General features: G+C 38.0%; 5 protein-coding genes across 7 annotated transcripts; 2 read left to right on the top strand and 3 right to left on the bottom strand.

Moving 5' to 3' along the window:
* Nucleotides 1-43,941: 43,941 nt before the first annotated feature.
* LOC100892943 (protein SERAC1) lies at nt 43,942-61,886 on the bottom strand. The gene is made up of 12 exons (XM_030985892.1): nt 61,712-61,886; nt 60,787-60,914; nt 57,737-57,862; nt 57,161-57,274; nt 56,404-56,566; nt 56,010-56,160; nt 52,161-52,347; nt 51,054-51,154; nt 48,824-48,921; nt 47,906-48,088; nt 47,105-47,248; nt 43,942-45,991 (listed from the first exon to the last, which is right to left on the bottom strand). Exons 1-12 carry the CDS (start codon nt 61,824-61,826, stop codon nt 45,771-45,773), a joined length of 1,731 nt encoding a protein of 576 aa, XP_030841752.1. The 5' UTR covers nt 61,827-61,886; the 3' UTR covers nt 43,942-45,770.
* A 571-nt stretch (nt 61,887-62,457) lies between these two features.
* Nucleotides 62,458-68,956, bottom strand: LOC584913. The gene is made up of 5 exons (XM_030986003.1): nt 68,833-68,956; nt 68,065-68,161; nt 63,737-63,770; nt 63,300-63,418; nt 62,458-62,573 (listed from the first exon to the last, which is right to left on the bottom strand). Exons 1-5 carry the CDS (start codon nt 68,845-68,847, stop codon nt 62,458-62,460), a joined length of 381 nt encoding a protein of 126 aa, XP_030841863.1. The 5' UTR covers nt 68,848-68,956.
* A 1,313-nt stretch (nt 68,957-70,269) lies between these two features.
* LOC100894109 lies at nt 70,270-83,939 on the bottom strand. The gene is made up of 4 exons (XM_003727146.3): nt 83,812-83,939; nt 82,914-83,270; nt 73,519-73,595; nt 70,270-72,970 (listed from the first exon to the last, which is right to left on the bottom strand). Exons 3-4 carry the CDS (start codon nt 73,555-73,557, stop codon nt 71,474-71,476), a joined length of 1,536 nt encoding a protein of 511 aa, XP_003727194.2. The 5' UTR covers nt 73,558-73,595; nt 82,914-83,270; nt 83,812-83,939; the 3' UTR covers nt 70,270-71,473.
* A 5,823-nt stretch (nt 83,940-89,762) lies between these two features.
* Nucleotides 89,763-122,895, top strand: LOC100887863 (tudor domain-containing protein 1). 3 transcript variants are annotated; one of them, XM_030985891.1, is made up of 20 exons: nt 89,763-89,871; nt 101,588-101,692; nt 102,478-102,547; nt 103,812-103,894; nt 105,392-105,505; nt 106,403-107,196; nt 107,797-107,926; nt 108,437-108,521; nt 109,123-109,260; nt 110,311-110,490; nt 110,899-111,076; nt 112,472-112,555; nt 113,132-113,251; nt 114,562-114,675; nt 117,332-117,502; nt 117,841-118,152; nt 118,880-118,990; nt 119,576-119,746; nt 120,971-121,134; nt 122,198-122,895. In XM_030985891.1, the coding sequence occupies exons 2-20, from the start codon at nt 101,601-101,603 to the stop codon at nt 122,450-122,452; spliced, it is 3,366 nt and encodes a 1,121-aa protein (XP_030841751.1). In that variant the 5' UTR covers nt 89,763-89,871; nt 101,588-101,600; the 3' UTR covers nt 122,453-122,895. The 3 variants fall into 3 exon arrangements, with proteins under 3 accessions (XP_030841751.1, XP_030841750.1, XP_003727196.2); XM_030985890.1 differs by lacking the exon at nt 89,763-89,871 and adding an exon at nt 99,196-99,457; XM_003727148.3 differs by lacking the exon at nt 89,763-89,871 and adding an exon at nt 99,201-99,457 and having other exon boundaries at nt 107,824-107,926.
* Nucleotides 122,896-138,605: 15,710 nt separating this feature from the next.
* On the top strand, nt 138,606-143,094 carry LOC576278 (tyramine receptor 1-like). Its single transcript, XM_030986002.1, has 3 exons — nt 138,606-139,669; nt 140,160-140,170; nt 140,545-143,094. Exons 1-3 carry the CDS (start codon nt 138,864-138,866, stop codon nt 140,793-140,795), a joined length of 1,068 nt encoding a protein of 355 aa, XP_030841862.1. The 5' UTR covers nt 138,606-138,863; the 3' UTR covers nt 140,796-143,094.
* The last annotated feature ends 1,085 nt before the right edge of the window (nt 143,095-144,179 follow it).

Raw genomic sequence — 144,179 nt, 5'->3', positions numbered from 1 at the left:
TGTATCATCGGTGACTTGAGTAAATTGCCCATGCTATGATGTATAAACATGTACATCTCTTCTTATCAAGTAAAAACATTGGAATGCTACCAAAGAGCTTGAGTAGCATCAATTTTCTGATTCTCGGAAAAATTAAACGTAAGAAACAAATCAATTCAAGGTAAATTTCAAAGCCCAGGTGTATGTTCCGTTGAAAAAATGTTCGAATCACGTAATATATCATCAAAACGTTCTCACATTTCAGAAGGTCGCGCACAATGCTAGTGAAAGGGCCTTAGGTTGATTTTTCTAAAGTAGTTGCGATCTCAATAAGATGTAAATCCTTCCTCATCTTCCGTAACATGTTCCTAGTCAAATAGATACTACACTATCTGTGGTAAAGCGGTTCCAACGCGTAAACCCCAAAAGCCAATTCATGCATTTTACAAGTCTAATGATGTCATTATTTTGGTCATCCCAGTTTAGTGTTTGGGTATTGTAAGCAGCTCTTGTAAGTGTACAAATGACACCCACAGTACTGTTTATATTTTCTCACTTCTAAGGCGTTTGGTTAAATACCTTATGTCGATATAATGGTCAATATTCGTCTTATCAGACCAAAAGGTTAAAGGTCGCAAGTCCATGCTAATTAGCCTCACGTTTTACAGACAACGTCTAGGATTTTAATCATTGTATTTAGTATTTCACTAAGTATGAAGTATGAGGTGTGCTACCCAACATTGACAGACATTGGTAAAGACCCATTGACTGAAATTGAGTTTAGATCGGACCAAGTGTGATGTAAAATGATGCATATATGGCACTTAATGTCCAGAGCTCTACAATACGTGGTGTCATATGGAAAAGAACATAAGGGACTTTTAGATTTGCACGTCGACATAGTGGACTGCTACGTGTGACACCCTTTTGTAGCAATGTGACGTCCTTTTAAGGCACTGCCGCTGCCTTAAAAGGACGTCACACGTAGCAGTCCACTATGTTAACGTGGAAATATAACAGTCCCTATTGGCATATAGCATTATACCTCTTTTCACTTCGGTATTTTTTCTTGCTTTTTCTTTCTGTGTTTTTTCTTTCTTTTTGGGGTAATAATAACTTAACTGAATATACTTCAACAGTATAAGTCTTTCGAAACGTCTTTTTGGAATTCAATTTTGTAACCCTAAAATGCATGACAATGATTCCCTGTAACACGATTGTGAAAATCTCAAGTAATAAACCTATGGTATTTTCTATAGTCTTTTGTACATGTATCTCCAACTAAAATGTACAAACATTATGCAAATATCGAAAATAATATCGCTAGTGACATTTGTGTGTCTCGCGGCAATGTATGGTCAACAAGGGATCTAAAAGATCACGACGTTTCGTGTGCCGCTGCAACACTTCGTCAGGTGATAAAATATATTGTAAGCAAGCGTGCTTTATACTGATCTACGGTTGGACCGGTGGTCAAATAATTCGATCAATAATTAGAACAATAACGGACAAGGCCTATTGGCCGAAGCACACGGATGCACACGGGTGCTATATCCGAAATGAGTAATATATTTAGCATTATGAAAATACATTGAACAATCATAACTTGATTTTTAAACAGGTGATACCTGTATAATAAAAGATAAGCCTATTTTAATAACCTTTGGGTTGATATTTTTGCACAAGACTTTGTGACCATGTTATTATGGATGTTCGGAGGTAGACGTATGTACATGATGTAGTCACGTAGTAACCTCCTTATTGAGTGATATATCATACTCATAACTTTATTAACCTAGATTGTGTCCTCCGACTTTAATCTACAGGCAATATCAGGGCCTTGGATTTCGACATGTACGCCTATGCCTTAAGGATAAAGTTGAGTTCTGGTCAAACGATATAAAGAGTAACTCTCCTTCTCACTGTGAGACCTGCTTTACCCTGTTTGCGGCGTTTAACCACACTATGAACATGGCGGACAAAGAAAGAGGACAAAATATACAGTTCCTCAACTATTGCTGTGGTAGACAAAGGAACTTCCCTTCACCGCTATTATGTAAACAAAAAAAGTAGAACAGGTGAATATGCATGTGACACCTGTTCAACATTTTTACATAAAAGCAGTGAAGGGATGTTCATTTCTCTACCACGGCAATTGTTGAGGGTAGGATGAGGAACTGTATATTTTGTCCTCTTTCTTTGTCCGTCATATTCATAGTGCCAGTAGATCACACAATAAGTCTTATATTGAATTTATTTCAAACAAAGATTTCTTCAACGTTCTATCCTTCTAAAATCACTTACAGACTGGAACTCTTTTCCACCAACCATCGTTAACATTCAAAATCCTGACGTATTCAAGGTTCACGTGCAATGGTATTTCCAATAGCATTGTTTTGTTATTCCGTGTGCACAACCAGTCCGACTTGTTTTTACTCTGCCAGGAGTTTTGAGCCTTTACGAAGCATTATGAAGGAATTGTGTGGAAGTGATTAGAAAAGGTTGATCATGTAGGAGATAAGTATTGGTGTAAACTGCGAGGTTTTAGAAACCTCAATAAGATAAGAGATTTTCCCTGTCTCCCATCCACTGCACACAGCATATGGGACTACACAAACGTGTGGCATGATAGTGCGGTCCGCAACATTTAACTGATACTTGTCATTTTATATATAGGGCATTTGAAGAACATTCCTTTACAGAGGACACTTACTCTCATACAGAGAAGAAAAAAAGCTCACAATTTATTTGTTCACCTTTCCCAGAACTCAACCATCTCTTTAAGTTTTACCATTGATCTGCCGTTTTAATCAGTATTATTGGGTCCTACTCGGTATGTATGAGAGTATGAGAGAGAGGGAAAGTGGACCAATCCTCCCTGAAGGGGTATGATCTTCAAACAGCACCCTCATTATCAGCTGGTCATACCGGGTTTCCCGCCTAAAACAATCCCAACTGATGTGTCTCAGTTGTAGGCAAGACACGTCGGACCATCGAGAAAGTCGAGAGCACTTCGGCATCTTTGAGATGTTTTTTTTAAGCATTCTGCCCGACGCGATAGTTGGCTCCTCTTTATAGGCCAGCAAGGGAAAGGTTACATTTTTGCGAATTGCAGTCCTAAGAAAAAAAGATAGGCGCACTAAACAGGAACAGAAAGATTGCGCCTTTCTCCATATTTTTAGCTTGTTTTTCTTTCTTTTTTCTGTTTCATTAAAAAACTGTTGACTTTATCCATTACACAAATTTAGAAATAAAAATAACCTCCATGTCTCCGACTTGGCAGATGATTGATAAACATTGAGGAAAAAACATTTTCCGTCTTGACAAAAAGAAAATCGCATGTTGCTACTTCCTCCGTAAGCTTACGATTTTCATGATGTTTCAATTCAGAATATGGCTTACTGTTGTGATAGTGTACTAGCAACGGAAACCATATATACATGTTGCCCGTCTAGACGAAGTAACGATCAATAAAATCATTTTAAAAATAATTACTGACTATCCATGTCCTTGGTGAGTCATGAAACGCTGGACATTTCTTAAATATTGTATGAAATTCTGGAATACTCGTAACAGTCTTTTTACTGCTAAACAAAAATCGTTTTTCGTATGTGACGTTATCTGTAGGCAGGGCGTACGTATTTTTTCGAGGGGGGGGGGGGTTAGTTTGAAGATCGCGCCGAAAATTTCGCAAGGACTCAGCCAGCCTCTGAATAAGTTGGGGTGGGGGGGAGGGAGGGGGACGTAAGAGTCATTTTTTTTGTCCCAAAATTTGGTCGTGCGATATTTCGTTAAGTTGGGGGGGGGGGGGTAAGGTCACCTTTTTTTTGGTCACCCTTTAGCACACACATACATTTTTTTTATTTTTTTATTTTTTATTAACAAAAAGAGGGGGTTCCTCCAAAACACACCCAAAAAAAGATTGAGGGGGTTTCGATCCCTAACCCCCCCCCCCCCCCCCCCCCCTCCTGCGTACGCACCTGTCTGTAGGTTAAACAAATGTTAGCTAAAGTGCAATTCAGATTTCGTTACTATTGTCTGGGGAGTACAGTTCACAAGTTCCCGAATTAATATTAAAAATTGACATCACGCAACGATACCTCTTCCAACAGAACTGTTTTTTCCTTGGAACTGAAATCCCATGCGCATGAGATGAATGGCACATTTAATACTTCCAGTGCATCGGGCTATCATATTTCCAAAGTGTCATTAATTTCCAATTAATTCAATTTGCAGGTAATGATGCAGAAAAATCAGAAAGGCAAAGAAAATGTGTGTTTGCCTAACGAGGTCGCGAGACGTGCAAGGTAGGAGGGAGGTTTATGTTAAACTTTGTTTAACCTTTAAACATGTTTATGAAAGTACTTTCATTTCTTTCTTTTTTTACAATGTATGAGTAAATGCATCTGAAAGGTTTAGAAATAACCTTTTGTATTAGGGGAAAAAGGGAATATACATATATTCTTTTTTAATTAATAAGAACTTCATTTTATTTAGTACATTCTAATAATTAATACAAAAATCAGAGTTTTTCATCAGAACTATGGGGGTTATTTCATTAAAAAAATTCCTTCAGACTATCGTCACCAATATATTAATTCTTCTTTATAAAATGCAATCATGATAATAGGAGAATACCTTTAGTTACTTTTGAAGTGACTTTTCCATAATTTCAAATGGCCGGGACGTTGATTTATATGTTATGAAATCATAATGTTAAACCTCTAAAACCTAGATCGCAGTGTTAAACTCACTCCACGTCGACTCCAAAGCGACCGATTCTTATCCAAAATGTAACTTTTTTTCTGCTATTTTTTTAAAGTCTACTGTCGGTCTGGGCCTCGTAACACAGAACTTAGCAATTTATCGGTCGATTGATATTTACTGAATATAAAAAGAACATAAAAATAATAACATAACATGATGATATGGCAACATATTTTTAGAAGGAACACCATGCTCAGCTGTTTCATTAAAAGACAGCTGTTCCACGGAGGGACCCTACAAATAAAACGATCAAACGAGAGAGAAGAACACATTGCATAATAAATTATTAACATATAGCTAAAAACAAACCAAAATATAGGTCACTCTAACAAACTCCCTCACTCTAATAACGCACCCAAAAGTAGACCCAACACTCCACCCACCCTATCAGTCATAGTTCAATTGCTAAGCCTTGTTTTACGGGGCCCAGGTGTCAAGTTTGTCATGTTGCTAGGGTATTAGACTATGTCTATCTTTGAAAACTTCCCATCTTCCACTACTACCACGTTTCGCACTTCCTACCGTACTAAATAACTATCGCTCCATTGATTATTGGCGCCCCGTGTCGGAAGGCCAGACTTGAACAAATAAAGATAAAAATAAACAACCCCTAAAAAACATGAATGAGACGAGGATTAAAGACGATGATTACAGAGTGTGTGAATTACAGCACCAAGAGGATTTTGCCTGGAAGAAAATAGACACCCTTTCATGAATGTCTGAAGTCTTTAGTCTGGAGTGCAGTCGAGTGAAACACATTAAAGAACTTACACCACCTGAGATCGGGATCGACGGGATCACATTTTCACAGCGGCAAAATGCAACTTAATCAGCATGTCTTCAACTTCTTTCAGCTTTCTAACAAAAGACAACATTACACAGTTAAAAGGCATTGTTTAACTACGTTAGATCTGAGATGCACGGCCCTGCGTGTTATCATTGTCTGTGATATGGTGATATATTGAAGCCCTAAAAAACATTGCGCTTCAAAATGACTGAGAAGTGCCTCAAAAAAGTAAAAAAATCTTTGAGTGACCGGTTTTACCATACTCGGTTTTCCCAATACACTGTAATGTTATGAAAACCGTTAGGAAACTGCAAAATTTACCGATTACCGATCATAAATATCTTGATAATCAGACAGGTGATCGGCTTGTAAAAGTCACGGGGTTCCTGACTGACCTAAAGGTTTATAATTATCATTGCAGCATGAGCTAAATCCAGGATTTTGTTTCAGAATCTGAGACAAAGTTACCGGATCCCTTCAAGCACTGACAATTCCATACGAAGGAAGGTTCTTGGCTCTCGTATTAGTGGTTCCGGGTACGATTCTTGATCGGTGCTCACATCCCCAGATCAGACGTTTTGTCCTACACCTTAATTTTTCCATTTTGACCCAGGTCTATGAAACGGGTTCGAAAATGAAATAATGATAGACCTAATAATAATATAAAAATTATTTTCATATTTACGAACCTTCAGAATAATTGGTCCCATTTCATTAACAGACTGTTGTAAAAAAGTATTTGCCTTAGCAATAATGAACACTCAGAGGAATTATAAACCTTTGGAAAAACAAACACTCCGGATAAACGATTCACCCCCCCCCCCCCTCCCCCTCCTTCCACCCTCTTTAGTACACTACACGATTAACATTCTGCTCGAGGCATACCAACATGGACCCTTTTTTCCCACATTATGGAATAGATTTATGCGTAATTCAGCCAGAGAAGAAGCTTTCTTAAATGTCAAGTACAGCTTTCAAAGAGATTATGCAGGAGAGAACAGAAGGATGATTAAAAGAATTATCGACCCAGTAGAAATAGAATACATTGCCCCTTGTAAGAACTGTGGGTCAATGTCGATCTGAATGCTAATTTCACCTAAAGAATACTTTCCCCATATAATGAGATAGGAAAAACATGCCAACAATTTCATTATGATTCATCCACGTACCTAATCACTTTAAAAAGGTTCGATGAATTTTAATAAATGTCATTTTAAATGGCCCAATAATATGCGGGTAAACTTTACCCCACAGAAGAATACTTTCTTGACTAATATAACAATTGGGCACATAATCATTTAAGATTTCGACTATTAAACACAAATTAAACAATTCATTTTTAGTCCATGTTCTTTGATAGAGAAATTTGTTTCTTCAAACGCCTTTTCTTGGCCTTTTAAAATGAACTTTCGATATTTTTGAGAAAAATATACTATTCTAAATAACGTTTTGAAAATATAATTGTTTTGTATTTGGCATTCGCCCAGCCCTGACATCCATCGATCTTGTTTGTCGTTTTCTTATAAAAGTCCGTTCTGTCTGCCTATTTGTTACTAACATTCTTTTACTTGCTTCTCCGTCTGGGACATTCAAATGTATAAATCGAATTGATCTTTAAATGTCAGAGCGAGGGTTCTAATGTGTATATACCCCCAGCGTTCAGCTCGGCTTGATCTCCAGAATTCAACTCGCCAAATCATCCCGAGGGATGGAGAGAAAAAAAACTGGAATATGGAGAGCTTAAATTACGAAAAGAGTATCTTGAAAATGTTATGGCGTTACGATAAAACGCTTTCATAATCCGAATGGGAAGGGAATTTTTATTGACTTGGCCGGGCACGCTAACAATCTTTTGATTTATTCCTCTTTTTCTTGAATGTCATTCGAATCCTACTCGGAGGATAATGAAAATAGTCGCGTGTTAGTGGCCATGACTCCGCGACTTCTTCATATTAAATCTCAGGTCTTTATTCTACATTTTATAAAATGAAAGAGCAAACAACCCCATGTCCTTCGACGATGAAATATTTCTTTAACTTTATTATTTGTCCGTAGGTTGGAGCATGATAATAACATTTTCACAAAATGATCTTGAATTTGTTTTGACTATGCAGTGATATGTTATAGATAGCCGGCAAGTGGCAGGTTTCTAATTCGCCAAAAAAAAATTTTTTATCTAAATATTATAATTAGATATTTGGGTATTTTTGTAATCAAAAGTACTTGATAAACTACATGTATGAATATTCTTGCTACTTATTTCTTTATTAATTCATCATTAATTAGTCTTTATTTACTATTTCTATTATATCAACTGTTTCTATTATAATTGGTGTACATATGCGTACACTGACATGGAAATTAATAAATAAAACAAATAAAAGTTGTTACAGATTTTATGTCTCACATCAATTTTATGAACTCAGTCTCACCACGCTGCTAAAAAACAATTAATTATTTTCGGAAAAGAATCTCTGCACAACTACAACATTTCTGCCGCCATGGACACTTTTTTACAAGATGAAAATTCACCAATAAAGAGGATTAATTTGTATCAATGCCATGTTCCTCCTTGACTGTTATTAATCAAATCATGTCGTCTGGCGCCTTTTCGGTGAAATTCAAAGCGATTTGACTATTATCCCCTGGGCCAGGGATCGGCTAAAAGAGTTACTCGACTCATACTTCAGTCACACCGCCAAACCGACCTCAAACTCGTGGAAGAGGGATGGGGGTGGCTCGGTGGTAGAGCAGGGTCTCGAAATGGGGAGGTCCCGGATTCGACACCAAGTCGACGCGCCAGTGCCTTTGGTGAGGCAGTTATCCTCATTACCAAGCCTCTCGGAGAGCACTTTAAGCCATCGGTCCCCTGGATGCTTACCTACAAGCATACACATGTTTTGTTAGAAGACAGGTGAATTAAGCAAACCCTCTTAACCAACCAACATAACCAACCAACCCATATTTGGGGTAATGCAATTTTTTGATCGGTCTACTCTCGGTTTTGTGTCCTTCCTGTAGAAGTGACCGATAACAACAAAATAATCACTATCGCCTAACTGTTAACAAATTGGTTTAGGTAGAAAAGGATTTGGATCCGATTAAATTGATGCTGAAGGCTCTGTAAAAGAATCGGTGAGAAATACTGAAATCCAATACCATTTGAAACAGAACCTAAGTACCGGTAAATCGTTTTTTTCGTCATCATATCAAAAGAAGTGCAAACTATTCTTGTTCTAAATGTTTCTCCTGTATTAAAGATGATCTGACAAAATAATAAAGAGTCAATGAATACTGCAAGGTGTACTTTCACTTCCATAGGTTTTAAGTCGTGTTTACCAGATAGGACTTACATTTAACATCACATCCGAGGGGCAGATTGTAACCCGCTAACAATCGCTATTCACCATTACATGAGAAGGGCTCGAACCTGTACCCTTCCGACCTAGACTCCTTGCATACTTCATCGTGAAACCCTTAAAACTTGTAAGTGGGTGGGGGGTCCTTTACAACAGCTCACTATTCTTATCATGATTTTGGTTTCCCCTTCTTTCTTTTTTCATTACCGCGTTTGCTCTTTTATTTGTACGTATGCAGTTTATTATTTTGTAATGTCTTTCTTAATTGTCTTCATATAGTGGCCCTAACCAAGCCTCTCGCCTTGGGGGCACGTCGCCTCCTTCCTTTTTTATATTTGACTGAAAGCAATGATTCTATTTCCAGAAGAAAATAAATGTGTTTGAATATGAATTTGAAAAAATATCTAAATCTGCATTCTTTGAAGGTAATATTTCTGGTCACGCATAATAGATCCTCAGTTCCTAACGATCGTTTATTTTTAGCTGACTTCTGAATTCTCTCATAGTTTAAAGAGAAGATTGAGTTCTGGCAAAGATACAAAAATAATTTGTGAACTTTCTCATTTGTTGGTTCTTTGTAAGTCAGTGTTGGAAGAATATATAGTAGAAATTAATTCGTAATATGACCCCCAAAACGGAAGTATTTGGACCACTGTGTCATGACATATAATGAAGTCGAATATATTTATGTCCACGTGCAGTGCATGTGATTTTTAGCGCGAGTGAGTCAAGTTCCTTTCATGTTGCTCATTCCAAAACCTCACAGTAAATTTTGCACAGCAGACATCAAGACTATATATAACATGTTCTCCAAAATCAACCTTTCTCAGCCGCTTCCAGACAATTTCTTTCAAGGTGTCAATGCAAGAACAAAACTCAAATTTGACTGAGCAATAACTTCCGATCCATAAAATAGTTCGCACAGGTCACTCAGAGAATTCTCGTTGGAATAAGAAAGTACTGCGCTGGAAACGAGAGTTTTAAAAAACATTTTAACCCAAACTAGAAGAGAAAGAAGGGGGACAGACAGGAGTGACTGAGAAGAAGAAGAAGAAGAAGAAGAAGAAGAAGAAGAAGAAGAAGAAGAAAGAAGAAGAAGAAGAAGAAGAAGAAGAAGAAGAAGAAGAAATAGAAGAAGAAGGAGAAGAAGAAGAAGAAGAAGAAAAGAAGGATAATGAGACGGTGATAAAGAGGAGGAGAATGTAACAAAAGGCACAATAACTTAACAAGGGTAAAAGGGGAGGAAGAAGAAGAAGAAGAAGAAGAAGAAGAAGAAGAAGAAGAAGAAAAGAAGGATAATGAGACGGTGATAAAGAGGAGGAGAATGTAACAAAAGGCACAAGAACTTAACAAGAGTAAAAGGGGAGGGAGAAAAAAGAAAGAAAAAAAGAAGAAGAAGAAGTAAAGGCAGAAGGAAAAAGAAGAAGAAGAAGTAAAGGTAGAAGGAAAAAGAATCAAAGAGAGATACGTAGAAATAGCAAAAGAGAGGTAAAGAGGGAAAAAGGAGATAAAGAGGATTCATAGTTCCCATTGCAAATTACAATCCATATTTATCAAGATAAAGATAAAGCTGACGACAGAAAGAAAGCATCGGTACGTTTTCCCCAAAAAACATCTTATAGTAAACATCTGAAATAAGCAAAGAAGACATGTCCTATCATTGTATCCCATTTCTCAAAAAGGTCGTTTTTCTTCCAACAGCATCCTCAGTTGTCGTCACATGGGCAAGAATTCTGAAAACGCTCAATCAGTGTAATGGCTAGCAGAATACTCTCGATGGAATTCAGCAAAGAATTGCCGATTCGGAAAAGAGATGGTTGGAGTAAAGAGGTAAAAGTGCCGTTATAAATTGCCGGCCGCAATTTGAAATGAATGTGGTACTTTAGCTGAATACTTGACCAGCAGATACATGTCAAATATGATATAGTGGAAGGTTCTTTGGCAGTTTGGCACTTCTTTTGAATCTCTCAATTTTTTCATCTTTCTTATTCTTTCTATTTTCGCCCACACTAGTTGCTAAACGGAAATGGGACATGTATGAACCGTTGTGCTATAAAGATTTAAAATGCGAGAGGTGATAAATTTGTAGAAGCACCTAAAGACATTTCAAAGAACTGACAGGTTCGCATTTATAATAGACTGCTAACTTCAATCCATTTGTAAACCCATGACTGCGTACTGATCCATAGAGCGCCGTGTGTCAACATTTTCATTTTGTCATTTTTATCACATTTATGTCCGTTTGCAGCTAAATGCAAATTTCGTCTTGGTGATATATTATTAGTGCTGTTGTTGCTGTTGACGTTGTTGTTGTAGTATTGTTATTGTTGTTGTTTGTGTTGTTGTTGTTGGAGTATTATTGTTGTTGTTGCTTGTTTTTAACTTTTTATCCCAAAACCTAGTAAGGAATTCTGGTTATATTTACGAAAAAAAGAGGTAGACCTTTAACCCCCCTCCGCCCACCTCACATTAGTTGGAAAATTGGTATGAATATTGGTCGTAAAAGACTATAGCTATTCATTAGAAACCGACCGCATTCTAATTCTTATTCTTCGTGTAGGTTATTAACTTTAGACCTCCACACAAAATTATTTCTTCATTAGAGCACGACGCACATTTCCTTGAAATGTACTCCAATGACAAGACTATTGTTACTTTCTGAGGCGGTGCCACAGTGTAATGTGTTCAGGGAACACAAATTAATGTGACGGTGCAATTAGATTTTCTACCCTGCTCTGAAACAAGTTACCGAGCGTCTAGACCCACCCAGTTTCGTTGTCGTTATAATTCCCGTCACGAAGAAAATATATCCAAAATACATTCTTACTTTTCAATAATGATGCCCTTTCATTAATCATAATATAACATCATAGATCTTAAATGATACGTGTAACATAATAGCCGCGGTAATTAACCAAGAGACCCACCCCACCCCCTTCCCAAAATAAGACGTAGGAATGAAGTCTTTTTTTTACAAAGTAGCCTTTGAAAAAAGCCTATGCTATCTTGGTAAGATATGATATGAGCGCCTTTGAGCTCACAAATAAATTTAATTCTACTTTTTCTTATTAATATAATGGGTCAGAGAGCAACAACAACAAAAAAATAAAAATACAATACTGAAGCAAGGCTCACCGGTCCCCTTCCCCCTTCCTGAAAGAAGAAAAAAGATGGGTGTGTAGCCTTTAATAATGTAGCCTTTCAAAAGGCGAAGCATTCTTGGTAAGATATGAAATGAGCATTTCCAACTTCACTAATGAATTCAATTCGACTTTATTTCATTGCATTGCTATTACTAGACTGCTGTTTAAATACTTAGCCTCTAAGATAATAAAATGCAGGGGCGCAATAATGTATTGATTATGGAAAGGTGAACTCCTGAACGTTGTCTGGCTTCATATTCAACTCTAATTACAGTGTCAGCATCTGTGAACTTAATCAAAACATAATAAGCTTTGGAAAAGCATTATTGAAAAAACGTCGTCATGATATCGCAGAGTCAATGTGCGTCTTCCCAAGCTAACAACATACTGTAAGGACAAAAATTGGAAGAATTGCGCAACATGAGAGCAATTCTGTGTCCGACCAACTTTTGAGCAAAAGTGCAAAAGTAGACCCACTTTGGATGATTTTCTTGATTTTTTTTTCAATTGAATTGAATTAAATTTAACTTAATCAAGGTTTATTAAAGCTGTAACCCTCCTATTTCATGTTTATTTCATTCATATTGATTATGAATTAAGTGTGTAACTTAATTTCTTCTTCGTTACATGTCTGTAAGACGTCATGTACTGTGTTGGAAAAGTGTATCAAATTTAAATGAATCAACATGTAAATGTCACATTAATGAACATTATTATCAAAGTTAGAAACATAAACGATATAGAAATCAATTAAAACAAAATCAATAGAATCTCATTACTGACAGTCACAGATTAAATTCTACATTTCTTTACAGTGCAAGTAAAATAAAATATATGTACATTTTTTTAACAATGAGAAAACATGTAAAATTGAAAGTAAATTTGTTTAAATAAATATATTACACAAATAAAACAATATTTTTTAAAGGCATATAAAAACTGTTGTTAAAAGCGTTGTCAATGCATACAATTACCTTAATGTTCTCAATGAAAAAGTTTTATTATTTTATTTTTATTTTTTTAAGTAGACGGTGCCTGTGAATGGGCAAAACGTTATCAAAAATGGGTGTGGGATTTCTCCACACTTGGTAGGAGATGTTATTGCCTTATCATATCTAATATTTGGCGCTTTTGTTCGGTGACACGACATTTGCTCCTGCGACAATTGCTCCGGGCTTTATTTCGTCTAAGATGTAGGGTTAGGGTTAGGGTTTCAATAGGGTTTTATGTTAGGTTTAGGGTTAGGTTTAGGGTAGGGTATAGTGTTGAATCCAGGGTTGAAGTTAGCCATTCGATTAGTGTATGAAATTTACAGCGGAGTAATTGTCGCCGGAGCAAATGTCATGGAATCCTTTTGTTCTCCAACCTTTTTTGCAATGTTAACAGCCACGAGAAATGATCATGCGTTAGGATTGGTGAGTCTATTTTCTCAATTTTAGAGGTGTACACGTATTCCCTTTGAGACAATGTTAGAGTGCCTTTTTTTCGCAAGAATAACAACTTTGTGTTTTTACTCAAAACCGCAATTAATGTTGTTTCAGCAAACGTGGAGAACAAAAAGGGGTAATATCAAAACCAAACGTACATAACGTACGACGCACAAGACTTTGAAACATATACACATTTTATGACGTCATAGAGCAATGTGATTAAATTGGATGAGAGGTATCCAATCAAATATCAAATACGGCAACGATGTTCCTATTAAGGCAAGACAAAAAGTTACTCCATTTTCGAGATTGAGATATTAGATATACACACTGAATGTTAGGCAAAGAGCATTTTTACACGACCTGTGTCCCCTGTATTTTTAAACCATTCAATTTATAACGTCCCCCCCCCCCCCTCCCCCAACTAAAAGATGTTCAAACTTTAAAACGGGTTAACGTGGACATTAGTTGATATCAATGGATTGTCTTTGAATTTCTTAACTATTCCCATGCTTGACTCTCGAATGTTAGGACATGGGAAGAAAAGAAACCGTAGCAATTGATCCTCTGAAACAGGACGCAACCCCACTCGCCTGATGACCACTCCCCCCCCCCCCCCCCCCCTCGGTTGCGTGACAAAGAGAATGTTGTTCCTTATCGGTCAGAACATGTAGAATGTTCTTTACTATCTGTATGATAGATTTGGCAATCAGTTTAATAAAAAATTCTGATCAGTTATCAGGTTTATCATGGTTATGGATACATGCTTTGAAGGAGAGGGGTTCGATAAGCTTAAGTGGTTTTGTTTTCTCACCCATGGAGATGTCGAATCTCTCTCTCTCTCTTCCTCCCTCTCTTTCCTCCCTCCATCTCTTTCTCCCTTCCCCTCTTTCCCCTCTCCACCTCTCTCTCTCTCTCTCTCTCTCTCTCTCTCCCTCCATCCATCTATATATCCCTCCCTCTCTCTCTCTCTTCCTCAATCCATCTCTATCTCCCTCCTTCCCTCTTTCTCTCCCTCTCTCTCTCTCTCTCTCTGTCTTATTCCATCTGTTTCTCTTTCTCTCCTTCTGGCTTTCTTATTATATGTATCTCTACCTATCTATCTCTACCTACCTATCTCTACCTATCTATCTCTACCTCTCTCTCTCTCTCTCTCTCTATCTCTCTTTCCTTCTATCTCTTTTGAGTCATTCAGGAGTTGATTGGATTTCCTTACCGAATGGAAATCAAATACTGAAGCAGAAAAATATTTCAAATTGCCATTTGCACTGGAACTTTTTTCATCTCTGCCATATGATTTATTTAGACGTTGCCTCGGTGAATTCGAAATGAAGTTTATACAAGCCCGAAATATGCACCATAGATTTATCGACGAATCACACATATACATGCCAATTGAAGTAAATGTTCGGTTTCCTGGCAGGAACTTCGCCCTAAAAGGAAAAACCTTTCACTTCCTATTGTGTATATTAGATTTCATCGATGCATTTCTAGAAACTGGCCGGCCCATTCGAAGTTCCTAAAACATGTACTACAGAGGTTTGACCGAATACCGTATACGCCGGCAATCCAAAGGTAATGCAGTTGTTATTTCTAGTCGTTTACTAATACTTTAAGTAATTCAATGGGTACACGTGTTTGCCTTCCAGTGTAAAAACATTCACACATTAGTGGTCAACACAGATATATTGGTATTGTTATGTAAATAAAGACCCTTTTAATTTCCTTCCTTAGCTTTTTGAACGGAAGTGAGGCGTTTGAGTATGCCAATGTAACGAGTATATTTGATTCTCTTCTCACAATCTGTCAGCATTTTTTTTTGTGATACCTTCTGTTAACACTTTATTGCCGCTCGCAAATAGGAAAATATGCCCCCCCCAACTCCCCCCCCCCCTCCCCCCCCCCCTACAAAAGAAAGTACAATATCACGTTAGTAGTTGTCAATTTTTCTGTATCTAAGAAAGAAAGAAAGAAAGAAGTTCACGTAGTAACAAGAAAAATAGGCAGTTCAAGAAATGAATATAAAACTATATCAGAAAAGAAGGAATGAAAAGCATCAGAATGTTTTGGATCGCCCAAAGCGATGGGTTTTTTCTTCTCCCAATTGTAAGATCGTGTTGAATCCACTTCAATGTCTGCTGCAAATTAAAATACAGATTCGATAGAAGGAAAAAAAAACTGGGTTGTTGTGGTAATAATAATAATAATATTGTGGTCCACTAAAGAAATGTCACAAGCCCCAAAAATGAATGAGCTTAATTGAAACTACACGAAATGTACGCATAAGCGCAGAAGACAGGAAATGCAGGTAACACCCCCCCCCCCCCCCTACCCCCTCCATTAAACAAATTCAATATTCAGGAAATAGTCATCTTATATTCAGGCATCAAGGGGGTCCATTTGACATCTTTATTTCGTTTATTTAGAAAAAATTAAAGTACATCTTCACAATAATGAGGTGTGAAAATATCTGTTCCCTCGCTCCGCCCGCTCGCAAAAGCTAGAAGCCGGAAAGTTGCCTGTCGTGCAAGAGATATGAGCCGCTTTAGTGATGTGTACCCGTATGATGGTGGGAATTTTCAATCGTTATGTACTGGTATGCACTTTCTTGGCAGTAGCGCAGTTATTGATCTCAAGATTCCAATTTTCATGCAAGTCATGTGTGTGGTATAGGACATTCCATATTTCTTTAAGAAACCGTAGAAGCCCGAAGCAATACGTCACGTGTGATATGATACCGTCCTGTCAGCTCCCTACTGTTTTTCTTTATTTTCGCGTGTTGCTTTTGATGGAATGCAACCCCTGTTTTGGCGTCTCGAATCCAACGTACGATATCATAGATTCGCGGAGAATTTATCTCTCCATTTCCTGCACCCATCTATTTTTTTTTTTGGTTCTTTTAACTATTGTTTTTCCTAGGAACCCCTCATTTGATTTTAAAGATATTTGAAACATCCGTTTCTTCTCATCAGTCCAACTTTCACATTTGAAATGAGTTCGAATCACTTTTTGCGGTAACCATATGAATTACAATCATTAAAGTTGCTTTCAAAAAAGGGGAATGGTTTGAAAGCGGCAGTGTATTTTGAAATGTGTGGCGTATTTATCAGAGTTCCTTGGCAAATGTGATAAGCCTATGCGTGACCACAGGGCTTAACCCGGTGCTAACCCTTATGCTAATATCAACCTACACCAAACCCTAAATCTAAACTTAATTCTAAACCTAACGCTAGGTTTAACCCTGACCATATAACCGTAGACCAGTTATCCTCGCGCTAACCTTAATAAACCTGAATATTACCATTGCTCTGGTGCGTTGTGAATTATTTTGCAAGTTCGGTCCTGCTTCCAAAATTCGGCGGATTAAAATGCCTCTGGTTTCACACAGGAACTATAACAGGAACGGTCTTAAGGTGAAATCACCGCTCGGGTATGGGTCCCAAATTCTTTACAACTTCATCAAGTCTATTAAAATATTCAAGCCGAGGGAGGAAAACGTGATTATCCTCATTTTCCACTCTCTCAACTTTTCAGCTACTTAATGATTGATGTACAAATGTGAAACAAGATGTTCCTCAGCTGATCGTGTTCAAACTCGCGCTCCATAGAAGTCGTATTTCACACTGAAGGCAATCTCGTCCATGAAAGCTATCGGCCGAGTCACTCCTCGATTCACACGGGCATGAAGACACGTATCGAATGACGGAGTTTCCCAGGTTCGAATTTCTTTACAAACAGATTTCATGTCAATATCTCAAATTAGACCCCAAAATATAAAGAGATTTTGTACGAAAATGGTGGAATGAACTTCGGCGATGGATTTATTTTTATGATTATCATTGTTGATTCCTATTTTCTCTCTCTCTCTCTCTCTCTCTCTGCAGTGCATGTTTTTGTCGAAGATGCAGAACAGCTTTCTAAAATGGCAAACAAAAATTATCTGCGAAGATATGATATCCTTATTCGAACAATTACAGGCAACCAAAAATTTACAGGTAGTCTTCTAATGAAGCGGTAGACATGGATGAAAGGGAAAGAGAAGAGAAAATCTGCAATGTCGGCAGTCTTCGGGTCGGCAGGGGTTTTGTATCGCACTTAAAAGTAACTGGCGTTAATGATTACAAAAGTTTGGTTTTTTTAAACAGCAAACCATTTTTCAGAAAAATCACATTTATTTTTTAATTTGGTAAACGCGTCTAATGAATTATTGTTTGGCGAAACGTTACACATCGAAGGTGCAACTTATATATCTTAACAGTCAAGTTTGGTCGTGATAGTTGGTAGCTCTGTAATATATAGACCTAGTTGATAAAACTACAGAACGGAAAATCTCTTTGTTTTTTCAGCTTTTCTCATAGTCCAGAGTAATCAAGCCTAGATTTGATTTAAATTTATATGATACACTGACGATGTCTGGATGAAGTTTTAAAGGTATTATTCAACTTTCTATGGACTATGACACAACAATCAATGCTGCTAGAAAATCTACATTAACGTGTAATAGTATTTTAATAAATAATGAATTTTAAGATGAATGTGTCATTTTATCATCATGAAATAGTCGGGGGGATCCGAAGTTAAAGACTAGAAAAGGGTAATTTTATAACATACTAAATGATTCCACTTTTATTTCACTTTACTTTACTTCCAAAATATCTTTTCCTAGCATGTTGTTATGAATCCCCGTTCCATGAAACCCCGTTCACGTGAACTCAGAAATATTGAATGACTTAATGCTGTTAAGATGTTCATGAGCCGAGCTTTACAGACTGGCTCGAAATCAGATAGATTAGAGTCATGAATATGATTCGAGATTCTGGGCCTTGGGCTCACTCGTAACGTCAACGCTTGTTTGTATTGTATTATTGCACGTATGCGAGAAGGTAGGGAAAGGGAAAGAAAACATAATCCAGTTGCACTTTCGCAGTTTGCTTACATTATAACCCCTCCGCCGTCTCTGATGAGGAGTTAATCATATCAGGACGATAAATTGAGAATTATGGAGGCTTGATGAAAGTGACAGTGAGTCTTATTCGGCGATCCGATAGAGCTCTGCGATTCGAAGATAATATGATTTATCAAGTCCGGGGAAAGCCTATGATGGCGCAACGACTGCATTATCCCCCCAGCTGGCATATTGGTACATTGCGCTATTAAAACCCACTCGCTTCTCCTGAATGATTAAAAACCACAGATATATTGATATAGTGGCGTGCGTGTGCGTGTATATGCTGCGTGTGTGAGAGAGAGAGGGAGGGTGACGAAAAACGTGGGACAGCAATACACTCACTCCATACATCAATCAACCATACATGTCTTAATGATTATTTTCCCAACCTTCATCGAGCAAATAATATGTGATTTGTACAATCGACTTACAGAAGCGCAAACAAACAAATCAAGTGTTACAAGAATCCAAATATCTGACATCTAGATTTCCTGCGGATAAAACTATATACACTTATTGAAAAAGGGGTTTTCAGAAAATCTGTATTATCGGAAATGTTGTGATTTTGTAAAAAGATATTTTTTTCGCATGTACTTTTGATCATGAGATTTGTTTTAACTCCTTCAGTTTCAGGAAACATTTTTTATTTATTGTGGTATAAAAAACATTGTACATGGCAGACTTTCGGCTGAATTGAGTGCAATTTACATAAGTATTAACACAAGGATATTACACAAAATACAATAATATTACAAAGTCAATAAAAATAGTACATTCATAACAAACAATTGTAGGTACACCTTAGATTAAATAATATTGATGGTGGGATAACAGACAAGGGTAATAGATGTGGAAAATTAAGTGTTTTATGATATGATTATAAATTATGATCAGTGCTAAGAAAAATTATCTGTTTTGCATGCTTCAAAGTAGGCCTATTGTCATGTGGGTGCAAGGTACATGTATATGGAGAACAAAATGGACGTATAATTCACCTAAGACGAATGAAGAGTGAAGTTTCACTTCCTATTATTGGCTAATAGACAATATGGTTGGTAATGCAATATTGAAATTAATATAATCCGTATAAACAAAACAGTAAACCTTTAAACAATATAATTTTTCATTCAAGCACATCTATAAGATAACAATTTGATTTACGCATATGCTCAGCATTTATGAACAAGAGATCTATCTTTACATTATTCCAGTTTTGAATTGAGTAACCTCACAATGAAGGGGAGTGCGCTCTTTCTGTAGCGCTCATCTTAGCTATTGGGCTGACTCCTCCCCCCCCCCCTCAAAAATAATATGGCTACGCCTCTCTAATCCTTGCACTTTAAAAATGATATGATCTTCATTGGGAATGAAAACGTTTCAATAAACCTGTTGAAAGAAGACCTATGATGAGATTATTATACAGATGACTTAAACCCAGGACTTTCTACGGGGCATAGTTCTCGTTACGCATAGACGTAAATGTATGTTAAGTTGTCATATATTAGTGAGAATCATCACCACCCATTCTTTTGTTAATGCCTTTAACGATAATCATTAAATAATAAACAAGGTAAACAAAATTGAGATCGTGATGTTCCATACTTTAAAAACCTTCTCTAATCACGAACGCATTTTATTTTGGTCCGAGCTCTTTTATTTTCTCATTTCCTCCTAACTTAATAGAGACCCTCCCTATCTGCATGCACTGTGAATTCACTATTATGCATTGAAGTATGTTAAGTCCCTCTTGCATACGTGTACTCATGGAAACTGAAACTGTCAAATTGACTGATAGGCATTCGGGCAAATTGCAGAACATTCACTTTCCACTTAGTTTAAATACCCAGTAGGCAGAGTCATTTAAACCTGACCGAACATTTCCACTTACTATCAACACACTAATTCACTAACGGCCAGTTACAATATAAGGTCAATTTGATTTCTTGGCACTCTTTTAAGTGGCACAGTTCTAGTATTTTGATAAAGAGTGACGCCAGAATTATGCCTACGTCAGTAATTTTGTCCCATGTTAAATCACTGCCCGTTTTGATACACTTCCATGAATGCAATATGCATAACTCTGGGGTGCTATTTCGTGATAGAAAAGTTTGTTCAACATGAAAATAAAGTGTCTTGCTTTGCGCAACCTGATTACGACTATATGCGTCTAATAAACAATGAAATGTCCGCCTGTAGGCAAATACACTTACTAAAACTAGGGAAATCCCTATCAAAACTATATTGTCTAGGTTTTTGGATGTACTGTAGATGAGATTAAGATATATTAGGAGGCGCGATAGCTCAGTCGGTAGAGCAGTGGTCTCGTAATCCGGTGACCCGGGTTCGAAACCAAGGCGATGCGCTAATGCCCTTTGGTAAGGCATTAATTCTCATCACCAGGTCCCTCGGAGAGGACCTAAAGCCGTCGGCCGTCTGGTTGCTTACTTACAAGCATTAATGCTTTCTTAGCAGTCAGGTAAAATAACCACCACCATTCCATTCCATTCCATATTATTACATGGTTGGTCAGCTAAATTTCGAATTACCTAAGTTGAAAATATGCTATATAAAAGCATAGCGTGTCCGGAGGAACTATAATGTTTACAAACTCGGCAGTACTTTAAACACAATTCGTGGAATCTTAAAAACACAGTAAGCAATGTGCCGTCAAACAGTTTGACCCTACATCATGACCTGGATTTTATATCGAATGATGAATTAGAATCCTGTATTAGATGGAATTTTCCCCTTTATTATCCATACCTCGGTGAATGTTCACTGTGTCTTTCCGGCGAATCATGTCGCCATGTCGACTTTCAGAATGGATCTTGTAATAGTTATCACCGGGTAGAGGGGATGTTAATTAAAGTGCACAACAGGAGGTCTTTCTCGCCCCCATCTGCCCCGGTAAAAGAACTTCTTTACAGACTCTCCAACCCAGTCTGCTGAATAGAAGATGGGTACTTTGTATGCAAAACCGGTAATTGGCTCGACCCGGGGTATTCTGACACGGTCATTCACTGCATGTACTCCTTCTGCCAGTGCCTTGTCAATGTTGGAATGTCCTTCAACCCCTCCCCCCCCCCTCCCCCCCCCCCCCTCCCCCTCCACCACCAACCCACCATCTCTCTCTCTCTCTCTCTCTCTCTCTCTCTCTCTCTCTTTCCTTCTTTGCCTCTATCTTTCAATCTATTCTCTTTATATTTGTCTTCCAACACACATTCAACAAAACGCTCTCTCACACACACGCACACGCGCGCGAAGTCTTCGTGTACGCCCATGCGTTGTATCCCACACCCACCCACCTATCTCTATATATCTCTATCTCTCTCTCTCTCTCTCTCTCTCTCTTTCTCTTTTTCCTTTTTTCCCTCTCTATTTCAATCTCCCATCTTACTCTCTTTACATTTCTATTTCTCTCCCAACACACATTCAACGGAACGCTCTCACACACACGCACACGCGCGCAAAGTCTCCGCGTACACACATGCTAATCCCACACCTACCCACCCACCTATAATTACCCCCCCCCCCCTCTCTCTCTCTCTCTCTCTGAGAGCCGTACAAAGGGCCAAGCTTTGAATTGGGTAAATGATGTGGGGGGTCGGGCTCTTTTCTTTTCTTTTTTTTCTTCATCTTATCATCTTACCATTATTATTTTTTTCTTCTTTTTTTATTATTATTATTATTATTCACTTAATATGATCGCAAAGACTTTCGTCAAATTTTCATAGGCCTATTTAAATATGTCCAATAGAAATCATGTTCCGATTACGCAATATGTTATTGTAATGTTCATACATTTCAATAGGTGAGGTAAAAGGCCACTGACATTGATTTATTTTTATCTTTCGAAAGTATTTGCAATCATGTCATTTTTTTACGCAGCGTCTTGCTATTAGGAAACCACACTGTGATCAACCACGCGTATGTCATTTTATATCAAGATTGACAGATAATGTCCTAAAATAGACATTGAAGTCTATCTTTAATTTGAGCTATTTAATTGCATTGTGCAACGTTGTCTAAATATTGAATCGTTTTTTGATAACGAAGTTAAATTTAGTAATTCCGTGCCAAGTGATTTCATTTTACTTCATTACAAATTGGTGAGATTCAATCAAGTGAACCCCAATGCCCCCAATACATTCTCTTTTCCTCTCTCACTATACCTTAGCGCGTTTTGTGTAAACCACTTAATCAAGTTTAAGCCACTTAGTATAGTCCTGCATTTCTCAAAATTCTGTTGATATGTTATAATATTTCAAATGGTCTAATTTCAACAAGACGCGGAATGAATATTCATGCCAGGGATCCCTTGGAATGGGAATGTCGAAGGAGTGTGTTTGGATTATTTTGTTGAGCCAGCCAACGGCCCTGTCACTTGCTGCAAGACTTGAATTAAACTCGAGAGGACGTAGAATTGTGCTGGAATCTGAGAAGAAAGCGGCAACAATAAGAATGGCTCTCTGAAGGAATGAAATGTAATTGCTTTGTTAAGGTTAGATCGAATTAGATCGTTCAACTTTAATTTGCCTTCGTCTCCCGTTTCGCAAATGTATCGTTCGCTCAAAAATGGCTTCAAACCAAATGCTATGCTTTCCTCTCTCTCTCTCTCTCTCTCTCTCTCTCTCTTATTTTCTATCTTGTGGTAAGTCTTTTTTTTTCTTCACCTGAGCCAAACTTTTCCTTTCATTTTAGAGTATCAGCTATGAATGGGGATAGCTCATGGTAAAGTTTTGCACCTTGCTTCATAATAATGATTTCAAAGACGCTGTATATGCTGTTTGATGATAATCATCACAATTCTAAAGTTTTCCTGCTTTTACGATATATATAAATGATGCCTTTGAGGTGTTTGTGCACTGAATATAAAGTTCATAACTTTTTTTGAGAGTCAGAAGTAATTACTTCACCTCTGGAAAGAAAAGGACGTTCAATGTTAATGTATATGTTTTATTTCGATTTTCGTTAATTAGTCATTATTTTACTACGCATTTTCTTTGATTTATAAAGAAGAATTCCTTCTCTTGCTAATAACTTTCTAATTCTTAGACTAGTCGGGATGTCTTTAAGGCTTTCTGTACACTGAATCCGTCCCATTTCTACGGGCAAGGCAATTCTGTTGATTACCTGCCTGGTGTGTCTTTACATTGTGGGATTAGAATCAGAAAGATGCTGTTCAGGGACTACTCTTTCTGTTTCTTACTTGTTAGACGTAAATGCTAGCACCCAACACACTAAGAAATAAAGGAACAATAATATTCTGCTTCAATAGCAGCACCCTCTGCCAAATACGCGTAGGTGGATGCAAATCTGCACCCCAATTGCATCCTTATCTCTTTCGTGTTAACGTTGGCTAAAATATAGAGCCACATGATAGCAATAACGGAGACAACGCAATAACGCATCTAATACGCACAAGAGTCAAGAGGCGTTATTTCGTTTGCGTTATTAACTGCGCTGATTGAGTCTTTAGCGTGTATTAGCATAATTCATGGTAATGTTTGCGCTGTTCGTTTTGGAGTCAGTTTCTGTGTGATGTCACTCTTACATGGTGCGTCAAAGACCGCGCATTCACTGACGCAATCCTGCGTCAAACAAATGACGCATGTGTGCGTTAGGCTTTACCATGTTCACATGTTTCTAATGTGGCCATGCCTTGAACTATAATGCATGGCCTTACAGAGGAATTTGTTGTTGTTGGGGACCAGGGGAAAATGTAATGAATAATTGATAACTTATTGTATTTTCTTTGGGTTTTTTTAATTTGTGGGGGCTGCCCCCTTCTCTAGCACCCCCACCCCCCCCCCCCCCACATCCCCCCACCCCCGCTGCGTACAGTCATGATTCAGTGGCAAAGCAATGGCCTCGTGACTGTGAGGCCCCATGATCAAAACCGTGTCGATGTGCCATTTTAGTGCCCTTTTGAGGGGCATTATTCCTTTTTTCTGTCAGTTATGATTTAAGGACGTACATGTAGGGCCCCTAGTTGATAAGCATTAGAACACACACACACATGCTTTAGCAGTCATGCAAAACAAACACTCACTAATTATTATTAAATAAAATCTGAGAATGTGTACTATTATCTAGATCTATGAGGAATAAATCATTGTCAAAATCATTCCATCAGTTGGGGTAAAAATATAATATTCCACCTTTATGACCAACAGTGTACAATTGCCAGAACGCAAATTGCATGAATAAGTTGGTGCTCTTCTTGGGTCAAGGTTTCTGATATTAAATGAAATAGATTTGTCAACTGCTATATTTTAAATGAATTAGTTACAGTTGACCCCCCGTTATATATTTTTTACCAAATATATATTTTTTCAGCTATGATTTTTCCTCATTGAAAAGTAAAATTTTTGCTATTAATTAATAAAGTCTTTTCAACTTAAGCTTGGTGCATGATACATGTACAAATTCAACTGGTACGTCATAATGTAAGAAAATAGCCGCGCCCATGTCTCATCATGCCAAGAATATATATCTCTTGTACATTTTCGTAAGAAGTGTTGTGCATCAAAGGGCAGAAATACATCTCATTTTTCAGAATACCTACACTCATTCTTTTGGGTTAGGTTTCCTTTAAGGATAACTGTGAACACGAATATTCGATTCAATTCAGTCTAATGTAATGGAGGAATCCTGAATAAACAACAAAACAGTTAAGGATTTGAACGCAAAGGCAAATACGACGGAGAATGGAATACATATATATATTATATATATATTATATATTTATTCATAATCCATGTAGTTTATTTATCTAAATATGTTCAAGAGTATGTTAAAATCGCAGCCCACTTAAAGTGGAAAATTCTAATATTAATTCAAATGAACTGATAAAACAAGAGAATGCTTTTTTCTTTCTATAGATAACACATTTTGTAACAATTTCCTTAAACTGTCAGGAAATTCCAACGGAAAGTTGAATTAAATGACCCTATACATTATTCAACAATGTAAAAGGTTACATTTCGTTTTGAAAGAAAGTTTGATAATAAAACAAAATAATTCCTGTACAGCCTAAGAAGCTGTCACTGATGTCACAGGTGGAGCGCCATCACTCGAAATTGTTTCTATGGTGTAACTTAAGAATGATATCAATGATCAATGTCGGATCACATGCTAATGATATTTTCGCTAACGTATATCGTCTTTTCCGTGATCTCTCCTCTGGGGGAGGGGGCACTTTCTAAATTCTGCTTTCATACGACACTTTCTGCATAATCACTCTCCTAAAACACCTTAAGGGCATTTCTCATATTTTCCTTTGCTTGCCGTTTTTCTGTCACTTTCCTTGATTTGTTTTCACCTATTCTTTCTTTCAAACTGTGTTTGTTTCTCTCTTTCTCTCTCTCTCTCTCTCTCTCTCTCTCTCTCTCTCTCTCTCTCTCTCTCTCACTCTCTCTCTCTCTCTCTCTCTTTCTTTCTCCCTCTCTCTCTCTCTCGCTCTCTGCCTGCAAAGTGCCTCGGATGATGCAAGGGACAATCCACTATCCAAACGTACTTAGTATCTCTCGAACCGTGATGGCTCTGACAAGTTCAACGACACATGCAACGGTCACGATGGTGGCATTTTCCCTGAGGTTTTCCCTGAGATTTCGGTGGCCACAGTATCCAGGGGATTCCTTCTTATACAGGTACACATTTAACACCTTGATAGTGAGTGGAAAATGTAGATTAATGTCTTGCCAGAGCAGCCAGAGGACGTTACACCTCATTCACAATTATACGATGCCATCGCCGATAACTGACAGACCAGAATCTCACTTTCCCTTGATTATGGTCAAGATTTGTCGATTATTATTTGTCGGTTTGTATGTCACTTTGGCGGCGGGGTTGAGGTAAAAATTATTATACATGACTGAATTTTGGTACTCGGCGCGTGCTTTAAAGTCACATAATCATATCTAAAACCTAAACGTGTTACCTTACTAAAAACATCATTCCAGCCCAATCCCAGCTGTTTCTTGATGAAATTAAGCTCAGCGCAAATGTCATCAGAGCATTGTCGGAGCACTTTCCAACCACAAGGAGAGAGATAACCAAACTCGTATGGACAGTAATCGTCTCATATGCATGGCTAGAAAGACCAGTACTGTAGAAAACAAATATGAGGAATATCCTGTCAAAACAAACTGAAAGAAAATCTTGGATTTAGCTCGTGCTGCAATGATAGTTATAATCCGTTAGGTCAGTCAGGAACCCAATGATTTTTACATGCCGATCGCCTGTCAGATTATCAAGATATTTATGATTGGAAATCGAAACCACATTTTGCGTTTTTCTAACTGTTTTCATAACAGTCTATTGGGGAAAACACCGGTCACTCAAAGATTTTTTTTACTTTTTTGAGGCACTTTTTGATCATTTTGAAGCGCGATTCTTTTAGGGCTTCGATATTAGACCATATCAGAGACGCTGATGACATATAGGGCCTTGCATCTCAGATTTAACATTGTTAAACGATGCCTTTAAACCAACGTATATATACTTGGAATAAAAAAAGTCCTGTAAAATCCAAGCCTCGTTGGACATGGAGAGACAGAGTACGTGCAACTATGGACACGGCCCCAGATAGTTTACTGAGGTGTTCTTAATCTTTAAAACGTTTTTCAGTTATACCGATGTTTGTACCCTTGCAACCGATATATTATCAAGGTGTGTACCTCCTTTGTTATTTATACAGGTAGAATAAAAAGGCATGCATCTTTTATTACGTGATATAAAGAGGGGGAAAGAAAGCAAGAGAAAACTACTGCACAGCGACTTGAAGACGAAAGACGGTGAAATGTATGTGTCCTGATAGTAGTGGCAATAGAAATTGAAATGTGGCTGACAATGACGATGATCAGATATGATGATTATGATGACGATGATAATGATGATAATAATGTTGTTGCATGATATTTACGGTAACTAAATAGTCAATAATAATGATGATGATGATGATGGTGGTGATGAACACGATTGTGATCATGATATTCAAGTTGATGAAAATGGTGATGGTGATGATAATGAAGTTATACAAGCGTGCCACTGCTTTTCGATCAGAAATATGATGAAGTTGGAAGGCCATAAATCAAAACAAAGTGAGACGTCCATGTCAGATAAAAAGTACAATCCGTACTTCAACACTCCGCCTGGCGCCGTTAATAGATGATGATAGTTGACTTGTTAACACGCAAGTACTATTTGAAGAGGCAAAGCCGACGAGTCAACCAGACGTATGTACTTCAAAAACAGAGCCCATGTTATTTGAATCACCAGGTCCCTGACGTCATTGGATCAGTGATGCTTGACGTATGATAGAGCATCCCAACAAACTTACAACTAAAAAATTATTTCACGGCAGAAATCTGTCCGCCATATCCTCTTCCAGAGTTCCTTCGATCTAGTCTGCCTGCACAGACTTTATGTTTGATATTTAACAAAAAACGACTCCGCAAAGCTTTGAACCGAGCCTAACTTTGCTAGTCGCTAGCTGTGTTAGATGAGGTGCCAGTAAAGTACGGGGTCTATACAAGTGCAGTATCCATAGCCTTGTCGTTCAGACCCTCCATTTCGCATTACGACTGAAAAGGGTTTGTGCCGTCAAACTAGCCGATTAATGGAGGAACGAATGTATAAAAACTTAGAACGTTTCTACAAAAAAGGGGAACGCTTCTATCAATCAATCTGTCATTCTCTGAAACTCGGTCCACAAAAAAGTCCGCAACGATGAGGAAATTCATCCGTCACTCCGTAACACACACCGCTTGCTTTTTGGTCCAATTTCCTTCTGGAAGAAAAGCGATGGACTGCGCCTATTTTAGGGAAGTACATGTAGCTTTTGAACAACGTTCTCCTCCGATCTAATCAGAATCGATTGAAGCTATTTCTGAGATCTTCAGAAAGTGTACGGAAATGGACAAGAACCATTACAGCGACAATAAAACTCTACATCCATACATATCGAGGGTAACTTCAATGCGTTGTTTAAAGCCGCATAGTTAGTCAGTGTCAGTGTTTATTGCATCATAATTCGCTGACACCAGATTCGGTTGAATTACCAATTAATGTGTGCATATGTCTCTCATGCAGCGAAATCGTTGTCCCACCTATTATGCTCCAGCTGGCCTTCATTCGATTTCAATTCAAGACTTTATTGCACACTCAGCTGCAAGTCAGAGCAGAGGTCCATATTATTTACACGTAGATATATAAAAATGAACAAGAATAAGAGAGGGACATATTATTAAAAACCGACATAATTGTACGTCTATAAACAATGAACAAGACTTTTATCTAGAGGGTGAGGGAAGTTTTAATATGAAGAGAATTCCGTATGGCAGTATATTCAGGGCACAGTGCATTACACAAGACCTGTCAGTCGTAAAAGTGAAGTCCACTCTTGGTAAATGACAACGTAACACCTATTTTTGGGTGAACCCCCGAATGATGTCAAATTCCCAATGATAACTCACTTCTATGTGCCTTTAATGTTAGCCTATCATTATTACCCCTGGTCATTGGATTTCAAGCCCACACAGAAATGTGCACCATCTCCACTCTTTTGAAAATATTTCTACCACTATTCTTACTTTTAATATTTCTACCATTTTACACCGGAATGTAAGAATCGCAAGAGCAGAGGCATTGGATTGTGGGAATACTCACTGATATTCATTGTCTCCCGGATGGAGAGTGGCAAATGTAGATTGATGTTTCGCCACATGACATTAGTGCCGCGATGTGACTCGAACCGCGAACCGTGTGATCCACTGTCCGTATCCGCTAGACCACTACACCTCAACAACGTGCTTTTTCTTACAAACTTTAAGCTGTGCTCTGGACAATTCGGACAGCGAACTTCTTTTAAAAGCAGATATAAGTACAATTTTACGAAGGTCCTTGGCACTGCAATTGAAATCAATATTTGTTCTGGTCATTTCACGCTCTTATAATGTTGATTGGATGCGATCGCCGCAAGCCCAAGCCTTGGTTGGTGATATGGCCATGAATTGGTGGAAATTTTATCTTTGTTTTTGCGCCTACTCTCCTTTACGGTTTTACGATAATATATCCTATACATTTTCTAAATTAGATTTCGTCTTTATTTCTCTCTTCCTCTCTGTCTATTTAACTCTTGGCCTGTTCCCGTGCCTATGCTTATATTTATACTTATCATTTCTTTTCTTTTCACTCTCCTTCTTCTTTCTCATCTCTCTCTCTCTCTCACTCTCTCTCTCTCTCTCTCTCTCTATTAACTATATATCTACCTATCTATATCTCCCTATATATATATATCCTATACATCTCTCGCTCTCTCTCTCTTTTTAGCGTAGTCCATGAGCAAGTTTTTCCAAAAATTGAAGAGGAATAGTGTGATGCAAGGGGCACATTTATTGAGGCACTCACATATTTTCACCTAGAGGAGCTGTCGTCTCCGGCATGCCCAGGCAGATACCAACCTTCCAGTTTCTCAATATTGACGGGCGAGCGAAAGCTTTGGCAACTCTATTTCATTTCGTATGGCAATTTTGTCATCAAAATACAATGAATAAGACATAAAATCTCAAATGGACTACTTCGCCGTCCAAATGTGAGATAACAGCTTTGCGAATATGAGGTGGCGATTGCCCGAATATTTGTTAAGTTTAAAATCCTCCGAGGGGATGGGCTTATACGGTGCCCCAACCTCGTAGGCCTATGCCTGTTGGCACATATGCCAACAGAATATTAAATATAATTATGCAGACAACTCCACATATCCATCAATAAAAGTAAACCTCTAACCCACCCCCCCCCCCCTTCCCCTTGTCCTGTCCCATATACTGTTAGGCTATACTTACAAGTTTTCTAAACTGATGATTATCTGCTTCTCCACTGATCATTAATAAAACTTTGGCCCGTATTCTAGTAATTCAGTTAGACCCGACATATCGGCCTAAGTCATATTTATATGAGGGAAAACTATTAAGACTACATAGATGAAGTTTAATTTCCTTTTTAAAACTCCACCTTAGACGGGGCTAACAGACAGTTTCATCCTCTTCTGCTTTTGCGATGACATTGAGATAAGCCGAATTGACGTCACAAAACCAACATGACTTTACACTTCGTTACTTCCCTACGTTTGAAAGCCATCGTTCATATTTCAAGGTACTTTCTTGCCAATACATCATCCCCGCTGTATCTCGTATATTTCAAAAGACCGGATTCGTTTTGGTGTTTGCCAGAACCAATTTCATCTTGGGATTTTAGATATATAGCAGAATATGATATAAGATTCCCATAACATCATAATTGCAGAAGCGAAACACCTGCGAAAGTGCTCTGAAAATAAGGCTGTGGTCAGTTAATCACCATCTGATATGACAGCGGTTTAAAAATAACGTCCATTATTGCGAGGTTAGTGACATCAATTTCCATCGGGGCGTGTCCCCGTGATGAAACGGTTATCATTGCGGTCACCATAAAGAACGATAGAAGGTTGACTTCGTATCTTTGGAGAAAAAAAACTAAGGTCTAAATTTAAGGACCGCTTATTAACTACGTCCGTTCATATCCAGAAGGGCGTTAACTGTGAGTTGATATACATAAGTTCCTCTCTTCTATCTCTAAAAGAAGCGACTGTAAAATGTTGATTTTTGTTTTGTTTAGTTCTTAAAGAAACTAGGTATCTGTTCATAAGGACCACTCAAAACATATTTGTTCACAGTCAAAAGGGCGTTACCTCTGAGTTAACAGTTTAACGCTCTTCTGGCTGTAAAGAGCAAAGAAGGTGGACTTTTTGTATTTCAAAGCAAATGGGGTATGGGGTACACGGCACTATCGTCCTTTGGCAAATATTAATTTACAGTTGCCACTCTCCACCCAACTAATAAAAGAATAGTAGTAGAAGTAGTAGTTGTAGTAGTAGTACACTGTTGGTCATTAAGGTGGAATAATTGTTGTTACCCCTAATTTGCGAGTATTTGTTTTGCGTGACTGCTAAAGCATGTGTGTGCTACTACGCTTATACACAAGGGGACCTACGTCCTTAAGTCATAGCTGACAGTAATGAGGATTAATGCCTCACAAAAGGGCACTAAAAAGGTACATCGCACGGTTTTTGATCCTGGGGGCCTCACGGTTACGAGGCCATTGCTTTGCCACTGAATCATGACTGTACGCAGCGGGGGCTAGGGTAGGGGGCAGCCCCGCAAATAAAAAAAAAAGAAAAGAAATTGCAATAAATTATCAATAACTCATTGCATTTTCCCCCGGTCCCCAACTGGAAAAATTCCTCTGTACGGCCATGCATTATAGTTTAAGGCATGGCCACACAGAAGATTTTTTTTATGTGGATAAAACATCTTGACCAAAAATGTATAAGCATTTTAGTCGTTTCATATCTAGAGTAGATAAACATGTTTTACAATATAAAAATAGCCTACGAAGTGAATGAATGCCTATAAACAGGTACAATCCGTTTAATGATTTTAAAATATATTTGTTGTAGTACAGTGAAACCTGTCTATAGCGACCGCCAAAGGGAAAAACAAAAAGTGGTCTTTGTTTACAGATGGTCTTTGTGGACAGGTTCCTTAAGTACATGTTTCAATGAGAAACCATTTTCAAGGGAAACAACAAATGTGGTTTTTATAGACATGTGGTCTTTGTAAACAGGTGGTCACTGAAGCAGGTTTGACTGTATATTACTCAAGCATTGCCAGATAAGTCGAGGGTTATTTGTCGAGAGGGACATATTTTAGACATTTCATATCTATAGTAGATAAACATGTTTTTTCAATATAAAGAAAAGTCTACGAAGTGAATGAAGGCATAAAAACAGGTAAAATCAATTTAATTTTATTAAAATATATTTTCGCAAATTAAGCTGCAGCCCCTTTGGAAACAACAGGCTTGTAGTTTACTCACTGCCAAGATCCACCGCATATACCTCGGGGCAGATGTACAAATAAAGAGGTCAAGAAGTTAACGTTTGGAGAAAAACATTGGTTGCGATTCGTGACTAGAATACGTTCCCCGTGTACGGCAAAAAGTAATTCATTCCAAATAACAAACAACTGGCTTAAGACTGTCAAAAAAGAACAATCTGAATGCGGCGAAGATGGCAAGATATGGAAAAACATTTCACTCTGAGAGTTCAATGATATCCAGGACAGCTTTGAGGCTGCTTATTAAATATACTGGCAATTTTGGAACAGTGGGCAAAATACAATTTAAAAGAGGTAGAAAGAAGAGGAGAAGAAAAAGAAGAAGGAGAAGGAGGGGAGAAGAAGAAGGAGCGGAGGAGAAGCAGAAGGAGAAGAAGAAGAACAAGAAAAAGAACAAGAGGAAAAAGCAGAAGAAGAAAAAGAAGCAGAAAAAAAGAACATGAACAAGAAGAACAAGAGGAAGAAGAAAAAATTAACAACAACAACAACTACAAGAAGAAGAAGAACAGGAAGAAAAAGAACAATTGGAAAAAGAAGAAGAAGAAAAAAGGTAGAAGAGGTAGTAGCAGAAGTATAGTAGGAGTGGTATTAGTGGTAGTAGTAGAAGTAGAGGTAGTAGTGGAAATAGTGGCCCAACCACTGATAAAAGAAATTAACCAAGTCCATCGATACCGTTTCTCAATCATTAAGAAAAAATAAAAATTTGAGATATCAAGTTAAGGAAACAGAAAGTTTTTAAAATCAGGAGATCTTTATTACATGAAGAAAAAAAATATTTGGTACATAAAGATAAAAACATTCTGTCGCTGAAACCCAATATCATTTTTTTCATTAAGAACTATAAATCTGCTTTGATTGCGTAAGGCCCACTTAAAACTGAAAAATACCAATATAATAGACCCTAATACTCTTACAGCTCTGCTTTTATAAAACTTACATCAGAAATAATTTTTGAAATTCATAGTATATGGCGGCATACTTGATCTGAAATGGTTATTAAGAATAGCCTCAAGGAGTCATTAGAATTGCCGCGACTTGGACAAATTGACAATAAATTTGGTTTCATCATTCTATACACATACGTACTGTCGTGTAAATTTGTATTGACAGCTATTGACCTTAGCAACATGACACTGCTGCAAATGGTTGCTGTCCACGTTGACGATACTGCTGGGACGAATTATATACCTAGGCAAATCCTAGCAATTGCTTTTGCCAGTGTCGTAACGTGGGCACAGCATTTGAGGGGGAGCCGATTTAAACTGGTATCATAGGGAAGAGGTAGAAAACAGTCTTTTCTTTGTTTTTACGGGTATTTCATTAGTAAGGCTCCCTGTGTCGTCCCCGATTACACTCTAAAATTAAAAATTAAAAAAATGCTAAAAAGATACAAGCTGCGCAACGAGTTTCCACTTGCCGTGCTAAATTCAGCACCCAAAGTGTCATTTCTGGTAGAAGTTTTGTGTGCGTGAAGTGCAGAAGAAATAGGTGCTAAAATCAAGTGCTGAGCTAAGAAAATCAATGACGCCCATGAATTAGCACTTGAAAAGCTATGACAATTTTTCCATATCATTTGCGTATTGTACAAAATACACACTTTTTAGGTTTCTGTCTAATTCAAATTAATGTATGATCTAACGATCTTTTAAATGAAAAGAAGCAGATTTAGTTTATGATAATAAAACAAGCAAAAATACATTAGGATGACAACTAGGATAGTGATTTTATGCGTAAATCCCGTCTTAGAAAGAAAAAACAACAGATACATAATTTTGAAGCGCCTACAAAAAAAAAATTTAAAGGAGAAAATACTCAAGTTTTTATGTATTTGCTTTGATTCTAATTGAAACAAAAACTGTACAGAAGAGAAATTATCTAAAGCGCGAAGGGCCATAAATATTAACTGATGTTGAACGTACACTTTCGGCTACATAGATAATGTTTATTTAGAACAAAAATTAAATAATCGAGCATAAATAAGAATTTTATGATTCTCTCCAGATGTAATTTCATTATTTAGAAACATTTAAAAATGTGAAATAACCCATTAAAAGGGCTAAAAGTGGTAGTGTTTGGGAGTTTTTTTAATTGTAGTTTGAAGATTTTTTACGTACTGGACACAGTCTTAACACTGTTAAGTTAGTATGAAGAGTGCGATAAAACAGTCTGGAAACGTTGTCACTCTCGGCGCTTTTAAAATGTGAATTTACTAAATTTACACTACAGAGTGATGAGCAAATTTGAAAGAAAGGTATTAAATTTGATTTCTTAAGAATTACCAAAATGTATTAATTGAGAAATAGGTAATGATGTGATGGAGTATTCCACACATAATTCATATATATATTGAACATATTCAAAAAAGTATTATGATGTTGAACGAGGTTTTTTTCTTACAATAAAAATGAAAAGTCGATATATATTACCAGCATGGGCGAACGAGGGCTATGGGTTGAAGTCCCTCCCCCGCCCCCCTTTTCCCTCCATCCCTCGACTAAAATGTCTAAAATCGAAAAATACCAATATTTGGGCAGTCGTCATCTCATATTTGGGCAGACAGGTCTTTTTGAATTTCTTACAGCTATTTTACTATTTATGTTACTATTAATGTTTTACAATAAAATACCCCCTTTTTCCTCGATCGCTTTACTTGCTTGTTTAAGAACTTGAATGACATGTCACCCCCCCCCCCTTCCCTCTCCCGGCGAAATCATTCTCGTACACCGTTGATGATTAGAATGCTCGAACACATGTGTCAATAAATTGCAGATTAAGATGACAAATATCCATGGAATTCAATACAGTATTTCAGAGAACAAATCTGTTCTAGCATATTTACATTTATAGTGACTACAACATCGAGTTACCAGTCACGCAAATAAAATAATTCATCATAGAGGACGAAAACAAGCGGGAAAACGGAATGGTCGATTTTTTTAAACATCACTCATAAATAATAAAACAGTAATTCAAGACAAATTAAGACACAAGAACACGTTAACAAAGATTGTTCTCAATAAATATGATGGTTTTTAAGTTTGTACTTACCACCTATGACACACACCGTGAGAAGCAAAAGAACGATGCAGTTGCGTAAAGCCATTTTAACGACTCTCCTTGAATCAAGAACTTGACGAAAATGTCTAGAAACTGGAAATATAATATATGCAAGGCTTGTCGCGTTGATTAGTCTTTAGTCCGAATTGGAGTAATCTTGTTCAGATACAGTCGTCGATGTAACAAATCGCATGTTTAACAACCGTCCATTCCTGTCAAGACCTGAGGAAAGGTTGGGGTTGATCTTGTTAGCTGGTAGACGTTCACCAATAGATCACTTTAATCGAATTAGCGATTCGTGGTGGCTATCTCTACTTGCGTTATACTACAGAGCAAGACGCTGATATGTAAAATGTATCGTCTTTAGCCATACATCACTGAACATGCATGCAAAGCGAATAAATATTATTGTCATTAAACGGAGTGTTTGTTGATATTTTGAGAAGAATTTGATGGGTTGGTATGCGCTGGTAGAGGAAAGTTTTGTTAATTTACGAAGATGCGATCAGAAGTCGAAATCGTCCCATTGTCCGATGATAGATTCCAGTTTGAACGTTGGTCTCGCAAACGGCGACCCTTCTCCGTTGCCTTGCCCGTCAGCGTGGATTATTCTAGCCTGGGGCAGTTTGATGCTAAAATATCGATTTTGATGTGATATCAAGCGATGAGTGCGTTGTTATGAGAGGCGGGTCTGATGTTCTCATATATGGCTCCCGAGCATCAAACAGACATGTGTAGCAAGCTCTCTCATCATCGTCTGACAAAATATCGATGTGCTTGCCGCCCTGCTCTGGCTGGTCGTGTGCGTGAAGTGCGCGTGCGCAGAGAGAAGGAGAGCATGTGACCAGAGGAGAATAGGACGGCGAAGATATGATACTGTGACGGTTAATTGATTGGGAGTCTACGGGCTAAGATTGCATGCTGAAATTGGAGTTCGGAGCTTTTTTCTCTCTTCCTTCGAGCGCTACCTTGGGTGCATCTAATCCGACGACCCTGGTGGATGTTAAGTGCTGTAGAACCTACCCCCCCCCCTCTCCCCTTCCCCCTTTTCCCCCGTGGTCGACATGGGATAATGATAGGTGGTCGGGTGAGAAGACATAGTACCAGAATATAAAATATAAGACTGAATTATTAAGAGAGTCATGACAATTTTGAGAGTGTGACAAAGTGATTTGACTTCGGGGGGGGGGGGGCTGATTAAAGGAGGGTGAATGAATGAAGGGCAATGGGTCTGTGTTGAATTAAAGAGTTAACGCCCTTCAGGCTCTCAACACACGAATTATTCCTTCTTACGATCGGTAAAATACAGTTGAATTATCAATAAGTACAATCATTCTTTTTCTTCAAAAATAAGATTTAAAAATTCGGAGAGCAAAACTTGTGTTGTGAACACCATGAAATCACCAGTTTTCTCTCTGTCGAAATTATACTTTTTACCTTATTTTCGATATGTCTGATAAACACTCATTCCTCTCTATCTCTCGCTTTGTCTCTCTTTCTCTCTCCCTCTCTCCCTTTCTCTCCCGCTGTCTTTCTCTATCTCACACTTTTCCTGTGCTGTCTGTACTATTATCCTCTCTACCTCTCTTCTATATTTCCCTCTAGCTCTATGATGATTGTGGAATAGAATTAAACAGCTGTTAGCTGTTAAGCGAATTTCATGAATTTTATTAATTTGTATATTATGTGTACACTCATTTATTTAGAAAATTCATTCACTGCGTGATATGTCTAATACGTTTTATGTTTGTATGAATATTTATGTTTTTACAATGTACAAGGTTCTGCAATTCAACCATCTGGCTGCAAATGATTTTTTAATATTTGATTTTTTTTAATAAAATCATTACCATTACCATTACCATACGGTTCTTAGCATAACTAATGAAACGGAGGGTACAGAGAAACAACATGAAGGCCAAAAAACAGTCTGGGAAACGTAATAGGTGATTGTATTCCATTTAAGTGTCACTTGCAATATGTAGCAGGGAATGTGTCATTAAATAAAAGTAAGTGTGAAGGGCAGACTGGTGGGCTACGGTTTTTTACAAGGTGCGGAAGGGGGCAAAATTCTGAAAACTTAAACGATTACCGGTAAGGGGGATTTTGTTGGTGGTGATTGTGGTGATGGTGAAGATAGTGGTAGTGGTGCTGCTATCTATTCATGTTGTTGTGGGTGTTGTGGTGGTGGCGTTGTACTTGGTATGGGGTTTCAAGAGGGGCGCTAGCCGATTGTGACCCCCCCCCCCCCCTCCTCCTCCACCATCCCGAAATCTGGGGGAGATGGGTAGGTGAAAGGCGAGCATTATAATTTGTATAAGCATACGGATGGGTATATAGAGAAGTCAGATGGACAAGTGGTGGGAGGGGACGAAAGATGGAGATGGAGAGAGATGAGCATTTTAATCGATATTGTATAGGCATACGGATATGCTTACACGGAGGGAGGGTTGAAGAGAATGGGGGAAGGGGAGAGACAGGTGGAAAGGAGAGAGAGGCAAACATTATCAATTGAATAGGTACATGGATAGACATTATGGAGCAGGTAAGTGGAAAAGAGAGGGGAGGGGACGGAAGGGGGGTTGAGAGATTGAGCCGGAAGAAAAGATGAGCATTATAATTTGTATCGGGAAGGAAGGTGGAAGAGAGAGGGAGAGGAAGGGATGGAGAGGGAGCGAAAAGACGAGCATTATAAATGTATAGACACTATATAAGCATACGTGGAGAGAAGTGGGAAGGGGGGGGGGGAGAGAAAGGGAGGGAAAGAGAGAGAGGAGGAAAGGGATTTTTTTTATAATTTGTTTAGGGATACGAAGCAGATGGTTACGGACTAAAGATGAGGGAGGAAGAGGTGAAATGGGGAGAGAGAGCTGGAGAGCTCTGGATAAATTAAAAAATGAACATCATAGTTTGTATAGGCTTACGAATATACATGTACACAAAACACCAGGTGGCCATAATTATCTGCAATACTCGAGCGCGAATCATGAACGTAATAGGCCTTCCTGATCAAGGAGTGGGCGAACATGGAAAAGTAATTGAATGTGACTGGAGAGAGAGAAGGAGAGGGGGAAGGAATAGCGAGATAATGGAAAAGAGAGAGAAAGAGGAAGGGTTTGTTATCGAGGATTGGGAGAGACAGAAAGCGAGAAGGGAGAGAGGGAAGGGTGATAGAGAGAGAGAGAGAGATAAAGACATACAGACAGACAGACAGACAGAGACAAAGAGATAGAGAGAGAGACAGGCAGAAAAAGAGAGAGAGAGAGAGAGAGACTCTTACAAAAAAGAGAGGGGAAGAGCATTATAATATAATAACCCAACGATTACCCATCAAAACGTCATGTATCTTCACAAATTAACCGAATCGTGAGATAGACATATCTTTAGGAGAACAACATAAATGAAAGTGACAGGAGAAAGAGGAGGAGAGGGGGCAGAGAAAGATGATCACTCTAATTTGTAGAAGCAAATGGTCACCTACTTAACAAAACGCCATGAAGCCGTAGCTTTATCATCAAATATGTAAATACTCACAACCCAGACATAACAAACATTCAATATTATGAGCCAACGACCTCAGCTGTTTTCTAATTGCCCGATGTCACTTTGGTGACTGGATTTCCACCATGCTATACGGTGATTATAAATAAGAACTAACGAGTTTCTATTGCGCACATATCCGTCTGCTCGAGGCGCCTACACAGTACACACTTCTATTATCACTCTGAATTTAGCCCAGTTTTACTAAGGCGCCGATACTCGATAGCCACATCCGAGAAATATAAACTTAATACCAGTTATCAGAGATTATGAATTTCAAAAAGCGAAATGGTACTAATAATTATAACAATTATCATAATATTGATCAGGGGCGGCGATCCCGGGGGACGGGGATGGGGGGACACGTCCCACCTCAATTTGTTTAGGGGGATCGAACCCCGCCCCCCTGGAATATTAGAAAAAGTGAAAAAATATATGTATAGCAAATACTGACTAAAGACTGCAACACACATTTAAGCTCTGCCAAGAGCAAGTGCAGCGTTTAGACTAATACAAATGCAAGAGTCTTCTCGCTCGGTCGCTACGTCCCTCGCATAATGTCCTTCAAAATGTACAAGCAAATATTGTAGAAAATCTTTATTCCGTTGGTATCACGTAAGCACAGTTTACACTGTATGTTTACAAAACTAAGAGTTATAGAAATAGATCAGTGCTACAAAAAGTGCCATTTTGCATAATTATTACAGGTATTCCGTAATATTGGTTGGTTTTAATATAGTTCATAACCACATATTCTATATATTTCCAATGTCAACTCCCATAGCAATATCAATGTACATGTACATAGCAGAGGTCTAGAGTGTAAAATATAAATCCATTCCATGCCCAAGCACCCTACTTACTAAAATCTACCTTCTAAATATGTACAACCCTTCGGACTGCATACGAATTACCGGCAAAGTAAAAATGAAGTGTCAAAAGAGTATATTACTTCTTTGTATACTATAGTTTTGCTAAGGAATGTAATTTTGTAATACAACAAAAGTTCAAAAACCTGTGCCAGGACCCAGGGGGAAGTAATTTCCATCACCTTCGCGACTCTCGTTCGCTATGCCCCCTCGTCCCTCGCAATTCTCCCCCCCCCCCCCTCCCCCGGTCATGAAAAGAAATCGCCGCCCCTGATGTAAAGTAACAACTAAAAACATATCAGGATCTCATAATTCGCGACATAAACGTTTTTGCATACTGTTCGTTTAATACATCATTGCTTAAGTCATGATCAGATACATTTTCATGTCATCGTAATTTATCATCCAATGTTTTTCAAGCAAGGAAGATTAACGTCCGGTTTGAACCAAATGTAAAATTTGACGTAAAGATCTGTTGAAAAACGATCACAAACACTTATTAAAATGGCCAGTGATCCGTCATTTCTCCGGGCTTTATTTCTTCAAAGGTATTAGTTTGATACGTATATGTTCAGGGTTAGGTTATATCATGGACCAAATATAGTTATATTAAGTGGAGGATTTTTTTTCGAGGGTATGTACCTCCTGACCACCCCCCCCCCCCCCCCCCCCTCCCCCAATCCCGTCAAACGATGTCTTAATTTCTTCTTCTTTTCCTTCATCTTCATCTCTTCCTTCTCCACCTCTTTTTCTCATTCTAAACCTAGTGCTCTCTCTCTCTCTCTCTCTCTCTCTCTCTCTCTCTCCCTCTCTCTCTCTCTCTCTCTCTCTCCCTCCCTCCCTCTTACACACATACTCTTTCTCTCCCTCTCTCTTTCTCTCTAGTAGATGCAACTATTTGATCAGTAGCACATGCATCTGACTGTGAATAATAAAGTAATATAATTGTGCACAAAGATCAGTTTTGCTATTTTTTCTATTTGCCGTAAGATCTTTTTCCTTTTATGTTGCTAATTTGAAATCAACTACAATGTAAGACAAAAACAAGTCTAAATTTTAGCATGAACTTTCCTCAATATTTTAATACTTTATAACTTTCTCTTTTTTTTTCAATTTTCTTTTGCATGAATCACTCCATCAAATGAAGTTAATGAATACATGACAGTTTCACTGATGTATTGTTTATGTTCTGGATGAGACATCGACGATAGTTGATAAAAAGCAGCTATCATCTGTTGAATGCCAGAAAGACGTTAACGCATACAATCCAACACAGACCTAGTGCGCTTCTGGCTCTTCACAGAGGATACTCTATAGGCGGTGTCAGACAGAGGCCAATTATCTAGATAATAGTTATCTAGATAATTCGTAGCCTGTCTGTCCCCTGTCTGCCACCTACGTAAGTGAATTGTCTAGATAACTATTATCTAGATAATTCAAGTTGGATTCGGAAAATTGTGTCCGACACCGCCTTTAATGTAAACTACCACTTAACATGGGCACATACATGACACACTTTTGGTTGGTTTGTTGGCTTTACCCGACTGCTAGGAAAGCACGGGTATGCTAGTAAGAAAGCAACCAGGGGACCGACGCCTTTAAGTCCTTTCCGAGGGACTTGGTAATGAGGATTAATGCTTTACCAAAGGGTACTAGCGCACCGAATCGGCATCGGACCTGGGACCTATGGATTACGAGACCACTGCTCTACCACTGAGCCATCGCGCCTCACCCTTTTATACACCATGTGAAAATAAGACATGTATGTATCAGTGAGGCGAGAGGGCCATTTATGTCCAATATAATTTTGTTCACATCATATTCATCTTAAATATACAATTATGCAACACATTTAAACCAAGATAAAAACTGAGATGATAAACAATGCTTTCTTAAAACAGGTAACTATACATGGATATAAATTCTGAGTAAAAAATCTCTTTCACACACCATATTCATAACATTCAATCATTTTCATGAAATCAAAGTACTGCATTGCTTTTGATGTACCCTTGTCTATGACTTACACTTTTATACAGATGCAACATTTAAAATGTTGATCATACGTCACATATTATTTGTGAATTAATATTTTTGTCTCCTTACAAATACAGTAACTGTAACAACGCAAGAAATGCAAGGCAAAATCAAAAATAATTTGAAAGAAAATCTGGGAACGTTCGAGGGTGGGGGGGGGGGGGGGGGGGGCTTGCACTGATTTTGCCTCTTCTTATATCCATCACTGTCTTTTAGTGCAAAACGGTTCATTTAGGAACAGGTACTCCCATTTACGAGAGTAACAACTGTAGAAGTAACAGCATTTCTGAAAACATAACATTAGACTGGATTCAAAGTCAAGGAGAAAACCATGTACCGGTATCCATTACATGAATAAATGTTGATAGTAATTATCAGTCCTAATAATGATAATGAAAAATGGCAACAACTGTCCTTGTAACATGTTTATCCAATTAATATGGACCGAAGAGCTGAGCAGTTTATCACCAGTGGAAATTAGATTGAAGTGAAGAGCTGAACTCACAGTGTATGCATTCTCCGATCGTCAGGGAACATGCCAGCCCGTTGCCATTTTACAGTTGCCCACTTGCTAATTTAATAGCGCCCCCACACTTGTGGTTATGAGGTAATAGTCACATTCCATGAAATTCTATCGCCAAGTGCAAGAAAAAGATGATGATGATTATGGTGTGGGCACGTGTACATGTGAAAAGTTCTCTTGCACATGTGTGTACATCTACCAGATCTAATAATCTGGGGGCTGACCTTAAAGATAAAGTTGAGTTCTGGTCATGTGATTGCATTGTGAAAAAACGATGTGGAATCGATCAGAGAAAGTTGATCATGTAGCATCTAAGTATTGGTGCATACTGAAAGTGCAAATGATAAGAAATTGGCCTAGTCTTGGTAAAAGTAACAAGCACTGTACATAGAAAGATGAATTTTGGACTACACAAACATGTGGCATAAAAATGAGGCCCATATTTTTAAGCTGTTACATGTCATATTTAGAATATGAAGGCATTTGAAGAGCCATGCTTTTCAGGGAACATTTTTTCTCTGATGTTCTTCCACACTTGCATAATAACAATGAAAACGCTCATAAATTATTTGTCACTTTTTCCCAGAACTCAACCTTCTCTTTAAGTATCACTGTCCAAAGTAATGATAATATTGCAACTGTCTGGATTTAAGTAGCGCTTAATAACTTAAAGATATCTTTAAGCACTTCACAGATACATCGTAACCGTGGTCATCACATTCAGGCTTGCTTAAACACAATGTATGCCTATTCTCATGTGTTCCCAGACAAGCCATGCTACAAACTAAAAACAAAACATGAATCAATTCTATTGAGCACCACTTAAGACAGAGACATTATATTATTTATGGCTAAATTTGGGCACATTTGGTGATGATGCAAAACTTTAGGCAATTTTGTAGAATCAAAACTTAAGATTGGAGAAAAAAAAAAAAGTCTTCTCTTATTGTTAATTAAGACCATCTTCATTAATGATACTGGTGTGGTTAGTAACAAATAGATACAGTAACAAAGAGGTAAAGTGAAAAATAGATACGGTAACAAATAGGTAAAGTGACAAATAGATACGGTAACTAAGAGGTAAAGTGACAAATAGATACAGTAACAAAGAGGTAAAGTGACAAATAGATACAGTAACTAAGAGGTAAAGTGACAAATAGATTCGGTAACAAAGAGGTAAAGTGACAAATAGATACAGTAACTAAGAGGTAAAGTGACAAATAGATACGGTAACTAAGAGGTAAAGTGACAAATAGATACAGTAACAAAGAGGTAAAGTGAAAAATAGATACGGTAACAAATAGGTAAAGTGACAAATAGATACGGTAACTAAGAGGTAAAGTGACAAATAGATACAGTAACAAAGAGGTAAAGTGACAAATAGATACAGTAACTAAGAGGTAAAGTGACAAATAGATTCGGTAACAAAGAGGTAAAGTGACAAATAGATACAGTAACTAAGAGGTAAAGTGACAAATAGATACGGTAACTAAGAGATAAAGTGACGAATATATACGGTAACTAAGTGGTAAAGCGACAAATAGATACGGTAACAAATAGGTAAAAATACAAATAGATACAGTAACAAAGAGGTAAAGTGACAAATAGATACAGTAACTAAGAGGTAAAGTGACAAATAGATATAGTAACAAAGAGATAAAGTGACAAATAGATACTGTAAATAAGAGGTTAAGTGACAAATTGATATGGTAACTAAGAGGTAAAGTGACAAATAGATACAGTAACTAAGAGGTAAAGTGACAAATAGATATAGTAACAAAGAGATAAAGTGACAAATAGATACAGTAAATAAGAGGTAAAGTGACAAATTGATACGGTAACTAAGAGGTAAAGTGACAAATAGATACGGTAACTAAGAGGTAAAGTGACAAATAGATACGGTAACAAAGAGGGAAAGTGACAATTAAATACGCTAAGAGATAAAGTAACGAATAGATACTGTAACAAAGAGGTAAAGTAATAAATAGATATCAACAAAACAATACAAATCATTTGTGCATTGACATTGTGTACAAATAGACAGATTCATATGTAGGAATGGTATACATAATATGAGCTCTTTTTTATCATATAGAAAAAGCAATCGGCTGAATACATGCATAAAACGTAGCACAGACATAAATCAAAGCAGCATAAACAAAATGAAAAACTGAAAGTAACAAAATGATCACATCCTTCATCTGTGTTCTTCATTCAACTGAGATATACTATATTCACTTAAAATCAATTTTCCTGACTGCAGCTTCTATGGTACTTTTGGTAAATACATGTATATGTGCTCTCTTATCACTAAGTACTTGAGTAATACATGTCTGTAAATATAATGCCACAAGTACCATGTATGGAGTAGGTTTTCAATAATATTTGTGTCATCTTGATCTAAACACTACTCATAAAAGCATGAACAAAGAATACAAAATTGAAACCAGGTTCATAATACAGTGTAATATTTGAACAAAAAAAGCTGCTCTACGGTAAACATGAAAGTTTTTGCTCTCCTTATAGTTAACAAGGTTTTCTCACCGAAACAACAAAGTCAATTTGAATACCCGTCTAATGAAAATGTGATTGCACATACAATAATATTGTAAAATATTGTTCAATGACAATCCAAGGTTCTGTCTGTACATGTAGTTGTGTTTTATTCAAAAAAAAATTATTTGAAGCACATGTTGTTTACTTTACCGCTGAAGATAAACCAGTCCTAATATGAACACAGGCTCAATATCTCTATTTTGCATTCCCTTAAGAGCAGCACAAAAATCAAGAAGCTTTTTAAAATATACTATTTAAATAACATTTAACAAAAAGATAAATATAACATATGATCAATCTGTATGGGGCATATACCTATACAATGTTTTACATCAAGGAAGACTATTCCACAAATTATATTCATAAGCAGTTTCAAATCTTGATTAATACATGCATCTACTGGAATTTACACTTTAATATTATGGCATTGAACAGGTTAACAACATGGCTTAGCTGTGGGAGCGGACCACAGAATTCCTCTCGTCTGTTTGTCTACTCTCTGAACGACATCCCGAGAGGAGACAAGACCTTCTCTTCCTCCCATTCCTGAAGGGGTTCCTCCAGTTTCTCAGAGAGGGCGAAAGACAGGGCTTCTCATTTGTTTGTTAGTCTATTCTCTGAACGACATCCCCAGAGGATAGAAGACCTCCTCTTCCTCTGGGTCCTGAAGAAGTTCCTCCAGTGTCTCAGAGAGTGCGACAGACAGGGCCTCTGATCTGTTTGTCTACTCTCCGAACGACATCCCGAGAGGATAGAAGATCTCCTCTTCTTCCGGGTCCTGAAGGAGTTCCTCCAGTTTCTCAGAGAGGGGGACAGACGGGACCTCTCATCTGTTTATCTACTCTCCGAACGACATCCCAAGAGGATAGAAGATCTCCTCTTCCTCCGGGTCCTGTAGGAGTTCTTCCAGTTTCTCAGAGAGGGCAACAGACAGCGGCATGGAGATGTTTTGTTGGACAAACCGCAAGGTGAGCTGGTAGAGGAGGGAGTTGTGGCTGTGAGGCTTACAGATGTTCTGATGGTCCATGGGCATCTCATGGAACTCTCCGCATCCAGGATCTGCAATGGATAGCAAAACAAAATGGCGGCACTAAACCGTTTAGCTCTGAAAAGCTTCATAAGGGCTCTGGTTAACTGAGAAAGAGCTAGGTTTTTTTTTTAAATACACAAAAAACTATAAAATACATAAAATTGTTGCGAAAATCAAACTTTTACAACATAAAATCCAAAAAGAGCTCCCATGAACTATTTTAGAAAAGTTCTACTCTGCCACAGAGTTTTATGAAATATGGATATGGGATATCCAATCAGTGTTTCATAAATGTTTACATAGTACTGAATGGCATCTAGAAGGGTTTAATCACAAGAGCTAATGAGCATCTTAGTTGACACGATGAGTAGAATATTTTAAAAACCAGTGTGATATACCCTCGTGCCCTATGAAGAACCTACAAAATTTTCTCAATTTTAATCTTGATACCTTAATGTTTTTGTATCAATTTGCATAATGTAAAATTATTTTGTCCAAACCCAAGAATTTTGCAAGGCTAACATCCACTGACGAGGCTCAAAAGAAGGGAACTCCATTTTAAAACATTCTACACAGGGGGGGAAATAACACTTTGGATGCTAATCTTAGTTTATTGTTTATTACTCACTGTAATGTATGGGACAGCATATGATCAAATACCTAGGACTAGCCTAAATATACAGTTAACAAGTAAATTATTCACACCACTTGTAAATTTGATGCTTTTTGTGTATTTGGTAACTCGAGAATGAAAGGTTGACTGGTTGATTCAGGGCCTTTTTTTAATTCTTTCATGTGTAAGCTTTAAAGCCTTTCTGCACTAGTTTGGCCAGGAGGGATTAGACCTCTCTGCATGGTCACTGACAGGTGGTTATCTCATCAAATCAGCTCTCACTTAACATTTTTTTAATGGGATCATGGGAGACCAACGCGTAACGCTAAGGCATTGTTTGCTATATAGAGGGCGCAAGTAGCTACATGTAGTGCAATCCCGCTTTAATATGTTACATTCTGAAGAAACATCAATCTGGAGGAATCAATTTTCCACATACTTAAACAATTACGCAACTTGGTAGGGGTATGAATAATTTAGTTGTTATCTGATGATAAAGAAGGATATGTGTGAATTTAGTAGAACTCACTGGCTGAGAGAGGAGGAACCACTAAAGTCTTGACAGACAGTCCAATATTTGTAGGAATAGATTCACCGAACGTCAGCACTGGAAGCTGATGTGTCTGGACCAAGGCACGGAAACGACCATGAAGATTCCTCAAAACTGGTGAGTCTGCAAGGGAAGAGAATAGGAATTATACTTCTATCTGATCAAGGTGTTGAAACAAATTTGACCTTACCATTTATAAACAAAAAATTAAAACTTTCTAGAGTCACAATTGAAATTTCCTTTTTAATCGTTGGCTTGCGCATAGTCTAAGATGATTCATCCCAAACAGCCCTCCCCACATCCCATGTACTGTTTTATTTTGCAGTATAACAAATACTTAACATTCCAGTAATGCTCTCGGTAAATTACCTTTTGTGAGATTGTGCAACAACCGAATAGGAAAAAGTCACATTACATAAGTGGTTACCTATAAAAAAATTATTCCTTTCATTTTTTTGAGGAGGCGCGATAGCTCAGTCGGTAGTGTGGTGGTCTCGTAATTCGGTGACCCGGGTTCGAAACCAAGGACTGCGCTAGTCCCCTTTAGTAAGGCATTAATCCTCATTACCAGGACTTTTGGAGAGGACCTAAAGCCGTTAGTTCTCTGGTTGCTTACTAACAAGCATTTATGCTTTCTAAGCAGTCAGGTAACATTATCACCACTACTACTATATATTTATTTATTTTTGCTTTTTTAGGAACCTTTTTGAACTATGGCCACACCCCCCCCCCCCAGCCCCAATTCCCTCTAAAAAATCCTGTATCCACCCCTACTCTTACCGAGTGATAGTTCCTTGACCTCTGTAGAAGGGTACAGAAGGTACTTGGCTTGCTGCGAGTATGCAGCCAGGGAGGAGCCATGATGAGGGGTACTGTAGAAGACCACACCCTTCGTCTCGCCCATCACTGTCGCCATGGTTTCACTCTGGCTCGCATCAATCAACATCTGTTTCACCAGAAGACCTTGAGCAATAAAAGAAGGGGGAAAATTCATCATTTATCCCAATTTTCTTGTTCCCTTTGTTTTAACAACATCAAAGTAATGGCCAGCACTTTGCTATGGGTAGGTAAGAACAAGAACTTAACATTGAAGATAGAAGTGCAAAGCTAGCAACCCTGGAATCGATATGGTACCTGATGAATGACTGAACTAAAATTTATGGAATGCTACATAATATGTCAAATAATGCTACGGTACTTCAGTCGAATATGTAACAACGTGCAAACCATATCAAGATCTCCTAGTGTGGAACTATATTTTGTGGTTATTACACTTCAAAGAATTTCAAAATATTGTGGCTGTAAGGATTCGTGTAAAAAAGGGAAAAAAAGGACATCCTGTCACACAGTAAAACAAATTAAGAGGTTAATATTAAAGGAGAACAAATAGTGTTTTCACATTCCATGCGAAGATAAGATAAGATAAGGAGGAGAAGAGAGAGAAGAAGAGGAGGAAGAGAAGAAAGAGAAGAAGAAGATGAGGAAAAAGAATAAGGAAGAAGAAGAAGAAGAAGAAGGAGGAGGAGGAGAAGGAGAAGGAGGAGGAGGAGGAGAAGGAGAAGGAGGAGGAGGAGGAGGAGGAGGAGGAGTAGAAAGAGGAGAAGAAGAAGAACAAGAAGAACAAGAAGAACAAGAACAAGAACAAGAACAAGAAGGACAAGAAGAAGGAGGAGAAGGAGTAGATGATAAGATACTAACCTCCCATAGAGTGGGTCACCCAAATGATAGGTCTCTGTCCCACACCAGCATCATGTAGCTTCCTAAGCATCTCACCACTACGCTGTGCTAACGAGTGCCTAAGAAGATGAAAAGTAGTGATATGTAAGAGAAAGCAACAACACCTGCAGGTTTTGTAAGGTTGAGTGTTTTTATCATTTTGAGAAAAATGAAAAAATATGAGTTGCAACCAAACATGATCGTACATACTAATATACCTATGCCAAACTGATTGATGTCGATTTCTATTTTTATTAGGTGGTCTGTTATCAACAGACCACCTATTGATTTCGTCAGAATTTTCTTTCTTCTTTATTATTATTATTTCTTTATTTGTATTTATTTCTTCACTTTTTTGTGTGTCGGATAACATAAGATTGGTTATGTCAATTTGATTCAATGTTGGCACAGTCATAGGTCATTATCATGAGACGTGACAGGAACATTTTTAAGGTCATTAGGTTATCGTGACGTCATCCAGGCGCCATTTTGTGAAATCACGTTATCCATCATATCTTCATGATGCATCAGCAAAGGTTATTCATATTCATATCACATATACTTTAGGTCAAGGGTCAACAGGTCATGTCATCAAAGGTCACATAAAGGTCATGACGCGCGCGTATGTGCGCGTCAAAATTTAAAATTGCTCAAAATCACTAAACTATTAAACGAGAGTACGAATCAGGTCATTTGAAGCATTTCAAAATTTTCCGTCCGTAAGTGTCCCCGCGCGCGGTGTGCGCGCTCACATCGCGCGGAAAAAGTCAAATTCAAAATGTTTACATGATTTTGATTCCTCTTACCGTAAATGACAATTTACCTTAATTTCAGTCACCCTTTACCTTTCATAAGGCCGTGAGCGTGCGTCAAAGTTCAAAATCCGCGCGTACTGCTATGGGCAATATAGTGCAAATTTGATCAAAAACATGCCATTTTAAAAATCGAAATAGCTCTTCAGATAGTCCATTGACCCCCAATTTTTATATCATGGTTGGAGAAAGCATGAGTTGGAGATATGATTTCATACCACCCTGACTCGTACAAAGTGAAATAAAGTCATCATATTGGCATCTAAACTCAAACAAATGTATTTTGTTGATGACGTCATTTTTGTCTTTGTTTATTTGAGATTATCTCACTTATCGGTGATCGATTTTCTCCCAGATTTTGATATGTTGTAGCTGAGATAATTCTCTATCAGAAATATGTCATTTATTTTTCATTTGGATGACGTCATCATAGTAAAATATTCGATTAAAGGCGACAATGCATAATTTGTCATATTTGCGTGTTATGTCTATGGGAGGTCACTTTTTTCAAAACATGCATCTGCATGACAATGTGTTTTGACCAGTATCTCGGTTATTATTCAACAGTTTTCTCCCAAATTTTAGTATGTTGTAGCTTAGACTATTTGCTATCTAAATATTTCCTCATTTTTTCAATCAGATGTCAGGATCATGTTCATACTCATCATCGTCATCATCATCATCAATATCATCATTATCATCATCATCATCAATGTCACCATCATCATCATCATCATGGTCTAAGATGATGATCATCAACATCACCATGAGCATGATCATTATCATCATCATCATCATCATCATGGTCTGAAGATGATGATCATCAACATCACCATGATCATGATCATTATCATCATCATCATTAACATTATCGTTTTTATCATCATATAACATTTTCATTATCATGATCATCATCACCTTTACTATCATGATCATCATCATGTTCATCATGATCATCATTGTTTACATGTCTATATAACTTCTCCCATTCTCAAATCTATCATAAGACTTAGACAGACCACCTTATTCGTCTTTGTGACGAATTAAATTTCTAGTTTCTTCCTACTTTTTTTTTTCTGTTGGATGTATCAAGAAAAATTAGAACATAGGATCACTTTAATGATTCCATAAGTTCAGCCTAATCCTGATTCATTTTTAATAATGTGGGTAATCATAAAAAACAAGGGTGGACATGTAGATCAAAATTCTGCTTACTTCTCTCCATAATTTTAATCTTGGTATCATATGCACAGCGGTATTAAGACATTGAGTGAGAAACAACAAGATCAAACTTTGCTGCTTGTTACTCCTCTTTAACAGGGCATTTAAAAGCCCAATCAGTTATCTGTGTAACAAAAAAAACAGTGGACAAGAAGTTAAAAGGCTAAAGGGTGGCTTACTTTTCTCCTTCATATGGACATTTAGAAGCCCAATCTGTGATCTGGGTATCATACGAGACAGTGACGATTCTCATGTGAGGGCAGTCCCTTGCAAGCCAACTCTATGAAATAAATGAGTACATGAATACAGTAAAAGCCATAATCTTTTGCAACAAACTTCCATGAATTGTTCATGCTGGTCAATTTCGATGCAAGAAATTTAGACAAATCATGAACATTTCATGGTGTCAATCAATCTAATTTTAATGTCAATCTTAAAAGTATTTAATTACTTAATTGCTTGAAATTATCACGAATCCTGACCGTTCACAAAATCTATTAAAGACCCATGAGAGCAAAAGTTTCTGGATTTTACAGGATAAGCACACACGTGGATCCATTCATAGATTAACAATTTATAATTCATTACCGACTTTCTTTTTTCTTCTACAAAGATAACACATGTAAAATCTTCTAAGGCATTAAGAAGAGTGCGCACATATGTGAGTAGCTTTTGCATTGTTTTAAAGCACATTCATTACCCAGATTCGTTCCCTGCAGCCGAGATCATAAAAAGATGAATAAACACAATTCGTTTTAATCACCAAGGCATTCTATATTAATAATTCAAACCAAATTCTCTATTTAAAGATTAAAGTTGAGTTCTGGTCATGCGATTGCATTGTGAAAGAAAAGGTGTGGAATGGATTAGAAAAAGTTGATCATGTAGCATGTAAGTATTGGTGTGTAAGAACTGCAAGGTTCTGGAGTCATCAAAAGCATAACATATTTGGCCCAGTCTTGGTACAGTAACAAGCACTGTACAGAGAAAGATGCATATGGGACTACACAAATGGAGTCGGGGCTAGTACTAACCTTGATATCCTTATCTTTCTATGCTCATTACTCAGCCAGTATACATTTTCTACGAAAATTGTTTGGCAAATGACATTTATTTGTAATTTTGAACATTCAGTGTAAGTTTCATTTGATTCTGTGAGAATTCATTTTTTTTTTTTACCGAAACTCAAGTTTATCTTTAAGTTGTCTGTAAAAATTGACAACCTGACTATAAAGACCACTCTTCGAGCCTCCCGTAAGTGGTCTGTCTAAACAAGTTTCACTAACCTTTGGCCAACACCACACAAACTTCTCCTTTTTCTTATTCTCATTGTTCTTCTGTTCATCAGCATCCTCTGTAGGTGCAGCTGGTTCTGGTGATGCATCCTCTTCAGTGGGCTTCCCCTGTCTCCAAGTGTAGAAGGCTCCACCGCTCAACCCATGAACAAACACGATATCCGCTAAGACAGGCTCACTATTCGGGGAATCACAGTTAAGATGTAACATTAATTGAAAAAGAAAAAAAAACAAGAGGAAGATATATAGATAGATAGATTCTTTTATTGATCCATATTTATATTCAAAACATAGGAAATAGGCCTCCACTGGCAGCACATAAACAGAATACAATATAGTTACAAGATAATTGATAAACACTTAGGTATATACGTCACATAAATGTACATAAAATCACATGAGAATCATGACATTAAAACTAGATGGAATTCGACTGCGCGCAGTCGAAAATGATGCCTCCGTTATAGAGCAATTTTACAAACCAAAACAGAAAAAAAAAATTGAATTCACGTTCAATGGTAATCCATTGACAGGTTCTCAGAATATTGTGATTACAAGCAATTTCTCATATACATATATGACCCTTTGATCTTTGACCTCATGACCATAAAATCTACTCAGTTCATTGGCTCTGCAAGATGTTCTGAGTTAAATAGTAATCCATCTGTCAGTTCTAATGAGAATGCGTTCACAAGCTATTTTTGCATACATAATGGGCCCATGACCTTCGACCTTATGAACCAAGAATCTACTCAGTTCATTGGCTCTGCAAGTAACAAACATGACCTAATTTTGGCATGAATCCATCAATCGGTTCTTGAGATAACGCGATCACAAGCTGTTTTTGCATTCATAATGTGCGCTGTGGCCTTTGACCTTTGACCTACGTGCTCCAAAATCTAATCAGATTGTCTTCCTATGGTGATACACACTATCATTAAGTTTGAAGTTTAAATCTCTAGTGGTTCTTGAGATATTATGATAACAATCTCAATGTATGGAATTTCATAAGTTGACCTCTGTGACCCTTGACCTTTGACCTACGTGCTCCAAAATCTAATCAGATTGTTTTCCTATAGTGATACACACTATCACTAAGTTTGAAGTTTAAATCTCCAGTGGTTCTTGAGATATCATGATAACAATCTCAATGTATGGAATTTCATAAGTTGACCTCTGTGACCCTTGACCTTTGACATACGTGCTCCAAAATCTAATCAGATTGTTTTCCTATAGTGATACACACTATCACTAAGTTTGAAGTTTAAATCTCCAGTGGTTCTTGAGATATCATGATAACAATCTCAATGTATGGAATTTCATAAGTTGACCTCTGTGACCCTTGACCTTTGACATACGTGCTCCAAAATCTAATCAGATCGTCTTCCTATGGTGATACATACTATCCTTAAGTTTGAAGTTTAAATCTCAAATGGTTCTTGAGATATCGCGCTAACAAACTCAATACAAGGAATTTCATAAGTTGACCTCTGTGACCTGTGACCTTTGACCTACGTACTCCAAAATCTAATCAGATCGTCTTCCTATGGTGATAAATACTATTCCCGAGTCTTAAGTTTAAATCTTAAATGGTTCTTGAGATATTGTGATAACGGTCAAACGGGACGGACGGACGGACGTACGGACGGACAACCCGAAAACATGATGCCTCCGGCACCACCTTCGGTGGCGGAGGCATAATAAAGCATACATATTCATGTATTACGTAATAATAGGGAAAACCTAAGGAGTCAACATTTAAAAATAGAGAAGAGAGAAGGAGTTCAAACGGAGACTAGATTGAAGAGCGAAATAGTAAGGAGAGAGGGAGAGAGAGGGAGAGAGAGAGGGGGAGAGATAGGAAAGAGAGGTGGACACAGTGGAGGAGGGAAAGGAGAGGAGAAGAAAGGATAGAAATAGAGGTGGAGAAATAGATGGAAAAGGAGAAGGAGAAAGAGAAAAAACACCGGCACTGAGCGAGAAATCATTCGGTGTTCTCCATGAGATCCCTGTAATCATATTATTATTCAGGCTTTATCACAGAACATCTTCATCTTCAGTTTGCAAAACAATATTAGTGCTGTGGCAGGGAATTGAACCCTGTACCTGTAATCATATGATTACTCCAGCTTAAATACCAAACATCTACAGTAGGACTGAGCCTTACAAGGACAATTTTTCATTTTATACAAAACAGCAATGTCCATCACTGGGCTGAAAGAGGTACATGTTAGGTGTATGTGTAGGATGTGGACCCCATTACCAAACTTATCTGAAGGGTTGTACAAAACATACACCTGGAACAACTGCTCCCCTTCAGTTGTAGCAGGAGCCTGGACCCAACTCGATACCTAAACCTAACCCTAAAACCAAAATGAAAACCTAAGTGAAAACCTAACCCTAACCTTACACCTTTGACAAAAACAAGCCCTATTAATTGTTGCAGGGGTATTTGTCAGGTCATCTTATGAAGACCAGTCGTTGTCCAAGTTTACCAATGCTCTGCTGGCCTTAGCTGAAAGAGATAGGTGTTTAGCCTGAATTCGTTTGTAGAGGTGTCGTGGTCGAGTGGATATGTCAGCGAACTGTGGATCACAAGGTCCGCGGTTCAAGTCCCACTGGGGCATTAATGTCCCTTGACATTGATCAACATTTGCCACTCTCCATCCAGGTGTTTTATGGGTACCCGGTAGGATGCGAAAGCTAATGTGGTTTGATTAGCAATGGCGCTTGTAAAATGGCGACTGGCTGGAATGCTCCCCAGGGAGTGGAGAATGTGCATACCTTGCGTGCAGGTAAGCATGAATTCGATGACCGGGGTAATAATAGATATCTGTAAAGCGCATTGAGAGGTCTTGCGGTCCTAAAATGCGCTTTTCAGTGCGTCCCAGAAAAAACGAAACCGAGAAGTATCGATGTTCTATCATAACTTAATCACAACTATAATTAATGACTGATACATATTTAGAAAGCTTAGAGTCTCCTCTTTCATGTGATGCTACTCAGACAATGCATATTTCACGCATGAGTGATTAAAAGCAATTTGAAGGAAGGCAACCAAAAAGACATTTGGCGGGCGGTATCTGAATTTCGAAGAAAAATTAATATTTCTAGAAAGTTGAGTTTCTGCCCTTTCATATGACACCTCAATCAGGAAAAATGAGCGAGGAATGACAATGTTCTGTTTGTTTAAAGTAGTGCTTGCATTTCCATAATTTTATTAAACGAATTCGTTTTCACTGGCTGCCTGCCGTATCAATAAACAAAATTAACAAAAGACTTAACTCCGTTTCGTTGACAATCAGCCGTAGACGAGAGTCTACATGCATGGCTGATTGTCAACGAAACGGAGTTAAGTCTTTTATCAAATCTGCTTTTTGCTACGGCAGGCACCCAGTGAAAACGAATTCGTTTGTTAAAATTATGAAAATGTAAGGGCTACTTTAAACAAACAGAACTTTGTTATTCCTGGCTCATTTTTCTTGATTGAGGTATCATATGAAAGAGCAGAAAATGAACTTTCTAGAAATATGAATTTATCTTTGAAATTCAGATACCGCCCGCCAAATTACTTTTTGGTTTCCTTCCTTCAAATTGCTTTTAATCACTCATGCGTGAAATATGCATCACATGAGTAGCATCAACTAAAAGAGGAGACTCTTAGCTTTCCAAATATGTATCATTCATTAATTATGGTTGTGATGAAGTTATGATAAAACATCGATACTTCTCGGTTTCGTTTTTTCTGGGACGCACTGTATAAGGACGAACTATTATTATTATTATTAATCCTAACCCAGCATTTAATCCAACCTTTAATATAATCCACCTTCATCTCACCTAGATCTGCCATTCGGGTGTAGGACGTAGACGCCGTTGCCGAATGTCTCTGAGGACCAGTCTCTGTCTAAGTTAGCCAGTGCTCTGCTGGCCTGGGCTGAGAGAGGGAGATGTTTAGACTTCATCCACTTGGCTAGGACAGAAATCCACCCTGAGAGGGAGACAGATACAGAGACAGAGAGAGACAGACAGAGAGTTACTGGAACGCAATTTAAAACACTTTGTTTTAATCTAATCTGTTTTTAGTCTGTTATTAACTTAGTACAAATTCACTTAAGATTAGAATCCTTCTCCATGTACATTAAATCAAAATGACAGCAAACAACTTCGATGGTTGGAAGGAAAAATAATAATTCTTGAGATGTAAGTTCTATAGTTCTATAATTTTTCTGACCTGCTTGAATGATTTTGTCGTGCAGAGATGGATGGGCGGCAAGATTGGCGATAATTTGTGCCACGTGTGAGAGGATCTTTGGACTGTTCTCCCTCGCTTGATAGACCCTCATCAGGAGTTGGAGACCTGCTAGCTTTACAATCTCCTCACAATGGCTGCTCACCTGTACAATACAATGATAAATTACTGTTTACAAAAAGAACATTTTATAAGAATATTGTGTAGATGAAATATTCTGTTAAAGGAAATACATTTCTAGATGTAAAGAGTACATGCTGCAGAAGACATAATAAAACCTTACAAAACAGTAATCAATTGATGTGTTTTTTCACTGTCTTTAATGTTGTATGTCAGTGATCAGTAGGGTAACAACTATCACATTGTTTGAATAGAATTACCTCTAAGAGACTGGTAATGGCTAAAAAAAATACATCTTGTGTAGGGCTAAATCAGGACTAGGTCTATCCTTTTTTTCAGTGCCTACTTCTGAGTGACTGATGAGAGCTTAGGAGATAGACTTGGTCCAGGGCTAACTTAGGGGTAGGGTTTATGACAATTCCATTTTCATGCATTGGACTTACTTCAGAGTGGCTGATGATAGGGCTAAGACATAGGCATTGTCCAGAATTACTTAGGGTCAGGACTAGCATATTAAGTGCATTGGACTTACCTCTAAGTGACTGATGAGGGCTAAGACATAGGCCTGGACCAGAGTTACATAGGGTCAGGACTAGCACATTAAATGTATTGGACTTACCTCTGAGTGACTGATAAGGGCTAAGAGATAGACCTGGTCTAGGGCTTCCTCTGGAATCTTACTCAAGGTGGCAACAAAGGAAAGTGCATTGCCTCCAAATACAATCCACCCAGTCTGTGACGAAATGAAGTGTCAAAGGTTATAATGATAACAATGTTGGATATTTCTCTAACACACATATCTACCATGTAAGGTGCTAAAGGAGCTCCACCATTACCCCATCTCTGCTAAGCAACCAACTGCTGTGCTCACAGCATTCAAGGAATTCCTTTCTATCAAAGGAAATCACAAAACGGGAGTGTATTACTTGTGCATAATTGTCAAACCTTAAATTTAATCAATCCTGCAGTCAGAGGTTCTATTTTCTAAATAAAAATGGAAAATAGTTGATGCTCATTATGTGGCAATATGAGGCTCTTTTATATCAGAATTGTTTTTTTTGTGATACCACATTAATATTCAAACTAGACCAATTTCTGAAATCAAGCACATCGCTCAATGCTCACATTCTTTGGTAGTATTTGCTGCCTGTGGCAAAGAATTGGTTTAGTTTGCACACAATTGAAATTAACTGACCTGGTCTTCTGCCATGGCTTTTTTACTTTGCTGCATAGCAGCCAAAGTGAAGTACTGAGTGCATCTATCAACATTACTCCTGGGGAGAGAGGCTAACAGCTTCATAAAAGCTGCCTCTATCGAAACCTGAAAGAAAGAAAAAATGATGAAAGGATTGAAATGAAGCTGAATGTGCGTGTCTTTACAGAAAATTATCAACAACTGCACATTAAATTGTAATTTGTCTTGAAATTATTTTCTTTTGGATGAAAGTGGTAAGAAATATTATCAACATCTGAAAATGGAAATTGAAATTGGCATAATATATGTAAAAAGTACAAATATCACCCTATCTTCAGGAGTATTTTTTAAATAATTCCATAACATTGTTACGAACTAATATGATATTGCTTCCCACATGCTATCAAATTGATTTTTCAACAAGTTACATCAAAATTTAAATATTCTATATAAGTAATACGCTAAGGCTCCGCGGGGGGCGCGAAGTCTCGGCGAGCCTTTGTATTCTATTGTTTTTTAATGAGATCGCCGACCCAAGTTGGTGCGGCTATCTCCTCCTGAACCCTCCCCTCGGGGTACCCGTGCCCGGTGCCATCGTCCGCGGGAGAGTCTACTCTGTGGAATTGGCTATACTCCGCCCGAGGTCCTCCTCCGTGTCGACGTCCAGGGCGAAAACAGACGCGACATGCATAATGCAGGATATGCGTGACGACAGAGATACCTCATGGATATTCAACATTACATCCGTAGACACACGACCGATGACCATCCACTCACATTAAGTTGCGTATTAAATGCACGATATACAGGGTCGGGATTACCCGAGTAAAGCATCTTTATATAGGATATCCTTTGTAGTAGCTGCACAAGCAACAGAGATACACACGAAGCTTCCCGTCCACGTCCAAACTTAGAGACCTATTTCCATCATTTCATGCCGCGATTTTTATATAGTTTTCGTGAATGGAGGTATGAAATCAAAGCTTATTTTGTGATTATGACGGTTAATGTATACTACATTTTGATTATCATTTTCTAAAGGAAAGTTTTCACAAGAAAACCATTGGACTGACAGTTCTGTCGCAAGCTGCCTTCAGTCCTCACACATACAGAACACACAGTGCAGTGTAACACCGGCACCACGCACCGCAGGCGTCCGAGGCCTGCGGCGTCGGTGTTCGAGCTGTCTGGAGTTACGCTGGAGTGTGTGTGTGTGAGTTCAGCTGAGCTGAGCTCGAGTCGAAGAGATTTGACACTTTGAAATTGTTATCTGTTGGTTTGCATGATTATTGCCGCGATTTCAATATAGTTTCGTGAATAGATTTACGAAACCTTCGCTTAGAATTAGTAAAAGTATAAATGTCTACGTTTTTAAAAGACTGTCTGATTTTCCTGTGAAAATTTTACTTTGAAAAATGATTATCGAAATTCATGGTCAGAAATAATCACAATCTAGGGTCTATAATGTTACAGTTCTTGCATCAAATCAATGCATGAAAACTTAGTTATTGAACTAGATTTTTTTTTTTTTTTTTAAATAGGCAATTATGAAGTAGGAAGCCTGAAACCTTAGCCTACTAAACAAATCTCAACAAAGTGTAGGCCTATCCATCTATGAATTAATGAAAAAGTAGCCCAGAAAAAAGAGCCCCCGAAAATTTCCCTAAAATTTGAAATGGAGCCCCCGAAATGAAAAACTTAATTTTTTGCCTGCGCACCCCCTCTAGAATCCCGCGGATTTCCGCGGGTCCTGAGTTGAGAATATAGGCGTGGGGTCCACGGGTTTCAAGGGGCCATAAACCCCCAAAAGCTCGGGGGTTACGTTCTTCAAAGTTGGGGGGGGGGGTGGAGAGATCAGATCGCAGCGAGTTGAGTGTATATATAATACAGGCGTGGGGTCCACGGGTTTCAAGGGGCCATAAACCCCCGAAAGCTCGGGGGTTTTAGGCGTATAGGGTCAGATGAGCATATTTTTAATACTTTATTTGTGACACTTGCGGGTCACTAATTGGCGTGGGGTCAATACGTAGAGTTGCGTAGTGTTGCGTAACAACTACGCTGGCCTACGTTACTATATGCTGAGGGACGGAAAGGGGTACGCAAGATGAACGAAAACAATTCAACCTGTTTAATTTTTTTCGCCAGCCTACGCATAACCTACGCAGGGACTATTTTCCCATTAATACGCAGCCTAATTTCTGCGTAGTCGGTACGCCACACTACGGAACTCTACGCAGTTCCAGTGGCTTAAAGAATAACTACCGGTACAGTTGGATTGTTTTTTTAATTTTTATATAAGGCCAAATTTAAAAAAAACATGTTTAGCTTCCTGTTTTTTTCGAAAAATGGGAAGGAGGAGGCCCTTTTTTTAAATTTTATTTTCTTTCAAAATGGCCGCTCCTTACATTTTTCCTGACATTCGGGCTATTTTTCAAGATGGCGGCCGACAATTTTTTTTTTTTTCTTTTTTAAAATCAGAAATACATTTTAGCAGTGCTTTTCATGTTTTTTTTCTTTCAAAAAAAATAAATAAAAAAATTCCAAAAAAAAAAAAAAAAAAAAAAATAGGAGGCGGCCCCCAAAAAGGAAGCAGGCGGGGACGCTGTTTTTTTTTCTTTCAAAAAAAAAAAAAAAAAAAAAAAACTTTTCAAAAAAAAAAAAAAAAAAAAAATAGGAGGCAGCCCCCAAAAAGGAAGCGGGCGGGGACGCTTAAAATGTATATTTCTTAATGGCCTGAATGGCGAATAAAGTTCTTGGGGGTTTTAATTTAGACAGTCTCTATATATCTATTTACACCCCCCGCCCCCCTCTAGGATCCCGCGGATTTCCGCGGGTCCTGCTAGTACTCATATAATGCAGGTGTAAGATATTGTTCTCATATAAAATCAAAGAAATTAGAACACGAACTATTTATGAATCACACGTTGCTGGGAAAAATACAGCTCTTTAACAACAGCACATACATCATAGCAGTAATTATAAAAATGTATTAACGGTACATAAACTGATCCTTTTTTTTCACAATTTACGCTTGGATGTGTCCATATTACCTTCTGATCTTGCTCCTGGCATAAAATGGGAGGAGACAAGAAGAATCTCAGGTCACAGTCAGGCGACCTGGCTAATCCAATCAGAGTCCTCGAATCACATGCTTGAGCAATAGCTCGGTAGTCGGAATCTGTACGATCAAAAGGAGTTATGTCAAAAGGAAAATCGCTAAAAGATATTCTGCTCTGTATTTTGTTGCTTCCACACTATGTTCAAGTATCAGCATCAAACATCACTTCTGTGATTAGGAATGGCAAGTTTATCATTATGTACTTTATAAATGAAAGTAAAAAGAGACCTAAGAATAGACTATTTGACTTACTTGCACACACACACACACACACACACAAACATGTGTACACTTAAAACTGACATCTAATTTTGAATCTGGTATCTTCCGCTAGTTTTTCTCAATACTCCTAAACCATCCATCCATTGAAGGTTGGCTAGGTTTTTTTAATTTTTTAATTTCTGTCAAAAAACATTACGTTTGGGGTGATTGTTCTGTTTCAACTAAATTACTGCTCTAACTGGATTGAAAGCTGGAGTTAAATTAGTGTTGAAGATTAGGGCTATATCAGGACAGAGACAATGAATGAAATTCCAGTCAAATTGAGATCCATGATTCTTTGGAGTTGGCACTGGTGCGTAGAAGGGCACATGAACTTTGACCCAGAGAAATAAGACAAATGAGAGATTGCTTTCAACTTCCAAAAGTACCCAGTCCTATGTGTTTGACCCATGAAAATTCACATACCTTTTCTGACAAGTGCTTATCTCATCAAATCAGCTCTCAATTAACATTAAAAAAGGAGACCACGGGGTACCAATGGTCACCGATTAGGCATTGTTTGCTATATAGAGGGTGCAAGTAGCTATTAGTAGTGCGGTGGGGCTTTAAAGGTTAAGTAAAAGTTATCAGCTTACCATGCCACGATGTGTGCTTCTTTGACAGGGCAGCCACACCTAGCAACCTCACCTCTCTGTTAGCTGACTGAGCTTTCTTCAACAGCGACTTGGGGTCCTTCCACACGTGGCTCATCTCTCCTGAGAAAACCTTAGGCACCCGAAAAGGCCATACTGTCCAAGAATTCAAGTAAAAATTGGAGATTGAATGAACACAATATATAAGGTGAATTACCATCAGATATGATGTGGCAAAACCATGGCAGTTTGTTATGATAACGTGAAGTGTTTACGCTTCACGTTTCTGTATCTTATTACACAGAGCTCTCTGAATACATGCAGGACCTATGTTAGGTGCAGTTGCCTTTCATTTACACGTTTAAAAAAACTGCTTTGGCTTTCTATTCAGTGGTTTACGGCATCATATCTGAACTAGCCTTTAAGGATATCCAAAGAACTTATTTCATTCATATTTATCCAAATTTAACCTACGGCCCAAGGGAACCTGAAGATCCTGTAGTAAGTGTAAGGGACAAGAGAATTCAGTTCCGGTAGTCAACAGGTCAAGTATGGCACCTAAACTTTACCTATTATTAGTCTTCACAAATTAATTCATTCTTAAAAGGCATATAATAAAGTTATTCTTTCATTTGCAATTAGTTAATGATATGTAACAGCAGGAAATTTTGAAAGACTTAAAAATTAAATAAAAAATAGAGGAGTGAGTCAACTGATAATGTGACTTTGTCTCCAAATAGCTCATTATTTTACAGGTGCATGACATGAACATACTCACCGCTCTCTGAATCTTTGTCTTTTAGAATATATTCCAAAGCCTTGATTCTCCAGTGCACTTTACTCTTGACTTGTGTGACAAGGTCATCTAAAAAAATAATAGTTAAAAATATTGGATTTTTTTTAACGCTCATATCCACCATGCAAGGTGCTCACAAAACTCCAGTAATACCCTGGCTATTGCTGGACCACTAGCGATAGCTCAGTTGGTAGAGCAGTGGTCTCGTAATTCGGTGACCCGGGTTCTAAACCAAGTCAATGAGCTAGTGCCCTTTGATAAGTCATTGACCCTCATTACCAGGTCCCTCAGAGAGGACCTAAAGCCGTTGGTCCTCTGGTTGCTTACTAACAAGCATTTATGCTTTCTTAGCAGTCCAGTCAGGTTTTAAAAAAATACCATCACTAAATTAGCCATTTTATAGAAGTTCATCTGGGTGAATATTATTGAATGCAGATTGTGACATAGTCTTTGCGTGCTTACAACCTTGCATGGTAGTGCTTTATTGCGGTCATCTAGAGAAAGAAGTAAGGTCATGGAGTCTTTTGAGAGTGTGACCTGGTAGTGCAACAAAGCTGTCTGTTAGAGGAAGGCTAACACACTGCAAATATTTAGTTAATTCAGAGAGTCACACGATCATCAACGTTTATCAGGTGCACAAGAGGTTCAAATTTAGAGCGTTGTCTACACCAAATGCATTGCATACTGCAGTCAAACAGATTGTAATGTAATCCTAAGAAAGAAACAGGTTGTTTGGCTATAATATGGCCTTGTCAAGAATAACTCAATCAAAAGATCCTCAGCACATGAAAATACCTTGGTCAACCATGGCATTGACGTAGATGTACTCGCTGCCTCTCTCTGGTAAGACTCCATCTGGTTTATAATGGACAGCCCTATCTAAGGTTAGCCATTCAATGTACAGAAGACCACTCCTAAAAGATACAGAGAAAGAAAATTGGTTGTTTTAAGGGTGAAATGCAAATTACCACTAAGTTAACTAACATCTATTCCAAAGAATTCCATACTAATGGCGCATTTAAGGCACAATAGGATATGAACGACAAAGTATTTTCCAAACAAATAGAATATGATACATGTAAGTAATTAATCGGACTGTCTATCTGATATCAGAATTATCTGTTTTCCATCCAACAATGATAACATTTTTAAAGCAGACTTTCCTTGTTGATTAACACTTGCAATAATAAAATAAGCCCATACTGGAACAAGAAATACTTTTCAATACTCACCCAGCAGCAACTGCAGTCAGAGCAGCAATTTGAACTGAAACAGGAAAAAATAATAAACACAATTAAGGAAAAGCAAACAATGGTAGAAGACATTCTCTGAAATAGCACATACAACAGGTACTTTTAATGTGAATGCATGCAACTACTGGTATTAATTACTCCAGCTGTCAAACTCCAGCTTAAACAAGGTCCTTAAATGTTAGCATATTGCACTTCACCTTTTTGTATCTTACATCGTACACTGATATAAGGTAAGAAACTTGATACTTGATACTTGATGAAGTAATCCCTGAAGCAGCTTTTCCAAGCTATACTGGGATGGGATGTGTTGTGACAGCAGGTGCAGGTGCAGACAACAAAAGGGTGTACAATTTCTTTATACAGTAAAACAGTGACGTGCGAGTAAAAAATCATGCTGCTATATGGTTTACAGCATTCTGGAACCTACAGGAGGTTCCAACCCTCTGATGACAGGGAGGGCGATCATCTGGAAAGCAGCAACTGTTGGGGTAGTAACTGCTGTGGCTGGTAGTTGATTCCAGATGCGAATGGTGCGGGGGTAAAATGAGTACTTGTAGGAGTCTATTGTTGCCACAGGAACAGAGAGCTTGAGTGTGTGGTCTCTTCTGCTGATGTATGTAGCTTTAGTTATGAGGTGAGGAAGACAAATGTTGACTAGCTGGTGGTGTATTTTAAAGAGCATGGTGCTTTGTGCTAGAAGACGACGTGTGTGCAGTTTATCCCATCCCAGCTGGGAAACAAGCCCTGTAGCCGACGTGGATCTTCGGTAGTCGCGGAAGACAAAACGAGCAGCTGTTTTCTGTACTCTTTCCAGACCTTCGGCAGCACCAGAAGTGTGGGGGTTCCAGGCTTCAGCGCCATACTCTAGCTGCGGTCGAACCAGGGCTGTGTATGCTCTTGACTTCACATCCTTGGTGCATGGTGACAGGGTTCTCCGCAGCAATCCAAGGGTTTTGTTGGCCTTGTTCAGTAGGAGTTGGCAGTGTGTATTCCATCGAAGGTCCTTGGTTACAGTTACCCCGAGATACTTGTACTTGTCTATCCTGGGTATTATCTCGTTGGAAATCCGGTAGTCATGCTGTATTGGTGTTCTTTTCCTCGTGATGGTAAGGGAGGCGCACTTTTTGACATTGAAAGCCATGAACCATTTCGCTGACCAGTCAGACAAGGTTTGAAGGTCTTGCTGAAGGATGGAGGTGTCATTCTTAGTGTGAATTTCTCTGTAAATCACACTGTCGTCAGCAAAAAGGCGCATCTTGGACTGGATATTTGCAGTGATGTCGTTGATGTACAGCAAAAAGAGGGCTGGTCCGATCACTGAACCTTGAGGTACCCCAGAGGTAACAGGCATCCAAGATGACCGGGAGCCCTTGACAACAACTGCTTGCTGCCTGTTGGAAAGTAGCGACATAGTCCAATGTAATGTGTCTCCTCTTATGCCATAATGCTCGAGCTTGGTCTGCAAGTGGCGATGAGGTACTCGGTCGAAAGCTTTCTGGAAGTCAAGGAAGATGACATCTGTCTGGCCTCTGCATTGTAAGGTGTGTGCCCAATCCTGGGTAGCAGAGATGAGTTGTGTGGTGGTGGAAAGTTTCTGCCGAAATCCATGTTGGTCATCTACCAGGATGTTGTTGGCAGCTACATGTTTCGAGATGTGGCTGAGCACACTGTGTTCCATTAGCTTGCTGCAGATGCAGGTCAAGGAAATAGGTCTGTAATTTCCTGGATCACACTTGTCACCGGACTTGTGGATGGGTGTTACCAATGCATGCTGCCATTCAGCTGGAACAGTGCCAGAGTTGTAGCTCTGCTGAAAAAGGAATCCTAAGGCAGGAGCAATCTCGTCAGCTACAAGCTTGAGGAGTTTAGGTGGAAGTTCATCTGGCCCACAAGCTTTGGATGGGTTGAGATTTGACAGCTGCTTTGCCACACCAGGACGATGAATGTGTAGATGGCCGATATCAGGAAAGTGTGAGGAACCTTCCATACGAGCATGACAAACCTGTTGGTTGGTGAATACTGAGTGGAAGAAAGAGTTGAGACACTCTGCTTTGTCTTTGTTGGTCGTGTGGATGCCTTTGTCAGATCTAAGCGATGGGATGTCCATATTCTCAGTCCGACACTGCTTGACATAGGACCAAAAGGTCTTGGGATTCCCTTGCAGACTGTTCCCTATGATGTTGTTCACGTAATCGTGGTGTGCTTGGTGAACTAGTTTCGCTACCACGTTGCGGTGCTGTCTGAAAGCCTTCCATTTTGACGTACTGGGGTTTCTACGGGCTTTCTTAAAGAGCCTATCACGCTTCCTCATTTTTCGTTTGAGGTCGGTGGTGATCCACGGAAGGTGTCGCCGGGATTTGCTCATCTTTGATGGTATCAGATCTTCCATACACTTCTTGAGGAACGCAGATATCCTGTTCCAATTCTCATCTACAGTTTGGAGCTCTGGAGATGAAAGGAAGAAATCGATTGAAAACTTTTCAACAGTTTCTTTAATGATCTGGTGGTCTGCTCGGTGGAATTGGTAGATCTTCCTGGGAGGGGCACGGGCCGTTTTCGGATTTCCTGAAAAGACGAAGGACACAATGTTGTGGTCTGATATGCCAGGATGAATGGATACATCTGTAATGAGGCCAGGGTTGGACGTCAAAAGAAGATCCAGGATGTTACTAGACGCAGGACGGGTTACATCCCTTACCAGTTGTGTCAGTGAGAATTCCAATAAGGTGTCAAGCAAAAGTTGATGGATGCTTGCACGGTTTGGATTGGTCAGTGAGCAGGATTCCCAGTCGATGTCTGGAAGATTGAAATCTCCTCCAATGATGATGTTAGGGTGACTTCTTCTGTGTTTAGACATAACCTTAGCGATGGAGAGTTGGAGTTCCTCAAGGTCTTGCTTTCCGTTACTTGGGGGACGGTAAAAGCTTGCTATAAATAGTGGCTTTGCGTTGGTGAATTGTAAGTTACACCAGATGATTTCACTATTTGAGCCGAACTCCGGACAGTTGGTTAAGATGAGAGACTCGTGCACTGCTACAAAGACACCACCCCCACGGTCGTTTCGGTCTTTCCGGAATACTGTGTAATTTCTAGGAAATACACTGTAAGTAGGGGTTGTCTCGTCAAGCTTAGATTCGCAACCAAGGATCACATCTGGCTTGTGATGACTAATCAATGCTTGGAATTGAGAGTACTTTGCAGAACTTTTAAGACCATTGCAATTGATAATGACGCCCTTCAGGATCTTCCTGCGGTTTTTAGACGGTGAGAAGTGAGGGCGTGGTGGTAGCCTCGATGCATGACCAGATGACGCTGAAGTTGGTGTTGACGTCTGACAATGATATTGAGCATCATCGGTTGTGTCGCTGATACTTAGTGACTCAAACTGATTGCTTGTGGAGAGGCTGGCATTGCTGCTGAGGGAAGCTGCTGTTTCTGCATTTATGCTATGACATCTGCAGCAGACCCACGAGAACCTGTTGAGTCTGGCGAGGACTTCATATGATTGCCCAGAAATACCATTGCATGTAATATGGCACCACATGTTGCAGTTATCACAGAGAAGGGCTTGGTCGTTGTCCGTGACATTCGCATTACAAATAGCACATGGGAATGTGTCTATTGGCCCCGGGTTTCGCTCAACTTGGCCGCTTAAGAGTAGTAGAATAGCGAGGTGACTAGCAGAGCGAAGATTCAGCACACTGGTTGAATTTCTTTTATTCTGAAATGCTTGAAGAAGTAGCAATGTGCTTGATTTGCATACAAGGTGCACGTCTGCTTGAGGGCAGAGAGAGGTATCCAATGAGCGAGATTCATGCTCATGCTGAAAGAATGGCTTAATTATCAGTAAGCCTGTGCTAACAATAATCAAGAAGACCATGATGACAGGATGTTTCCATGATGAGATCATGGCTGGAGGAATATGTCTACCCATGCTAGAAGTAGAATGGTGTTGCATATAAATGTACAATGTACAATGCAAGTCGATAATGTACACTGTTACTGACCGAGATACATGAAGTTTGACTACTTTTATACTACTATTTACTAAGTACTATTGTAGCAATCTCAGCTCAGTCTAGTCTAAACCATAAGACCATGTTGCACGCAGCTACTTTTTCATCAGATCACCACTTGCCATTTATTTAATATACAAAAAACAACACAGTGGTCTACTACCGGTATGTTACATTGTATTGTCTGTTTAGAGCCAGAAGGGCGCTAACTTAAAAACTCCAACACAGAGTTTACACCGTTCTGACTCTGAACAGCCGAATTATGTGAATGAGCCTTTGTTTGTGACTGACCTCCTCTTCTTCCCTGTAATAAAGTGAATCTGCTTTTGGCCTTGCTGCTGCTGCTACAGTAAAGACGTCTGGATTGAAGGATGAGTCTCATTGGTTTCTGAGGGAAAAATTAATATCAACATATTAAATAAGAGAAGGAGAAGAGGAAGATTACAAAGAAGAAACAAAAATGGAGAAGAAAAAAGAAGAAGGAGAAAGAAGGAGAAGAAACAAAAAGAAGAAATAAAAATAAAAAAGGAAGAGAATGATAAGGAAGAAGAACAAGAAGAGGAAGAATAAGACAGACGGAGAAGACAGGAGGAGGATCGAGGAGAGAGAAGAGGAAGAACAAGAGGAAGAGGAAGAAGAAAACGAAATAAGGAGGAGAAGAAGTAGAAGAATAAGAAAGAAGGAGAAGAAGAAGAAAGAAGGAAGAGAAGAAGAAGAAAGATGGAGGAGAAGAAGGAGCCAGAGGCAGAGAAGAAGAAAAATAAAAAACAGACTCATATTCAATTTCATTATATGCAAGGGAGGCAGAGGCTTGTTCTATCAATTTATCGGTAATAGTATAATATATTTATGATAGTTTATCCTTCTATATGAGTTCTATTAATTTAAACTTTAATTAGATTTCCCTACTCTTCTCTCGACTCTCGTACTTGGCGACTACGAGAACGATACAAAATTTTGAATGAGTGGGACTAGAATATAAAAAGCGTCTCTCGCAAAGTCATTACCCAATCAAAATTTTCATAATCAGCAAAAGTCACAAAAAGTTCATGAACTTACAGTTTTAGAAGACATCAAAAGAGCAAGTTTGGGCCAAACTGTTGATAAAATGACACGCTATGACATGAATACGGCAACATTTTCATCGCAGAATAAGGTTTGTTTACTCGACGGTCGTTTTCTTTTTACCCTGTCTGTACTGTCTGTCGAATGTTTATATCGATATCCGGTAATTGATCCGGTTATCCGCGAATATGATATCCGAATACATTATTTATAATGCGTATAGGCGCGCCCTAAGGGGTCTAGACTCTACTATAGATTTGTAAGTTTGATAATTATTCCAATTCAAAACCTCATCACAGCATCCTAAGCTTCCTCTCTTATGCTTTTAATCAACCTACAGTCAAATTCAATTCTTTACCCAGTTTCCCCTCTCTTCTATTTGAATAAGTTTGGTTTCAAAATCTTTGTTTTTAGACCACATAAAAGTCAAAACGGAACGTGTCAAAAATAGTAGTTTGACGCTACATTATAACAATAATGGAAATAATTGAATCATAAGTGACCAACAACAAAAATGTGTGGCAAAATAAACAAAATAAAACGTGGTACATAATTAAACAATCTTTTCTTTGCTCTCTTTTTTTTTTCGGGGGGGGGGGGTAAAAAAGTAATCCAGTGACCTCTTTTAAAGAGTTGATATTTATCTCAACTTATTTGCGATTGATAGCAATCGCAACTATATAAATAAAAGATAAAGGGATGTAAATTTGCGATTGATTGGAGGAATTGCGATTGATTTGGATCAACGCAACTCTTTATAAGGCAGGGAGTCCAAGCCGGGCCCGTTTCTCGAAACCGTCATAAGTCTAACTTCTTGACTACCCCATTGAAACTTGTTTTTATAGAATTAACACACGTTTCAATGGGATAGTCAAGAAGTTAGACTTATGACGGTTTCGAGAAACGGGCCCCTGTTCTTCAGTTGGGGTCAGACAGAGAAGACATGATCGACATGCCGAGTATAGGCATCGATATAGTCTACCAAAATAGGGGCTGAGAATCAGGTTTTATTATTTTTCTATTAGTGTTTATTTGTTGTTGTTTTTTGTTTATTACTTGCTTGATTGCTTGTCAAACAATTTTGCTCGACATCCAGTTCTTATCTAAAAAAAAAATATCTCGACATCCTTGCTCCTCGTTCTTTATCTATCTTTCTCACTTCTTCCTCACTTTAATCCTTGAATAATTAGTAGTCAATAAGACGCTTTCTCTCTCTCTCTCTCTCTCTCTCTCTCCCACCCTCCCTCTCCCTCTCTCTCTCTCTCTTTCTCCCTTTATTTCCCTCTTACTCTCTTCCTCCCTCTAACCTCGATTCACGCCATCTCGGCCATTGAATTTTATTTAAATTTGGAATTCAAAAAGATCTTGTAGATGTGTTCTTAAATTCTGCTTTAGCTTGTATGTACATAATAATCTATATCAACCCTTAAAATGCAATGTTGTACTTTTTTAGTCTGCCATACAACATTTACGTAACAATTAAAATGTAAAGCGCTGAGAAACGTAAAGTATTAAGCGCTACAAAATGTGACTATTATTATATCAAGATAGAAAAGAAACGCAAAAAAATAGTAAATTTTGCACGATGTAATTAAAAGTAATAAATGAGCCTATATTTAATAATATCAGATATAATAATATATTCAGATTAAAAATATATACATTTCATCTCAAAATAGCATTTGTAGCATAATATTACGAAAGACAATTATTATTGTAGTTTAAAACGGCAAAAATCATCATAATCAAGTACTTTTCACTACTGCTCTCCTGTGAATATCAGTAAAGTTAAAAGCTACTCAAAAGGTTTTGGTAATATAGAAGCCTCATCATTACCATATTGATGTTGTTATTATTTTCAATTCATGATTATTTCTCACTATTATGTTCGGCATGTCTGACTTAAAATGTTAAGTAAGACAAAATAATCATCTAGCTTCCACTTCCCTTTGATGTCTGGAAGGAAAAAAAGGACAGTAGAACTCATAGTGAAGGTATTGTTGGACATGGGTCTTATGGGATAGCCCTAAATTTCATGATGCGTATATGATTTTCATGTATTTAATTTTTCATGTTTGGGTCTATTTATATGATTTTAAACATTCTCATCAAATTAACTTGATAATTGGTGTTCGAAAAACACATGCGAACTTTACGCAAGTATTTACCATAAATCCAGACTCTCCTGGTAAAATCTGCCTCGGCCTTTTTTGCTGAGTCCAAGTTGTCATTAATACAAATCGTGTGCACAAGAATGGTTTAGGTTCATGTAAAAATAGGACGATACTACTTTGATTTGATAAATGAAAAGGTAGGGCAAATATAATCACTTCACTTCAATTCTATTTATCAAAATAAAGCATCCCCTAAAGTTAGGGAAATGGCCGGCGCGTCCGACATTGGAAAACTTGAAATGACGATAATATTCACAATGTATACAAGTATCGCCACAATGAAATTCTATACCGAAAGAGCAACAATATAGAATGCATTCCTGTTATAATGTTATTTGCAATGAGGTATATTCGGCATTGCTATATTGATTAGAGGGATGGAATACATAATCAAAAGCTCGAAATGTGACAAAATTTGCTAGAATATTAATAACTGTCTCTCAGTCATTAGAAGTCTACTCTTAAACCTTCTTTTCGTCCACGTTAAAACCTGGGTTGTCAAACGTTGGAGAAACTCTGGATATATTGCTTGCGTCTTTAGAGTCTCTCGAATACGGTGGCATAATTTGTTTGAACAGCATGCAGGTCACGGCGACACCCACCGTGAAAATGATGACGAGTATGACCATGAGAGCAATCAGATCCATCTTGACATCTAAGGTTTGGATCAGAATAGAGGCTGTGACCATGATTGCGTAGGTGAAGACTACCCCTGATAGGTAGAGGATTTCCTTGACGATGCTAGGAGGTTGGAAAGGTTCGTCGATCCTATCTGATTTAATTTTCTTTTCGATCCAGAGGAAGAACCACATGACGAGCCAAGCGACGATGACGCAGAGGTATTCCGTTCCAGGGATGCGGATCATTTCGTTCATGCGTATCCAGTAGCGACCTTCTTTGTCGACGAAGACCCATCCATAGACGTAGATCCCCACGCCCATGTAGACGATGAAGGGGAGGAACCAGAGCAGGCGTGGGATGTATTTGAAGACGGGAAGGCCGAAGAGTTGCGTCATGGTGAAGACCCAGAGGAAACCAAACATGAACATTGGATAGAGAGAAGTGCCGTCCAGAGCTGGGCCACCGGTTTGCCAAGCGACCACAGAACCGTGGATGATCACCCATGCCTCGAGCAGGAGACGCCAGTAGCGGTTGAGATGCACCTGCGTGTACATGAGGCTGCCCTGTAGCATGAAGAGCCAGGTGTGTGTGAAGCCCAAGGCATGGCCGAGCGTGTTCTCCATAGGATGGTACCAGAATGTGTAGATGGCTGCCCAGGAGAAAGCATAACCGTGGTAGCGACGGATGAGTTCCTGAGGACCCAGGGGAAGCCGCAGTGCGTTGCTGACTTTGCCAGTGTCATCTTTGGATGGCCAACCAAACGCCATGCCGCGATTCCGGTACTCCATCATCAAGACAAACACAAGCAACATAATGACAGATCCTTGAGAGCTAGCTTCCGACACATCCTGGGCCAGAGCGTCGTAGGTCCAATGGGTCTGTCCCAGGTGAATCAGATGGAACACCATGTTGCCTACGAGTGGTATCCAGTTGAACTGCTTCATGTCGGTGGAGTACTTGGGATCTTGGGGGTTCGGGTAGACTGTCTTCATCCTCTGTGCGTAGTAGATGCAGCCCCATATGAACAGCTGATGGGCCACGTAGCACAGCCACATGAGGCCTCTGGTCCATGCTGTGACGTCAGCAGGGGGTATCTGCCAGTAGTACCATCTCGCCGTAGCTCCCGATCCATGTCGGCCCGGTACGCCGGGTTCTTCGATGTACGGCTCGGGTAGGAAGCGCTCCTGGGACGACTCACTCTCGTTGTGGCAGTAACCAGATTCGGCATCCCAGCCCCGGGAGTTCCCGATGAAGATCATGGCGAGCATGAGAACGATGATGAAGATGATGCCTATTGCCCATCCTACTGCGTCCCAACGGAACCTGCTGGATGAATCCTGCAAAGTGATAAAACAAAAAAAGAAAGAATATAAGAAAGACGTAAGATATCGTTTAATTTGACTTTCTATAACGTCTGATAATCGTACTACTACTCCTACTATACTATGTTATAATAATACTACTATTGTACTTCAACTAATATTAATAATAATGATGATAATGATAATAATATAACAATTATGATAGATATTTCATAGCGCACACATCCAGCACGTGAGGCACCAAAGGCGCTTCCATATTCCACGTAATTATCAATCCACATTTGCCGCTCTCCGTGTGTAAGTGCCGTACATACCCATATTCCAGAGAGCCAAATAATTACTTGATAGATAAAGGTGATCATAATGACATGGAATCATGTTACGTGTATTAGAATATATTGCAGAGAGACCTTGAGCCAAAAATAATTGTTTAATGTTGGAGCCACAAGGGCGTTAATAATTCATAATCGTTAATACAGAGCTCATGCCTTTCAGACGAATGTCGTTGGCGACTGTCTTCCACTACCTCATCAAGTACAAAATATTTGGTAAATCATCAGTACCTGTTTCTTGTATAAGGGTGTGTCTTCATAAGGCTCCATTGATTTACTGCCGTTCTGAACCGTTTTCTCGTCTGGATCTGAAACAAGAAAAAAAAACGATAATTAAGTAAGCGATATATGGTGTCGAAATAGAGAGAATTCATAGAAATATTGTAGAGTATTATCCTACATAGCTCATTCACCGTGTTTCACGCATTCAAATTCATCCGAGAGAAAGAAAAACGCGATCGCATTTTAGACTTTCAAACAATAAACTCAAGGGCTCATTCATTAATCAGTTAAACCCCCCCCCCCCCCCTTGGGCGGCCAAGTGGGAAAAAATGGAAAACAGGGGGGGGGGAGGGGGAAAAAAAGAAGCGATTTTTTAAAAACCCTGGATCCGCCACTGGGTCAACCCCTCCCCCCCTCCCCCCCCCCCCCCCCCTTGGCAAAAAGCTAGATCCGACCCTGTATATAGTTTTAATGTTCAAACATTTTAAAAGCCGGGGCTAATGGGTTGTTTTTGGAAGTCTCTGTGGTCGTGAAGAAAGAAAAAGAAAGAAAATAAACACGGGTATGATGATTTATAGTTTGGGCAGGAAACACGTGTAATTATTAACATTGGAGTACAGGATGTCCACATTCTCTTCAACATAGAAAGCGTGACAGACTTATATCACATGAACGTCATTTTCATGAAGGAAATAAGGTATATCTGGTAATAATCATTGGATTAAAAAAGGGGACAGGGGGCATGTGTCCTTCCCCCCCCCCCCAACATTTTTTTAATCGAGAGAGAGAGAGAGAGAGAGAGGGAGGAGGGAGAGAGAGGGGGAGGGAGAGCGAGAGCGAGAGAAAGGGGGATGGGGAGGGAGAGAGGGGGAGAGAGGGGAGAGAGGGGGGGAGAGAGAGAGAGAGAGAGAGGGGGGAGAGAGGGGGAGGGAGAGGAAGAGAGAAGAGAAGAGTAACGTGAAATTAATTTGACGGTATAGGACCAATTTATTATCCTCTCTGTACTTAATAGTGGTCTGATAATTCCCATTTCATTCCCCCCCCCCCCCCTCAACCTTCAATAGTTACATGTAGGCTCAGCCTACGCCTCTAGCTGGTGTTATAGAGCAACATAACATGGATCTTGGTTAATTGTTTACATCCACGAATATCACCATGTAATGTGTCGATGGCAAATTAATTTTGTTATCGACATGTTTCTTTTTATCAGCAGGAAAATTTCAATAATTTTAACCATGTTTGATATACAGGATTTCCATATCAATATACATATCATTATATAAATTTAAAATGTCAATGAATGAATGAATTGCTGAACGAATAGATATACAAAAATAAGAATGAAAGAAAAAAAGGAGAGAAATAGATATATATAATCATTAATCAATTAATTAATACAAGGAAGAAGATCGCACGTGCAAGCACGACAGCTTGAAAAAATCGAATGTATCTCACTATGTTTTACATAAATGAATGAACCAATAAAACAATCGATCAATCATGGTAATATAATCAGATGATGCCTCGTACGTGCAAGATTGCTTTACTTTCAGCGCAACGGTTGGATAAAAGAAAATACACTTACATGTCTTCTGTTATACTTGAAGAACAGTGAAATCTAAAGTACAGAACTCAACAGAGCCTAGGTGCTCTCATGATGCTATTGCTTTCGATTAATTAAAAGTCTCTCGGATGTATCAACCCGAACTACATAACTTCAGAGAGCCTATGTGGTTTCATGATGACTTTAATTGCTTTCAATTTATGCGAGATTACACAATTGACATCGTTATTATCATAATGGATACGTGCATGCGATGCAGCACGGCTTGTCTTGCCATATTTTATGGGTTCAAACTTCAAATCAAAAGCAAAATGCAGGAAATATGGACAATCTGGTCGAAGTTCAATGTCAATAGTCACAAGTCAGTTAGTTTGTATTTTATTAAAGGGAAAGTCCACCCTGATATTTAGTTGGATTTAATAGAAGCAGAAAAATGAGAGGAACGGGAATAATGAGAACTAAATTGATATTAAGAATGACGTATGTTTATTTTGCGCAATTTATAAACAAAACTGTACTCAACTACGCATACCAACATAACACGAACAAAAGCAGAAATGACAATAATGATAAGACAAATATTTCAACGAGTGAATGGCGTGCCCTTCTGTCTGAAATAATAAGTATTCTTGTCTGAATTTCAATGTATATAATTATATTGTATGTATGCGGGAATTGTTTTTGAACTTTTGTACAATGCTACCAAATCCCAAATTGATTGTAGGGTCTATTCCGAAAGATTTAATCAAAGCTTTGGCAACACCACTCCATTTTGTCTTTTGTTTTGTATACCGTTGTATTTTGTTTTGTTCTTGTTGCTGTTTGTGGTCGTGTTTGTAACGAATTTTAATACGAACAGGAGTGCTGTATTTCCTATGAGGCAAAATCTTATGACAGGTTTCGGGGATAAGAAAGGCCTATGGTCGTTTTGTAAATCTTTGCTTTTTTTAAAGAGTGAACCACAAACAAATGAACCTCCTTGGTGATTTGTGGTTTACCCTTTTACCCAATGTGCAGGGGTACGTGTATACATCCTAGCTTTTTACGTGTTTTTTCTCCTTCTCTCGAGGGGGGTGGGGCACTATACTCAAGTCCCAAGTACATTTTGTCGACATAAGAAAAGCCTTCCTCGCCCTCAGTGTCTGCTAATAACCTGAAGGGCATGAACTCATAGCATAATATGACACAGAATTTTTAGCCGTTCTGGCTTTCAATAGATTTTCAATGGTTCAATATTATTGTTCTCAGTCATGAAAAACCAAATGACAATGGTAATATGTAAAATGTAAAATAATAGAGTACACAAATGAAAAATGGCAGCTACTACAAAATTTGGTTCAAAGAAATTGTAAGGCGTAGTTCCCGAAGTATAATACAGTACAAACAAATCAAATACATCGCATTACAAGAACAAAACAAAATGAAGCAATACAAAAAAGATCTACACTCGGTAAAGTTAATAATTTGGCATGTTATAAAATGGCAGTCAACCGGCAACGCCAACTAAGTTGAGCATGCATGGCTTTGTACTATGGGGAATGGGTGAAACAAACAATTCCATATACCACACAATACTATGCGTATTCTTAGGCAGTAATGTTTTGCACTTTGTACAGTACATACAGTACTGATCATTCCAGTTTAATTTTCGACAATGGCAGTCGGATAGTCCACCAATTGCTTTGTGGACAAAAGGAATGATCTATACCCAAATATTACCTCAAAACAAGAGTACCACTTACCACCGCTTTTAAGAAATCTTGAACGTACATGTACCTCTCCTCTCGTAATTAACATGTTTGGATTTCCGTGAGTACAGTATATCGCGATGGTCATGCACCCAAGCGTGAAATATGAGTCATACAATAATGTATTATTGGAAAGACCAGCGGTTTTTATTCAAGATCGAAATGAATGTAGGCCATACAGATGTACTAAAACGGGGTTCATGTTTACAGAGTCACGTCATCCGAAATATAACTAATTCCCGGACCTCGGTATGAATGAGGGGGGGGGGGGGTATCTTGTGGAAGTTTGGCATTATAACCACTGCGAGGGGGGTATTTTTTTTAAGGAAATTTCCAAATTCCTCAATAAATAAAATAATATATGAATCATAATGGCCCGAATTCACAAAGGAGGTTTGAAGACAAACGCGTTTCAGACCAAGGTTTGTCTGAACCTTGGTCTGAAACGCATCGAAACGCGTCATAATTATGACGCACATAAACCTAGGTTTGTCGACAAACCTCCTTTTTGAATTCGGGCCAATATGTTTGCATTAGTTCTCTTTTTGTTTTTATTCTGATGATAATTGTGTATTTTTTAAGTTTAGGATACTGAGAGTCTGAGATGCCTAAAGACATGTTGATTGATATTAGGGACTTTTAGATTTGCGTGGACTGATACGTGTGACGTCCATTCAAGGCAGCGCATTAATAGGACGTCGATCGTAGCAATGCACGTTGTCGTTGTGCAAATCTAAAAGTCCCTAATTATATTTCTTTCACTTGCCACATTGCGTGTGCAAAGTAACAAATTATTTCATTCACCTGTTACGAATAATTGTATTTCAATAGTCAGAATGCAAATTGAGTGTTGCTAGGTAGAACAAAGATTATGAAAACATGAATGAAACCATTTGCAACGAGGAACTTAAATATTCGCGCATTAAATATGATTACATTACGAACATGGCCTATTTCAAAAATGAATTCCATAATAAAAGTACATAATACAAAAATCTACTATGAAAAGATGAATAAATAAAGAGAAAGTCTAGATTCGGATAATACAGCATTCGTAAGGCGTCATAGCTTCTATGGAAAAACAATCGTTTATCACATAATCATTTTCAGTTGCTTCCAGACAGTTCCTGTCACAATGTGTACTCGTATGCCCGGCATCTATAAATTTGGAGACACCTGGGCCCTGTGTTACAAAGAGTTGATATCAATCGCAACTTATTTGCGATTGATATCAACCGCAACTAGTATGAACACAAGAGATAGGAGATTGCAAAGTTGCGATTGATTTGGATCAATCGCAACTCATTGTAAGACGGGGCCCAGAAATACCTTTCTGATATAAAATAATAAATTATTTGAAAAATGCAGATATTTAAAAAAAAAAAAAATCATAAGTAATATAATCCCAGGTCATAATGAGTTGAAGATAATTAACACTGCATGTTCATAAGTTCTAGTTTCAACTAGTTTCTTTATTGATTTGGTTTCTTTTCTTTGTTATTAAGAGTAGCATGTAGTAGTAGTAGTATAGTAATAGTAGTAGTAGTAGTAGTAGTAGAAGTAGTAGTAGTAGTAGTAGTAGTAGTAGCAGTAGTATAGTAGTAGTAGTAGTAGTAGTAGTGGTAGAAGTAGTAGTAGTAGTACTAGTAATAGTAGAAGTAGTAGTACTAGTAGTAGTAATAGTAGTAGTAGTAGTAGTAGTAGTAGTAGTAGTGGTAGTAGTAGTAGTAGTAGTAGTAGTAGTACAGTGTAGTAGTAGTAGTAGTAGTAGTACAGTGTATAGTAGTAGTAGTAGTAGTAGTAGTAGTAGTAGTAGTAGTGGAAGTAGTAGTAGTAGTAGTAGTAGTAGTAGTAGTAGTAGTACAGTGTATAGTAGTAATAGTAGTAGTAGTAGTAGTAGTAGTAGTAGTAGTAGTAGTAGTAGTGGTAGTAGTAGTAGTAGTAGTAGTAGTAGTACAGTGTAGTAGTAGTAGTAGTAGTAGTAGTAGTAGTAGTACAGTGTATAGTAGTAGTAGTAGTAGTAGTAGTAGTAGTAGTAGTGGTAGTAGTAGTAGTAGTAGTAGTACAGTGTATAGTAGTAGTAGTAGTAGTAGTACAGTGTATAGTAGTAGTAGTAGTAGTAGTAGTACTAGTAATAGTAGTAGTAGTAGTAGTAGTAGTAGTAGTAGTAGTAGTAGTAGTAGTAGTAGTAGTGGTAGTAGTAGTAGTAGTAGTAGTAGTAGTAGTAGTAGTACAGTGTATAGTAGTAGTAGTAGTAGTAGTAGTAGTAGTAGTAGTAGTAGTAGTAGTAGTAGTGTAGTAGTAGTAGTAGTAGTAGTAGTAGTAATAATAATAGTAGTAGTAGTAGTTGTAGTAGTAGTAGTAGTAGTAGTAGTAGTAGTAGTACAGTGTATAGTAGTAGTAGTAGTAGTAGTAGTAGTATAGTGTATAGTAGTAGTAGTAGTAGTAGTAGTAGTAGTACAGTGTAGTAGTAGTAGTAGTAGTAGTAGTAGTAGTAGTAGTAGTAGTAGTAGTAGTAGTAGTAGTAGTAGTAGTAGTAGTAGTAGTAGTAGTAGTAGTAGTAATAATAATAGTAGTAGTAGTAGTTGTAGTAGTAGTAGTACTATACAGTGTAGTAGTAGTAGTAGTAGTAGTAGTAGTAGTAGATAGTATCATTAGACAATACAACTACTTCAACCAAATGTTAGTTTTATTTATGGGAACTTATAATCTACAAGCTAAGCTTTTTATTTTTTAATAGGTTCCTCACATTTTACTCTGTATAACCTTATATTCATTACAATTAATTTCGACGTCTTTTCAAAGAATTAATCATATAATGTGACACTTTTAGTATATTTCATATTACAACCCTGTATGTTCTATTTTTGTCAATTATGTAAATTCTTTTTATTTGTGAAATGTGAAATAAACTTGCAACTTGAAACTTGAGACTTGAATAGAGATTATGATGTCAGGTCCGGCTCGGTACTTATAAATTATACTTTTGCTAATTTGCCTATACTTCTTCAAATCGTTTGTTTTAGACCTATAACGATCGTGGACTGAACATAACATGATGGTCCATCCTCGTTTCAGTCAATGTATGGTCTGATACACGGCAAATTAAAATAGGTATGAAAAAAGACTATCCGGAGTTATGAAACGAACGATTTACAGATTAAACATGAATAAAAGTTCATGGTACGAGCATTATTTCATAACTTTATGAATTTATACAATAGACCTATTATTCAAAAGACAAATTTGATGATTCATTCTCTCTCTCTCTCTCTCTCTCTCTCCCTCTCTCTCCCTTTCTCTCTCTCCGCATGGTTAAACACTTGACACTGTGTGGGACATGTGGGGCACCGGAGTGTGTGGGCTATAAATTATTATACAAAATCGTTCTTTTTTAAGTATGTTTGAACAACGATCTTTTCCAAACAAAAATCTGAATGAAATATGCATTATCACCAATTATATAAGGAGTAATGTCCATTCCCCTGTGAAACTGAGCAAACAGACCAACTATATTTATCAAAGTTTGGTATCCGACCTACATTTTGTGTTTTGTCCGCGTCAACGGCCGCCTTGTAAAAATATGGAATGTAATAAGGAACGTTCTCCTCCTTATAATTATCCCAACGAGAGACTATATTAAAATGAACTTATATTTATCTTTAACAGAATTTATTTTTTTATCAAAATGAAGAGGGGGGGGGGGTCTCTTGTCTTTTTTGTTAAATACAGTATATACACAAAACCTTTTCATCTCGTTATTTCGCATTCATAACGCAGGACTGGACTTTATCCTTTTGAAATATTCAATTCATTTGGAATAATTTTGCTAAAGAAGAGAAAAGAAAAAGAATACAGAAAATGGGTTTGATAATGTGTTAACGTCAGCGGGATATTCGTTCTTTATAAAGTGTAAAACAAAGCAAAAATGATGAAATATCCAAATAATGATGCCGTAAAACAATATAAAAGTCACGATCATCATGATGAATTGACAAAATGTTCCTCTCTTGTGACAGCTCATTTTCACTTTGTTTTTTAATTAGCAAAGTTACACTGGTGATGAATTGACTCGTAAAGCTCTCAGTAGGTCTATCATTAGCTTCTAGATCCCTAATAGGGATCGCTCATCCTAATGAAAAAACCAAGGCCAAACGACTTGAGGCAAATAAAGCAATTGAAATTTTCATTAATGATTAACTGGTTATATAGAGACGTAGTAAACCTTATTAACTAGTGATGGTCAAATAAATTCTCAAGCCTGTAAATCATCGGTTTCGTGTGTCATATCGTTCGATAATAATATCATCATTGCTATTGCTCTGTATAGTGTCTTTTACTACTTATAAATATTAATTATCGTCAATCTTTTTTTACACTCGAATAGAAGGCGGGATAAAATAAAAAAAAAAGGCTTACAGTATATAGTGTGTCGTCTGTTTTAGAGCCCACAGGACGATTACCCTGTATTAACAATCAATTGAGTTTGGTTCTAAACAGGCGATAATAATTATTGTCATCGTCTCTAAATCAACTTCGGCTATACGAAGCTGTTACGGAGCATAATACAATAGTTTGCGAAAACTTTAGCAATTACACCGTCTGTCGTAATATAGTGCAGCATTAAAGGAGTCATCAAAATAATCTTTGATAGAAATGTTTTACATAAGAAATACGATTTTGAGAAGGCAATAAGGGGACGATTATGTTTCAATCTTTTTTATATTCATCTTCCTCTTCCCGTTATCACTTCTCCTTTTTTTCTTCTTCTTCTTCTTCTTCTTCTTCTTCTTCTTCTTCTTCTTCTTCTTCTTTTTCTTCTCCTTCTTCTTCTTCTTCTTCTTCTTCTTCTTCTTCTTCTTCTTCTTCTTCTTCTTCTTCTTCTCTTCTTCTTCTTCTTCTTCTTCTTCTTCTTCTTCTTCTTCTTCTTCTTCTTCTTCTTCTTCGTCTTCTTCTTCTTCTTCTTCTACTACTTCTCCTTTTTGTTTCCCTAGAAATCGTCTATTTTTTCGGAGTCAATCTGCACCATGTGACGTCAAAATAATACCATACACTGCATCACAATATCGCTCAGGAATTTAAACTCTGTTGTTGCATAACAGAACCAATAGACTACAGAAAAAAGATAAAGGATAAGTAGTCCTTTATTGATCGTTTCTGTGGTTATAAAGTCTGAAAAGATGGTCTACATGCATGAGAGGTCTTCTATAGTTGGGTCATGCCTTGCTCTATATTTATACGAGTTGCTGAAATCGTCATTATACCACGAGAGCACAAATTAATTCGGGAACCTCCTGAATATCGCCATGCATAAGAATTGAGAAGGATGACGAGAGGGGAGTGGAGGGTCGCGTATAATAATTATAGCCGAAATTCAGTTTGAATCATTTTTATTTTTGGAGGGGGAGGGTTATAACGGGCAGGCGCGTACGCAGGATTTTTTCAAGGGGGGGGTTTTAACATTTATAAATCGGTCCGAAAATTTCGCAACGACTCAGCCAGCCGCTGAATAAGCGGGGGGGGGGGGGGGGGGGGGGGGGGGGGGGGGGGGGGGGTAAGAGGACACTTTTTTTTTTTTTTTTGGTCTCGAAATTTGGAAAATTGACATTTTGCTCCGTTGGGGGGGGGGGTAAGGTCACCTTTTTTAGGTCGGCCATGGGAATAATTTTTTTTTTTTTTTTTTTTTTTAATAATTAAAAAAAAAAAAAAAAAAAATCCAAAAGGGGGGTTTTAGGTTTTTTTAGGGGGGGTTTACACACAAAAAATTTCCAAAGGGGGGGGTTTAACCCCCAAACCCCCCCCCCCCCCTGCGTACGCGCCTGATAACGGGACAATATTCCAACAGAAAGTTGTTAAAATCTTCTTCTTTTTTACATGCAAGAGAATTAGAAACAGTTGATATTAACAAAACTGCTGAAGCTATATGTCTATATATTATTTATATTTACAACGATGTTTATAATGAAATCATATATTCATAATGGGGAAAGTCACTGTGTGGAGGGCCGGGGTGAAGGGAAGCAACTGCAATTCTACAACCAGCTTTTGATCCACCATATTAAGCATTCGAAACAAATCAAAAAATGTATTACCTTCGACCGGGGGTAAGTCGCCATTTTCCGCTTTGTGTCCGTTCTGTTCTCCGTTCCTTTTCTGTCCACGCCATTGGCGAGGTCTGTGTTCTTTTCCAATTCCACTTCTTCACCCGACATCTTGTCTTGGTTTATTAAAATGGTTGGGATTTTTTTATGTAACCTGCTTCTATGGCACCTATTACTAACTTATTAACAGTGTCGAATTAGTATTTGTCCAGATCTGTCGTATAACATCAGCACAGGCCATTCAAGGTTTGTCCACTAAAATACTGTAGGCCGCCTTTTGTTTCAGACATGGCAAAGCTGGTTCGTACGTGATGTTCTTGCTTGCGCTCGGCTGCCCTTGTAAATTATCTGTGTGTGGATTGTGAAGTGACAGGAGGAAAAATATACATGTACATCATTATAATCAACGCGAGTGAAATAATGCTGTTTGGCATATTGTCCGCGCGGAAACTCGAGCCAAACACACAGGATTATACACTCTCCTATACACAATCAGGGATATAACATTACAAGTGTGAAAAATGATGGAAATATGCAGCGGCCCTGAATATAATACTACCGTTATTTATTCACCACGCTCGACGATTTAGAAGGATATAAGAAATCCATTCTCAGATAGAGATAATTTATTAGCGTTTCTAGCGTGAAAACGCATTATATGAAAACCTTGATATAATAACTTGGTGATATAACATGCGTTGACGACATACCGTCACTGTACGTACAATGCGGGATGAAGAGAGGTACATTGTGTGTACATGCATGTATATCAATATTACAATATATTATTAATTAGATCGCCAAAATTCGAACTAAGCAAACAATCATTACTGAAGAAGACAAACGGTAGAAAACAACAGTGACTTTTAGAAAAATAAGGAAGTATTACCTTTTTAGCATAATGTGACGAGCTGTAGTGGTAGAATGGAAGACTTGCACGGAGCTGAACTGAATCGCAGATACCATAGAGTTACTACTCCAAGCAGATACCGATGAGCGTTTGACACTGTCACTGAAGATAAACAATCATTTGTATTATATAAAAAGCATCGACCGTCACACAGTGAATGAACTGTTACCTCGGCCAACATCCGTGACTAGTCTTCTATTCACAGTCTTCTTTTGCTCTGGCTCACGATTTCAATTTTGTAAGGTTGCTTCGGATTTTAGATGAGGAGGCGGGATCGCTTTGTGTATATGAATAGATATTTTCCATGGAAATCTCCTTTATGAAATGGCAATATTGACACTTGCCATATTTGCCATATTTGACACTTGGAAGTGTACTTTTTTCTTCTTCAAACAGAATCGGGGGAATATTATAGTAGAAATTTAAAAAACGATTTGTCGAACTTTAATTTATTATGTCACTTTAATATTTTTTCACCTTGATTTCACATCATTATGCCAAATAAAACAATTCTTGACATCTGAATAAAGCCTAGATTCCTCCAGCGATCACTGATGCGCATCTGAAATTAAAATTACGATATTATGTCGTTGTATTATATAGTTGTTATCTTGTAGATTAAAGGCGTAACAAATTAAGGATTACCGGCAGCCTAGGTAACTTCTTGATCAGGAGCATGACAGGGTCAAACCGGTACACTCATTTATTCCTTATTTATGACTATTATATTTTTGTCTATTTATGAATAATGTAATAGCAATCAGTTATTATTTTGCTTTCTTTGTTTTTGTTTGTTAAGAAAGGAAAGGAAAATTACGGTCTTTTGGAGGAGAAGGAAGACATCAACCACGAGAGCTATCTCTCATCTGAGATTAAGTGATCTCGAACATTCTTATCGTTGTTTTGTCTGCATTTCTTTTTTTTCCCATTCATTAAACCAGTTTCCCTGTTTTTTTTTCTTTGTTTCTTTGTTATTATTTTTAATCACATTCAATTTTTTGAAAAGGCAAAGTCAAATGTAGGGTTTTTCTAAAGCAAAAAGTGAGAGAAACAGGTCAGTGAAAGTTTGAGCAAGATCCGATTAAAAATAAGAAAGTTATAAAATTGAGATCAACTAAACACAAATTGGCAAATCTGTGACGTTTCTTGCGAGGTTCCATCCATATTTTTTTCTATAAATAAAATGTTTAATCAAGCATGCACCCTAAATATTATAAGTGCAAGATTTGCAAATATATATGTTTCTATAAAATACAACCCTAGTGAATGAAACAAATCTATTCCGCCATCGATAACTATAAGAAAATGTAAGTTTAAAACGTTTTGGACAGAGCAAATTGAAGAATGTTACCTTAATATTTGCCAAAGAACTTTCCTGATCCCCACCTTGAAAATAACATTAAAAAATTACAAAACTTCACCTTGTTAGGAAATAATATGTTTTGTGTATCTAGACCTAAGCTGTGAATATGTGTATAAAATTATGGTTGCCGGACAACGCGTGATCTGCTGTGCGCTGTCTTTTGTGACGTAACAATTCAAAGCTCACTCTAGTGCGTACAATACGCCATGCAATACCGAACACTTTTGAGATCTCCATGCATTCATTATTAATTTTATCAGTAATAATTTCTTGTAACACAGCGTTTGTATTTTTTGGAAAGTTTGTATGTGTTATGATTTGAATTCTTAATAAACACATAATTTAAAAAAATAAAAATTAAATAAAATTAAAAAAAATAAAAAACAAACAAATTATCAGTAATAGGCGGTGTCACACAGAAAAATCCCGACCCATCTTGAATAAACCAGATTTTAGAAATCTATTTTTTTCGTTTACGTCGGTGACAGACAGGCTACGAATAATCCAGATAACTAAAATCCGGATTGCTGGCCTCTGTGTGACACCGCAGCATCCTCCTAATAGATCTGGGATATACGATACTTCAAACAAAATATTTGAAGCATCAATGCATCAATTATAAACACAAATGTGGCCCATGTAAATCAATAAACTTGATTTTTATTCTTTCTCCTGAAGACAAAAATTAGATAACCTTTACCTTCTTCCTAGCTTGCCTGTACGAGTACGCCCTACAAATAACAACTTTAATGAAGGCAGGGCCGAAAAAACAAAGTGGTTAATTATCAGGGAAAAGACTAGAGTTTGATATGCTCAACAAAGTTCGTCTTAATGCATGGCGTATCGTCAACGAAACGGAATTAAGTCTTTTGTCAACTCTGTTTGTTGCTACGGCAGGCAGCCAGTGAAAACGAATTCGTTTAATCAAATTATGGAAATGCAAGCATTACTAAAAACAAACAGAACTTTGTTATTCCTGGCTCAATTTTCCTGATTGAGGTGTCTTATGCGAAAGGGCAGAAAATGAACTTTCTAGAAATGTCATTTTCTCTTTGAAATTCAGATACCGCCCGCCATATGAGTAATAATGAGTTACATTTAATGAAAGAGGATGATCTATCTTTACAAATGTGTTTTTTTTTTATAATAATTGTGATTAAGTTATGATAAAACATCGATAATTCTCGGCTTCTTTTTTTTCTGGGACGCACTGTATAATTTCCAAACGGGAATAGAACATCGATCGATTTTAGTCAAGAAACATTGTTTTGAAGCTAAAGTAATATTAATCTTGAGCCGGAGTTGTATAATCATACTTTCAGACTCGAAGTTCAACCACGACAACGATCATCGAATATTGCAGGATCGCATATATGCTTCCCGTACATTTGAACCAAATTCATAGTGAGTCCTTACAACGTTGTAGGCCTACATGTATTACCTTTAAAAGACATGCAGCTTCTACCTTGGGTAGCCCAGTGGCGGATCCACCGGGGAGGCCCGCGGCCCTGCCCCCTGAAAAAAAACGTTTATAAAAACGTTAATTAGTTACTTTTTTTTTAGGAGATGCCCCCCCCCCTGGCGCTCAAGGGTGCGATTTTTCACATTTTCGAGGGCCTTAACAAATAAGTGCCCCCCCCCCCCCCCCCCCCCCCCACTGAGCGAAATATTGGTCGGCACGATTTTCAAATTTCAGCACACTAAATTTCATATTGATTTCAAATCCCCCCCCCCCCCCCCCTTAAGAAATCCTGGATCCGCGCCTGGGTAGCCATAGTAAATCGCAACCTCCCTACATCTGCACTTATATATTCAAGATTACTAGCAAGGCATTATTATAGCAAAAGTTCCAATATCACAAGACCTAGCGTTAGTAAGTTACCCTTTCCCCTTAATCATGACAAGTCAAACACCCGAGCAGCCATTTATCTTGAACCCGAACTTGACCTTCAATTCGGTTCCTTTTAGCAAAGTTATATACAGAGCAGTCAGCACCCTGAGTGAATATTTATATAGCCCCCGATGGCCCATTATCTGGGCGCGTTCGCCCCGGTCTAAATCTACAGCGCTAAATTATAACAGCCACATAATGAAAGATTTTTTTCAAGCAAAGCAGGAAATGTGTAGTAACTCTATGGTTTATACTAGCGAACTACCAACTTTAGCCCCTGGGTATCGGCCTTGACAGCTGAGCCAGTATGCATTTGCACATGCTTGAAGAATAGATGAGCACATGCAGCGCGCAAGCGAGGTGGACGAACCTTTCAAATTCGTCCTAAACAAACTCTACGTATAAGAAAATTTACGAGTCGATCCACTCATCTGAACACACAGGATTCTGCCTGGACCGAACAGCCTCAAATGTCTGCACGGTCGTGTGGAAATTCACACCGGAGAAACAGGTTAGGTCCTATAAGCTGGAGTATATTTCTGTACGGCATTTTAACCTACAAAGAGTTTGGTCAAAATCCAAGTCCAATCCAAGAAATTATTTTCAGATGAACAGTAATTATGTTATCAGGCTCACAGTAGAAAATCAGAGCTGATTAGCAATGAGGGTGCATATGGTTCTGTGAAAAATATATAAAAATTGTTTCCATCATCATGATCATTTAGATATTTCGATGGTGTATGTTCCGAGAAGGGTGTATAATATGTACTCACTTATCATGTATAGGAAAGGAAACCCAGATTCATATTGTTGCAATTTTGATACAGATTAAGTCGAAGGTACTCGAGTTCATCGTCGACTCGTATACTACTAAGTTTTCTTGAATAAAGTATTTGTCTCCCCTGCATGAGGCATGTTGAACTTGACTCTGGTCTATTTGAATGAAATGGATGCTCAATGCTCAACCGAATTAAGTTAACTTGTAAACGCCAAACTTGGGCAAAGTCAGGCATTTTTTTTAAAATTGCCAGTGCTCAGTCATCTAGATCGCATTTTGATGATCAGCCTCTAAAATCAAATTACACCAATAACAAATGCACAACCACCAACAAGTCTTTTTTCAGTTAGAGCTCAATAAAGGTTCTTGGTCAAATTTTAGTTTTCAGCATTTTCTGAACGATGATATTTTTGTATATACAATTTAAAATTTTGGAAGCACGGGATAATTTAAAAGTGGTATTTTGACAGTATTTTTTTTCTTCTGATTTTCAGTTTGTGCCCACTGGTATCATTTGAATCTCCTTTCCAATAAATACTTTAAAATGGACTGAGCTATTCATGATTCCGAAATAAAGGACAGGATGTGCTTATTATTAGTGATCCAATTTTTACGACTGAAAATCTGATAATCCCTTCACAGAAATTTCCATCGGGTTTTAATCTTCCTTTTGTCACCTTGCATGCACACAATACCTTGGAAGTCAGAGTGTTAAAAGCCAATCTGCACTATAGCGACGTTAAATAGTTTTCTCTGAACTTCTGAAGTAACATTCTATAATGGGACTGGACATTCTTCTCAAATTCAGGGACATCCAATTATGAGTAATTAAACTACAAATCTTCTCTGGTTATACTTTTTATCGATTTCGTGGTATTTGCTTGGTATTGGAGTGCGTAGGCCCTATATGGGTTTCTTGTTTTGACCAATAGCAATACTTTGTAAACTCATGATCTTGTCTTGAAGAGTGAAGATACACATCTGTCACAACCATAAATAAGATAATTATTTGTTATACAAAAGATGCCGAAATGGGCAATTACTTTCAGCAGACTATCGATCCCCGGCACATTGATTTCCTTCATTAGCTATAGATTGGGCTTTTGGTAATTTCACGAAATTTATATTAACCCTTTTAATTAAATTTCTATGTATATTGCGTTGCTAAGCTAATTGGTCGGTTTCTATATATTTTATACAGTTTATAAACATGCCTATTCACATTTTATCCGTTAAAGTTTATATATTGGAAATGAAGGGTGGCGGGGTGTCGAAATTCGTACAATATGGTTCATGTATAATTTGACCGGCCAAAAAGTAGGGCGGTTTCGATGTTGGTTCACAGCAGGAACAACAACCAAATAATTAATATCAATATAAAGAAAAACAATACATTGTCAAAATCAGTCCATAAAACGGGGTAAAATAACGATTCCACCATTAATATGACCAACAGTGTATATTAGAATGAGAGGAAAGCAATTGCAGGATATGAAGTTTGGAATAAATTACCGGTCCAAAAGCAGAAAGAATCGGATGAGCACTAAAAAAAAAAAAAAAAAAAAAAATAATAATTTTGCTCCCCGAGATTTTAAAATCGCGCCGACAAAATATTCGCTCAGTGGGGGTGGAGGTTGGTGAAGTGAGCATTTAAAAAAAAAAAAAAAAAAAAAAAAAAAAAAATGCCCTCGATATTTCAATATTAAAAAAAAAATAATAATAAAAAACTTTTTTTTCTCACTTGGCCGCCCAAGGGGGGGGGGGTCAACCGCCGAACTCCTCCCTAGATCCACCCCTGAATAAATAAATGAATCAATCAATCAATCAATCAATCAATACATAGATGAATAAGATAGTCTAGGCCTACATTGATAAATAAATGAAGAAATGTGTCCCGAGTTGCTTAGAATAATTGGCCGATTATTTTGAGCATAGCTTGTTACGGGGTTGGTTTATGTTTAGGTTTCGTGGCGCCTGGGCTATGTCATTCGTGCTGACAAGTTAAAGGTATGTGCAAGCGAAATATTCGTGAAGAATTAAGAAATTAAATTGTAAAACTTTTTCATTCTGTCATGTAAGCATTCATAAAGGTAGTAGCTTGTTTTCATACTTTGGTTGTGATGGTATGGTGTTTTGAGGTTGATGTTTGTATATGTAGGACGAGTTTGTGAACACTGACGTGCTTTCCAGTGCGCGTGCAGACGTGAGTGGTAAATTTTTGAAGTGAATTTGCACGTGCTCTTTTGGCATGGTCGACGGGGCCGCTCCGCTGGGGACCGGACCTGTCGCGATATATATCAAAATGCGCCATGTGCATGCGTGCCACATACATTGTACATTGTGTACAGTGATGCGTGCTGTTTACATCTTGTGATCCATAGCATCTTGCTTACTTATTCTTAATGATACCAAGAATGTGGACACATGGAAATGTTGCTTGTTGCATGTTGTCGCATGATGTATTGTAGCTCCAGAGCCTGTTTATGAAAACAATGCAAACAGCGGGTTGGGTCACATTTTTATTGCAATGTAAAGAAGCAGTAATCAAAATTTTGACTTACAATGTTTCTCGACTCTTCTGGCATGTCTGGGCGTCTTTCCAACCACCTGAAATTATAATTTGAAGAAGTCTTCGATGGGAAAAAGGAGGATTCTTCCTAACCTGACCATTCATCGGAGCCAAGTATCGTTGATTCAACATGGCGAAGGGAAAGTACATTACGCATGCGCGGCAAATATTCAAATGCAGCATTATTTTAGATTTGCCGACAGCATATCTAAATGTTAAATTCGCCATCAAGAAAATTGTAATGTGGGGGGGGGGGGGGGGTCACATACTCCTCTGTGGCAATGCCCCATGTACCAGTGAAAAAAAATACCAGGGGGTTCAGGGCAAAATTGCCCCCGAAATGCCTAAAACAGCCCCTGAAAATCAGAATAGAGCCCCAGTAAATTTGCATAGAGTTCAATGCAAAACAAATTTTAGAGTGTTATTTTTATGCAGGCAAGCTTGAAAAGTAGCCCTGAAAATTAAATAATAATTTTTTCCCTGCCATGTACATGCTTTTTGCTGTTCGTGCAAAGTTCTTAAAAGGGTAATCAGATGTAATAACTTTAATTGGCAGAAAGCAGAAAAGATAACAGAGACTGTGACACAAATTTGAAATAAATCGGACAAATAAGAGAGTAGGCCTACAATACCGCCCAGAAGTTATTGGGCATGTTTTTGCGGGGCGGGTTTTCCCCGATGGGTATTTCACGATAAAATCACGATAAAATATCGATGAAATACTGATAGAATCACGATAAAAATCACGATAATTTGCACACTAGTGAATGATTTCCTCTATCGGGGGATGCGTGTAACCCGCCTAATCCCCCGATAGTATCGTGTTTCATGGTGCGCGTATTTGCAACTAGTCAAGTCATGTCCTCTGCAAGCGCATGTCTTGATAATTATGTATGATTTGTACGCGCAGTTCCGTATGTGTCTTTGTTTACGTTACAATAGAAAGTATTCACTAGTAAACATTACACACAGTTAAATACTAGTAAAAGCCGTCGCTAAATCACTGACACTGGGCGCGGATAAGCATCGGGTACTGATGCGGTGAAGCAACGAGTAGATCTAACTATATTCAAGTTGCAAAAACTTGCATGATTTGCATTCATTGAAATTATAATTGTGAACACAATACCTTTCATTTTCACTGCCATATTTTCTGTTCGCCTACTCCAGATATGCGTATCTCATTCCACAACCATGAAAGTGGTGAATAAATTCAATTCAATTCAATTCAACCTCCACCAAATAAAATAAAAATATTCCCAAGATCGTCGCTTCAGAAAACACGCACGCGATCAGATTCTTTCATTTGCCCTATCAGTATCACTGACAAGACTGCCGTAAGAAGGGTCTCCACCCCTAAAAAAGAAAACGTCCAATCATGGACATTCTTGCCTACTGGTCACGCGTAAAAGTTGCCAGGTGGACTAGTAACCAAGGTTACCAAAACACGCGTAAATAAACATTTTTAGTCGACGGCATTGAATGATTGATAAATAATAAAATCTGTAAAAATGGCATGGATCAATTACTGTAACTGTCTTCGGAGTGTGGATTAGACCAGAGTTGAATTAACAGGAAAACAGGTAGGAGAGAGAGAGATAATTGAGAGGGAGGTAGTGTTGAGCTGGAGATAGATGAAGATATTATTCGAGAAGGAAAGGAGTTATGATCGAGGTCAGGATGGGAAAAAAAACAAATAAAATGGATTATTATCTACTTAACAGGGTTGACTAAATATAAGTAGGCAAGACACCAATACGTTAGTCTATTTTCCGTACATCTTTCTACTTCCACTCCTTATTCATCGACACTAGACGAAAACGTTCATGGGTGGAGAAATGTGACAAAGAAGAGGGTGAGAGCATGGACCTACGTATTTGGAGAGCAAGAGAGACGAGAGGAAATCCCACTAGTATCTTCACGAGGGGGGGGGGGGGGGACTACACGTAATAGAGAGAGAGAGAGAGAGAGAAAGAAAAATGTCTGATGGGAGCGCAGGCTAGCGAAATCATGCTAAGGGAGACATTTACGTACATTTACTTTTGAGAAATAAACAGTAGGATTATGTCTGCCACATGCGTTGAGAGCTGGCTCCCCTCGGCTGACACATCGTAAATAACAAAGATAACATTCAATGACATTTTTAACCGAAGATTGAAAACTAGGTCATTCACACCTCTTTTTCTTTTTATCATTTATAATTACTTTGTACGATGGCGATGTTAAAAAATAGGATGTTGGAAAGGAATGAAAAAAAGTTGGATCGTATATTAAATGACATTGATTTGCAAAACTGGAACGATGAAGTTCATGAAGTTCATGTTTCAATTACAGAATTTTTAAACAGGTAATCGGTTTGGAAGAATATATGTTAAAGTTGGATTTCAGTGATAGAACATCTCTTTATAAATATCGATGTGGTAATAGTAAGCTGCCCTGCCGTCTGCACCTGACCGTCACTAAAGTCAGCCTCTAGAAATTGTAGAATTGTGTTCCATATGTGATCTCAAAGTACAAGATGATGCATTTCATTATGTTCTCGATGTCCAGCCTTTGGCTTTGATTAACATTCGCAATTATTTGTTAAGAGATAGTTAGTCAATTTAAGATTAAGAATTAAAACAAACCTTTTAACCTTTTAGATTCATTCATGGTTTGCTGCTTCGCATTAGAATATGATATAGATTTTATTTTTAAAAGCAGACCCGTATCACTATCATTCGCGAAGTTGTGTTTTATTTTTGTGGACATTTTTACAATAATATCTCCTGTTCTAGTCCCTCTAACGTTTATTCGCGCTAATAATATTTATAATTAATTTGCCTGATGTTGCATTCAATTCATTTATGGTTTGCTGCTTCGCAATCGGATATAAAATAAATGATAATTTTAAAAGCAAACTCGTATCATTGGCGACGCAGGGGGGGGGGGGGGTGGAGGGGAGAAGAAAAGAAAAGGAAGGAGGGGAAAAGGAAGAAGAGTAAATCTAAAAATAAAATCAAATAGACAGACGAAACAAGCAGAGAACTTCATCAATCGGAAATTCTAATTTTTTCGCCAATGAATTGAATGTTTAAATGACAAGAGAGCTTGCGTACATTTCATATTGTGTTTCAAGTGTTTCTAAACAATGGGTTTGGAGTCAAGGTGTCTGGCAGCATGTGGTTATCTCAGAAGTATAAACAGATCATGTTCGCGCCGTAAGATCACGTGATCATAGTAGTGATGATTGAACCTTCGAGAGAAAACTATAAGCGCGTGCATTTTTTTTTAAATCTTTACCTCATCATCTTTTCTGTTTTTTTATTTCTTTGTTTTACCTTTTCTCGAAATATAAATATGTGTATGTATTCCCTTCGCTTGTTCCTTACGGTTCAAGGAGAATTACCCCCTTGCACAATCACCCCCCCTTTGTTTAATTCCTTGTTTTTCTTGCTATCAATTCGATCAATCATTTTTTTTTTTTATCCTTATTTCTTACCATATGTAGATCTTTGTTAAGCCGTTATTATTTATTATTATTATTATCATTATTAATCATTCTTCTGGTTTATTCCTTCGTAAATGTGTTTTAATACTTTATGTTTTTCTTAGATTTCTTTCTATCATTTTATATTTTGTCCTCAATCCTCGTGTATTTCTTTGTTATTTCCTTATGTATTACTCCAATTTTGATTACGGGAGCTTGCCAACCCAGGTATGTGTACATGTATTTAGCTTGCATGCAAACTGAATGTCATAAAATGGAGATCGAGATCGAGGGGTTTTCCAATTCCGGGAATCCCTGAGCGCGCGCACTACATATCAAATTTCAACTACTTTGTGGACCACGAGGCAATGGCTGATCGAGATCGCGTTGCTTTTGTTTTTGATAATACTGGTTTATGAAAATGCCGTTTGCGGTCTGTGGCAAAATTTGTAATGTGTAGGGACAGGGTCAACCGATTGGTATTATGAATGAATAAAATAATAATTTTTTTTTTTTGTTATTTGGAGTTACGGATCCTTTATTTATTCTGTTAATTTTCAATTCTCTATCTCTCTTAATTATCTTTGTCTGATATATTTCACTCTTCACTCCCTTCCCTCTTTCTTTTCTGTCCCTGTCACGCTAACGGTAACGGTACCCCTCCGCCTCTTCTCTCCTCTTCCCTTAATTATTCACGCCTTCCTGAAAATCTCACAACATACATGTACACATAATTCTTCTAGAAATAACAGCCGCATTTATCCATAAATTCTAAGATTCTACCCACATATTTGATCTGATATGTACATGTAATGATGAATACTCTCGATTAGACAGAAATAACCGTCTGATATGGGTCATTACTCTTTGATAAATCTTACATTCCTCAACATTCCTCATACACAGACGGTGACCCTTACGGCTCGCACGACGGGGGGGGGGGGGGGGGTTGAGCCTTTCTTTTCTTCCCGTTTTTCCTTATTTAGATCTAATTTTCCGATCAATAAATCGGACATAAGAAAGTATGTATATTTCTTAAAATTCTTACAATTTTAATCAAGTAATTGCAATGGCGAAATTTAGGCGAATTAGATCACGCGTTTATGAATATCAAAATATCACCGGGTCAAGCCGTGCTGACTCGTACGCACATGTAGGTATCGGACGTCCGGGAAAAAAGAGAGCATTCATTAACTCAAATCAAGATGGCTGCACAACAAATAATGTTAACGACAAGTCTTTCTCGGATTAAACATAAGCGGAATAGCCGTCGATATTAGAGACTGAAGCTTTCGGTCTAACTCTTGATATACTCTCGGATCTCCTCTGCCATGATATGAGCTATCCCAAACATCCCCCCCCCCCCCCCCCCCCCCCCCCCCCCCCCCCCCCCCCCCCCTCAAATAAAAAAAAAGATGTCGTATCGTGGGAAAGGCCAATTAGACACCTGGTTCTTGGTTTCTGCACTTCTCTCATCGGATAACTTTTCTCTCCGCATGCGCAATCCCAAACATTCCCCGTAGCACATTGTCTCGTGTATTTATGCATGGAATGAAAAGAGCATTCATTCACGCTTTTGTGGTGTAATAATCAAGTGATTGTGACGTCAGTGGCAAGCGCGCATCGGTATGTTTGAGGATGCGCAGGCTCAGCAAGCGTATAAATACAGCATGCTGTGCGCAGTTCTATCGTGATAATAACAAACTAAAAGGAAATATCACGATATGCATCGGGGATTTAGCGAGTTGATCAAGTTGAGGAAAAAAATCATGATAGAGATGAATACAAATCACGATGTTTCTCACGATAAAAACACGATAAAACCCGTCTACAATCACGCTAACCTCCTATCGTGAAACACGATCCCGCATGCCCAATAACTTCTGGGCGGTATTGTAATCAATGTTTGAAATATGAGATCACTAAATCTATGTGAATCTTAAATTAGCTATTGGATCAGTGGACTGTCACGTCACAAACAATTGTTGTGTACAAAAATTTGATTAATTTCTGTTTTTCTCTTAAGTGCTTTCCCCCTCAGGGCACTATTCAGAATATAATATGAATAGTATATTGTTAAAGGTTATCTAAAAGGAAAAAGATTCCAGATTTTTAGATTTTGTGTGTTAAACCATAGACGTAATAGAATGGACTATCGACGAAGCAGTTTCTTTGATCCTATGAGTTCCACCGGCAAGGTTTAAATTTTGCGCCGATGCAAAAACCCAGCGGTGGTCCCACCGCAACCCGACAGCTGGATGCGATCACTTGCGCAATCTTTCATAATCGCAACAGCAAGCTCGCGATTTGGGGTTGTTCGCTGCTCCTTCAAATCGTTGAGAACCTAGTGTTAAATAGTATGAGCGCTCTCCGCCATGCGGTCGTAGCGAACATGTTTTCGTCTTTGTGCCTGACGATATTATTGTTATTGTTTTCAGCGTTGTATTTATACTAACAATTATTATTTATTTCGATGTGTGTATTGTTCCATAATACATATTTTTCTCGTACTCATGAGTCATGTGTTGTTTATAAAGTAATTAGAAGGGCAGGATTATCATTAGATGACATAAATAAGGAAGAACTTTATGATTATGATGGGCAGTCCATATATCGACATAGCAGACGACGGAAATGTTGAATATTTTGCAATGGTCAATTCCCAAATTTACGGACACAGATATTTATCCTAATTCCTAGATTCTCAAAAAAAAACGTACACATAATTTATAGTAGGCCTACATCAAGATAAAATAAGATAAAATCTGAGGGAAGAAAAAAAAAAAGCAGTCACTCTCGGATTAACAAGTCCAAAATATAACTTGAAAAAAACATGCACCCGCCGATCTCTATGAATGGGACTACGTGTGCAATTTGGATTAGACAAAGGCACGGCAATTTAGTGGTCATGATGCGAAGAAGTCACGCATTACCACAGATTTTCTGAGCACTCACGAAAACAACCCCATTCTTCCAATGCCTATAAAAAAAAACGCACGCAAACGCAACAAATAACGAATGATTGTATTCGACCAGCGAAGGATTTGTGATCACCACAACGTCGTTGGTTTCACAGAGAAATTAACGGAAACAGGAGAAAAAAACACTTTTTAAACTGTATTTTGTAAACTCTTGTGGTGACTTTCCTTGCTTATATGATGAGTTTGCTACACACCAACACAAATTCGTAAAAAATCGAAGAAATCACCGATTTCAACGGCTTTTTTTACAGATTGGCGAGCATGAACAGGACGTAAACCTCATGTTTACATCCGGGGCATTATTGACGTAGTATTTAGCTACGCATGTGCAGAAGGCTCTCCTGTCACGATTCATTCATGAAATGAGAAGCGCAAATCGTGGGAAGCATTGGTCAGTGCGAAGCGACTTGGCCGATAGAGGTCGGCAAAATCCCGGTGGATCTCATAGGACCAAAGGACCCTTATCGGAGCTTATCAAAACATGCCCGCAGCGTTGCGGTCAGACTTAAAACATAGAAGAAAGTAAGACATAAGAACAGGTGGTAGCTATCATTACTTTTACTACTCTTGCCGTCAAAAGTCCATTCTATTACGTCTATGGTTAAACCAATTGGTCAAGTAATAATGCACCATGTCTCAGAGATCTGACCGTTACAGCCAATTTGGAGATCCCATATGTATAGTGATTACAATTTTCAAAAATGAATAACTTTCTTATAGTTTGTTTGATTTTGTTCAAACTTTCACCAGTCTGCTTCTCTCAAGTATTGAGCTTTATTTAAGATTAGTAGTCTGTATGGTTGGATTTTCCCTTTAAATTATGATCTGGAGACATCAGGAAAAAATCAGAAAATTTTGTTTAACTTATGTCTTTATGCACTGCTATTGCACTCTCTACACATTAGTTGGAATAGTCTACTGTACAGTGTACATATGCTTATCGTGCATAATGAAAAAGATAAAATATCTAACAATTCTTTCTGACCTGCACTCGTTAACCTACACTTGGTAATAGCTGATCATCATGCGGTTGATGCAAAGATTATAGCGCATATAAGTATGGCAAAGCTTTGTCAAGTTTTTATAAGAACTGATCATGTATGGCTGACATCAATCATCAATGCTGATCACAATATGCTATCAAAGGCATGAATCGTAAGGCTGTAAAAATCAGCAATTTCTTAGTAATTGGTATGACCTTGTGCCAAACAATGAAACATTCTTCTTCTGTGAAAGTGCAGGCGTCATGAAATGAAGCTAAAAAACGCATTGTGAAAAGTCAATAGTGCACAGAGCATTTTAGCTGTGAAAGAAAACAATCAAATCTGTAAAAAACTAAAAATCACTAATCAGTTAAAGGTGAATAATGTGTTTTCGATCATAGGAAACCTGAAAATTGCTTCTTTTTTTTTCAGCAAGCAAAACAATTGACCTTATCTTTGTGGAGTCTGTACCAAGCTATGAGAAGAAATGCTCATTGAAACTCTTTTATCACAAGGAGATTGGGACCATTACAATTACCTTGGCAAAATCTTGTGATATCAGGGTTTTCATAGAGAATATAATGAGATTGGACCTTCAAAATTATTTTGTTTTATAAGACGGGTTAAAAAATATAGCCAATGGCAAACCTGTATTCAAGTCACGTTTTTAAATGCCTAGAAGGTTTTCTATTATGCCAGGTATGCAATTTTTATGCACCATTGGACAAGCTCCACGCAGCATTCTTGATTCACACATCTTGGTGTTTTCAAAGTTCAGACACGATGTAATTTCATATGGCAAGGACATTGATGATGCGGACACTGAGCATGTGCATTCATCGGTGATGCGTTTTGCACTTTGAGAAGTCTGAATGAGACGAAAATGAACTTGACAAGTCTTGTTCATTATCCTGAATTGTGACTTAACCTGTGTACAGTGCATATTCATTAAATTATTTGTGTACCGGTAATATCAATTACCTTGTCATCATGTTTAGCATCCATATCCACTTCCATTTTAAAGAAAAAACACACACTGCTAAAATAGATCTATTTCCGATTTTTTTTTTAATTAAAAAAATGCCGGCGGCCATCTTGAAAAATAGCTCGACTGTCAGAGAAAATGTACCGAGCAGCCATTTTGAAGGGAAAAAAAGAGGGAAATAAAGGGCATCCTCCTTCCTATGTTTCAAAAAGGCAGGACGCTTAACATGTTTTTTCTTTTATTTGGCCTTATACATGTTCATGTAACAAGCTTCCTCGGTATAATTGATTGAGTACATGTAGCATGGTAATACTTGGGTTTTCTGAGTGTGTATGAATTGGTGTGTAAACATACATGTACTAGTATATGATTATCTTTGGATACATGTATAAGATAATCACGTTTTTTTTGTTCTCATTAATGAATCAAATTATTTATAAACCTACTTACTCATGCTGCGTACTTATAACCTGTCATTGTAATGTACATGTATGTCTGCCATGGTAGCATTCTATGTAGGAAACAATTTTGATAATCTCACAGGAAAAGTCAGATGGATTGAAGAAGAAGCAAAATGGATTTTTATCGATTATTGAGAGTCATGAGGTAGGGATTATTGCACCAACAGTACATTGCATTACTAATTCATTGCAATTTTCATTCTTTTTTAGTTCTTTTATTTGATTATTCTTTATTCAGTTTCAGATAAAAGTGACTAAAAATGGAAAAATCTTGTTTCAGCAAATTAAGAGTTTTTTTTTTCTTCCTATTTAACCATCAATTATCTATACTTTAAATTCAGGGTGATTACACATAATGCATTAATTAACATTTTGCACATTTCATACTCACATTTAAAGAATAAAAAAAACATTTTGTTTTCATCTGTCCAATGACATCCTATCATAATATTATTTGAAGGTGGAAAAAAGATGATTTTTTTTGCACCTTCTAGTAACAAAAGTTACAAAGAGTTGCATACATTCAATATTTCATTCAACTTCAATGTTCGACTTTCTCTAACCCTAAATGCCTTGGCAGTAGACCTTTTTTATTTGATACAGTGTCATCACAATATGAAGCTTGATTTATACTTCCAGTAGCCTGTATTTTTTGTGCCCCAAATTGGATATTTCATTTGTATTATGTTTCATTCTAATTATGTTTCATTCTAATTGTGATTTCTCTGTACTCTATACAGTAGCATATGGTTCCTAATGTTGTTGCAATATTGTAGATAATTATTGCTTTCTTTTTTTTTACATTTTGACTTCAGATCGATTTCATGCTAGCTTGACAACCATACAAAAGGGCAAAGAGCTGACTTTCTTTTCACTATTAAAGGGAGAGCCAAACTTGATGGCAACCTACCCCTAGAGGATACATGTAGTAGAAAAATCAGAAACGTGGGTCGGTGAAAGTTTGAATGAAATCAGACCCAAAAAGGGGAAGTTATGAATGTTTGAGAGCTGTAATCACTGTAGGTATGGGCTCTTCAAATTGGCTGAATCAGTAAAATATCTCTGATGAAGTGGCGGAAAACTATCCAATTTGTTCCAGCACACAAAATGACAAAAATGTCCTTTTTCCATAAATGTAGGACTATGGAAGATCTATTCTTTTTAGAGGACCTATAATGATGCGCTATCCATATAGGGAGGCGCGATGGCTCAGTTGTAGAGCAGTGGTCTCGTAACCAGGAGCCCCCAGGTTCGTCAAAACCAAGTCAATGCGCTAGTGCCCTTTGGTAAGGCATTATGTGACCTGCAGTCCGATGACTTATCCACTATAATGATAACAATAATAATACTCTGCTTTTACATAGCGCAAATTACAATTAAGTCTCTAAGCGCTTCCAAACTTGGAGATTATTACCCCGGCTTTAGTTGTGCTGCCATTACGGCGCTCTAGCCTTGCAAGGAATTAATTCCTGCCAGGTACCCATTTACATCACCTGGGTTGAGTGGCAAATGTAGATCAATGTCTTGCCAAAGGACATTAGAGCCACTAGACCACAGCATCTCTACAATGTCTGCCTTGTCATCGTTATTTCAGTTAACTCTTAAGCTGCCCCTATGCAATTCACCCAGTGCCACAGTGCTAATCCCTATTGTGCCCGCTACTAATCTCCTGTGTGCTAAGTTAATTTAGGGTTGGTTCAAGTGCGTGTAGTTTAAATTGTTACTATGTTTGATCCACTATAACATCTCATCTGTATATTGTATAAAAAAGAATTGTACGTTAAAGTTGTAGGAAATTTAACCCTCTTTCTGTTGATACCAATATCATTTCATGAATCTGTAATTTTGGTAAAGTAAATAAGCACTATCAGTGAGTTGTCAAACCAATCCGTTGTCTCATTTCCCGCACACAATCTGAGGGGCCATGATCAAAACTGACAAATTTGATGATAAAATATCGCAATTTTCTCAGGAAAATCCAATGTAACGGTATACGTGAAGCACGCAAAATCAAAACAACAATAAACCCCCTCCATAAATACAGTAAGCATTCATGCGTGCACGCAATGCGCATCGCACAATAGGCATAAACAATTAGCTTGTGTACTTATGCACGAAAATGTGTCCGTGGCACGCGAGCGGATGAGAGTTTATGTGTCCATGGCAAGTCAACAGAAACCCGATTATGTGTGCGTGGCACGCCAGCGCATGCACAGAACAGTGTTCTTGGCACGATAAGAGTTAATAAGTAATATTTAAACATTTTTTTTAACAGAGCATCACCCATCATGGATGACAAATGGAACCCAATGGCGGAGGATCACGCGAACCATTCCTTCAACTCCTATAACAGGGGGCCTGCTTCAGGTCTTGGCGGAAAGTAAGTTAGTTTTGAAAAGAAGCACAGTTTCTAATAATGATTTTACAGATCAGATTTTGTATTTTAAAAAGGCACTTCTATTAATGAACCTATGCATGTCACTATTAAACCTGATGGTCTGTTAAAATAATTTTACAGATCAGATTTTATTTTTGGTTGCAGGTAGATTGGGGAGGAACAGGTACTGCCCAATAGAGTGGTGAAGTGTGACGTCATCAAAAATCTATTATTAAAATTTCTCAATTTTTTTCTTCATTTTCTGAAAGAGCGTAAAAAAATAATGTCAAAATGTCGAAAACCAATTTAATATGTCAAGTATTGGCCGAGATATGACCATCTGAATGAATATACTCCCCATAGGAGCTCAGTGTTATATGCTCTGGCTCCTAACCATTAGGAGCCAGAGCATATAACACTGAGTTCCCATAGGACATATATTTATTCAGACGGTCATATCTCAGCCAATACTTAAAATATTAAATTTGTTTTCGACATTTGGACATTATTTTTTATGCTTTCGGAAAATGAAGAAAAAATTGAGAAATTTTAATAATAGATTTTTATGACGTCACAGCTTCTGTACTCTATAACAATGTATAGAACCTGTTCATCAGCATTACATAATGTTGTTTTAATGTAAAACTCTTATTTTTGTGGGAAGAACACCCGGCTGGTCTCCATGTTTCATGCCCCGAGTATACCAAAGTTTTTTCATCATCTGAAATTGTTAAAATTTGTGTTTATAAATGTATAAATTTTTTTTTTTTTTTTTTTTTTTTGTGCAGCAGGGCCAGTCGATCAGGACCTAAGAGACATCGTCTTTACATCAGGGGCCTGCCCAAAGAAATGACAAACGTAAGTGAAACTATTTTATATTTCGTCGCACGCAAAGCATGCGGGCAGTGGCAAAAGATGGGCCCAGGCTTTTGAGTGGGCACCGGCAAAATCAGGAGGCACCCGTATTACTAGCCGATACATAACAATTTCATTAGTTGGAGTAATCATAAATATGAAGCTTAAGCTTCTACCACTCTCATGATTTAGGAGGCAAGCTTTTTGTCTACTCTCCTGGACTTTCTCCTGGACTTTCTCAAGCCAAGTGTTTTTTTACACAGTTTCTTGCTGTCTGCTGCCTCGAGATCACTGGAGCAAAGATAGGTGACAATGAAAAGCCAGAGTCCGGTGAAGGATTTTGAAATATTTTTATCTAGATGGATTTTCACCTTTTGTTTGTTGTGAGACATGTGTTTCAAAATATTACTGGGTGTTTGAAATGTGAATTGACGAGGAAAGTGTGGGAGCCATTTCCTTTTCATGTTTCGTTTCCCTCTCTCCCTTTCTTACTTCTTCTTCGTCTCATACTCTTTCTCTCTCTCTCTCTCTCTCTTTCCCCTTCCCTTTTTATGCCACTTGAAGGGGGGGGGCATTTACTTCAGTAGCTTCGCAATCACTGCATACAAGTGAAGCATTTCATATACTAGACCGAAAGCTTCAGTCTCTATAAACTGTGCGCCATCTACACGTTCGTAATGGCGTTATCACAGTTTTTCCTTCATAATCATTTTGCCTTCGGCGTAGACTAGAAGGGATGAGATTGACGGCAGCGAGAGTTTAACACGGCTTGCAAGATTTTCAACATGGATGTCGATTTTGACCCATAATTTCCTTAAAAGGGACCATTAAACGGATTATTTCAATCAAGTTAGTAAGTGGAACCAATGTATTATAGCCTAGGCCTAATTTAAAATTGGATATACACGAGGTAAAATGACATTTTGGGGGATTTTGGGGGCATAACAATACGGCCGTGGCAAGTTTGTCATGTTTGTGGGAGGGGCCTAACGGCTAAAATCTAGCCGTGATATCTTCAACATACGATGGTATAGGCGATCGTTCAGTCTCTATAACCGGAGGTCTAGTGGAGCCAGACGTAGTCTCAGTGGAACAACCGACGATTATAGAGACTGAAGCTTTCGGTCTATTCATATACATGCAATAAATATTGAGTTATATGCTTACAACCACAATTTTAATGTAAAAACTCAACATTTTTTGTTGATTTTTGTTGTTGTATAGATTGAAAAAAAAAATTAATTATCTGGCATATTGTTCTTTGCAGAAGGGGCTGGAGAACTTGTTTTCTTCAGTGACAACAGTGACAGACTGTTTTGTGAAACAGTCTGAGATGCCGCATACTTACGGGTAAGTTTTAGCCCGTTTTCCACATTTTGACTTTTTATTCTGAAGCCTCATTTAGATATTAGGCAGTAAATTGCTGCATTTTTTATGATGGAAAGTTTAAAAAACACAGAGCTTTAGTGAATATTGGACAAGAAAGAAATATTACAGGATGTTTTCCCCAACGCATACCTGTAGGTTTTTTTTAATCTGAAAACTCCCACCTTTCCAACAAGTTACTGGACATAGTCCCTCGTGAAGGTAAACATGATCTGTTGCCAGGAAATGGGAAGAGCATGGCAACGAGAAGGAAATGTGAATTGGGGGGAATCCCCTCGTGTGTGTATTGCGCAATATACCCAACATGCATCATGTGTCTTGCCCAATATCCAGATTCTAAGCAAGATTTTTGGCATTCATTTCACTCTGCATTTGTATTCGGAACTGTGTGCTTAGTATACAAGGAAGATCATTTAACCACTAGTTTATTTCTTTAAGAACAGCAACTTGTTCAGAGTTTTCACCTCCTTTTTGTTGGTGTGGAAGCAAACAAACCACAAGGAATTTTAAGACCGTTCTATACTTTTTGGTGTTGTACTAAGGACAGATGGAGAGACAAGAGGAATCTCAATTACATGTTACTGGCAAGCTGGTCCTAGAGTAAATATTGGTTTATGTGATTCATGCTGTTGTTTTTTCTTTAAAATGTATATCTTGAAATATTCATGAGGATCGCATTATTGTGTCTTTATAATCAAATGCATACTTTAATAGTCTTGTATGCATGAGGTCTCAAAGATAATGACAAAAGTGTAAAGCTTTGTTCTCAATCTCATATGGTGCACTAAGCTGCTGAGGCAAAATCCAAGTACTCATAATGCACAGTTTCACATTTATTTGTTTGTTTTTAACTCACAGATAGTCTGTATTAAGGCTGCAACGTGTGCACGGATGTTTTGTGTACTCGTCTGTTCGACAACTACACACAGACTTGCCAACTGTTGAGATTTTTAACGAAACTGTTACGTTTTTAAAGTAAATCCCCAAAACATGGTGACCATTTACACGTATATCTGGCAATTTGTCTGGATGTATGTACACAACTACCAAAATACAAGCTTACAGCCTTGTCTGTATATTTACAATGAAGGACCTTTATTGCATTCATTCCCCCTTTTTCACCCCTTTCCACTTTAAAAAAAAATTTAAATGCCAAGTTTACCACGCCGTGTGTGAGCTAGTCTTTAGGTTTTCTCCCATGTCACATACTGTACATGTATAAGTTCTCTTGGAGGAAATATATCTGTTATGATTGTCATGTCCTGAATGGAGAGAGTCATGAAAAATATTTTGCAATTTAAATATTTATTTCAAAATTTGTTAACTTGAAAGGCTTGAACAACGATGAACCCAAGCTTTTTGTCATCATTGTGTGCAATTTCTTAACATTTTTTCTCATTCTTTTTTTCTAATTTTAATTTTTTTCTCTCCCCACCTTTCTTTTTTATTTTTTCTTGGCAGGTTTGTTAACGTTAGTTCTGTGAAGGATGTGGAGAATGCCATCAAAAAAATGGACGGCCACAAAATCAAGGACCACTGTCTCAGTGTGACCATTGCGAGAGAGGAACGAAATGAGTAAGTTTAGCTCTTACTATTGAACTCTAATAAACAACAATAATAATAATAATAATAACTAGTTCTTATGTAGCGCGTTTCATGACCGAGGGCCCTCTCAAAGCGCTTTACAGATACAGTATATATATATTATTACCCCGGTCATCGGATTCAGGCTTACCCGCACATAATGTATGCACATTCTCCACTCCCTGGGGAGCATTCCAGCCAGGCGTCATTTTTACAAGCGCGCACTTGCTAATCTAAGCACATTAGCTTTCGCATCCTGCCGGGTACGCATTTAACACCTGGGTGGAGAGTTGATGGTAGATCAATGTCTTGCCAAAGGACATTAGTGCCGCGATGGGACTTGAACCGCAGACCTTGTGATCCACAGTCCGGTCAGGATGTTTGTGGGTAGTTCACGGGCCAACTTTCTCCAAAATTTCTATCCATCAAGGTAGATTAAGTTAGATGTAAACCTTTAACTTTCTCCAGATTGAAGTGTCAAGCTTTTTGCCCTGTACATATTACTGTAGGAAGTTTTAAACATGGTTAGGGTAAATGTGAGTTGATACCGAAGATATTATATTTAAAAACTTCTCAATATTGAATGTGGTTGTATACTGTTACCCATGGAATACCGTAAACGTGGATACTGTAAACGCGGAAATATTTGCGGTACATGGACATTAATTTTCGCGGACTTGGCGCTAAAGTCGGTGTCCACAAATTTTAGGACCCGTGAAAATATAAACATGATTTTCTGAACGGGCTGAATTTGGTGCAATGCGAATTTAAGAACTCGCAAATATGTTTTGAGATCGCTCAGCGCCGAAAATAACAGCATTAACAGTAGTCTTGTGACACTGAATTAGTTGGTGGTAATGATTAATATTTTGAACCATTTTGTTATAGGCACTTCAACAGAGACGATGGTAGGCCTCAAGGCAGGCCTCGCCCTGGAGGTGATGCCCGCGGAATGAGAGGAGCTCCAGCCCAATCACCACCATCCAGCATGAACAATGGTATTTCCATGAACGGCAATGGCCACAGCGTGAACAAGGAAAGCAGCAGGTCCCCCACCAAACAGTCCTCTCCTATGACCGACAGGTCACCCTCCCGACAGTCCTCTCCTATGAGCAGCAGGTCGTCTCCCACCAAACAGTCATCTCCTATGAGCAGCATGGTGACTGGGGGCTGCGAAGAATGCCAGCGACTGCTCATGGAACTCATGGCCCACATGCAGCGGAACCATAGCCAAGCGCCGAACCAAGGCGCAAGCCAAGGGGCTACTACCAAGGCCTCGGGCGACGTAACGTCCCCAGTCTTCGTCAACGGCAGAGATGTGCCTTACAACGGTCCGAGCCGAATTCCTAGGTCCGACCACGAGCAGAACCAGCAGCAGGTCAACAGTCTCCCCCCAAGAGGTCGGACGCCAACGGAAAGAGGTCGGTCACCAACGGAAAGAGGTCAGGCACAGAGCTTCCAGCAGAGTCCCAGTGGAAGCGCATTCAGCAAGCCCAGCCCGACCAAGAACAAGAGCCCGGAGGTCAACAAGCCGGTGCCAGTGCCGATGTCCAAGGATCAGGATAGCCAGAATAACAAGGGTGCCTCCTCCATAGCTGTGTCACCTGCTGGAAGGATGGAGACAGCTGAGCAGAAGAAGGCAGAATGTGATCTGAAACCGTGTGAAGCGTGTGAGAAACCAGGTATGTTCAATTTCACTTGGTACAGTCAAACCTGTCTATGGCAACCGCCCAAGGGAAACACAAAAAGTGTTCTTTGTAGGCAGAAAACATTTTCAAGGAAACAAAAAATGTGGTCTCTGTAGACAGGTGGTCACTAAAGCAGGTTTGATTGTGTAATCACAGCAGGCAATCTGGTTTATAGTGAGAAGTCAAGAATGCTTTATTGAATAGTGAATCAATTATCAATAGCCAATAATGTTTTGCACAAGATACAGAAAGTTTTTTAGGGGGAGGAAGGGAGAGTGGACCTTTAAAAATCATAAAATCATGGGATCTTAGAGACAAATTGGCATTGCGGTCAGAAATTGTGACCCTCACAATTCACCCTGATCTGAATGACAGAATGGCCCCCCAAAAAAAAAAAATTCTTTCTGAATGTTAACGGAATTGTAGACCCATCTTATATGGGGGTGCATGAAAGAACATCTATGAGTATCTACGAACTGGTCTATTGGGGTTGTATCAAGGGATGAAGGTAAATTCCGGGTGTGAGGAATGTGCTACGGAGCAGTTTTTACTCTAGAGCAAGTCTCAGAGGCAGATGGAAGTAATATCATGTAGCTGTGCATGGTTTGCAATCCCCCACAGGTTCGAAGCACTGCTCCAAGTGTGGCGTTACCTACTGCTCCGTGACGTGCCAGAAGGGTGACTGGAGGAAACACAAGAATAAGTGCAAGCCTAACCAATCCAGGTAAACTCCTCCTTAGCCTCATCCACACACAACATGATAATGTGGCTCTTTTTACTTGTAATGTCACAGTAACATGTACTGTAAATGATTGATAGCTGCCTGCGATATATAGATCCTATGTGAACTCATTCTCTGTGTGCTATACATGTAGAGTACACTATGCTTATCTTGCTCCATTTTGCCATGGCACTTCTTCAAAAGTTTCTCCATCTCTTATGACTTGTTAGGGGATTTTTACAAATATTTTTTTTACAATAGATCAAATTAAGATGCAGTAAGTTAAAAGTCTATTTGAATATTAAAAGGCCCCAATCTGGTTACAGTTACCTGTGTACACTGTCATCCAAAAGCATTCCATACTCTGGCACAGAAGACCATCCATGTTTGTGTTTTGATGGAATATCCCTCTTTTGTTATATATTCAGTTTTGTATTATGTCCAGTGTCTGCGACTTTAATCAGTAAAATGATACTTTGAATGATTGTTTCTTTTTTGTATTTTTTTTCTTAGTGACCAGAGCGATGCAGGTGCCTCACCCCCTGAGCTGACCTCTGTTAATCTGAAGTTCATTGAACCTTCCAAGACAGAAATGAGAGTAAGTTTATAGAAGATACAATCTGTTTTGTTCTAAATGGTTGTGTCTTTTGACGAGATATTAATCTACGTTTGCCACTCTCCACCCAGGGCCCCATTGCACAAAGATTTGAAATTAAATTGATTCTGATTGGTCAATGGTTAGACTCAAGAACCGACTGATGGATTCCTACCAAACTTTGGTCATGTATGTAACTTGCAGAGCCAATGAACTGATTAGATTTTGGGGTCACAAGGTCAAAGTTCAAAGGTCACAGGGCTCATTATGTATGCAAAAATAGCTTGTGATTGCATTATCATTAGAACCGATGGATAGATTACCATCAAACTCAAGACATGTATGTATTTTGCATTTGGGGTCATGAGTTCAAAGATCAAAGGGTCATATAGGTATATGAGAAATAGCTTGTAATCACGATATTCTGAGAACCTGTTAATGGATTACAACCAAACTTGAATTTGAAATATTTCTTCAAGTTCTGTTTTGGTTTGTAAAATTGCTCTATGACGGGAGGCATCACTTTCGACTGTGCGCAGTCGAAGTTCCATCTAGATTTTTTTTACTATACTTGTATTTCATGATGCTGTATTCCTGTTTGTAGGTTGTACTGACTCACAAGAACAGCCCTGGCTCTTTCTGGGTTCAAGTCGGCGATGAGACAAACGTACAACTCTACAACCAAATGCTGAAAGTCCTCATGGAGCAAGTAGAAGCAACAGGACCCCTACAAGACCCTAAAGTAAGTCTTCCTCTCTGTATCATACAGAGTTCTTTAGTAGCTCAACATCTATGTAGATATTCGTTTGTCTTATGCATGCCCCAACGACAACTGCTTTGCCAATTTCTTTACTTCAAACCTGTACCAAATGCTATACCTGATTTTAACCGTTAATGGTGGGGGTGGGGGGGGGGGGGGAGCTAAATTAAATATTTGTATAATTAGTTTGCAAAAAATTATTTTGTGTAATGAAGATTGTTTCATAGATTGATTATAATTTGTCCAGATCATTTTTCTCTGTAATCAGTTTCTTGTGTTTGTTGTCAGACCTGTGTACAAGGGCTATGATTCTGCCAATTGCTAGGCCACTTCCTGTCAGCTTTTTGGGTGCTTCAAGTACAGCATCGCAAACTCGATACGATGTGAATTTCACAATCACAGCCCGTGGACGGGTCTTTTTTGGCCCCCTTCATTCTTGTTTTTCTTTCTTGCCACTCTTATGTGATCGATCTATGTCACATTTCGATAGTTGTACCCCGAGTCACTGCTTAGCGAGTCTGCATACAATTTCAACTGTATCCTCCAGATGATCAGCTACTTCAGGTTCGGCGATTCCGTAGAATTTCAAGCAATTGCGCCGCGAGTATATTTGTATACATATTACTTGAATTGAAATGAATTACACTAAAAATCCACTCCACTTGACATTTCATGACATGTTCTAAGTTCTTCTGGTAGCCAGTATTTATTGTTACATGAAATATATCAGTATTTTTATCAGGATATTATCAGTTAAATCATCAAAAACATTATCAGTATCTCCATTCAATACGATTACCAAACTCTGAATTAGAAAGAGTACTAAATGGAAATACAAAGTCACACACTTTCATCTGTTCTGCTTCATTTGCTGCCATTTGAGGTTTTAATTGCGTCACTTTGTTGTGATACATGCTCTTTCAGGCGACAACTTTCGCTAACTTTTGATACCAGACTTGTTTCCACTTCTAGCATTTTTTATGTGTGAGCAATTATTTTGATTTTCAATTTTTTTCCATTATATATATACAGCCTCAAATGATGTGCATCTCTAAGTATGCCGAGGACGATTCCTGGTATCGGGCAACAATCCAGACGGTCAGCAAAGAACGTATGGCCACCGTCTTCATGGTGGACTTCGGCAACACAGAGAAGGTTTCCTTCAATGACCTTCGACCTGCCTCTCCAGAACTCATGGACTTCCCAGTATTTGTAAGTGAATTAACTGAACATTGTTTCAACTCTAGAGTTTTAGTATATTTATGACACCCACCTTCCAGTATTGTGAATAAGTTTACTGAGAAGAACTATTTAGTGCTCCATGATTTAATTTTCTAAATATGGCATGTAACATCATAAAAATTGGGACAGATTTTTTGCCACATGTTTATGTAGTCCCACATACATCTTTCTGTGTACAGTGCTTGTAACTTTACCAAGACTGGGCCAAATATCTTATCATTGTGATGATTCCAAAACCTTGCAGTACACACCAATACTTATATGCTAGATGATCAACCTTTTCTGATCGATTCCACAACGTTTACAATGCAATCGCATGACCAGAACTCGACTTTATCTTTAAGCTGTGATTTCACAATTTACCTTCCCTATCTGCAGGGACTTCACTGTGCTATTGCAGGGGTGGAGCCGAGGGGTAGCGCTGGCAAGTGGTGCTATGACAGTGTAAAGCTGATGGATTCACTACTCAAGGAATGCCCGATGCCCACCGTTTGCTTTGAAGACAAGAAGGCAGGTGTCTACCAGGTTGTTCTGAAAGTCGAGGATAAAAAGTCAGGTTGGTGAAAGTGTTTTTTTAAAGATTTGGGGAAAAGTGATGTTTATATTTTGTATTTGTATTTATTGAGACATTCATTGAAAACAAATGTGTCTCGGGAAGCTGCAAAAGGTTTGGGAAACACATACAGGGCTGCATCCCCAATAAAAAAATCTTATAGAACCTCTTCAGTCTATTATATATTTGTTTTACTTCTAGGCTTGGTACATTTAATTGTTTTGACCATGTGTCATGATGTGATAGCCTGTCTCGGCACATTCTCAAATACTGTTTTTGAACATGTTCAATCATATTCAATATGTATTGTAATGCAGGATTCAAGGTTCTATTTATTACTTTGGTGATGTTCTGACGGTTGTTTAATTGTGAATTAATTATTCTTCTATGTTAAACAAATATTGCTCAAATTTTTAAAGGAAATTTTTGGAAAATGATGTTTAATATCTACTTTTCATAGGAGTCATTTTTATACTGCATAGTTGGCAAAACTACCAATATAATTGCAGCTGCAGCCTGGGCAACAAAGGCATTTGCAATTTTGCAACTCCAAGGCATATTTTATGACGTACAAATCGAAGGATGAAGTAGTTATAGTACCCCTTGTATGAAGTCAGTTCCTAATTGGTTTATTATACAGTTATTGACTGACAGGGGGTGTAATATAACATTATTTGGACCGCTGAAGGGAGTTATATTTCCCAAGTGGCGCGCTGAGGGAAAATATGGTCACGAGGGGAAATATAACTCCCTTCAGGTCCAAAGAATGTTATATACCCCCTGCCAGTCAATAACTGTTATATTAGATAGCCCTTTTTTTGTGTGGGGGGGGGGGTCCAAAAAAAATTACCCGAAATTTTTTTGTTCCCCTTTTTTTCGGAAATTACGGAAAAATAATCTGTCGAGATAGTTCAAGAAAGAAAAAAAAAATTACAAACAAATTTTGGGGAAAAAAAATTCTTACCCAAAAAAGCATTTTTCGGGAAAAAAAAAAATTACCTTAAAAAGCATTTTGTGGGAAAAAAGAGAAAATGTGGAAAAAAATAATTTCAAGGGAAAAAAAAATTCATGAAAAAAAAATATTGAAAAAATTAAATGACCCTCGGTAATGGTGTAATGTGTGTAATTGGTGACATACAGTCCTCAAGAGGGCGACATGCATTGATTAAAAATATATTCATTTCACCAGCTGGTTAATATAACACCGAAAAGTGACCGGCCAGGAAAATATAACAATTTGGATCCTCACAAATGATATCACGTGACAAGCTCTGGACCAATCACACCTCGGTATCTGTCTAAGCTATCTAATATTGAAGTCTATTAACTTTTAAGCTGAAATTTGTCGCCGTTGTGTCTTAGGAGTAACCGATTCGTCTTCCCACTATGCTTCTGCAGGCACAGTATCTGTTGGTGATGCTTTGATCAAACAGGAACTTGCTTGGCCCAAGGGTAGCCAACCATCTACATCGCCCAGGAAAGGTAAACATTCATTCTTCCAGTTCCAGTTCTAGTGAAGAAAAAAGCTTTAGTGCTCAAGAGATTTTAGTTTTTCTGAATATTTGGAAATGAAGAGAGAGCAAGAGAAAAAAGAAAGAAAATCCGACTGAGTCAGTTGATACTGTCAAGAAAAGAAAATTATTCAGAATGACTTGTGATAAACGGTTTCTTGTGATATCCTGTCTCCTTGTGAGTACATGGAACTTGTCTCAGTGTAAAACATACTTATAATTCACATGTTCTTTTTGCTGGCCTTGGATTCCTCATACTCTTAACACCATGAGCTTACACAAGTTGCCAAAATTTGGTGGTCTATCAACTGTAATTCATTTGTTCCACACCATAAACCTTTTGCGAGTCTGAAGCACCCACAAAATTTAGTCATTTTATGCACACACAAGCAGCAGCTTTGTATTGATTGTGTATATTTCCCTAGCTCTTTTGCTGGTTACAAGAACTCTATTAAAACCCTCCAGCGCTGAATTGTTCGCTGCTCCTGTGTATTTTTCACTGGATTATCCTGTGCCTGTTATTATCTTCCCATCTTGATCTTTGTAGTTCTGATGAAGGCCTCGATGAAGCGCATGCAGATTCCTTTCGGAGGAGAACCAGTTAGGATTGCCATCAACAACTATGTCAATCCAAGGGAGATGCAGTGCCAGATCATCACTGCTGAAAGTAAGAAAACGTCTTTATCATGTTGGTTGTCCATAATTTTGGATTGGCTATGAGATGCATCGTTGGCCACCAATTTTCTTTTTCTTTTTTTTTTTGTTGCTTAAAGTAGTCACCCAAAGAAAATTCACGACAACTGATAATTATGGATAATTATATATGGATGGAAAGATTTTCTCTTGAAAAACATGAATAATTTGATGAAAAATCATATAGATATCATGGAAAGGCGTAACATGCAATTTTGTGGCTAGCTGTGACATCACAAATCTTGACGCTCTACGGAGGACCGCTGAAGGCAGAAAATCTGGATCTCAAAATTAACATTTTTGAGAGATGATTACTGCAGGCCCCAAACATATTCTGAAGAGAGAAGTTGTTATATTTGATCAGTAAGGCTTCTCCTTCGCAATGATATGAATTTTACATCAATTCAAAACACTTGTAATTCTTTGGGTGACTTCTTTAAATTTGGTTTAATAAAGTGAAATAGTTTGATGTGATCTGAATGAGACTTGATCTATTTTACTTAGCTAAGCTAAATGCTAAGTAAAATACAGACTTAATTCAAGTATTGCATCAAATACGGTCCCTGTATACTAGTGTATGGGTAGAGGGCCATATATAATAGGCCCCTGCTCATTCAGTATATACCCCTACACATACACAAACATGCTGGTGTGTAAAGTCTCTAAGAGTTGGAAATAAGTCACCATAGCTTTGTAATGAATGAACGAACTGCTTCTGGGCAGAGCAAATTGATAATTGCTTTAATATTTCACAAGAATACCAGTTAAAGTACCTCGTCGAAAATGCAGACTTTTGTAGCATTGTACTACAGAAATGAAAATGTCAAGAATGAATGAAAAAGGGGCAGTAAATAAGGATGTAGAGTCTGTTCATGTTGAACTTTCAGAGGCAGAACATTTTCAAAATACTGTTTCCTTGAAATTTGGATGGATTACCATTAAACTCAAGACATGTTTGTATCTTGCAGAGCCAATGAACCGAGTAGATTTTGAGGTCATAAGGTCAAAGATCTAAGGGTCATACATGTATATGAGAAATAATTGTATTATATTTTGAGAACCGGTTAATGGATTACAATCGAACTTGAATTTAAAAATTACTTCTGTTTTGGTTTGTAAAATTGCTCTATGACAGAGTCATCATTTTTTTGACTGCACACAGTCAAAGTTCCATCTAGTTTTACTTCATAGTTATTACGTAGCACTCCCAAAACACAATTACACCATTAGAAATAACGCCTGTTTCTAACCATCTAATGAGTTATTCTTATTTTTCTATGTCAGGTTTGAAAGCATTGGAAGAGCTGTCGGGAGCATTGAATGCTTGCATGGAGAGCCAACCTCAGCAGCCTGGTTTCACCCCCATCCTTGGCGAAGTTTGTGCTGGCAGGTTTACACGTGAGTAGTATTTTGCAAGGGTAACCGTGTTCACACGTGTAGCTGTTGTACGAGGAGTTATTCAACCCACTATTTGAATGCAGGCCTGATAAAAACCCGATTTAAATCGGTTTCCCGATTTTTTCCTGAAATTTTTTTTTTCTTCCTGATTAAAAAAAAAAAAAAAAAAATCCAGATTTGTTTTTTTTTTCATTTTTTTTACCAGATTTAATTTTCCTTCCCTATTTTGCCCTATTTTTTCCCCAATTTTCTTACTCGAAAGGGGGGAATGTTGTTAGATGCCATTTTTTTCCCCGCGAATCCTTTTCTTTTTTTTTTTACTCAAGGGGGGCGTGGTTGAGGGGGAAAACAAAAAAACTTTTTTTTTTTAGTGCTCACTATCACCCCTGTGAATGTGAGGACTGTGTTGTTGTATTTACACACAAGTTGGGTGTATGCATATTAGTTTTGACAAATTCGTTGTGTGGGTAAATTTTTCTTCAGGATTGCGTAATCTTGATATTTTGACGATTAGCAATATGTGATGTTCCTATCAACTTGAAATCTTGATGGAAAATGATACTTCATTCAGTCCCTATTTTCTCATATCTGGATGTAACACTGATGATGATGATGACGATAATATTGCTGTTACTAACAATAATAGTGATAATTTGGTATTATCAGTGCCTAAATTTAATCACTGTGACCATCTCTTTTGGGAAAAGAGTGTTTGAATATCTTACTCTGTATAATTGAACTCGACATTTGACAAGAAATGAGATCAATTAGCAGAGCTGCCAACCATTACGTTTTTCCCAGAATTATTCAGTTTTTTTCTTCCAATAAGGTAGTACATTTTTTCTTCATAAAATACTTTTTATTTTTGATATTTTTTTTCTTCTTCAACCAAATGCCCTAAAATGTTGACCACTACCTCACTAGTAAAAAAAAATGAAAGGCGTAAATATTCTTAAATAGAATGAAACGCTGATAATACCAAAAACAAAAACAAAAACTACCTACTTGTAAATTTACTATACATGTAGGTCCTAATATGGAAATAACAGCATGAGGAATGGACATTTCTGCATTGGTAGTTTGTCGCGCGTGGTTGTAAGGTTTGTTTTAATGGTTCCTTTTTTTGGTTGCACAAGGTTGGCAAGCTCTACATGAGTGACATCTTTCTTGAGATACCCTTTTTATGCCTCCGCCACCGAAGGTGGTGCCGGAGGCATCATGTTTTCGGGTTGTCCGTCCGTACGTCCGTACGTCCGTACGTCCGTCCGTCCGTCCCGTTTGACCGTTATCACAATATCTCAAGAACCATTTAAGATTTAAACTTAAGACTAGGGAATAGTATTTATCACCATAGGAAGACGATCTGATTAGATTTTGGAGTACGTAGGTCAAAGGTCACAGGTGACAGAGGTCAACTTATGAAATTCCTTGTATTGAGTTTGTTAGCGCGATATCTCAAGAACCATTTGAGATTTAAACTTCAAACTTAAGGATAGTATGTATCACCATAGGAAGACGATCTGATTAGATTTTGGAGCACGTATGTCAAAGGTCAAGGGTCACAGAGGTCAACTTATGAAATTCCATACATTGAGATTGTTATCATGATATCTCAAGAACCACTGGAGATTTAAACTTCAAACTTAGTGATAGTGTGTATCACTATAGGAAAACAATCTGATTACATTTTGGGTCACGAGGTCAAAGGTCAAAGGTCACAGGGCTCATTATGTATGCAAAAACAGCTTGTGATCGCGTTATCTGAACAAGCGATTGATGGATTCCTGCCAAACTTTGGTCATGTATGTATCTTGCAGAGCTGATGAACTGATTAGATTTTGGGGTCACGAGGTCAAAGGTCAAAGGTCACAGGGCTCATTATGTATGCAAAAACAGCTTGTGATCGCGTTATCTGAAGAACCGATTGATGGATTCCTGCCAAACTTTGGTCATGTATGTATCTTGCAAAGCCAATGAACTGATTAGATTTTGGGGTCACGAGGTCAAAGGTCACAGCGCACATTGTGTATGCAAAAACAGCTCGTGATCGCCTTATCTCAAGAACCGATTGATGGATTCCTGCCAAACTTAGGTCATGTATGTTACTTGCAGAGCTGATGAACTGATTAGATTTTGGGGTCATGAGGTAAAGGTCAAGGTCATGCGGCTCATTATGTATGCAAAAATAGCTTGTGATCGTATTATCATTAGAACAGATTGATGGATTCCTGCCAAACTTAGATCATTTATGTATCTTGCAGAGCCAATGAATGGTTCATAAGATCAAAGGTCATGGGCTCATTATGTATGCAAAAATAGCTTGTGGACGCATTCTCATTAGAACTGACAGATGGGTTACTATTTAACTCAGGAAATCTTGCAGAGCCAATGAACTGAGTAGATTTTAGGGTCATGAGGTCAAAGATCAAAGGGTCATATATGTATATGAGAAATTGCTTGTAATCACGATATTCTGAGAACATGTTAATGGATTACAATTGAACTTGAATTTGAAAAATTTCTTCCGTTTCAGTTTGTAAAATTGCTCTATGACGGAGGCATCATTTTCGACTGCGCGCAGTCGAATTCCATCTAGTTTAACTCTCAGATCTATTCCTTGACAATGAGTTAAACCTTTTTACATTCCATTCTACAGAGGACAACCAGTGGTACAGGGTGAGCATAGAATCAGCCAAGATGGACGGAGGGTACTTTGTAGAATACATCGACTTTGGCAACACGGAGGTCCTCGAGGCATCTAGGATGTGCACTCTCCCGAGCCAATTCCACGTCATCCCGCAGCAGTCGTTCCTAGCTTCTTTCGCAGGTATGTTGTTTGAATGATGATGGTGATGAGGAGGGACAGGTTCTTTGACGCCTGAAAGGTTTCTACACGTGAAGATTGTGATGTTTATGATGAACATGAAGATCCAGATTGCTTCACAAATCTTTCTGGCCCCTCTGTATCAAATGGGTGCATATTAATTGTCTGGACATTCATGACACACCACTTGCATCCATGCAGCATCTCAGCCTTTGCAAGGAGGGCTTCTTCCTGTGGATGATGTTTTCGATAGATGTCTTCCAGTAATATCTCTCGGGACCTACATTGTACCTAAGTAACACCCTCTCTGTATGTTCCTCTCTGTTTTGTCCCGTTTGTAGGTCTGCCTTCAGGGGACATCTCTCCTGACCTCTCGCAGGCTGCCATGCAGCGCCTCAGCCAGTGCAAGGATGGCTTCTTCCTAGCCTCCTTCATCAAAGACGGAGATGGCGTTGTGTCGATGGACGTGCAGGATCCCGACACCAAGGAGGACATTGCTGAAGCGAGCGGCCTCGTCGTGCCAAAGGTCAAGGGTCACAAGGTGTCGACTATGACCTTCAGGACGATCCACTTGAACATGGATACAGAGTTTGTGATAACAGAGGCAGTGTCACCTGGAGAGTTCTACGGCTTCTCCCCCTCTGAAAATGAGAGTAAGAAATATGCTCAAAATTCTTCTACAGTTTGTGTTTGAATGTAGGCTTGAGTAAGATTAGTGTTCATTTTACAGGCCTGATAATAACCTGATATAAATCGGTTTCCCAATTATTATTTTTTTTTTTTTTGTCTTCCCGATTTCACCCCAATTTTTCCCCTTATTTTCCAATTTTTCCCCAATTTTCAAAAGGGGGAATGCTGTAAGATGCCATTCTTTTTCCCTCAAATTTTTTTTTTTTTTTTTTTTTTTTTTTTTACTCAAGGGGGTAGTGGTTAAGGGGGAAAAAAAGTGCTCACTAGTGCTCACTATCACCCTGATTTTAATAATATAGTTTTATCTTGAAACTTTTGAATGTCCATTTCAGTGTGAATTGCACTAGTTTCAGATTATTGTTTTTTCAGTATTTACATTCGTACTCACGAGTTAATTACTGTAGGCAGTTTGCCCTTCTGGGAAGGTTCTCTGCCACTTATCTGTTCCTAGATTGCAAAAAACAAAAAAACAACATGTTGTCCACTATAGACAGGTTTCAATGTTTAACCTTCTGAATAGTCCAATGAATTTTCATCATATAAGTCCAAAAGAGTGGATGGAGCCTACTAAAATTGTGTAAAATTGTTTACATTGCACAATTCTTCCTTGACATTTGTGAAATACAGAAAAAGTCATCTGAAACTGCTTTTCAATGCTCAAGAATATGATATTCCAATTGATTTTGGCAGGTTCTCAGATCCTGGGATTGGTTGCCGAGGGAGGAAAGGAAGTCAGTAGCCTGCCGGCAGTACAGAACTTCAGACCAAGCGTTGGGGAAGTGTGCTGGGCTCAGTTTTCATGTAAGTATGATCATCAAAGGATTTGTTAGTAAACAAATTTAAGAAACATCGGTGAAATTAGGGTATAAATAGGGGATTTCATTGCATTTCATCAATGGTGCATAGTAGTAGAACTTGCAGACTATCCTGGAAAATTAGAGAGAACCTGGAAAATGATTCCCCTTTTTCCATGTAGTGAAAAATCACTGAAATGAGAGTAAAGCCATTGAATTTCATTTTCCTAAAAATAAAGTGGGTAGTCTCTCAAACATTTTTCTAATTTCCAAGATATTGTATCCACCAGCAATTCACATTGTTCGTTTTGTAGAAAATTTATTGCTGCCTTTGATTAATTAGTGACATTGCATTTTTGCAGTTTTCAGTAGATTCATGTCACAAAAAATGTCCTGGGACCTGTTTCCCGAAGCCTTTTTTCAATGACAAATGACCAAAATGAGTGATAAATCTGCTGATAACCAATCAGAAGCAAGGATTTCAGTAGCTTATAACAAAGACTGTAATTTGTCACTGATGACAAGTTTTGTGAAACGGGCCCCACGTTTCCTGTATTTCATGTAGGATATTCTTGTTTTGTTCCCTGTCCAGGCGACAAGGACTGGTACCGTGCTGCAGTCTTGCGGGAGCTACCCAACAACGAGTTTGACGTCCAGTACATTGACTATGGCAATGGAGAGAAGGTTCCCTTGTCTCTTATGAGGCCTTTCAGCGATAACATGGCTGCCGTGCCTGTACTAGGAATCAAGTGTTGTATTGCAGGTACGAGATTGATAAATCAGTACATAATAATAATAGTTGTGATGAAATTTTATTTTGTTTTGTAGTGCACCAATTTTTGCTCCTCCAGTGGCAATTGCTCCAGACTTTATTTTGTCAAAAGAGTATGGTTGGAGTTGGGAATAATGTTGGGTCCATGGTTGAAATTGGAAATTTAGATATTACAGGAAGTGACTGCTGAACAAGTGTCGTACAACTAGGGTAGCCCCTTCAGTATTGATACTGCTCTCCCTAGGATGATTGCAAGGATAATATTACCTGGTCATAGCCAAGCTACCATGATAATATGCCAGCATTCAAGGAATTCTTTCCTATAGAGAGTACCATTTACATTAATTTGATGTCGGGGATTCGATCTCCAAACCATGAGCTTGATAGTTTGGTGACTTATGTGCCAGACTCAAACACCCCCACACTCCCATTATTAACCTTGGCCTTAATCTCCATGTCCATCCTTTGGCAACTGATCCTTCACAGTATCAGCCCCTAATCTCTGGTATCCACCAGCTATCAATATGATACTGTGTTTTCTTTTGATAATTTTCTCTCTTTTTTTATTTTAGAAGAGCTTGAGAATTCCATGTTTTCTTTTAGTTAATGTTTCCTTTGTCGTTTGTAAGATTAACTGAATTGTGAAGGGGATTATCAAAATTGATTGACAAGTACTTTGGGCTGTCATACCTGCCAACCCTTACAAATAATCCAGAATATTATGATTTTCTGGATTTTTTTCTCATTCTTTTTTGGTGCTTAAGCTAAGTTAAGCTTGTTTTATCATGTGCCGGATTTGAGAGTTCACTTATTGCGTGCGTTGAATGGCTGCATGATCGAGCAGCCAATTTGTATTCGCTATTTGGTACAGATTTACCGCGTTTTGCCAGTTACACTGCCGCTGCAAGTGTGGTTTCTTATTTTCGAAGGCATACTGTGCTAAAAATTCCTTATTCTTATTTTCAAATGTTGGCAGGTATGGGCTGGGATACTGCGTCTAGTCTAGTTCAGGCGTAAGAGAGTTTTTGCAGAGAACCTTTCATACTTATATGTATGACTTTTCCTTCAAAAGAAAATAAATATGTGAGCCAGAAGGGTGTTTGCTGTGTTAAAGTGTATGAGTTACAGCCCTTCCGGCTTCGCTCTAAACAATTGAAATCCTGAATCTTCCAGTTTGAGATACAACTGCTGTTACCACCTTTTACTTCAATGTAGGTCTTCCTAACCACAATGGACCCTGGAGCAGCGAGGTGACAGATAGCCTCAAGGAAATGGCCGGGGTTGGCAGCAAGAAAATAATCATCAAGGCCATTGAACACAGAGAGAATGTCACCTACGTGTGGCTTGAAGACCCCTCAACAGGTCTCAATATCTCCCAGGTAAGCAATTGGAATTTGTGTCTCCATGCATGTTAGGCTTTTTCTGGACATAGCCCATTTTTACCCAGGCCCCGTCTTACAAAGAATTGATATCAATAGCAAATTATTTGCGATTGATATCAATCGCAACTATGTACATTAGAGATAGGAGACTGCAAACTTGCGATTGATTGGAGGACTTACGATCAATCACAACTCTTTGTAAGACGGGGCCCATAAATGTGCAGCTTGATGACCCTAAACTTTAAAACTCTAATGTAGGTGTATAAATTTGTTAGGAACTGTAGATGACCTTTAAAGAATAGGATGATTTCTGGTATAGGTGAAAAATAATATATAAGCTTTCTCATTCTTTTTTATTCCTTTGTGGAAGAAGATCAAAGAGGCAAGGTCACTTGAATAGATTTGTTCTTGACATTCCCCTCATGTCACAAATACCAAAAATCAAAGTTATTAAAAAAATATGGAATAAATCTTGGTGCTACATGTGTTCCCATGTACCCATATTTATGTGCAGTACCGTGTACCTCGTTGTAGAAATAATCCTGATGGTAGCCTATCATACAGCTAAACTGGGATACAGTGTATTTCATATGTAAGATTTTCAACTAGATTGAGTCAACTTGTTAACAATTTATGATTGCAAAACCTTGCAATACAGTATTGTTCTGTAGTACTGACTCCGTCATCAATCTTTACATTTAACTTATGGACGGTTTCTTTTGCTGTTCAATAGTATGACCTGGGGTGTTTTACGAAGAACCTAAGTCGAACTTGAATCTAAATTGGACTTTAAAATTATGGAGAGCCATTTGTAGCCTTATTTTAAACTTTTCATTAATTCCATATAAAGAACATGAAATCTCCTTGATAATAGAAAATATGAATGATTTGAATCAACATTTTATGCCTTTTAAAATAACTTTTGCAAAATATTTTCATAGATGCTAACGGCTTTCCATAATTGTTAAGTCCAACTTAAAGATAATTACAAGTTAGGATCTTTGTGAAACACCCCCAGAACTATACTTATCTTAAGAGTACTACATTTTTCTGCTAACAGGAAATCATCAACTTGGTGAAGGAATCTTCCGGTATAGCTGATCCATCTCCAGCAGTCAGCGGACCTTGCTCTCTATCTTCCCATCCGTCCCTCAGTGAGGGCCAGGGCCATCAGCAGCAGCAGCCCAGTACTCCAAACCATCCCTGCAGTGCTCCGCCGGCCGCCATGCTTAGTCCGGAGCGGTTGAGTTCTATCGAGAAGCAAATGGCCGCTTTGCAGGCCCAGCTGCAGATGGCCAGGGGAATGTCCACCTGAGAACACGTCTACCTACAGTACAGGCACGTCCACCCGAGGGCACTTGGCGGCACACTCGCCCCGTAAGATTATTGAAACGATACTGAGTTTTTGTTTTGTGTTTTGTTTTTTAATCGTAATGAGGCTGATTTTCAGTTAGAAGTCTTTAGGTAAATTACTATTGAAAAAAGATTTCCATTGTTCCAAAGACTGCAATGTCAGACCAGCATTTTTAGTTTTGCCAATTTGTGAAAGTGGCCTCACAAGATTTAGGATCAAGTGTAATGTAAGTGTTGAGGGATTTTGGGGTAGGAGAAAGATTCTTCTGTTTGTTTTTGAACCTGTCCAAGATAAATTTTTAGTGAGGTGGGAATGATATGCCAAAGTGACAGAACGCTTCTTATTTCACACATCACTGTCTTCTTGGTTAGGACTTCCTTGTTTTACTACATGAATAGCAAAACCATCCTGGCTCAAACTCGAGTGGTGTCTTTTGGATCCTGAAATGACCATTCTGAATATCACCAATTGCATTTGATTGATATACTCATGTGAAATCCATCACACACACAAGTACACATCTCCACTCATTTAATACCAGTATACATTTCCAAATATACACTCACCTCTCCCCAGAGATGTTACAGGGTACATAAACATACAACTTTGGTGCCCAGATGGACCCAATTTTAAACAAAAATGATAAACTATTTCTACAATTTCTATCCTACTACATCAGGAGACACAACCAAACAATTGTATCTGCAGTTTCTTTCCACAGTGGAGTTATTTCAATCCAGCTACACACACACACCATATACAAACACCCCACATACAGTGATTAAAGATTTTCCTGTTAAAGCAAGAAGGGCGTTAAAGGTAAAGACCAGTTCTGGTCATGCGATTGCATTGTTAAAAAAATGATCAGAAGAGGTGGATCATTATTGGGGTGTACAGCAAGGTTTTGGAATCATAAAAAATGAGAAGAAATTTGGCCCAGTGTTGGAAAAGTTGCAAGCACTGTACACAGAAAGATGTATATGGGACTACACAAACATGTGGCATATCTATCCAGTCCAGATAGATATAATAATTTACCAAATATATCAATTAGTAGGCGGTTTCCCGGCAAAATTTGTATCATCACGTATTGGTCAAATCATAATCTTTCACATGATTGGTAAATAAGAGCTTCCTTTTCATTTTTTGAGAGGGGGGCGATTCCAAAACTGGTCTATACTAGTCTATACCTAAGAGTTCTGCCCTGTTACATTCATGGAGTTATTTCAACCTAAGCCCTTCCAGCTCTCAACAGAACATACACAGCCTATACTCACACACCACATTACAACATATAATCTCCATGTGCTGATGGACGTGGAGCGAGTAAAGACCTAAAGAGCCTGCCTGTTGGTGGTGGTAATCACATAAAACTACTGTGATGATGGGACAAACAACGATCGCCTTGGTGATCTTGGGATACTTTCTACTCTTACCTTGGCTTCACCTCAAGAAGATAGTTATAGCCTCCTAGATCACTTTGATGATGACAGTTTTTCCACCAGATGAGAGTACAGGAGGTGCTTATTTGCTCTATAGGCCACATCAACAATACTTTACATCTAGTAGACCTAGGTCTAGACCTAACATTAGATCTATGCTTCCTATACCCAAGGGTCTTTGTGACTTAAGTATGCTCTGGAAGTCAAGGTCTACTTACCATCTTAGTTCTTCTTTGAATCCAGACAGGATAACAATTATTTTGTTTGACAGAGGATGTAGATTCTGATCTTTGTATCTCCCAAGTATGAGGTATGGACCAGTTCTGGTCATGTGATTGCATTGTGAAAGAAACGTTGTGGAATTGATCAGAAAAGGTTGATCATCTAGCATATAAGTATTGGTGTGTACTGCAAGGTTTGGCCCAGTCTTGGTAAAGTTACAAGCACTGTACACAGAAAGATGTATATGGGACTGTGTGATATCTATCCAGTCCGGATAGATATAATTTACCAAATATATCAATTAGTAGGTAGTTTCCCGGCAAAATTTGTATCATCACGTACTATTCAAAACATTCTTTCACATGATTGGTAATAAGAGCTTCCATTTCATTTTTTGAGAGAGGGGGGGGGGGGGGGCATTTCCAAAACTGGTCTATACCTTTAAATGTTGAATCACAGACACTCGTTGCACCTACCCACCGACCCCAAACCACCATCGTGCCAACCTCTATCCGTCCCAGCCCTAATTAGCAAGGCCATTCTTTCACAATTATAGTTGCAGGATTCATGTCTTTTTGTAAGAATGACTTGTTTTTCTTGAAAGTCAGTATGGAAATGCACCCTCTTTCATTGGCAATGTCATATTGGAAGATAGTAACTTTCCACCATGCCATTATCATCTGAGATAGTGAACCTGTATGACACTGATGCTTGTGGAGATCGTCATTCACTATGTTCAGTGTTGGAGGTTGTGATTTGTCCATATTCCATGAAAATCTGACATCAATGTATGCCGAACTTGCCCCTCTCTCCTCTAAGCCTCTTGAACATTAATGGATTGTAGTGATTTTCCACATGCCATTAAAGGCCAATTCCAGTCGAGAATATGAATTTTTTTCAGCAGCTTAACAACAAATCAATGAGTAAAACAAAACATGAATCACGCCATAACTCTCAACGGTTGCCTAAAAAAAATTAAAAATTGTGTGTGTGGGATATATTCTAAATCGAAATATTAAATTTGCCGCACAAAATAAATAATAATAATAGGCATTTATATAGCACAGTCTATCTAGACAATTCTATTCCGAGGCGTACAAGAAAACTGGAAAGAATGAAAGAGTTTGGGTAACTGTCAAAGTACAGGTATTGTTAGAAAATATAAGATTTCAGCTTGGATTTAAAGGTCTCTAAGGAAGTTATGATTATCAAATTAAGTGGTAAATTATTCCAAAGAGAAGGTACTGCAGCTGAAAAGGCCCTTTTCCCACAGGCTACTCGCGTCTTGGGGATCTTTAGAAGATGCTGGTGTGATGATCTTAGACTACAAGCTGGTTTATTAAAGGCATAACAAGGTTTTGTAAATAGTTTGATGCCAATCCATTTACAGTCTTCCATGTGAGGAAAAGGATTTTGAATTCTATGTGCTTGCGGATTGGCAACCAGTGCAGCTTTTTGAGAGCAGGAGAAATGTGATCATATTTAGATGTCCCTGATAAAACCCTTGCAGCTGCATTCAGAGCATGTTGAAGTTTGTCAAGATTGCATGGAGAAATATTGAAAAGAAGAGCATTGCCAAATCTAATCGAGATAAAAACAAATGCATGTATAAGCATAGCAGCAGACTTATGGTCAAGGACTTTTCGAATGCTATTAACATTATGGATGTTATAGTACACTGATTGACAGATCTTCTTTGTATTGACATCCATGCACATGCTCCTGTCAAATATAACACCAAGATTTTGATAGACCATGTGACCGTGTGACTGCTCGGGCTAGCTAGCTAGCTCGATCCGAGTTTTGTATACACGCAGGATCTCTCTGCCAACACTTTGGCGGGGTCGAGCACCGGCGGCCGTTCAATTTGCTCATTACCCAATTTTTCAGAGGTAGAATACAGCAATAATGCCTAAAAAATCCGCTAAATACAGAAAGAAGCAAGGACAGACATTTGAGACATTCCTTTGTAGGAGCCGACTTTGCGAGCAGACATTGAAAACTGTTATAAAGGTTTCTGATCTCTTGCCACAGTGTGATTAGCCTGTTGATTCTTTTACATTAGTTGCATTGTGGATCAACTGTTAACCTGAAGGAGTTTGTGATATACACTGGTATGTATGCTCCTAATTCAGTTAAACCCGACATCTGGTCTAAAATCTTGTTAGGCAAAAGAAAACCTCGGACTAACTTCCTTTGTTAAACCCAATTTTGAACAAAAGCTGAAAATCTACTAACCGGTTGAAATTTTGGTAAACATTACGGGCGGCCATCGTGAATTAGCCAAAAGTCGTGTTTTTATTTATCACTTCGGAATACATGCTTAAAAATCCCTGAAGAATTAACCACAAATTCTTTGTATCAAGAAGTTTGATCATGTCATTCCCCTCGTATGCTTTTTGTGTTGTTTCCACAATCTTAGGAAATTTCATAACCTTTATGTTAAGGTACATGTAGCTCCAGTGAAAATGCTGCTTAAACTCTTAAAGTATAGGATGATTACTCGAGATTTGTTGGAAAGTAATTCTTCATTCTTTATTTTCTTATTATATAAATCTTTAAAAAAGGAAGAGTCAGTAGTTAACAAAAACATATTTTTTCGCCTGTTTTTTCTAAAGTGTTTGAATTTGTACGAAAAAGATGATCTCATGTGAATACAAGGTGATGTGAGCCTTTCTTGATATTTTTTTTTTGTAAATAGAAAACAATCATTTAATCTTTAAAGCTTTTGTTTTAGCAAAAGATGCATGTTTCTATATTCAGTTTTTATTGCCAAAAAGAAAGTTTAAAAGTTCATTGGTTGTACTTAGATTTGATATTGTGTGATACCAAGCAGAGAGGTGGGTGTTGTATATAGCAGCTTTAAAGTAGCGCAGGTTAAGAATTGTTTTAATTTTTTATTCTAGTGTTGACTATAAGACATTAAAGTACTAAGTGTTTGAAGCTTTTATATGATATTCATTTAATGTTGATTCATAGTCAAGTAGATTTTGAAAATTGTGGTTAATCCTTGTGATTATTTTAAGAATCATCACCTTGTCATTATGTTAAGAGTACACATACATTTGGTTTAATGACGTTTTATTGATACTTTTCAGTTCACAAAACATATTCCATTAAAGGATATTACCATTTTTTTTGCTCAATTGAAGCATATATATCTAGATATCGATCAATAGCTTGAAACATCTGTTTATGAAGTATAATAAAGAGGTCAGCAGATCAACAATAATGACAGTTAAAGGTGAAACTAATCAAAATCATAAAGTGGTAGTCAAAGAGGAATCGGTGTTACTTTTCACTTTGAAAGTGATCTAGGTTATGAGGTCAATGGAAGATCTTTTGTTTTGTTCAAATCAGAGATGAAAAGTATTGGTTGTAAACTACATTTTTTGATAAACAATCATGAGCTAATCATTTGAAACATATGAAGGAGATGTCAAAAGACTGACAATCTTGTTTCTTTGATTGCTACCTGTAACCTTGTGCTGGTTGGTTTCTCTGATACATTACTACATTTAGATGTACCGGTAATCATTTGTTGCCCATTTCATTGTTCCTTCTTTTTTTTTAATGTGAAATCTTTTTAAGATGCATTCTTTCATAAATGAAGTTGAAATTACCAAGTTTAAAGCATAATATCCTACCATTTGTTGTGCCCTTTTTTGACTTTTAGAGTCCTATCAACTAGAGATTTCATCCGATGTATTGTTTTGCTACAATGCATATTGTGCCAACTAATGTAAATATAGTTTGAGTTATAGGAGCAATGGTGAAACTTGCTTCGTGCATCGTATTCAAGTTGCATTCCCTTGTTATAATCATGGAAGTGGTAAACCACTCCAAAAAAGGCCATTTTAGAATGACCTGATCATTAAAATTGGTCTCTTCCTCTTCTTCTTCTTCAAATTTATCATAGAAAGTCCGTCCAGTAGTGGAGAAGGCCACCTAGTCCGATTAGATTTCCTAAAAACAGCTGATGAAATGGGTGTAGTTGAGTCTTTGTGTTGCCGAAGGCCTTGTAGTGAACTGCCCCTGGTACCTTATGCAGATTTAGATGATGCTTTAAAAATTGGCGAAGGCCTTTACTTCATTGTGAATTCCCACCGCACCCTGTGCAGTAGGATTAGTCGAACATCTTTATTGACAATGGTCAGAGGTCCTTCTGCAGTAGAATTTTGTAGATCCTTATTGACAAAGGCCATTCCAATGTGACCCTGATACTGTCTCTTCCGTTGATTTAGATGATGCTTTAAAAATTGGCGAAGGGCTTTACTTCATTGAGAATACCCATCGCACCCTGCGCAGTAGGATTAGTCATAAAAAATTATTGACAAAGGTCAAAGGTCGTCATGCAGTAGGATTTTGTTGACCCTTCTTATCGACAAAGATGACTATCCCTCTCTGTCTCCAGAACTAGTTAGCCAGTGTAGCCTAAGGTTCCAGCTTCTCAACCCTGCTGTCCACTTCACCGATGTAGTCAAGGAGGCTAGGGTCATCATTGTTGCCGGGGGAACCATGCAACCGGTCGAAGAATTCAAGCATCAGCTCTTTGTCTGTACCGGGGTCCAACCTGAAAGGATATTGGAATTCTCATGTGGTAGGTGTCTCTTTTCAGATTCTGTTTCCTAGATGCGAATCAGTTAAAAAAGATTACCTTACTAAAAATTATATGGAACAATGAGAAGGGACTAAGCAATTATAATATTTCTTTTTATCTGTAGTAGTGTTCAGCATGCAGCAGGACCATACGTTCTGTGGATGACTGCATTACATGCCCACAGGATGCTGAATATCAGCAGAGATTGGCAAGAGACCAACAACGGAGACAGGCTAGGACAAATGACCATTCTATATCATTTTATTAATAGACAGTGCATCCCCCCCCCCCCCCCCCAAAAAAAAAAAAGTTGACTTTGGGGAGATTTTTCATAGGAGAGCAAAAACATTTCTTTGAGTCCTGTGCCAACTCCACCAAGATCGTCCTTTTATTGTTAAAGAATAAAGGTCTATAATGTGATCCAGCTGGTCGACTTCATTGTCACAAGGCTGGAGACCTATTACGAAAGGAGGCTAATAGACGTCTGCAACAACAGACTAGATAGGGTGCTCCAGTCTCGATTTCCGTTGTTCCGGAAGACTTCTTTTCTCCTGCTTACCATGGACAAATTCATGGGTCATGTTCGAGTGGCAGGTTAGACCAAGCCATGTACTGATTGCATTCTCTGAATGTTTGTCCTGATGTTTTGGACTTGGAGCTCTTGCATTTTGTGCTAAGACACATTTTTTCTGAGATAATGATAGTTGTAAATCATGTGAAGAAATCACTGACTGGTTTCTTGTTGAACTGAATTGCTGCTTTTGGATTAGCTCTTCAACACCTTGTATCTTCTCGTCTATGCTAATACTTCTGGAAGATTTCCATTTGTATGTCTCATGACATATGAGAAACGGTTCTCATAATTTATTTGTGTTAGAGGGCATTTTTTCTGTTTGAATTAAAATCTTCATAGGATAGCTGTTCTTACTTCTAGTGATGTCTCTTCATAAAGACTGCAAAACCACTCAATTAGGCTTGATGGTAGGTTTGATTAGAGGAAGAGTAAACTACCAGCTCTCACCGTACTTTGACAGAAACATGAATACATTAACCTGGAATGGATGCACAAGTAATCCGTCAAAGAGATTCTTTTAAAGGTTTCTTTCTGTATAGTCGCACTTGTTAGAGGTTATACAGAAGGAAATGCCCACAACCATACTTGTGAAAAATCAGTATTTGAATTACTCTTGAATCAATCTACTGATGATTTAATTAGGATGATTTGGATACAAATTTTAAAAAATAGAATTGGAATTTCCTTATGTAATCTTGAACTTGAGCAGGAACAAGGATTATTCTCTGTGAAATAGATAATAAAGAAAATTACTTTTGCACACTAAATTATTATTTTATCCAGAAATATTATATTCTACAAAAATCACTTTTTGTTGTTCTTCTCTCCAATTGTTTATAATAATATTTTTACAAGTAATTAATGACAACTGAAGTTCCAGTAAAATATCGACACAAAAGCATTCTATCTGAAGTCGGGATTCATTTTAACCCATTTTGGATTACTGTTAATTTTCATAATTCACATATTAAATGTGAACAACTACACTACTTGTTCCACAAAGAAAGCAGAAAATATTGGACGAGTTGTACTGTATGCCATTTATCATAATGATTTCTGTATTTCATAATACATCCCCCTGTATCTCTGACATTGGCTCTGAGTTCTGGATGTTGAGGTAGATGAAATCAAGGAAAATCCAAGCCAATAATACCTTTGAAAGCAGGTAACAACACAAAATGTGATTTCAGTCCAGGAAGTTAGCTCAGAGAAACCCTCCACCCCTTCAATATTAATTTATTCAATGGTACAGAGTATACTTATTGGAAATCTGTCTTGTAGCCTTTCAGCTGAATGGTCCTTTTTTTTTTTTACAGATAAAACAAAATGCATACTAGAACACATAACAAGAGTATGACAACATGATAAAAGCGATAAGTAATTCGGCGTGGTAAAAAGGGATTTAAATTTGTGTATAGGTGGTAGTTGGTTACTCCTCCAATTGTCTTCTAAGTTTGAGATTATTCCAGCTAAGGTCTACGAAAAGAAATTGTTAGACCAAAATCGAATGAAGTGTAAAATTCTTGTCCATGTTTGCTGAAGAGGAACAGTAGATGTTTTTTATCATCTCCTCGTTAACATGTTATTACCTCTTTGTCCATGTTAGGTATGGTAGTCTACTTCATTGATTAGGTTATTGCGTATACCTACAATGTAATTCACCAACAGACCCTAGCGAATTGAGAAACTGTGGTCTGGTGGTAACCCGAAGTTTCCTCAATGTGAGGGAAGCTTAGCCACATACTGTTTGGAAGTCATTGCACAGAATAAAGAACTGCATGGTTGCCAAAAAGGCAATCACAGGAGATATCGGTGATAGTTTAACAGTCCATTTCCTCAAAGGACCACTGAGCTGGGCATGTTGTTGAAGTTATTGGAGTCCTTGTAATTGAGTAGGACTGTAGCAACAGCTAAAAAATGTGTGTTTACAGCATGGTCCGTTAGGTAGAACCCGTCTACCTTATGGTAATCTTCCAATAAACATGATTGGTGACAGCCTGAGGTTGTTCGTTTCCTTTGATGTACACCTAAAACAACAGCTAAATAATGAGTGTTTACAGCATGGTCCGTTAGGTAGAGCTTGTCTACCTTATGGGAATCTTCCAATAAACATGATTGGTGACACCCTGAGGTTGTTGTTTCCTTTGATGTACACCTAAAACAACAGCTAAATAATGAGTGTTTACAGCATGGTCCGTTAGGTAGAGCCTGTCTTCCTTATGGGATTCCTCCAATAAATGCAGAGCTGCCAACCAGTACGATTTTTAGAAGTAAATAGATTTTTTTTTTTTTTTTTTTGTGTGTGCCTTTTTCAATGGCAGATAGCCCATTCTCTCCTGTAAAGTATCCTCCAAGCATCTTACTTCGGCAATTTGGGGATGTTCATCGGCTCATCGAACACTTGTCATGATGAAATCATGCATATTCAACCATTGGTCCATTGAAAAATTTCTTCCTGTATGTAGGAACTTATGCAAATTGGAACCCCCCCCCCCCCCCCCAACAAAAAAACAAAACAAAAAATGCATTTTCGCAGTGAGAAAGTAAATTATATTTATCGATCAAAAATAGGATTTTGGGGGAAAATAATAGAATTTTTGTTCAGTTGAGGTTGGCAGCTCTGTAAATGTGATTAGCGATGCCCTGAGTTTGTTTGTTTCTTTTGATGTATACCTAAATGGGCATGTCGTTAAAGTCCATGTGCTTCAAAAGTATGAACTTGACAATGGCTAAGAATGATTGTTTACAGCATGTCTTGCAAATTAGTGCCCCTTTTACAGGTGTCCTCGGTGACACTCTGAGGTTACTAGTGTGCTTTGATGGACAACAAAATAGGCATCTCGTCAAAGTCCATGTGCTTTAGAAGTATGGACTTGACAACGGCTAAGAATGATCATTTACAGCATGCAGATTAGTAGCCTGCTCCATTTACGGGTGTCCTCAGTGACACTATGAGGTTGTTAGTTTGCTTGATGGACACCTACATGTAGATGGGCATGTCATGAAAGCCGTTGAGTCCTTGTTCTCGAGTAGGAACTTTAAAACAGCTTAAGAATGCTTCTTCACCACATGCCCTGCAAAGTAGAGCCTGTCCAGGTTATAGATTTCTTCCATTTAACATGATCAGTAATGACCTGAGGTCGTTGGTTTTTTCTGTTGGACATATCAGTGAGGTTGTGGGAATCATTTTTCTGAAGAAGAAACATGGCAACAGCTAAAGAAAGATTCCAGCATCCCCTGTAGAGTAGAGTCCGTCTGCCCTACAGGTTTCTACCATTGAGCATGAAGTTGTTGGAGTCCTTGTACAAGAGGAACTTGGCAACAGTCAAAGGATGCTTGCTTACAGCATGCCCTGCAAAATGAAGCCTGTCCACTTTTTTGTGGGCTTCTTAAGTTGAACATGAAGTTCAGTGACACCCTGAGCCTGGTGGTCAGATGTCTTTGATGGGCGGGCACCTTGATGGGCACGTATTGAATCCTTCTGCTTGACGTTGAAGTTGTGCCAGCTCTTGTTCATTTGGTGATGGTGAGGTCAGAAGCCAGCCTCCTACATTATCATTGTGAGTGTCGGATAAATCAATATCACAGATATTCATAATATCCCTTGTGAAATCCTCCCAAGTTAAAATCCAGAACATTAGCTACTGCTACTGATGGTCTTTGTACTGACCCATGTGCAGGTCCTTGTTGCTGAATTGCCTGGAGTGTGCAACATTGTTTAATCATATTGATAAACCACAATAGCCAAAAAAAATGGATCAAGACTCTCTACTCACTACTGTTTACTCATGTCATGTCATTGATTAATTAGGTAGTTTAGTAAAAATATGGACATAAAGTCTGACTCTGATAGATATAGATGCAGATAGGAATGATAATGGAAAAAGTGAAACTAGCGAATCTTACCTCATTTCTGTGGTGGCAAATGGCTGCCGTGACTTCTCGAATTATCTGAGAGGTAGTACCAATACAACATCCGTATGTACATTAATTGCGTTACTTGCGAGGAGAGAGCCTGTTGCATAGTAGTTCAAGACGAGATTGCAGGGCTTCTTAACGTTTTAGTTTGAAGCTCCTCACTAAAAAGGTCAATCTGTAAGCCTATAGTGCTTGTGCATCTCCTGATCGTTAAATGCATCTTATCTAGTGGATTTAACCTGTCTCTGAAAATCCGCTTGTCTACCTTAATTCTGTCCACATCCTGCGTTACTGTTGCTAAGGCAACTGCTGCCATCTTGAAGTACTGACACTGTAGTGACGGGCTTCAAATCAATCTTGAACCGAATCACACTCTAAATTTAATTTGATTTAAAAGCTGAAATCAGTTTTATTTTTTTGATCCTTAAAATTGATCGGATCGATTTTAAGATCAATTTTAAGGCTTGATATTTCCCAATCTTATCTCTGCTCTCTAGTGGACAGATTCCTATAGTGTGGGTCTGGAGTTGTGGTTCTGTTATGTCAATCAAGTGCCGTCCGTACGTGTACACTAAATAATTTTATTTCATTCACATAATTGTTGCTTCAATATATTTTTTCCCTTTTCAAGTCGTATCTCTTTTAAAGGACTGAATAGGACCATCTCGCCCTACTTCATTTTACCTCCTTTTTCGTCTGGTAACAAAACCTGCTAATGATCAACAAGTTTATTACACAGAAGTACAAACAAGCACACGCATTCACACACACACACACACACACACCCTGCCCACCTACCCTGCCCACCTACATAAGTACACTTTCTCTTCTGCTTCCGAAACAAGGGTAAAAAACAAAGTTGCAATTTGCTGAATGTTTGCTTTTAGTCATATATATTTGATGTTACTGTAGTATTCAATATGTTTTGTTTAACACATGAAGAAGAAAAATTGTGTTATTTGTTTTTACAATTTTATGAAATTTATAATAAATAAACATGTATGTTTATCTTACTTGTCTTGTCCATTTTCAGCCATAATACATGCAGTATTCATTTTTAAATGTGTTAAGTCCCAGGTAATGATAATAATAATTAAACATTTTTATATAACACATAGCACATACCGGGTAGGTAAAATTGCATGTCTCTATGCCCTCAAAGAAAAAGAAAAAGCTATGCACTGGGTTCATGATTCTGATTATTTATGGTGTTGAGTGGTGATGAGTTATGTCTTCAGACAATTGATACATGTTTTAAAGGATCTTATACTTTTTCAGTTCAGGTAACTTCTTCCACTAAAAGCGGCTGCATATGAAAAAGACCTTTCCTTGTGTAACCTTGTCATGGTTTGTGGAACACAAAGCAGAGACTTGGAACTGGAACGTAGCATTCTATCTGGTTTATATGGAGTTAACAATTCAGTAAGATAAAAAGGAGCTAGTTGATGTTAACATTGGTAGTTTAATAGAAGTACTTTAAACAAGATACAAGACTTGATGGGTAACCAATTTAGATCTCTTTAGACTGGCGTTATTGATTCATGTTTCTTTGTGCGTATAACAAGTTGCGCTGCAGAATTTTGAAGGAGTTGTAGTCTTTGAATTTGAAAAGAAGCTAAACCAGAAAGTAAACTATCACAGAAATAAATTTGTCGTGATAGAGATGATCAGTATTATTCCATTTACGTTTTATTATGTTATATATTTTTTATGCATACCAATAAATACTTGTTATAAAGGGCATGTAGAAAGTATCAAATGCAGTGGTCTGTATTGTCCGTCTCCTGACTTCAATTTTTTTTGTAAGAGAATGAGATGTTGAGCTTATTATGATGAGAGATGAGAGCGACGAGGGGTAATACAATAACACAGATACAAGAAAACTTAAGAGAGCAGTGAAAGAGTTTCATCAGTTTTGAGCCTTTCTTTACAATATGGTGTGGTTCTGAATAATTTTTGGGATTATGATCATTTTTATTTTTACATGGTGCTGAGCATTTAGATTTGATGAGTCGTAATGACAAAGTTTAAACATTTTCAATAATACTTGTCAGATGGTGAGTGGATTGCTTCAATTTCAACTGCGAGGAGAGAAGATGAATAAGAGAAAACAAATAAGAGAAAACAATGTAGTGGTGCAAGGGCCAATAGGATATAGCCATTAGAGTGTATTCAAATCCCCACAGCACTGGTGTAGCCCCCCCCCCCCCCCCAAACAAAAAAATAAATTAAAAATAAATCAATTAAAAAAATATTAAAAAATCATAATAAAAAAAATTAAAAAAATCATAATAATAATAATAATAGATAAAGAAATAAAAAGGGGGAGATAATACAGGGAGAATAGAGATGAAAGGAGGAAGAAAAATAAGCGATAAGACCCTCCCCCTCCTTAATTCAATGGGGGCATAATGAGGAGAGAAAATGACGGGAAGGCGTGGGGAAAAGATAAGAGCCCCCACCCTCATAGCTGAAACCCTGCTGCGCCCACTGATCTCATGTGTGATTGGGGCCTTGTCTTGACCACTCTTTTACATGTATGACGTCAATAACACTTTTTTTAGCAATCCGAACACTGGAGGGCGGAGGCTACATGCAATTAACATGGACTTGTGACAAAGGAGGAAATCTTTCAGCGTCAGACACCTGTATTTTTAAAATATCGACGATGCAGAAATACTAAAGTAATTAAACTGGAACACAGAGGAGAGACAGAGAGAGAGATGGGAAGAACGAGAAAGAGTGGCGCGACAGGTACTCTCGTAGTCCAAGTAAGGTGTCAAGAAATTTCTTAACCCATCGCCAACTGAATTCCCTCTTTCCAATAAGCTCTCGAGCAATGAGCTTTCAGGCTCCAGTTTACGATGGGTTAAATCGCAAATAAAAAATGTAATGGTGGTGTTTTATTTGTGAATTGCGAATTCATATCGACATATTTATGCTGGTCTGAAAATGACCATTTTCTAATTGCTAAATTACAACGCCCAAATTTCGATCACTCGAATGAAGAAAAAATAATCCATCAATAAAGAGAGAGAAGGGAAAATATAGAAAAGTAAAATAAAAACTAATTATTCTGACATGTTTAATAAAACGTCGTTGGACTTATGAAAAGGAGTTTTCTTCAGAGTGCAAAAGCAATTAACTTGAAATTTGTCTTCGAATATACAACAGAAAGCCAAATAAGATTATATTTAGCTTTCGCTCTCTCCCTCCTTTCCTTCTTCCGTAATAAAAGATACTTAAAAAGTTAATGTAAAACTTAATTTGCTTTTTTCTGTTTCACAATAATGTTAATAAAAAAGTAAAAGTCCATTTTGCTCACATGTGGCCGGATTTTAATACAAAATATGTTTCCGGGCTATCATCGATTAACATGTCACCACCTTTCTCTCCAATGCCCAGTCTGCCAATGGCAATGAATCTAACTGGCTCATTAAAACTATATTGGGCTATTCTCGGGCAATTTCGACACTTTTCATTCAAGTTAATGTGCTTGCGAACCGCTGAAAAACATTAGCTCACATCTAGCCTTTTAAAATAAAGTGCGCGTCATTTCAAAATGGAAATCGGAATTCGTCTCGCCGTATCATGTCACATTAAAGTTAATTTCCAGGTGTTAAAACTTGCATGAAGCCATTCACTTACTTTGAACTAATTTGAATCAACTCGCGTAATGCAGCAAGAATTGTAAATGGACAGGTTGGTTAATTTGACTGCGATACGTGCCTCTTTTCCTTCCGTTCCGCTTCCGTTGCTCTCCTTCTCGAATTTCTCTTTGCAAAACCCAATTTCTCTGATTCAATTCGATTTAGTTTATCGACCTTTCCACCTTCTCTTTCCCATCCTTCCCTCTCCCCTATTCTTCTCTCCCAATCTATTTTGATCCTTTGTTCTTCTCTCTATCTCTCTTCTTCTTCTTTCTCTTTCTGTCTCTCTTCTTCTTATTATTTCTCTCTCTCTCTCTTCACTCTTCTTCTCTCTCACTCTCTCTCTCTTCTCCCCATCTCTCTGTCTCTTTCATTCTCGTAGTTCCTATCCACCTATCACCTTCAAAATCTTTCTCTTCTCCCACAACGTACAGTCATTCTCTCTCACTTGCTATGTTTAGCATGTCTAACTCCCTCACGAAGCTAGGCCCTGCTCAAAGGAAACATTGGCATAAAATTTGTGCAATCCTTTATTTATACCGTTTATTTCTATATATTCAAAGTAAAATAGATACACAATTTAATGTATTAATTATTCTCTATGATATAATATGAAAATCACTCATTATGACTTTCAAAACATCATCTCCCCTACCAGCAGAGCGAAAAAGAGAGATACACTGTAATTCCAACGACGGACCCACCCCCCCCCCCCCTCCTTGTCCCCCCTCCCCCTGCCCCTCCCCCATTGTGACACTCTCTCCCACATTTACATACACGGACATGTACGTACTGTATAGCCTCCTCTAGATACAGAGTACACACATAATTTATAGTCAATCAATTTTCTGTTAACACCATTGACCTGAAGTGGTTTCTCAATTTCTCTCATCCATGATTTCCCCCACGGTCCTTGTCATGACGTCACAAAATCAAACAAAATACCTCCAAAATGAATAAATAGGAAATCAACGCCGAGGTAGTGTTATTTACACATGTAATTATCATACCTTTGTTAACGAGCTGTACGAACCTTTATCAAGCCTCTTGATACTGTTTTTACGAATGCCCAAAGCGAAAAGACATTATTAAGTCGGTGTACTTTCTGCCCCTACGTATGCGCTGTTGATTTTGCGTGCTAATTAGTGGCCAATGCGTTAATTAGTTTCTCAGGATTCGGCAGACGACACTAATACACCTTCTTTCTTGAATAGAATGTATTTCGATTTTATTAACAAAACATCGGCGACTTCCTCGTCTCAAAGACAAACGTCCTGTCCTAAGCTTAGGAATGAAGATAAGATCATCGGAAAGCATTTTGGAAGTAGGGCGTTTGTAATAAAGGGACCAGCTTTTTCCGCCTCGGATGCTAATTTTTCTCGGTGGGTACGATGATGAAAATTTCATCACAGGGTCCAACAAAGTGACAACAATAACGCTTCCGGAATGTCCACGTCAGTAACGCAACTTTCAAAATTGAAGAGCCTGTTATGTCTTGTCATGTAAGAACAGCTGTTCATCAAGTTGAATCAAGGACTATTTGAACCAGACGTAAAGACAATGGAGCGCAGGGGCCCCGTAGTTTTTGCTTTACATCATCTGTATGGATCATCCTTGCAGCGATTCTTCGTAGGTTAGTATACGACAGATAGACATCGCAACTATTTCTAAACTTGCAAGACTTTTTAAAATTATTGTATGCTATCAACAATAACAGACTTCCTCTTTGTTTTGTACGTGATTCGCTTAAATTTAGCATTAAGGAAAAACGACTCTGCTGTGCCTGACTTCAGCGAGACTCGATTATGATATGTTTCCTTTCTCGAGGCATTTTGCGAATACTGGAGGAAAACTGTACACCTTCATCAATGCCATTACAATTTTAAACTTCTAAATTTATTGCACCTGCTTGATACTTCCCAAACTGTTAACCTCCTGTTAGTTATATCAAGATCTTTGATATAAGATGAATACCTCTTTGTCCAATTCATCTTCGGAAAGCTATTCCATTAAGAGCGCAGTAGACATCGTCCATTTCGCGTCGTGCCTGGTGATCACCCTCCTCAGTTTCCTCGGGAACACCTTCGTCATTGTGGCCATTGCCAAGAACCACAACCTTCGCACGGTTTCCAACTACTTCGTGAGTTCCCTTGCCGTCACTGACGTCTTCGTTTCCATCCTGATCCTGCCGTTGGGTCTCCAGTACCTCTTCCTCAGGCGCTGGTACATTGGTAGGGTTCTGTGTACGCTTTGGGTTAGTATCGATGTCCTCCTGATCACAGCTTCCATTTTGAGCCTTTGCGCCATCTCGATCGACCGCTACCGCGCCATCAATCAACCGATCAAATACGCTGTACGACGCACCCCGACATTAGCGGCGAAAATCATAGGTGCCGTATGGTCGCTGTCCTTTCTAGTCAGCGTACCAGCTGTATTTGTGATCGACTACTCGAACGAGACATTGCAATGCGGTATTCAGAGAAATGCTGCCTTCGCCATCTGCTCCTCTTTCGTTTCATTCTACGGGCCTCTCTTCGTGGTGCTCTTTGTCTACGTAAAGATCTACCGAGCAGCCAAGAAGCGCGCCGCCATGGTTGGCAACAACTTCAATACGGTCTCCATGGTTGAGTTCTCAATCGAGATGAAGCCGCAGCTCCGGCGGCAGACTACGCTCCAGAGACTCCGGTCGACGCTTTCCCGCGCAAATGTGTTCCAATCGCAAAATTCAGAAGGTGCTTCGTCGACATCCAGGATTTCGACGACGCGTGAGCGGCATATCAATTCCTTCGCGCTCCTTTTGGGAGATCAACCGACCCGCGCGCATTTTATATTACATGACATATGGTAAAATTCTCGACATCTTTTTACACTTTTCTTTACCATTAAAAATCGAAATTGAGAATAATATCCTCAATCGAGATATGAGAAGAAGGAAACATTTCCTTTACATTCCATGTAAAACCATGCCCTTACTTGAAAAAAAACCTCCGTCACTTTGACGTTGAACTTTACAATCCATTTAAAAAAATTACTCTCTCATACACAATGTCAATGGATCGGTCGCACTGTGCTCGATTGCCTTTCAATAAACCAATCTTTAACTTTGCAGCAACGCGTTTTGCGTCAAATTTGTAAATCCTCAATCACAGACAATGACATATGATACGTAAGCTTTTCATACATATAAATTTCATTTTGATTGATTCATTTTTAGCTCCGTCAATTTTCATGTCAAATCATGCTTCATGTCCCATTTTAGAAGCCCGACCCAGGGTTTTGTGCCAGCTAGCCCTGTATGCATGTACGTAATGCTATGCATACACATAACTGAACATGCATAAGTACAGTACATGTACACACGCAGCGCAGCGCGTACGAGCGCACTGCACTACATTTCATTGGGTCAGTACCATTATGAAAATAGGGGAACAATGAGTGGGATGGGTTTAGTGTCGTCACAATAAACTTGCGCATTACACGCGTACGTATAATTAGAGCAATTTATGCACCCCCAAGAAATAATGAATACAGCCCGACCTCTCTACACACAGAACTGCACAGATACCGCACAGTCCGGTCAAGGCGGTACGCGTAGCGTTAAACTGCCAAATTTACAGAAATTGTGAGGAGCGCTTTTGCTATGAAAGGAATTGATATGAAAGCGGCTCGAACGATCGCCATCATAGTCGGGGTCTTCATAGCGTGTTGGTTACCTTTCTTTGTGATGCACGTTACGCTGTCTGTCTGTGACACCTGTAACGTTTCTGAACAGACTTACATCATCATATCATGGATTGGCTACTGGAATAGTGCGTTGAATCCGATTATTTATACACTGTTTAATAAAGACTTTCGGCGAGCTTTTAGTAAAATGTTAAGATGCAAATCTTATTCATAAAATATTACTTTATTCACCAGTCGATAATGTTTCAAACTCGGGCATCATCCATGCTATACGCCCTCTACTTCAGAGCCTATATCACAAATTACTAGTTTCTTTGCAATTGCTCTTTAATTGTTTATAAACGAGAGTATTCATTTGATATTGATTTCTGTGACAAATGTTTAGAAACGATATTTGTGGGAATGTTTTTTTTGTTAAGTTCGAAAAAAGGAGATTATACGTTCCTTCTTTCTAACTATTGTTCAGCTTAAGTACTCTGAAAACGTACTAGGAAAGTTCCCATGATTATAAATCGATCCTTTCTTTTTCTTATATAATTTTTTATCCGATTTTTTCCCCCTTGATTTGATGATCTTATACCATTTTCAAAACGTTGTGGCAAGATATTTAAAATGTATATAAAATGAATCAAAATGATAATACCTTCAACAAATCAGAGTTGGAAATTAATCTTCAAAAGCTCAGTCTACACAAAACAGGGCATCGTTTCATGAAACTCGTTATCAATAACAAGTTGCAAAATGGTTATAAACTACTGAAATCATTGAATTTGATAGGTTGTGAGCAACTTTTTTTTTTATAGAAATGTAACATTTTGTTATAGATAATTTTAAAAAATGTTGGATGAAACGGCCAGATCCAGAGAAGATGTGTACATGTTTTAAACCACGATTAGCGACACTATTGCACAGACTTTCGAAAGAAAAAGAAAATTCGAAGGATATTTCAAAAGAACTTCTCCATCACTTATTGAATTTTTGTACTACGATGTAATACATAATCCGAATATGATTTCTTTACACAAAAAGGGTACCGAAATTGCCTTTGAGTTTGTTTTTCAAAATTCTTTGCAATGATGGTGTAGGCCTATATTATTGTTGTGTTAGTGATGAGGAGTCTTTCTTGAAAATTGACTATAGCTTGTATTTTTATTTACACTCTTCCAACAAAAAGTCTTGTTCCTGTAAAGGAAATAAAGGTATAAACAACCAGTAGGCCTATGTCGTAACAATGTTTCTATGTGTATATGGTAATGACGTAAGTTTGAACTTTGGATTGGATCATTGGATTGCCTCTAAAATAGATCGGATCTTTTTATTGCTTATTATTCTCTTTTAGATTTCTTGACATCAAGAGCCTAACCATTGAATGAATAGGTATCATCGAATACGCTAAACAGTTAAGCTTGGGAGACATTAATTCCGCATTTCTTTCTTATTTTCATTCTAATAAATGCATTTGAACTGGAGCGAAACCAGGATTTTATTAAGGGGAAGCATGTTTATGAAGAAATAAATCTCTGACAAGCACTAAACGTTCACATGTTTTTCAGGCTGCCGTTTCGTGTTTTTTACAGTCTGAAGGGGGTAAGCTAGTGAGAACTTTTTGTATGTGTGTGATAGGGTAAGGTTAGAGTATGAGATTGGATTTTTAATAGAGGGTATGGTCACGTTTTCCCTGTTAGTCCGCCACTGCTTTTCCATATAGATGATATGCATATAATATTTTGATATCGATTGAGAATCGCAAACTGTTATCGTCGTTTGGGAATGATTAAGTACAAGAATGGCATACAGTGACGCTGTTGGATAACGGTGAGGTGCTTAAACAATGTAGAATCGTATATATTTGCAGAAAGTGTAGAAATGCTTACTATTATGTGCACTGTGTGGTGTTTACAATGTACATTGGCGGCGATATTGCCTTGAAACTTAGCACTTCAAATAAATGCTGAAAATGAACCAGCTCAACTCGCTCACTCTCACTCTCACTCTCTCTCTCTCTCTCTCTCTCTCTGATTCTTTCTCCCCCTCTCTCTCTCTCTCTCTCTATCATCCTCTCTCATCAGACATACAAGGTACTTGCTTTAAATGTTTCGCTCAGGTGACCTCGGCTACATGCAGGCACGTTTCTTTACGTCCTAGTTTTTTGAAAACCTATAGGCTTAATTCATAATGGTAATGTGTCAAATCAACTTTTATTATACGTCGTTCTTTAATTATTGCTATCGATTTAAGTTACAAAATGTATTTTATTTTGGAACCTGTAATGTACAAACGTTGCTTCTCGATAGGTTCTCCATATTCCACATTGTTATTTCTCTATACTATGTCTATCATTTTTTAATTTTTAAAATGCATTCTTTTGTTAAATCTTAAATGTGAGACAACCTTGTTATGTGATATGCGGAACAATAAAACAAAGAAACGAAAGAAAAGAATGACAATTACATTTTAACGATCATGTTCAGTTGATTTTCATTACTTTCACCCTGTAAAATAGATTAATTCATCAGTCAAATTGATCACAGTAATGGATTGCACCGTCGTTATCCTTCATTTCAAATGAAATATTGATTAGTATAACCATGGAGGAGTCTTCTAAAAAAATTCCTGTGCATTGAATGTTAAGAAGCGAGCCATTATAATTTAATCAGAGTAAGCTCCGCGATGATTGAGAGACTTTTAGCTTTTAGCAGACTTTGAGCAATATATAACTTGACTGAAAATCAATAGAAACAAAGTTTATGTAGCACAATAAATCTGTATAAATACCAAACATTGATAATTATGACAGAAATAAAATATGAAACCTTGTAATGTATATACATTTATACTTGCAAGCCCTACATATCATATAAATCTGTGTCACTTCAAATTTTTTATTGAATTTCTACATTTTCATTATAACATGGCTTCGCATGAAATTATTAAATTGCGCTCTTGCAACTTAAAATTGAATAAAGCTAAATTGATTTAGTTGTGTTACATGCGGCAAATTTTGCACAGGTCTAAACAAAAAAATTCCGAACGCCCGGAAACTAATAAATGCAACCGGGGTCGGTAAATGACTTAGATGCAAACGTGTATATGAGAAAGCTTCAAATATATATTTTACGGGGCAGACCTGAATTCATAAATTAGATTTTCCTATTCTTTGCATGCCTTTTATAAGATTTTTTGTCGTCTGAAATGACGTAATTCAAACATTGGGAGTTTGATGGGAGAGAGAAAATGTTTACTTTTATTTGCTAAACCACTCTGGCCAGCGCTCGTTAACGTTATTTGAAAATTACATATTGATACAACATTGTGTAATATTGTCGCCATGCACCTTGAAGAATCAGAAGCGTAGTATTAATGGGGGGGGGGGTGTACCAGACTGTATATTGCATCTGAAACATGATTGCAAAGGCTCTCAAAAAAAAAATCATATTTCAAATCCTTTTGTGTATATATTATATATATATATATATATATAATAGCTCTATACAGAGCGAATTTATTTTCCTTTTCTTTTTCACATAATATAAACAATACCAAAACAATAATAAACGTAATGGTATAACAGAAATAAGCATTGAAATATCTTTGACAT

This window comes from Strongylocentrotus purpuratus, unplaced genomic scaffold, assembly GCF_000002235.5.
Source record: "Strongylocentrotus purpuratus isolate Spur 01 unplaced genomic scaffold, Spur_5.0 spur5_scaffold_15, whole genome shotgun sequence".
Taxonomy (NCBI): domain Eukaryota; kingdom Metazoa; phylum Echinodermata; class Echinoidea; order Camarodonta; family Strongylocentrotidae; genus Strongylocentrotus; species Strongylocentrotus purpuratus.
Note: the sequence above shows the minus strand (reverse complement) of the source record. Positions and strands in the feature narration are given on the sequence as shown.

Excerpts from the sequence above, each read along its gene's own strand:
- LOC100892943 (XM_030985892.1), bottom strand. The coding sequence starts at position 61,826 with ATGAGCCACGTGTGGAAGGACCCCAAGTCGCTGTTGAAGAAAGCTCAG. Across the intron at positions 57,275-57,736 it reads AAGCCATGGCAGAAGACCAG|ACTGGGTGGATTGTATTTGG; the intron begins GTCAGTTAATTT and ends ATTTCGTCACAG. Across the intron at positions 48,089-48,823 it reads GGTGACCCACTCTATGGGAG|GTCTTCTGGTGAAACAGATG; the intron begins GTTAGTATCTTA and ends TTATTGCTCAAG.
- LOC100887863 (XM_030985890.1), top strand. The coding sequence starts at position 99,426 with ATGGATTTTTATCGATTATTGAGAGTCATGAG. Across the intron at positions 99,458-101,587 it reads CGATTATTGAGAGTCATGAG|AGCATCACCCATCATGGATG; the intron begins GTAGGGATTATT and ends TTTTTTTAACAG. Across the intron at positions 110,491-110,898 it reads TCATGGACTTCCCAGTATTT|GGACTTCACTGTGCTATTGC; the intron begins GTAAGTGAATTA and ends CCCTATCTGCAG.
- LOC584913 (XM_030986003.1), bottom strand. Across the intron at positions 63,771-68,064 it reads ATTACAGGGAAGAAGAGGAG|TTCAAATTGCTGCTCTGACT; the intron begins GTCAGTCACAAA and ends TTCCTGTTTCAG. Across the intron at positions 63,419-63,736 it reads CTGACTGCAGTTGCTGCTGG|GAGTGGTCTTCTGTACATTG; the intron begins GTGAGTATTGAA and ends TGTATCTTTTAG.
- LOC100894109 (XM_003727146.3), bottom strand. The coding sequence starts at position 73,557 with ATGGAGCCTTATGAAGACACACCCTTATACAAGAAACAG. Across the intron at positions 72,971-73,518 it reads CACCCTTATACAAGAAACAG|GATTCATCCAGCAGGTTCCG; the intron begins GTACTGATGATT and ends ATCACTTTGCAG.
- LOC576278 (XM_030986002.1), top strand. The coding sequence starts at position 138,864 with ATGAATACCTCTTTGTCCAATTCATCTTCGGAAAGCTATTCCATTAAG.